General features: G+C 41.5%; 2 protein-coding genes across 6 annotated transcripts; one reads left to right on the forward strand and one right to left on the reverse strand.

The window, feature by feature from the left end:
• Positions 1-6,222: 6,222 nt before the first annotated feature.
• Positions 6,223-64,542, forward strand: Snx14 (sorting nexin 14). 5 transcript variants are annotated; one of them, XM_041646648.1, is made up of 29 exons: positions 6,223-6,492; positions 18,134-18,254; positions 20,244-20,320; positions 20,600-20,678; positions 23,265-23,308; positions 25,597-25,684; positions 27,507-27,591; positions 31,049-31,205; positions 33,113-33,188; positions 33,778-33,822; positions 33,927-34,007; positions 34,100-34,214; positions 38,505-38,660; positions 39,602-39,726; positions 39,908-39,966; positions 41,491-41,517; positions 43,249-43,381; positions 47,403-47,604; positions 49,754-49,837; positions 51,860-51,960; positions 53,748-53,859; positions 55,029-55,069; positions 55,179-55,298; positions 58,758-58,881; positions 59,107-59,271; positions 59,439-59,534; positions 60,992-61,083; positions 61,657-61,713; positions 64,345-64,542. In XM_041646648.1, exons 1-29 carry the CDS (start codon positions 6,272-6,274, stop codon positions 64,381-64,383), a joined length of 2,922 nt encoding a protein of 973 aa, XP_041502582.1. In that variant the 5' UTR covers positions 6,223-6,271; the 3' UTR covers positions 64,384-64,542. The 5 variants fall into 5 exon arrangements, with proteins under 5 accessions (XP_041502582.1, XP_041502584.1, XP_041502585.1 ...); XM_041646650.1 differs by having other exon boundaries at positions 20,247-20,320; XM_041646651.1 differs by lacking the exon at positions 41,491-41,517.
• Positions 64,543-70,036: 5,494 nt separating this feature from the next.
• Positions 70,037-118,275, reverse strand: Nt5e (5'-nucleotidase ecto). The gene is made up of 9 exons (XM_041646671.1): positions 117,869-118,275; positions 92,897-93,119; positions 89,318-89,506; positions 79,274-79,471; positions 78,114-78,268; positions 76,218-76,323; positions 75,372-75,521; positions 73,203-73,403; positions 70,037-71,967 (listed from the first exon to the last, which is right to left on the reverse strand). Exons 1-9 carry the CDS (start codon positions 118,223-118,225, stop codon positions 71,804-71,806), a joined length of 1,743 nt encoding a protein of 580 aa, XP_041502605.1. The 5' UTR covers positions 118,226-118,275; the 3' UTR covers positions 70,037-71,803.
• Between the last annotated feature and the right edge of the window lie 25,904 nt (positions 118,276-144,179).

The raw sequence follows: 144,179 nt of genomic DNA on the forward strand, positions 1-144,179 counted from the left end.
TAAAGGAAATATCTAGTTTCAGACAATAACACTTTATAATGTAAAATGCAGACCACTTAATGGTAACTGCATGTTTTGTAAGTTGACTGCAGCTTTCTAGTACTTTTACCAGTGTATCAACTTCCTTGTCTGCTTTTGGTTAATATTTGAATTAAAATTACATTTAGCCGGGCGATGGTGGCGCACGCCTTTAATCCCAGCACTCGTGAGGCAGAGGCAGGCGGATCTCTGTGAGTTCGAGACCAGCCTGGTCTACAGAGCTAGTTCCAGAACAGGCTCCAAAGCCACAGAGAAACCCTGTCTCGAAAAACCAAAAAAAAAAAAAATTACATTTATAGTTTTTTCTACATATATGTTTTCCTAGCGTGTGCCATCCTCTATCTGTGGAGGTAAGAAGAGGTGACATGCCTTTTGCTCTCGAACTGGAGTTACAGATGGTTTTTAGTTTCCATCTCTGTGCTGGGAATCTAAGCCTTGTTCTCTGGAAGAGCAGCCAGTGCTCTTAACTGCTGCTGAGCCATCTCCAGCCATTTACACTGTTTTTCATGTCTCAAGAGTTGTGCCACACTTTAAACTTCCTTCTTCAGACAAAATTTGCAGACAGATCAAAACTATCAACATAAGTCTGAGAATCTGACATTGCTTTCTTGGGCAATTAAATGGGTTTTTCATGTGTGCTGTATATACTGTCTTAACTATTTTTGAACGAAAAAATACTTTGTAAACCTCAAGGTGTCTGAGAGGAAACCCACAGGTTTTTTTGTTTTGTTTTTGTTTTTAAGATGGCTTTGGAGTCTGTTCTGGAACTCACACTTTAGACCAGAGTGGCCTTGAACTCACAGAGATATACTTGACTCTGTTCTGCTGAGTTCTGGGATTAAAGGCATGTGTCACTACCGCCCGCCAGGAAAGTCATAGTTTTAAAAACGTGGCAGCATTTTACTTAAGTCTTCAGAACCACTTAAATTTTTCTGATATCTGTTAAAATCACTTTCTAATTCATGTATTAATTACATTACTACTTTTTTATGATTTCTTTACATAGGGGAAGTAAAACAAAAACAAAACAGGAACCCGACAACTGGAATTTGTCTAAGACCATGCATGTAATTTTAAATGTTTACGTAGGTTGTGTTTCCAACATCTTGAGGACTTAGTATTTGAAAAGGTCTGTTGTAGAGCATTGTCGTACATGTCTCAGGTACTGAATCCCCACAGAACCGCTCCCTCACTGACTGCTACCATTAATGATTCTGTAGGTCTTGTTAAGGAAGCCTAGGTATTTAGCCTCCAGAAATAACTAAAAGTTGATCATATATATATATATATATATAATGCACAACTGCAAATAAAAGTACATGAACTGTTTTTCAAGCATCTGGAAATCAGTTGCAGTCCTTATTGTCTTTTGAGTATAGGGCATGAGACTGATTCGCTAATATTTGTATTTTCACAGTCTTTATGTTCATTTTAAAGAAGCCCACATCTAAATGGTAACTGTTTTACATTTTCCAGTAGATATTTTAATGAGTTTTTTTTAATCCAAAGTAAAAATTTATTAGATTATTTAGTTAAAGCCTTTATCTGTAGACCTACAATTCAAACACTAATTTTAGAAGAATCTACTATCTTTTTGTTTTTGTGTGTTAAGGACTTGACTCCCAGTCTAGTCTGGAGCTCATGTAACCAGGATGTTTCTCAAACTCATGGCAAGGCTTTTTCTCCTTCCAAGTTTGGGGATTACTGGTGTGAACTGCTACACTTGGTGTGTTGTACACTGAAAGCCTAATTGCGTGATGCTCTGTCAGTGCCACGTCAAAGTGCTTTGCCACCTGCGCTGCCCCCTCCCCCACTCCCCGGTAGGTTTTCCCCTTTGTCCTAGCTGGTGTAATAAAGCGCCATTAGACCACAATGTCCTCAAATTTGTGGCAGTCCTTTGCCACCTTAGTACTGGGATTACAGACTATTATTGCACTTTGGCTCAAAGTGCTTTAAGTTGCATGGAATACTGAGATGGTATGAAATGTAAAAATTTCTAAATGTTTTTGTGTTAAATATTTAAACTACAAAGATAGCTTAAGTAGATATGTAAGCATCTGAAATACAGTCAACATTTCTTTTTCATGGGAAGTAGCTATGTTAAGAAATGAATAATACACATTGTTAATCTTGTCACAAGCTTGTGATAATAGATTATAAGTGCCTTTTCAAACGTAGTCTTTTTTTAATAGGTGAGTTGATATATTTTCCATTGCCAGGCAGTTACATTTTCTGAAGTTGTGAATCACACCCAATTCTGTAACAGATTTTTAGAGGCTAGCCTGCTTGTATATCATAAGTTAGAAATAAATCGACAAATGTGACATATTTAAGCTCTCTGGTGCTAACACTAGATGGCATAGACTTTGGTGGTGCAGCTTATTTTACCCAGGGAGTATCTATACTTGAGCCACTGATTCTATAGGGTTGTAGTTCTTTGTTTTCTTCCTGATGGAGATTTACTTCAAGTTCACAAAAATGTTAAGTAGGAAAGTAACAATTTTGGTGTTGGTGGGATTTGAAATGGACTTTTACTTTGTAGCTGGCTATCCTGGAACTCTTGCTCTGTAGATCAGGGTGTCCTCAAATTCAGGTCCAGCTACCTGCCTATTCCTCCTAAGTGCATGCATCACCACCACCTGGTTGAACTTTTAAACATCTTAGAACTCTAACAATTACTGCACTTCTCATGAGCATATTAATTGACACTTTAGTTTTTTTAGGACTTGAAGTAAAGTAAATCATCACCTTTATATAAATTTTTTGTATTCAGAACTTGATATATAGTGGTAATTGGCTGGGAGAAAGACGATAAGAATAAAGTTGTAAAAAATCAATAAAAATACTTTAATGATTTGAGACTGAGGAGGGAGGGAGCTGAAAGGAGAGACTTCTAGGGATATCTTCCTCACGTGTCCAATGTGCACGTGGTGGGACAAACTTTTTAAAGTGTTTTTCATTTAGCATCAGAATTAAGTAAACATGAGCTAGGCATTGTGGTTTTTTTGCCTGTAATCCCAGTCATAGAGGGCTGAGGCAGGAAGATTGCTGGGTGTTAAAGGGTGGGTGCTGTCTTTAAGAAAGTATATGTAATGTAAATTGGGACTTAATACTACCTCAAATTCCTGTATACTTCAGGATATACTGGGAGAGAGAGTAATCAGGCTTCAATTAAGTGGAAACATTAGGTATTTTATTTAGCTTTGCCTAGTGCTTCATTACCTCTGAAATTTAACTGAAAATAAAAACTGCTGTTTGTGCAAGTATCTTCCCAGAGGCTTTCTTAGATCTTGACCCATTAAAAATTGCCCCCATTACTTGTTCTTAAGGGAAACAGCAACAAACTATTAAAGCCTTTAAATCTTCCCTGTATTATTTATACATTACATCTTTGTGTGACTTGTCTCCCTCACTAGATTGTAAGCCTTTGGAGGTCAGAAACTCAACTAAACTCATTGTATCTTCCACCACATCTAGCACAGTGCCTTACACTTAACTTGCTATTCAATAAATATTCATTAAAATAATGGACATACTATTGGAAGTTTGATGTCTATGGGCCTTTAGATGGATAATTATACTTTCTAAGCACACCTCTAGCACACATAGTTGCATCATTTATCAAAAATATGTACATTCGCTGAGTGTCGTGCCTCATGCATGTAATCCTAGCACTTGAGGCTGAGGCAGGGTGATTGACCAGCAGGGGCTACGGCTACAATGTGAGACCATGTTTCAAAAATCTTAATATTGTAGTGGGCTTTCACAGCTTATTGTAATAGTCCAGGCTGTTATACTATGATTCAGGCTGCAGTTTTGAGTTTTCTAACAATAAAAAGACATTGTTGGGACTAGCGTTATGGGTCTTTGGTTAAGAGCACTGGCTACTCTTCAGAGGTCCTGAGTTTAATTGCCAGCAACCACATGGTAGCTCACAACCATCTGTAGTGAGTTATGGTGCCTTCTTCTGGCTTGCAGGAATTCATGCAGACAGAACTCTATACATAATCTTAAAAAAAAAAACCTGTGCCTTAAAACAGTTTTTCTTTTTGTATTTTACACTTAGAGTACACATTTCATGTGTTGTCATGTATGTGGTCAGATACCACCAAAATAGACTGCTTAGAATTGGGGAGGGGGTAAATAAGCCTTTTTTAGAGATTTCATGTTTTCATCTAGACCAGTGGTATAAATTTTCATGTTCTGAAGTCCAAAACAAACTTACTGTATTAATGTGCAAGCGTATTTAATAAGCACTCTTCACCCAATTTAATCTTTACACATTAAATCCATTATAGAGAGATGAGATGCAGGTGCTGAAGTACAACAATTAAGTAACTTATGCAAGACATTTCTGTAGCTGCACTAGGGAGCTTAACATTTAATAGAGGATTGCAATGATTCCATGGACATGAGTGTAAGGTGAATAGTAGACTGAAGATTGAAGACTTTTAATAAAGGTTAATTTTCTTAGGTGTGTACTTGAAAGAATCTTTTCAGGCAAAAGTATTTAGCTCAGTTATGCACTGATTACCATGTTTGAGACAAAGTTTTTATGGAAAGTTTTCATTCTTCTATTTTAAAGTCAATATAGAAAATTGCCTAGTTCATTCTAATTGCTCCTGCAGAGTAATTTGAAAAACAAATGTTGGGAAGGAATTTGAACAGAACTGAAAATATTTTGTTTAAAGTATATGCTGGCTCATGGTAAAATAAATTCCAGAATAAGCTTCGGAAGCAAACATTTTAAAACACACTACATCTTGCCAGATAAGTTATTAACCAGTTCGAGTTAGATTCACATTAATCACTTTTGAGCTGTTTCTGTTTTGGTATTATCCCTAGTGTGGTTCTAGAAAAACGGATTAATTTGCAGTGTTGAATATTAAACCCTCTACATATTTAACAAGCCCTTGTCTTTTGGTTTGAGACTAGGCTGGCCTCAGATAAGTGATATTCTTGCCTTAAGTACTAAAATTGCAGTGATCTACCACCATGCCTTCCTAAGGAGTTACAGTGTAAAGTTACAAACGTGAAGTTAAATATTACTTCGAGACAAGTTTTAAGCTTTACATAAGTTTCTAATAATTTAAAAAATAATGGTAACAGTGAGGCCTCTTTTCCACTGGAAATGTTAACAAGTATTTCCGGCCCAAAAATTGTATCTGTTAATTTGGAATGTCCGGAAGACATTAGGAATACGTGTAAATTTAAAGACAAGGGTATCAATGAAATTTTAATGATTAGCAGTATTGGGAAGAAAGGATGGCACATTCTGAAAAGGAAAGTCACTAAGGATGACCCACCCTTTCAGAATATTTAGAAAATACTGATGAAGCTGCACACACTCTTTAAAAGCACATAAGGAGTTTGTTTCCTTGCCTTGAATGATTAACATTCTAGGGAAGAGAAGTGACAGTTTGCATGATGGCACGTGCCAGCAGTGTTAGACTAGCATAAAATCTTGGTTTCATCAGAATGTTCCCAAGCAGCATCTTTGTCCCAGCAATGTGACTACACCGTAGTTGAAGCTAGAATACCTACGCTATGAGAATAATGTGTATAAGTTAAATTTAAGTGTTTCTCACGCTGCTTGAAATTTGGCTACAACAAAATACGAACATTAAAACTTAGAATGATAGTCTAAAAGGAAATATCTAGTTTGTCAACCTGCTTTCTCATACGGGGGTTTGTGTCTAAGCCCGCCAGGCGAGGTTACTCGGGCTCCACTTTGTTAGTGACATGGCTAAGAGATTGGTTTTCTGGAGTGGGTGACAGCCAGGTGGGATGTTTCTCCACTTGGTAATCCTCAACTTGATTCCCCCCTATAAAAAGCCAACTCGATGGCGTCCACTCCTTTTTCTTAGGTGGGGCTACGAGAATCTGAAAGGGTGGGGCGGCAGGGTACGATACACGGACTACACTTCCCAGAGCGTTTCGGAGCCGCACTTGGGTATGGTTCATAGGTAACTTTCCTCTACTCTTCCGTAATCCTGCCAGTCTCGACGTTCTATGTTTCCCTGAACTTCCGGATAAGGCCAGTGGGTGACCAGGCCACAATGTCTCGGTTCGAGCATTTCCCGGGTTCTCCCGCAGGGTGGCGGCGGTGGACCAACTGCGGTCTTGCCTTGGGGGTGGGGGTGGAGGCTGCGCATGCGCGGCGAGGGCCTCGGGGGCGGGGCCTGTTGCGGCTGCGGCTGCGGCTTGCTGCTGAGCTGGGTGGTGGGAGGCTATGTGGATCCGCCGCCGGGCGGTGGGGGTATCCTCCGCCTCGGCCTCTGAGGGCAGCACGTCCTCCGCTGCAGGGACCGAGATGGGGTCTTGGATGCGGATGATCGGAGGGAGGCTGAAGCAGCGGCTGCGGCTGGACGTGGGTCGCGAAATCTGCCGCCAGTACCCGCTGTTCTGCTTCCTGCTGCTCTGCCTCAGCGTCGCCTCGCTGCTCCTCAACAGGTACCTGCCTTCGGCCCCGCGGAGGCCGCTGGGGAGCCCGCGGTCTGTGCTGGCAGCGAGCGAGAGCAAACTCCTCACAGTCGCCTCGGGAGGGACGACCGAGGTCGCGGCCGGATATACGGGCGGGGGACGGGCACGGACCGGCTGCCCGTGGGCCGGGCATCCTCCGAGGTTACGTAGCTCTGAACCTTTATTTTCTTACCATTTCTCAAAATTTGGGCCTTTGTCGTCTATTTTTCCACAACCGAAATATGTATATCCACCTCAGTTCGAGACGGTAAAGGCGATTCAGTCACTGGAGGGAGGACGGTTTAAGGTCCTGTCGCAGTCTCAGGCGGAACCCTTCTCTCTCACACAGTCGGGGGCACACACCTTGGTAGCCACAGTAGTTTCTCGCAGTTTCGTCTGCGACGATTGTTTGACCCGAAATCAAAAAGCAGAACAGTACCCCATCATATTTCTACAAAATTCCTGTTTCTCTATTTTTTTAAGAGTTGAAATATTCTGTAAAACTAAAATGATTAAATTGAAATTTTGATGTCAGAAGGTCCCGCCCCTGAATCTTGTAGATTTCCTTAGTTTTGCCGTTTCCAAAAGTAGTATCGGTGCAGTGGATGGTCGAAAAGACGTGTACTAAAAGCATCATGTTGTTTCCTTTGAGACTTTTTATTTCGAAGTAGTTCATCTGTAAGCATAACAATTGAAAACATACACAAGAGATTTAACTTAGTATTTTCACTAAGGCTAACCATTTCCCGAAACTGTGTTAATAGTTTTTTTTTTAAGTAAATAGATTTAACTAGTTAATACTATCTTAAAAAAATGCCTGGGTTGTGATGCTGAGGTATTTGTTGGACTGTGGAAGAAGTGGGATCCTTTAACAGTAAATATTGTTAATTACTACCACTCTGTCCTCTGAAAGGAGTTCCAAACTAACAGGTTCAGTTGAACAAAATGCAAACTACATGATTTAAGTTTTGTCCTCAACTTTATTCAACAGGAATTGAGTTAAGTGTAATTCTTCTTTAAGGTAGAACAGGTAGTACAGCCATGAATTGAAAGCATATTGAACTAACATTCTGAGGTCATCAACTTAGGAAGTTATAGCAGCTAATGCTATATGTTGCTCAGTCATAAGATGTCTTCTGATTTTTGACATGGGATCTGTACCATGAATTTGTTTTATGCAAAGAAGGGAGAAAATACACATATTTTTTTTTAAATCTCTGAGTGGTCGTGTTTATGAGTGAAATTGTTTTTGCATACTCTTTTCCCCTTGGTTGTTGTTGAATCAGCTAAAGTGACTTTAAATATCATAGTGCTGTCTTTGTATTTTATTATTTTATGTGAATGGGTGTTTTGCCTGCAAAATATGTCTGCACTATGTTCATGCGGTGCTAATGGAGGCCAGAACAGGGAGGGGCCTGGATCCCCTGGAGCTGGAGTTAGAGAATGTGGGTATAGGAATAGACCCTTCATCCTTTGCAAGAGCAGCCTGTGTACTTAATCGTTGAGTTCTCTCTCCAGCCCCCTCAAACACATGGTTAGAGAGCCTCTTTCAGGAAGAGTGCTAGGGAGGGCACAGAATAGAGTGGATAATCTGCTGCTTTATGAAATTGCTAGATTTTCTTTTCTTTTTTATAAATTTATTTAAAATATTTATTATGTATACAATATTCTGTCTGCGTGTATGCCTGCAGGTCAGAAGAGGGCACCAGAACTCATTACAGATGGTTGTGAGCCACCATGTGGTTGCTGGGAATTGAATGAGTCTTCTCTGGAAAAGCAGCCAGTGCTCTTATCCACTGAGCCATCTCTCTAGTCCTTGTGTAATTTTCTTTAAGATGTGTACTACTGAGTGTGTGTGTGTCTCTGTGTGTATGTATGTATGAGAGACAGAAAGAGAGAGATACACAGAAACAGAAATAAACACATGCTGTGTATGCTTACATTGTACATGGAATGAATGTCCTATGAGAAAACCTGGTTCCTCTGCCAATGGGAACTAATAGGTTCATATATTTATTTTGGTTTTTCAAGACAGGGTTTCTCTGTGTTAATAAGCCTGCCTGTCTTGGAACACACTCTGTAGACCAGGGTGGCTTCAAGCTCACAGAAATCTGATGACCTCTGCCCCCTGAGTGCTAAGATTAAAGGCGTGCACCACTATTGCCTGGCTTTACTTCTAGCTTTTTGAGACTTCTCTACACTGGTTTCCATACTGGCTGCACCAGTTTGTAATCCCAACAGTGGATGAAGGTTTCCTCTTACCCCACAACTCTTCCAGCATTTGTTGTCAGTCGTTAGTTCTTGGCCATTCTGACTGGGGTAAGATGAAATCTCAAAGTGGTTTTGATTTACATTTTCCTTGTTGCTAAGAATGATGAACATGCTTTTAAAAGATATTTCTTAACAATTTTCATTTATTCTTTTGAGAATTCTCTGTTCAGGTCCCAGGTCCATTTTTAGATGGTTTGTTTTTGTTTTGTGAGTTCTTTATATATTTTGGATATCAATCCCCACTTAGATTTATAGCCAGCAAAGATTCTCTCCTATTCTGGAGGCTTTTTCTTCACCCAGTTGATTGTGTTTTTAGCTGCGTAGAAGCATTTTAGTTTTTAAGTTCTAATTTAAGTGAAGTTGGTCTTCACTTCTTGGGCGAATGGAGACTTATTCAGAAAGTTCTTTTCTGTACCTACGCCATGTATACTCCTGCTTCTGTTTTCTGACCTATACCATGTAGACTCCTGCTTCTGTTTCTTCTAGCACTTTCAGGTTTCAAATTTAAGTCTTTTAACCATGTAAATTAGTTTTTGTGGAAGGTGATAGATACAGCTCTAATTTTATTCTTCTGCAACTGGACATCCAGTGTTCCCAGCAGCATTTGTTGAAAATGCCTTCTTTTCTCCAGTTTATTTTTGGTATCTTTGTCAAATATGAAATGGCTAAAGTTCCTTGTACTCAGGTTTGGGTCTTTGATTTATTCTCTATCTGCATGCTTGTCTTTGTACCACTTCATATTATTTTTATTATTAGACTCTGTAGTACATCTCACGATCTGGTACTGTAATCCCTCCCATATTCTTCTTTTTGCTCAGGATAGTTTTGGTTTTCCAGGGTCTTTTGCAGTTTTGTAAGAATTTTGGAATTTTTTTTTTCTACTTCTGTGAAGAATGACATAGGGATTTTGACTGAACTTGCATTTGATCTGTAAATAAGTTTTGGTAGAACGGCCATTTTCACAGTATTAGTTTTATCAATTTATGACGTGGGATGTCTTTCCATTTTCTAATGTCTTTCTAATGTCCTGTAGTCTTTTTTTTTCTGTCTTTACATGGTTTGGGTATTAGTGGCTTTGTAGAAGGAGTTTGGGAGTGCTCCTTCTGTTTCTGTTTTTGAATAATTTTTTTTTTTTTTTTTTTTTTTTGGTTTTTCGAGACAGGGTTTCTCTGTGGCTTTGGAGCCTGTCCTGGCACTAGCTCTTGTAGACCAGGCTGGTCTCGAACTCACAGAGATCCGCCTGCCTCTGCCTCCCGAGTGCTGGGATTAAAGGCGTGCGCCACCACCGCCCTGCTGTTTTTGAATAATTTAAGAAGGATTGCTTATAGACATTAGAAAGTCTGCTAGAATTCTGCTGTGGATCTGTCTGGTCCTGAACTTTTTTTTTTTTTTTCTGGAAGACTTTTTCTACTATTTTAATTGCCTCATTTGTTATGGGTCCTTTTAGGTTTGTTGACTTCTTGGTTTAATTTTGGTGATTTGGCCGAATTTAGAAATCCATCAATTTCTTTTAGATTTTCCAGCGTAGCAGAATACATATTTTGAAAATATTCCCTTATAACATTCTGAATTTCTTTGGTGTCTGTTTCTGTGTTTTACTGTTTTATTTCTGAGCATGTGTCCTCTCATTTTTTCTTTTGGTCAATTTGTTAACCTTGTTTATTTTCTTAAAGAATCAGCTCTTAGATTCATTGACTATATTGTTTTCTTTGCTTCTATTTCATTGATTTCCGCTCTGTTTTGGAGTACTGTTGTCTGTCCTTCTACTGTATGAGATGTTTATTATTGAAGCTAAAATGTATTTCTTGTAGACAATAGATAGATGTTGTTTCTTGATCCATTCAATCCGCCAGTGTCTTTTTACTGGGAAGCCATTGATATTTGAAGTTATTATGGAAAAGTACCTGCTGCTTGTGCTCATCTGTTAGTTTGGTGGTGTTGTTTGTGTCCTTAGTGATACAAAATGATACAGAGTATTTTAATACTTATGCCTTTGTGTTTTGTATTTTACAGTCTCTTCTGCTATGCTCATTCCTCTCTTTAGCTCACAATATTTTGTTGTCAAGCCCATAATGGTGACCAGACAAGGTCAGGAGACTGGATTATGACCAGGGCTAGATTTGGCAGGTTGGGGATGCATGGATTAGCAGAGCCAGCAGATCCACAGGTGTAGACCCCAGAGAAAGTTCGGGAGATCTGACTGGATGGAGAGGTTGGATGAGGTGCGGTAAGAACCAGGCTAGATCTTGGGGAAAGATGTGAAAGAACTGTTTGGGGGAAGAGGGTGGATGAGGCTCAGAAAGGACCTGTGAGTAGTGGCAGGTAACTTTAAACCCTAGAGGGAACACTGGCTTTGCTCTTAGATGGCTCTGCTATTAAATAGCACTTGCTGCTCTGTTGTGAGGACCAGAGTTTGGATACCAGCACCAAAAATTGGATGGCTCACAATCTCCTGGAATTCTAGTTTCAAGAACTCTGCCATCTTTTTCTGGCCTCTATGGGCACTTGTACTTACATGTGTGCATATCCTAATTCGCATCGTCATGCACATACATGCACATACTTAAATCTTTAAAAAGTTTCTGATTTAAAAAATGCAGTAGCTCAGTGATTGAGTGCTTATGTATACATGGGGATCATCAGTTCAGACCCTAACTATCCTATCTCTTCTAACAAGCCAGGCTTAGTCCCATGCCAGTAACCCCAGCACTGAGGTAAACAGACACAAGGATGTCTAGGGCTTGCTGCCTGCTAACCTGGCCAAAAAGAACCAACAAACAAAAACTCCCAAATGGAGAACTTCAGGTTCATGAGGGGTCCCTGTCTCAAAGTAATAAGGTAGGATGTAATAAAGGAGGACACTTGACACCTTGCCCTGGCATCCTTGTACGTGTCTAAGTGTGTGTGTGCACTACACTCACATGCATACGTCCACAAATAAACATTCCAGCCTAGGAACTACATTAAAAACAAGGCCACCGTGACTGTTTTGATGGGTCTCGTCCCTGCCCCCAGAGACACTGGCATCGTCTCTGCTCCTGTGCCAAAGAAGCTACTGATAATGGCCGGTATTGATGACTGCTACACATCAGCCAGGGACTGCACTGCCAGCCTGGGTAACTTTGCCCAGGCTACCTTTGATGCCATCTCTAAGACCTACAGCTACCCGACCCCTGACCCCTGGGATTCCTGACCCCTGGAAAGAGACTGTGTTCACCAAGTCACCCTATCAGGAATTCACTAAGCATCTTGTAAAAACTCACACCAGAGTCTCTGTTCAGATGACCCAGGCTCCAGCTGTGGCCACCCTGAAAGGGTTCTTATTACAAGAAAAATAAAGTGAATTGCGTCTGAAAAAGAAAAACTGATTTTCCAAACCGGTGGTGGCGTGTGCCTAGTCCCAGCACTTGGGAGGCAGAGGCAGGTGGATCTCTGAGTTTGAGGCCAGCCTGGGCTACATACAGAGTGAGTTCCAGGACAGCCAAGGCTACACAGAAGAACCCTGTCTCAAAAACAACAGCAACAATGAACACCCCTTCAAAAAAAAAAAAAAAACAGTAAAACTGATTTTGATTTTCTAGTAATTGTCAATAAACTCCTTTAGAGGTTGATTTTTTTTTATTATTTTTTCTACAAATCAGTTATATTTTGTTAAATTTGCTGTTTTGTTTTTTCTACTCTATTTTATTTTTATTTATGTGCATTGGAGTTTTGCCTGCATGAGGGTGTTGGGTACCTTGGAATTGGGGTTACAGATAATTGTGATCTGCCATCTGGCTGCTAGGAATTGAACCTGGGTTTTCTTGAAGAACAGCCAGTGCTCTTAACTGCTGAGCCATCTCTCCAGCCCTCAAAAGCACTCTAAAAAAATACTTTTTTCTTAGATTATGTACCAAATTACACTTGATGACTTGAACAGACATGAGACTATTAATGGTGTTTATTTCATTCATTTATTGATTTATTGTGTACACAAACACATACACACACCACATCACACATGTGGAGGATAGCTTTTGGGGGACAGTTCTCTCCTTCACTGTGTCGGTTCCAGGGATCTAACTCAAGTCGTCAGCCTTGGCATTGGACTCCTTTTACCACTGGGCAAGCACATTTCTAGCAATAGGCACCCAGTGCATGTTTCTCAGGTGTAGAATTCAGAGCATAGCAATCAGGTGGTTTCACTGGCTGGGTGGCCTGACCTTTTGACTTACTTGATCACTGTCTATAAATAAGATATTAGCATTTCCCTGTTTCTCCCCTTCTTAGCTGCTGCACCACTACCTTCTAAGCTTTAGGTCTCACGGTTTCTTTTGCAAGTAGAAAGATAATTGGGAAGAATCTGGGATGCACATGAAGCCCACCAGGATGTTTCCCTTCTCTCATGGGCCCAGCCCTGCTGTGCTGTCTGCCTTGCAGAGAAGTAGTTGCCACATATCCTTTATCTACTTGGTGGTGAGAAGGCAAGTCTGGTACTGCAGAGGTTTCTTACTCCCTTGAGCGACATGCCATCCATTTGCTTGTCGAGGGCATTCTACAAGTCAGCTGTACTCGTTTATATAAGACTGGCTCCTGGCTTATAGATGTGTTTTAAATTCTGCTGTCAATCTAGGTGACCTCAGTGCTTGAGGGAGCAACTATCTGATAATTTGGTCTATAGCAAGGTGACTCTTCAGCCTCCCATTTGTGTGACCAGACAGTGGACCTTGCTGTCACTAGAAAGTACTCCGAAGACTCAAATATCTTGTGATGGTAGCGCTCAGGAGACTGAGGCTGGAGGACCTCAGGTTCAAGGCCAGCCTAGGCTCTGAGTTCTTTAGCGAGACTTTTTTCTTTTTCTTTTTTCTTTTGGTTTTTCAAGTCAGAGTTTCTTTGTGTAACCCTGACTGTCCTGGAACTTGTTCTGTAGACCAGACTGACCTCAAACTCAGAGATTTGCCGATTTCTGCCTCCCAAATTCTGGGATTAAAGGTGTGTACCACCACTCCTGGACTAAGTAAGACCCTGTTTTTAAATAAATAAGTGAAATGAAAAACTGTGCTGTTGTCTAGTGTGCATTTCTCATTCAATCAGTCCTGATGTCCTTACTTTTCTACTTTCCTCCTATCCACCGCCCTCTTCTGTTGTCATGTACAGTTTAAAGTTTAGAGTCTTGCTAACGTAGATCTCATAGCCTGCTACTTCAGCTATCCAACTTTAGCATCTTTCCTTCTACCCAGCTGACACAGTCCAAATCTTGAGTCAGTAAGGCTGTGCTGGTTTCCTGACTGCTGTAATAAAATAGATCTGAAGCAAACTCAGGTGAGGAAAGGGCTTATTTCAGCTTACAGGCCACAGTCCAGCACTGAGGGATGTCAGGAGAGGAACTCAAGCATGACCTTGAAGCAGAACCCCTGAAGGAGCACAGCTTGTTGTCTTATGCTTAGCTAGTTCTCTATTTTTAATTAAAAATTAAGAAATAGTGTGTGTATGCCTGTGTGAGTTTATGTATATCACATGCATCACAGCCTAGGAGGCCAGAAGAGGGTGTTGGATTCCCTGGAGCTGATGTTTTAGACAGTTTAGAGCCCGGTAGTGAGCCGCTGGGAATGGAACTCAGGTCTCTACAAAGATGGTATGCGCTTAACTCCTGAGACCACTCTCCAGCCTCCTCTGTATTTTCTAAAGTCTCCCTTTTCTTCCTGGGTTATGTCATTTATTCCTGTGACTTCATGAGCTTTTTTTTTCTAATTTCTAATCCATCTTCAACTAATGTTCTCTGTAAAGAATTACCATATATTGCAGTTTGTGGTCCATTTTTCTGTGGCACATGTTAGGTGAGACTCCTGAGACTTGGCCAGTCTAAAGACTGATTTATTTCTTGACGGCTTTTCTTTTTGCTCATACCTAACCAGCTACTTCAGTCTTTTTTATTTTTTCTTCTGTTTGTTAAAAGAACTCAGCTCCTTTTCTCTGTTTTCTGGTGAGGGTCCTTAGCCCCTCGCCTATATTATTGCAACAGCCTTCCATCAGCCAGTGTGTTCCTACAGTGCCAAGCTCTGTACTGCAGCCAGAGTGGATTCAGTGTAATGCTGTCACTTTCTATCCTTAGAACTTTCATAAGATTTTTATGTTATTTCCTTAACATTTCTTGGGACTTGCTTGTACACTCTTTTAATATTTTCTTTTCTCTTGTATGTGTTTTCAGTTCTTCATCATTTTGTATCTTATTTATTAATTGTATGTATGTGTATGTGTAAGATATGTAGGTGTGTGTGGAAACTCAGCACTTGTGTGAAATTGTTTCTCTCTTTTCAGCTTTGTGTGGTTTCTGAGGATCAGATTAGGTCATCATGCTTACATCGTCACGAGTCAAGCACCTTTGCCTACTGAGCAATCTGCCATCCCACCTAGATAACAGCTAACAGAAACTCAGTTTATACTAGGTTTGGCTGCGAGAATACTGAATAAAGAGCACTGTTAACTGGGCCTCAGAGAAACACGGAATAGTATTGAGAGTACCAGCACCTTCTTGTGTGAGGCGTGGTGGGGCATACCTTTAATTTAAGCACTTGGGAGGTGAGCCCCTGGATCTCTGAGAGTTTGAGGCTAGTTTGGTCTAGACAGTAATTTCTAGGTCAAGTCAGAGCTACAGAGTGAGACCCTAGATGCAAGCTAAACCAAATAATAACACATCTCTTTGTCTACTCTCCTGTGTTCTCCCTGTATTGTGACTTCATTCTCTTCTCACTGCCATTTTTTTTGTTTTGAAGATATATAGCTGTCAAGTTGAGCTTTGCTTGGGAGGGGATAAGACTGATTGCACCATAGTTTCTAGTTCACATGGTTCTATCTCTTTTATATTTCTTTGCAAAAGTGTGTAATAGTAATTTGAATTTAGTATATGGAATATCTTCTCTGTGTGTAATGGCTAAGCTTCTAAATGTGGATTGATTTTCAATTTTTCACTCACTATCATAAAATATTTCCAAAACTTCCATAAATGTAAAGATTTTGGCCAAAATCACTTTGAGATGTTTTCATCTTGGTTGATAATATCTCTGTCACCATTTGAGCCCAGACTGGCTAAGGATGACTTCCACCTCCCAAATGCTGGGATCAGAGGCATGTCTGGTTTATGAGCTATTAGAGAGCAAACATAGGGTTTTCTGATGCCAGGCAAGCACTCAACCAGCTGACCTACATCCTCAGGCCTGTGTATCTAGCGTCTTCAACAATAGTAGTGTCCAAATTTCTTTTTTATTTTTTTTATTTTTCCATTCAATTATTTACATCTCCTTCCCTCCTCCCCATCCTCTCCCACTCCCCCACACCTCCTCCTTCCTCTCCTACCCTGCTTGAGAGAGGGCAGGAAACCCTGTCCTGTGGGAAGTCCAAGGCCCTCCCCACTACACCCAGGCCCAAGGAGCCGTGCATCCGTATAGACTAGGGTCCCAAAAAGCCAGAACATGCCGTAAAAACAAGTCCCATTGCCTCCATCAATGGCTTCTCAGCCCCCATTGTCAGCTACAATCAGAGTCCGGTTCTATTACATGCTCATTCAGACCTGATCCATCTGGATTTGGTGAACTCCCATCAGAACAGGCACACTGCCTCAGTTGGACCAACCCCTCACAGTCCTGACTTCTCTGCTCGTCTTCTCCCTCCTTCTGCCTTTCACTGAACCCTGGGAGCTCAGTCTATCCCTCTGATGAGGGTCTCCGTCTCCATCCATTGCTGGATGAAGACTCTATGGTGACATTCGAGATAATCATCAGCATGATAGTGGGGCAAGGACCGCTCAGGTACCTTCTCGGCTGTCCAAGGACCCAGCGGGGAACATCCCCGTGGGCAGTTGTCCAAATTTTCAACAAGGACCGATTTCATTTGTAATTGCATTTTCTTTGATCTGAATTTGACTTCTAGTGTTATTTATTGTGGCCCATTTCCTTGTTTCACTTTCATGCTTGTGAGTCCATTTCCTTTTGAAAATGGATATTTTTATAAAACGTCACACAAAGTTATTATTGGGAATAAAGAGGTAACAGAGCTCCATGTTTTGCTGTTGTATGTGAATGGTCAGTTACTAACAAAAGTGATGTGATTGGTCACCTATACATCTGTCATTTAAGTTACAGTTTTTAGACTGAAGAGTTAACAGCAGAGCTTATGTTTTATGCAGTTATTTACAATTAATAAACACAGTGGCCATTGATGTTTGAACTGTGTGAAGGGGTTGGTATCTGCAAGATCATGCTGAGCATGCCTGTTTTGAGACATCTCAATTATAACCTGGCATATTATATGGCATAATTCCTAGTCTGGCTTCTTGCTTTTTCAGATTCATCTTAGGACCATTTTTTAAAAAATATTTTAGGCTTATTCATTTTACTTTGCATATATGAGTATTTGGCCTGCATGTCTGGTACCTTTGGAGGACAGAAGAGGGCATCAGATTCCCTGGAACTGGAGTTACAAATGGTTGTAAGCCACTGTGTGGGTGCTGGGAATCAAACCTGGTTCCTCTGATGAAAAAGCAACAAGTGTCCTAAACCTCTACTTTGTGGAAACTGTGCAGACCATAGCCATGCAGTGCTCTCAAGTTTGAATTCCCCTATCTTCCCCAGTCTTTTTTTCCCCTACCTTTTTTTGTTGGTTTTCCCCTACATTAAATTTTTCGGCAGCTATTGAGTTCTGTTTTATAATACCAAACATGTGGGCTGGAGAGATGGCTCAGTGGTTAGGAGAACTGATTGTTCTTCCAAAGGATCTGGGTCCACATGGAGCTCACAACTGTCTGTAACTCCAAGATCTGACACTCTCACACAGACATACATGCGGGCAAAAGAGCAATCACATAAAACAAAATAAATAAATTAAAAAGAAAAAGTCTGTGTGTGCTACCCCTGCCCAAAATACAAAACGTGTTCACATTTTATTATGTTCATTTATTCAACTTTCACTGCCAGACAGATATCTGTGTTACTAGAGACCACAATAGTGATGTTCTTTGGTATATACCCAGAGCCTAACACTGTCTAACACAAAGTAGGCACTTGGAAAAATTAATTTTAATGATTATCATAATTTTGGTGGAATGTGATAATAGGTATTTTGGAAAAATGAATTTCAGACTACTTAAACATAACAGCATAGAAATGAAACTATGAAATGTTGAACTTAATTTTCTCCTATACTTAGATAAAATTATATATTTGGTAATATACATTGCATTATTTAGTTATATCTAACAAATATTATTAAAAGTTAATTGGAAAACTTAAAATTGATTTTCATTAATAAATATATGGTAGGTCAATAAAGGAATACCTTTTAATGCTATATATTTCTTTAGTTCTGATCATTTCCATTTGTTTCTAAGGTATCTTCATGTCTTAATGATCTTCTGGTCATTTGTTGCTGGAGTTGTGACATTCTACTGTTCATTAGGACCCGACTCTCTGTTACCAAATATATTCTTCACAATAAAATACAAACCTAAGGTAAATTGTGTTTTTTAAGTTTTTAAGTTAAATTCTTTTTATTCGTGTGTGTATGTGGTATGTTTGTGTGAGCATCCACCATAAGTGTGTAGTACCCGGGAGGCCAGAAGTGAATGTTAGCTTCCCTGGAGCTGGAGTCAGCAGTTGTGAGCTATCCAGTGCGGGTGCTGATAACTGAATTCAGGTCCTCACGAAGTGCAGCAGGCACACTGAGCCCTTTCTCTGGCCCCGTGGTCTTTAATTTTAAAAGTCAGCTTATGTGACTCTATGCTAAAGAGTCTTTTTACTAAAAGTATTTTAAAGCAATGACTTTTAAAATATACCTATTATTTTATAACAATGAATACATGGAGTCTATAGAAAAAGTTTAAAATGAGCATTGTGTGTGTGTATGTATAAATGTTTAGATACTTATTTTAAGTTGACTATTTTTTTTGGTGCTGACGATTGAACCCAGGCTCATGCATGTAATTCCCCACTGAGCTGCATCTTCAGTCCTAGCTTATTTGTTTATTTATTTGTTTATTTTGGTTTTCTGAGACAGGGTTTCTCTGTGTAGCTTTGGAACTTAATCCTGGAACTAGCTCTGTAGACCAGATTGGCCTCGAAATCACAGAGATCCTCCTGCCTCTGCTGCCCGAGTGCTGGGATTAAAGGCGTGCGTCACTGCCCAGCCAGTCCTAGTTTTAAGGTTTACAGTTCTAATAGCAACTGTGAAAGGAAAATACAGCTTTCTCAGAAAGTTGCAGTTCACAGTGCCAGCTTGTCCCCTGGGTACATGTTAACCACAAGGACAGTTAGCTTAGGACAGAGGTTTTCTAACCTGTTTGTAAACGAGATCCTCCTTGGGCATCATCAACAATCTGATTTTGCTTAAAAAGTTCTAGGCTACTGTTCTGTAAATAGTATTATTAAAAACTTTTTAGGTAATTCTGAAGCACGGACATTTAAGGAATTCTGGGATAAATAATAATCCAGCCCTGTTAATTTTCATTCTGTGTATATGTGTGTGTTTGTGTATGCGCGTGTGAGTTCACAGGTTGAGGATTGGACTCAGAGCCTTGTGCCTAAGCAAAATGTTAAACATTGAACTAAAGCCAACACTCCAACCCTGTAAATCTCTTAAATGCATATATGCACAAGAGAAAACAAAAAATAGTGAATTTCCTTAGCCAAAATAGTTTGAAGTTCAATCGTGACAGTAGTATATTGACTCTGTACTCTGTAAGGCAAAATTCCGACTTTTAAGATTCTGTCCACAAGTCAGGATCAAGTGAGATATCTTTTTTTCTCCTCAGATGAAGAAAAAGCATGGGGCCTTGTACTTCATATTCAAGTGCTGTCCTTCAGAGCTGTGCTCCAAGCCCCTTGTGGGCTGTCTTTGGATCAGATTCTTTAATCATAGATTCAATTGTTTAAATTGATACAGTTCCTCATTTTAGGTTTTTCTATGTAGAGAAAGCACAGAAGTCTGGGCTATATTTGGTCATGGCCCTCGGGATTTATCACGTCTTCCCCCTCATTGAAGCTAAGCTTGGGGAGAAATGGAGAATTTTTTTCCCTAATATTTTTTTCAGTAGAAGACACAGTCAAAGGTGGATTGATTGATTATTTAGTCTTTAGAGAGTTGAAATTATAGACATGTACTGCCATACCTGCTAGGAGAACCTTTGTTTACGGTTCCCACTCTTATCTTCTGGTGATAGGCATTGAACCTGTGCCATTCTTTGTGCTAGAGAATTCTCTACTACTGAACCACTGAGTTACACCCCAGGCCTGGCTTATTGTAAAGTAGTTCAGAAGGTATTTTGTGTCCACTGGCAGTTAATTTAGCAGGTACTTTACAAACAAGAGTTCTAGTTTGGAAGCACCAAACAGAAAGTTCTCCGAGTGCTCTCCTGGAGGGTAACAAAGCTCTTGAAAGCCGGTTCTTCGTAGTAGAGACGTTATGGAAACGAAGGACTCACTCTGTTATCTTTCCTTTTTTAGCAGTTAGGACTTCAAGAGTTATTTCCCCAAGGGCACAGCTGTGCTGTTTGTGGTAAAGTGAAATGTAAGCGACACAGGTAAGTTAACCTCTTTTTAGAGTTGTGCTTGTGGGGCGGTGTGCAGCCATGCTGTCTGTCTGGAGGTCGGAGGACAACTTGTGGAGCTGGTTCTCTCATTCCACCTTTATCTGGGTTCTGGGAATCAAACTCAAGTAATTGAGCTTCTAAGGCAAGTGTTTTTACCTCATGATGAGCCACCTTGCTGGCCCCCAAGTCAAATGTTATTTGTTGATCTTCTATTACATTTTACTACAAGTTATTTTATGACAAGTGACTTTGTTGTTTGATTGACTTTAGGCCTTCCTTGCTACTTGAAAACTACCAGCCCTGGCTAGACCTGAAAGTTTCTTCCAAAGTCGATGCATCTCTCTCAGAGGTAAGTAATTTAACTAATATTCCCAAATATGAGCATGTGTTATTTGAGGTTGGGACTGTGTTCTGAAAATTATAGACAGTTTTGTCCCTGTCATAACATCACAAAGTGTGCTTGTACAAGCCTCGGTGGTAACTTCAGTCATTGCATAGGGCTTCTGGATGCAGTTGAGGGTTGTACAAATTTGAGTTATTTGAAGCCACTCCTGGCCTAACATGGCATATTTATTGTTTTATAGAAAATTCTTTTTTTATTTTAATAATAGGAGTAAAGTCTAAAAAGTACAATACTGTTCTAATTTAATTTCCGTGACTGTGATAAAATATCATGACAGAAACAGCTTAGGGGAAGAAAGGTTTTATTTGGTCAGTGTCATGATCTTGTTCCTTGCTGTGAGAAAGTCAGGGCAGGATATAAACATGTGGATCCTTGCTTGCTTGCTTGCTTCTAGCAAGCTGTTTCCTCTGTGACATTCTTCAGGAAGCCCTGACTAGGGAATGGTGCTGTCTAAAGTGGCCTGGGTCTTCCTATATCAGTTAACCATTAGGACATTTACTACATATATACCAATAGGCCAAGCTGATCTAAATAATTCCTATTTGAGACTTTCCAGTGGTTGTGGGTTATGTGAAACGGACAGTTAAGACTAACTAGCACAGATATAAACATATACTTAAAGCATACTATGCCATAGATTAAAAAGTATGAATGACATTGTAAATTTGTCAACCAGTAATATTTATTATCAAGTGTTATATACTGTGCATAATTGTATGTGCCATAGATTGTTATAAATGGCAGCTCGTAGTTTTGTTTGTACCTGAATTGCTATGAACATACTATGGATATACTTATTGTACACTAGGCTCTTTGTTCCGAATATACATTTTTTTATATGTGTAAACTACACTAGCTTATCAAATGGGTACTATTGATATTTTCAAGGTCAATTAGAAGTTTAGAAATTAACATCTTTGGTTACTAATGCTAGGGAAGGGAAATAGTAAATCTTTTTTTCCTTCTTTTTAAAATTTATTTATTATGTATATAATGTTCTGTTTGTCTGTATGCCTGAATGACAGAAGAGGGCATCAGATCTCATTATAGATGGTTGTAAGCCACCATGTGGTTGGTAGGAATTGAACTAAGGACCTCTGGAAGAGTTCTCAATCTCTGAGCCGTCTCTTCAGTCTAATTATTTTTCCTTCCTTTGAGGCAGGCTTCTCTGTGAAGCCTTGGCTGTCCTGAAACACACTCTGTAGACCAGGCTAGCCTTGAATTCATAGAGACCTGCTTGCCTCTGCCTTCTGGGTATTGGAATTAAAGGTATAAGCTACCACCTCCTGGCTGGCAAATAACTTTTAAAAGATACATTGTGTCTTAGTCATGGTTACTATTGCTGTGATGAAACAATATGATCAAAAGCAAGTTGGGGAGAAAGGAGCTTATTTGGCTCATATTTCATATCACTGTTCATCATCAAAAGAAGTCAGGGCAGGAACCTGGAGGCAGGTGCTTGTGCTGAGGCCATGGAGTGGTGCTACTTCCTGACTTGCTCCCCATAGCTTGTTCAGCCTGCTTTCTTATAGCCCAGGCCCACCCACCCAGGGATGGCACTGACCATAGTGGGCTGGGCCCTCCCTGTCAATTACTAATTAAGAAAATGCTCTACAGGCTTGCCTGCAATCTGATCTTATGGAAGCATTTTCTCAGTTGAGAAATTGAGATGTGGGATTTTCTTCTGTATGCTGTGAATGTTTTATTACCTTTGGTTAATAAAGAAGCTGCTTTGGCCTATGGCAGGGCAGAATAGAGTTAGTTGGGAAAACTAAACTGAATGAAGGCAGAAAGAAGGTGGAGTCAGGGAGACACTATGTAGCTGCTGAAAGAGAAAGACACTGGAACCTTATCGGTAGGCCACATCGTGTTGGTGATATATAGATTAGTAGAAATGGGTTAATTTAAGATATAAGAGCTAACTAGAAAGATGCTTAGGCTGTTGGCTAAACAGTATTATAATTTAGTTTCTGTGTGATTATTCGAGTCTGGGCAGCCAGGAAATGAATGAACAGTCTTTATTTATACCTATCTCTCTCGTACTTTTCTTTCCTTCCTCCCTCCCACCTTCCCTTCCTCTTTCTTTCTTTTTTTTTTCGAGACACTTTTTTTTTTTTTCTCTGTGTAGCTCAGGATGCCCTGGAACTTACTATGTAGACCAGACTGGCCTCAAATTCACAGAGATCCACCTGCCTCTGCCTCCCAAATGCTGGGATTAAAGGCCCTCATAACTGTGTGAAGTTGATATAACATATTGTCATGAGGTTTTGTCAGCTGGGCAGTGGTGATGCACACCTTTACTTCTAGCACTTGGGAGACAGAGGTAGATGGGTACCTGAATTCAAGGCTAGCCTAGTATATAGAACTAGATCCAGGACAGCCAAGGCTATACAAAGAAATCCTGTCTTGAATTCTCCTCCTCAAAGATATTGTCAATATTTGGCATAATAAAATTGGTTGTTGCTAATATCTATCACTTAGTATAGTTTGTTTCCTTATAGTTAATTATTTTTCTTAAATTTTTTTTTACAGGTTCTTGAATTAGTGTTGGAAAACTTTGTTTATCCGTGGTACAGGTATGTGTTTTTCTTCCATAAGAGCTCCATCCTACCCTACCCCCGCCCTTAATATGGCCAATAGCATTAAAGTAAGCATATTAATGATGTTTTTTCAGTGTAAGCCAGGATTTTTCAGTACAATTAAGGCCAAATCTTTTTTGTGTAGAGCTACATTGTGCATTATTAGGTATTTAGCTATGTCCCTGACCTATTCTTGGCCTATTTTCCACTAACTGCTGGTAGTACTCTCTTTCTTTCAATCTGACTACCATAAAGATCCTCAGAAATGACCCAGCAATACCTGGAAGATTTAATTGGCTCCAATTAAGAATCATTGTTGAGCATAGTGAAGCAAGCCTTTAATCACAGCACTCGGGAAGCAGGAGAATTACAAGTTTGAGGCTACCTGCCCTACATAAGCAAATCCTCTCTGCAGCAAACAAGAACAAGATTTTCCTACACAGTTTTTACAGGGGCTGGGGAGATAACTTAGTTGGTAAAAACTGAAATTCTGATAATTTTTATCAAATTCTGACAACGAGACTCCTGATTTTTTTTTTTTTTTTTTTTTTTTTTTTTTTTTTTTTTTTTTTTTTTTTTTGTGACAGGGTTTCTCTATATAGCCCAGGCTGTCCTGGAACTCACTATGTAGACCAGATTGGCCTCGAACTCAGATATCTGCCTACCTCTGCTTTCTGAGTGCTAAGATTAAAGGCTTGCACCACCACCCCCAGCTAATTTTCCTGAAATTTTAATGTGCTTACAGGAAGTACAGCATATTTATTTTTTAATCAAAGACAAGAAAGACTGATCTGAGTAATGAACGCATCCTCAACTTGATGATGGAGCTGTTACATCTCTAAGCAGAATACTCCATATTTAAGACATAATCAAATGCAAAAAAAAGAAAAGAAAGTACAAAGCTGGTGAGGTCACTCAGTGGGTGAGCCCACATAGTGGGTGGAAGGAGAGAAGCAGTCCTGCCAGACTGTCCTCTGGCCTCTGCTATGTGTCCTCCGCACTGAAGTGTGGCAATACACGGACAAGTAGGAAACAATTGCACACATTTTCAGAAAAATAAAGCATATAAACTGTTGTATTAAATTAGTCTTAACACACTATGGACAAACTCAAATAGGATGTTTTTAATTAGAAATTACAAAACATAACTGAATCAATACAAAAGTGAGGTATATCATTAGACATTATACTGTCAGATTGAAATGTTCAAATGAAATAAACACAGTGCTTACATTTATCAATTGAAATAATTTGAATGTCTGACTCTAAATTAAAATCCCATTTTCTTTTTATAGAGCTAGAGTGTTTTCTTTGTCCTGCAAGAGACAACATTTATATACCCTGTATGCACTAAAAATAAAGTTTCTTTTGCGGGGGTGGGAGGGTGGACACATTGCTTTTCAGAGAATCTGTTGAAATGATCTTTCAATTTCTCTTTCTCTCTCTCTCTCTCTCTCTCTCTCTCTCTCTCTCTCTCTCTCTCTGTATTGCACCTAGGTATGCAGGCATGTGTGCACACATGTACATAGAGACCAGAGGTCAACCTTGGCCATTCCTCAGGCATCATCCACCCACGCTAAGTTGCCTGACAGCCAGGTTCTAGTGATCCTCTGGTCTGCCTGCTCAGTACTGGAGTTACAAGCAGGCATTCATGAACTACACCCAGGCTACGGATGTAGCTTAGTGGTACAGTTTTTGCCTAAAAGTGAATTTTCAGTTTATTTTTCTTTGAATACGCACTCCCTTTGAGAATTATACTACTTTATAAATATTTTAAACTCACTTAAATTTTTGTATCTTTTTTTTTTTTTTTTTTTGAGATAGGGTTTCTCTGTGGTTTTGGAGCCTGTCCTGGAACTAGCTCTTGTAGACCAGGCTGGTCTCGAACTCACAGAGATCCACCTGCCTCTGCCTCCCGAGTGCTGGGATTAAAGGCGTGCACCACCATCGCCTGAAATTTTTGTATCTTATTCTCCATCATTGATGGTTTTGTTTTCTTTGAAGCTTATTTGGTGATGCTTAGAAAATGGTTTTAGTTCTTTGAAAAAGGCTCTTGTATGTATATGCTACAAGAAGATAGTAGTAATTATGATTTGGAGCTAAAATCATGAGTAATTTGTTTCCTTTTTATCCATTTTCTCTGTTCTGCAACAAAATATAATGTTTGTAAGTGAAAAGAGAAAATAGCATGATTATTTTTAAAAAAAGGAAAGTTTTCTTGGTTTCAATAAAGTGAAGCTGTATTTCTCACAAATTGTGAATTTTTGCTTTCTCTTTAATTGAAGGGATGTGACAGATGATGAGTCCTTTGTTGATGAACTGAGAATCACCTTACGGTTTTTTGCATCTGTCTTAGTACGAAGAATTCACAAGGTATATTTGTTTATAATGAGAAATTTGGAACATTATTATTTTGGCAGTCTTATTTTTTCTCCTATAATATGTGTATTTATTCTTCATTTTTCATTTCTTAGATTAAAAGTTGATGAATCACTATTGGTCCCTTGATCAGTTTTGCTTCCTTTAATACTTGTTTTTTTTTTTGATTTGTGGAATTTAAAAATGAAAAGACAACTATAGAAAACAGTGTCATGTTTTACTTAAATGAATTTATGTAAATTGTGGTGATTATGATCTATCTTCTAAAGTACTTTTGGGTGATATTTTGTCTATTTAGGTTTTGCATATATGTGCATATGTAGTTTCCTGGCTATAAAGTAAAATAATTTGAATACTATAAAGTATTTCTCTACTACTTTGTCAACTTAATAGGACTAAACATATAAACAACATATACATTGTAAATATAGCATCAACAAAATAAAGTTTAACCATGTTAAATATTTCCATATCCACTTGATTCAATGAGTTCACAAAAAATATAAAATGGCTAGCAAACAATTGGAACTGTGTTGTTGAGCATCACATATAAGCTGCAGTGAGGTGTTTTTTACCTGTCAGACTACAAAGATGAAAAAAGATTAATACCCACTAATTCTGATTTGGGGGAAATAGGCAGAGCATAGGGAAAATTCAACTTAGTGTGCCTTCCAATTGACATGCCACCATGGATGGAGGACATTCACAAGGCCCCATCCGTAGAAAAAGAGGTATAACAGCATGATTAATATCTATTAACTTGGTTTTAATCATGAATATGTTCACCAAAATCTTCAGTCTGCTCATCTAGCCAGCAATCACCTTGCTCCCTGTCTTTATATCAGTGGACATATGATGTCAGTGGAATCATTTGATACATGGCTTTGGTGGCTGATTTCATTTTCCGGGCATAATGTTTTCTAGATTCATTTATATTGTCATATTGTAACCTATATCTGCAGTTAAGTTTTTGATGGCTGAATATAACATAATTTATTTATTATTTTCAGTTGATGGGTTATTTTCAACTTAAAATCATGAAAATTTATCTTAGTAGTTCTATTATCATTTGTCTTGAGTCTGTGTTTAAGAGTATAATTAATTACTTGGTGAGATAGTAGCTCTATGTTTCATATATTGGTCATCCAAAGTGGCTGCAGTATTTGCATTGCCCTGCCTGTGTGTGAACATGCTCCTTTCAGTTCCTTGTCAGAATTGGTTATCCTCACTCTCTTTTGTGATTTGTGCTTTCTTTTGAGGCAGGTTCTCCTTAGATATTCCAATTGGCCTTTGACTTGTAGGTTTTAGCCTCTCCCTGCTAGGATAACTGGCATGCCCATCACACCCTCTTTATCATTGTTTCTGCTTATCTGGCCGGGGTGGGTGAATGATGCTTTGTGACTGGTTTGTGTGTCCCTGGTGCCAAGGATGCTGCGTAGCCTTCCATTTGCTTATCTGCTGTTGCATCTCTTCTTTGAAGAAATGTCCACTCAAATCTTGTGCCTCCTAGTGTTTAAATGTTTACTTTAAATAGTTTAAAATATATGTATTTTGTGATACAAATGATGTTTTGGTACGTCAGTACAGTTTGGAATAAGTAAGACAAGCTAGTTAACATGTCCACAATCTCAGCACAATCTCAGATACAAAACTTTTTTTTCTTTTCTTTTTTTGTGGTGAGAGCAGTTTTGAAATGTATACTTTCCTATTAATTATACCGCATTTTACTCTTCAGCTTTGTTCTACTATTGTAAAGTGTTCTTGCCATTTCAACTTAGAATTATTTTTTAAGTTTTATTTTTGTTAATTTTTCTAGGTGGATATTCCATCTATTATAACCAAGAAACTTTTAAAAGCGGCAATGAAACATATAGAAGTGATTGTTAAAGCAAGACAGAAAGGTAATACAGTTCTATGGTAGTTTGAGTAATTTTGTTCATACGCTAGCTTTCACTTAAAAGTATCTGAGTACTGGGGCTGGAGAGATGGCTCAGAGCCTGGGAGCACTGGCTGATTTTTCAGAGGTCCTGAGTTCAATTCCCAGCAACCACATGGTTTTTACAGCCATCCATAATGAGATTTGGTGCCTTCTTCTGGTGTGCAGGCAGAACACTGTGTACTTAATAAATAAATAATAAATCTTAAAAAATAAATGTGAGTACTGACACCTTTTTAATGATTTTCATAGATACTTTAAGAATGGCATTAAAAAATTCAATACTTTAAGAATGGCATTAAACAATTCAGTTTTTCTTCAAATGATGGTCTGCTCTTATTGTTCTTGTCTCTTTCCTGGTTCTGTGATTTCAGACTCTTCTAGTTCATCCTACATATCACCACCGTGTATTATGTATCATGTGTGTTTCTCCATATTGCAGTTCTTCTGTTAATTCCCTGCTTCTCCTTTTAAAGCAACTCTGCTCTGGCACCAGTAGGCCTTTTGCTGATGTAATTTACACAAGCTTGTGATAAGTTAGTGTTTTCTGATTGAATGAAGGAAATCTTGGCATTTTCTTGCTCTAAAATCACTAGTACCAGTAGGCCTTTTGCTGATGTAATTTACACAAGCTTGTGTTAAGTTAATTTTTTCTGATTGAATGAGGGAAATCTTGGCTTTTTTTAAAAGTAATTTTATTTATTTATTTTTTTATTATGTATTCAATATTCTGTCTGTGTGTATGCCTGTAGGCCAGAAGAGGGCACCAAACCTCATTACAGATGGTTGTGAGCTACCATGTGGTTGCTGGGAATTGAACTCAGGACCTTTGGAAGAACAGTCAATGCTCTTAACCTCTGAGCCATCTCTCTAGCCCTTTTTAAAGTAATTTTTAAAAATTTTTATTGCTTTATAAATAATACCGTTAGAAATTTCCGCTTCCTCCCTTCCTCCCATTTCCTTCCTGCTCCCCCACTGACTCTCCCACTCCCCCTCCAGTCCTAAGAGAGGGCAGGGTACCCTGCCCTGTGGGAAGTCCAAGGCCCTCCCCCCTCCATTCAGGATCTTGGCATTTTCTTGCTCTAAATTCTAGCTAAAACTGTTTCCTTTGTCTGTTCTGTGCTTGTACTTGCTTCTGTGTGAGACTGATATTCTCTCTATTTGGTACTCTTCCTCAGTGCTTTCTGAAATGCATTGTGTAGAGCAGAATGCCGTTCTGCATAGGAGACTGTGTAGAAACAGATACTGTGGTCATATTTTTGGTATTGCTATTTGTATTTCCCTTCTAAAAATTCCCTGTAAGCAAAAGCACTGAGTAATCCTACAGTGCAGAAGCAGCTTTACGTGTGACCTCATTTGAATATGGAGTCATTGTTTTTCATCCCTCGTAATCTCAATTAATAGAACTAGTTCACATTTTGCAAAATTGTGTTGCAATTAGATTTGAGATTAAATTAAGTAAACCTATTAGTTTAGCATTTAGTCTTTTTTCATCAGGTAAGAAGTTTAGCCTTGGGAGCTGAGTGTGGTAGTGAACACTTTTAGTTCTAGCACCCAGAAAGTAGCGGCAGCAATAGTCTGTGTGAGTTTGAGGCTAGTCTGGTCTTCATTGGCAGCCAAGGCTACATGGTGGGATACTGTCTCAAAACAACAACAACAAAATTTAACTTTGGACTAGAGAAGTGGCTGAGTAATTAAGAGCACATGTCTTTTTTGTAGAGTTCTCAGTACCCATGTCAGGTGGCTTACCAACTGTAATCTAGTTCCAGGGACTCCAAGGTCCTCTTCTGGACTCTGCAGGCACCTACACTCATATGTACATAGTCACACACAAACACATATATATGCATATAATTAAAAAATAATAGCCAGGCATGGTAGCACATGTTTTTAATCCCAGCACTTGGGAGTCAGAGGCAGGTGAATCTCTGTGAGTTCATGGCCAACTTGGTCTACAAAGCCAGTTCCAGAACAGTCAGAACTCTTAACACAGAGAAACCCTGTCTCAAACGAAAACAAAAATAATATTTTAAAATTTTACTGGGAGAGATGGCTCAGTGGTTAAGAACATTGGCTGCTCTTCCAGAGAAATCAAGTTTGGTCCCAAGCACTCACATGGTGGCACTTGACCATCTGTAACTTCAGTCCCAGGGTACCCAGTGCCCTCTTCTGGCCTCTTTGGGCGCCAGGCACATAAGTAAAATAATTTTAACTTTAAAACCTTCTTAAAATGAGCAATTTGCATTTATATAAGCTACTAATTTATTTATTTATTTGGTTTATTTTGAGGCAAGGTTTCCTATAGCTCAGGCTGTAACCAAGGCTGTTGGCTTGTGATTCTCTTGCTTTACTTCCCATGCACTGTGGATACACCATGCCTGACTAAAAAAATACATCAAAACCTTTGTCTTGACACTGGCAAGAATATACAAGAGGCAGCATCTTTGTAGCAGATGTAAAGACCACTTTACTTATTGTCAGAGGAAAAGTAGGAAAAATACCAATAGGCTTGACTTTTCCATAGTGTCATGGAATTGAATCACACAGCTCTCTCGGGATGATTTCTTTATTAGCAATAGGTAGTTAAAGTTCCTTTGTTCTTTCAAAGGTGTGATAACTCTTTTTTTGTTGTTGTTATTCAATTACACCTTTTGTATCTTGTGATCTGGCTAACAATGCAAAACTTCCCGAAGAAGCCATTTTCTCCCATATTCTCAGTGACTGTCTCGGTGATATTGATATAAGAGCAACAAAGAATTTTGAATTTGATAATTTTTCTTGTCATAGAAAATGAATAAGATAGTTGATAATTAAATGCTCATGCATACTAGAACACATTGTTTATACTTTTCTCCCACTTAAGTCATTTGCTAGTATTAAATTCTTATTTGCTCAGGGAAATAGACTCAGAAAATGAACTTATTGCAAAGTACGTGTTTTAGTTAGTGCTCTGTTGCTGTGAAGAGACACCAGGATGCAATTCTTATAAAGGAAAGCATTTAATTGGGGCCGGCTTACAGTTCCATTGTTGTCAAGGCAAGAAGTGTGGTGGCAGAAAAGAGAAACACTGGGCCTGACTTTAGCTTCTGGAACGCCAAGGCCCACCCTTACTTCCTCCAACAAGGCCACACCTTCTCTAAACAAGGCCACAGGTCCTAACCCCTATCGAGTAGCCATTCCCTAATAACCAAGCATTCAAAACTATGAGCCTATTGGGGGCATTCTTGTTCCAAACACCACAGTAAGTAATTTCACAGCAAAGGAGAGATCTTCCCTTTATGTCCTATTTCTGAAAAAATTCCCCTTTCTTCCCAGAGAGCATGTGATAGGAGAGGAATGAGGTTAGATGTTCTGTATGGTAACTGAAATGAAGTAATTTAATATATCCTAACTCATTCAATAGTTTTTATTGTTATTTGCAGTAAAAAACTCGGAATATTTGCAACAAGCTGCATTAGAAGAATATGGTCCAGAGCTTCATGTGGCTTTAAGAAGTCGAAGAGATGAATTACAGTATTTAAGGAAACTTACTGAATTACTTTTTCCTTATATTTTGCCTCCTAAAGCAACAGATTGCAGGTATAAATGTACTAGAAAATACCATAGTAGTATTTGTATACGTATAGCAATGTATATAGTAAGTATATACATATAACATGTTATATGTATATTACTATGTTTTATTATAAGACTTATGATATGAATAGTTTTTCACTTGAGAATAATTTGTCAGATTTTAAAATGCCAATTTAGGTGCTGAGTATTTAAAGTATATTGTGTGGCCTTAGAATTTGTTATTAAAAACTGATTTTAGAAATCAAAGATAAGTATGAGTAAAATTAATTTTATTTGAAATCCTCTTTTATTTTCTTGGTGTTCCTTTTGAAAGATGTGCACACAGGCTAGAGAGATGGCTCAGCGGTTAAGAGCATTCCTGCTCTTTCCAAGGTCCTTGAGTTCAATTCCCAGCAACCACATGGTGGCTCACAACCATCTGTAATGAGGTCTGGTGCCCTCTTCTGGCCTGCAGGAATACACACAAACAGAATATTGTATATATAGTAAATAAATAAATTAAAAAAATAAATAAAAGATGTACACACTATGATTCTTACAGTCAGAAGCACTTTGAGCAGATTCTGCAGCTAAGTTTGGGTTTTAACTGTCCAACTGGAAAGAATAACTAGGTGCTCTCTCCTCCGTTCTCTCTTCTGGTAAAAGTATACTTATATTTTCCCATAAGTTACCTCATTTCCCTTACCCTAATTTTTTCTTTTTTTTTTTTTGAAACAGGGGTTCTCTGTATAGCCATGGCTGTCCTGGAACTCGTTCTGTATACCAGACTGGCCTTGAACTCACAGAGATCACCTGCCTTTTTCTCCCAAGTGCTTTCTGATAGTTCTTAGAGGGAAAAATTGTGACTTATTCTTTTGTTCCTTCCTTTCCTTTTATCTACTCTACCCCTTTTGTATCTCTTTCAATTTATTGATACAGAACCACACTATGTAGTGTTCCCTACCTGCTTTGCCTCCCAGTGTTAGGATTGTAGGTATGTGCCACCATGCGCAGCTCTGTGATATTCTTGAAAATAATTATTTATTAAATGATGTGTAGTTACACGTCGGTAGAATATTGTAATATTTTGACTAAGCTGTCTTTAGCTGAATGCGCCCTGTAATCTCAGCACTGTAGGTGCCTGAAGCAGAAGAGGAGTACAAACTTGAAAATCCATCCTGGACATCATGGAGCATCCAAGCTCCTCCATCTTAAAGAAATTTGTAGTCTAATTTGTATTACTAATTAAAATATTCTCAGTCCTAGGGAATGTACTATTGAACATACTGCTCATAAACAATTTTTTGGTGTGTTTGTTGGAGATTAAAACCAGAACCTTGTATATGTTAGTCAGTCTCAACTACATCTCTAGCCTGCAAATATGAATTTATAAATATGCTAAAGATTGTAGAAGGAACAGTGTTCTGATGTCTCCTTAGTCTTTCTTTCTTTTAGACATTAGTAACTTTTAGCAAGCTAAGAACATAAGCGCAAGTTTGTGATTCTGCACCGTAAGTGTTACCTGGCACTTGCTGAAAATGCAGAATCTGATGGATGACCTGTCCTTGTCCTACTGAATTTTAATCTGATGGTTTTGGTTGGTTGGATGGGTGGGTAGGGGAGGAACCTTAGGAATCCTGTAAGAGAAGCTCCCTTCCACTGAACTACATTCTCAGCCCCGTAATTTTATTTGAGACAGGGTTTTATGCTGTAGCCCTGTAACTAGCCTGGAAGTCACTATGTAGACCACGCTACTTTGAACTAAGAGATCTAATTGCCTCTGCCTCTCCAGTGCTGGGATGAAAGGCATGGCCCACCGTGTCCAGCCCCATAATTTCACTTTAATAGGATCTTTAGTTAGTTCAGAGGTGTTTGAAAGATGAGGAACTAATGATAATCACTAAATACAGAATTATTATTTTTATTTCCAGATCCCTGACATTACTTATAAGAGAGATTCTATCTGGTTCTGTGTTTCTTCCTTCTTTGGATTTCCTAGCCGATCCAGTAAGATGAAAAATTTTTATTTTAATTATAAAATATACTTGAGTTACTTTTTTAAAAACTATTTTATGTGTATAGTACAGTGTTATGAAACATGTGCTTATCTGAGCATCCATCATCATCACCTTCCAAAACTTTGGTCTTAATACCAAAACCCTATAAATTCAACACCCACAAACAACAATTCCTTATTTCTACTTGAGTCTTTGGTAATTACATACCATGTTTTAGAATTCCTTTCCTTTTCAGTTCTCAATAATAATCTATTAAATGTCTGTGTCACATTTTACTCATTTATTTATCCATTGATGAATGAATACTTTGACAATTCTGACTTTGGCTCAGTTGAATTTTTGAAGGAACAGGTTTAATTTAAATGGCGAAGAGAATTGCCCTTTGCTCATGCTTTGGGAGTTAAGAACCTCTGATTGTAGTTCTTTGGAGTCCCTCTACAATACATACGTGCAGAACTTTAGTCTGTCACTTGTGCTGGTTATTTTTGTAGTGAGCTTGATAATGTGAAAGTTTTGAGAATTCTTGGCAGAGCATGACAGTGGAATTATTTTGACTTGTGCTCATTGCTTTTCCTTAGGATACTGTCAATCATTTGCTTATCATCTTCATAGATGACAGTCCTGTGAGTATTGAAGTATTACAACACTTGTAAGTGCACTAAATTTTGACTGTGTGTACCAACTCGAGTATGAATTTTACTGAGCTGATAATTCTGTTTCTTCAAAGCCTGAAAAAGCAACTGAACCAGCTTCTGCTTTGGTTCCATTCTTGCAGAAATTTGCAGAACCTAGAAATAAAAAACCATCTGTGAGTATTTTCAGCACTAACGTTTTTAAGATAACAGTTTTAAAATACATTTGTGTATCTTTAACTTACTCTTCTTCTCATATTGTGACAAGGTGCTGAAGTTAGAATTGAAGCAAATTAGAGAACAACAAGATCTTTTATTTCGATTTATGAACTTTCTGAAACAGGAGGGAGCTGTACACGTCCTGCAGTTTTGTCTGACTGTTGGTGAGGCTTCATTTGCATCTCACTCGTATCTTTTTTATACTTGTTAATGCTTTGGTTATTTAGAGCAGATCTGATGTCCCCATGCAAAATTTTGTCTGCTAGATATTCTAAGAGTGACTGAGTTTCTCTCAGGTAGGGCATGATCTTATCTTTGGCTGCAGTCAAATCCTAGTAGCAGAAAAGAATTATTAAAATCTAACATTGCAATACTGTGTGAAATATCTCACCAACAGTCCAAACCAGTACCACTTTGTCTCCATTTTGTTCAGAATATCAAACTGTAATATCACAGGTCATTGGATTTGTGAGAAACTCTATGAGCTGTCATAGATGGATTTTTCTTGGGGCCGCCAACTCACAAAAAATGACACAGAGACTTATTAATTATGAAAGCTCAGCCTATAGTTGAGGCTTGTCCCATTACCTCTCATAATTTAAATTAGCCCATTTATATTAATCTACGTTTGCCTCATGGCTTTTTAACTTTTCTTTGAAGCATCTTTCTTTCTTTTCTGTTTCTTCTCCATGTCCTATGGCATCTCTCCTGCGCCTCAATTTATCTCCTTTTCTTCTCTCTCTGCCTGTAAGTCCCACCTAATCTCTTCCTGCCTGGCTATTGGTCATTCAGCTCTTTATTAAACCAATCAGAAGATGCCTTGGCAAAGACACATCTTCACAGTGTACCAAAAGATTATTCACCAACATTTTCCCCTTTTTGTTTAAATAAAAAGAAAGGTATTAATTCTAACACAATAAATTATATACAATAAAGAACAATTACCAGGTATTGTCTAAATAAAAAGGGAAGGGTTTAACTCTAACATAGTAAAACTAATTGCAATAGGAACAATTATCAGGTAACAATTATATTTACAATGTCCAGTCTATTTGCATTTGGCAAATTCAGAGAAAATACTCCATTATTTATTTTATCTTGGGGAGTCCAAAGTTTTGTACCTAATTCATTTTCTATCCTAACTTGTATTTCCAACCCAAAACTATCTTTTTAGACCTCAAAACATTTTTTTTTGGTACAGTTTAAGCTTTTATGCCTTTCTGTAGCACCATTAATAAAAACTCAGAGATAGATATTAGGGTTCAATCTGAAGGTCAGAAAAGCAAAACAGCCAGCCACTGGCTCTTAACTCTACCTCAGTCTGAAATGGCGATCCCGCCTCCAGAAATCCTCAGAATGAGACTGTGTGTGAGAGCTGTCTCTTCTTGTCTTGTAATTTTCTCTAGTGCTGGGATTAAAGGTGTGCACCACTCAGTTTCTGTGGCAAACTATTGTGGCTACTGGGTTTAGAGGTATGTGTCACCACTGCCTGGTTTGTAAGGCTGACCAGGGTGGCTGTTTTACTCTCTAATCTTCAGGCAAGCTTTATTTATTAAAATGCAAATGAAATATCATTACATCTCTCAACCTTATACACTTTACAATTTTTTGTGAGTTTCCTTCTTATAATTTGTTAATAAGGAAAACTGCAACTGTAACTGTCTAGTTTTCAATCTATCAGAGACCTGAGAAGGATTGAGTAAACAGGAAGTACAGAGCCAAACAACTTCCAAAACTATAGAAATGGCAGAAACAGCTGTCTGATTGTTATCTGTCTTATCCTAAATAGCTTTCAAGGACTAGAACTTTACATTACATTTTTAAATGAGCTGCATAGGTACAATAGCTTAAACATATATACTGTATACAAAAATAACCTTAAATTTGTATCAGTATATAAAAATCTATATCAATGTAAAATATTTGAGACTAGTAGTTGTAGTAATAAGGGCGGCGGGGCTGCGTCCCCAGCACCCCGGCTGCCTGGCTAGCTTATGCCCGAAATAACAACACACAAACTGTATTCATTTAATCACTGCTTGACCCATTTCTATCTAGCCTCTTCTAGGCTAATTCTCACATATTAATTTAGCCCATTTCTAATCATCTGTGTAGCGCCCCTAGGTGCGCTTACTGGAAAGATTCTAGCCTAAGTCCATCCTGGGTCGGAGCTTCATCGCGTGCATCTTCTCTGGAGCGGGGAGCATGGTGTCTCTCTGAGGCGTCTGCTCCCGAGAGGAGAGCTGTGGAATCTGAGCTCACTTCCTCTTCCTCCCAGCGTTCTGTTCTGTTTACTCCTCCCACCTATCTTCTAACCAATGAGGGCCAAGCAGTTTCTTTTTATTTAACCAATGACCTTCCTCCATCAAGTAGTTGTTCAAAAATAGACTCAACAATCCACCCTTTTATCCCATCATTCTATACTATATCCCCCTTTTTCCCTTCAGAAAAAGATCCATGGATCTAATCTTTGTTTAGCTTTCTCCCTGACCATGAGCAGTAACAATTTGTAACCAACCCCCCTACAAGATGACAAGCATCCATAACCCGTGGAACAACTAAAAACCTCCCATCCTACCTCTTGGGAATATGGGTGTTGTGTTCTCTAGATTGCTTCCTGTTGTCTGTGAACAACAGTATCCTTTAGGGAACCTGAGGAACTTGAGATAATGGTTAAGTCCTGGGAAAACTGGCCATTACATTTGTTGACCAGTCTCTGTGAATGGAAAAGTGCAAGGCTTATCTACAGTCCTGGCTGGAATAGTCTGTGAGGCTGAACCATCTCACTCAGCAGCCTTGAAGCTGTTCTGGATGTAGAATTTTGAGGAAACTGAAACAGAGGCATTCTGAGAGGTTGGATCACTGGGACCACCCATTTTCATTGGTTCCCTTCTTCCGAAAATACACAAACTTTCAAAGGTAACATACAAATCTACATTAACACAAGTATGGACTGTGTGTTGTACACAAGTCATCCAAAGATGATTTTTTGTTTTATGTTCCTCATGTCTAGCCGAAATCCTCAGGAGGTCTCCCCTGGTTGATCATGATTAACTTTGAAAGAATCCATAGCTTTTCATTTCCTGTGGAAACAAAAGTGCAACCTCTCCCCAAACGGAACACATTGTCTGACTTCCATTTTGAAGCCAAGATATCCCTAAAGTATCTAGGCTGGTTTAATTTAGCAGTTCTTTCCATGAGCCAGTGTCTCTCAGGAGCTGTTGTTCACTGTTCATTAGCATTCAAAAAATTCAAAGTAAATAAAGCCCCCTACACAATCCAGATGTCCTTTGTAGTTCTCATCTTTAAGTGGCTTTTTTAAAAAAAAATATATTACTTCACTTTCTCTTTAAATACTATTATTTTCAAACTTTTTTTCTATGACTGTCTATACCCATTTTCTTTCTTCACTAAGCATATTTTAAAACGTACTGTACCTTTTTAAAAATTTTCTGTGTCTGGATCTGGCTGCTAAGCACTTGCAGTGTTTTCTGACCATGTGAGACAAATCTTAAACTGCCATGTCAGACACTGCACAGCTCAATGTAGCGCCGGTGCTGGTGGATAGTGCTGGCAGCTGGCTCCAGTCTGTAGGCAGCAGCTGGTAGCCACACTGGTTCCGAGCACTAGCCTGCCTGAGAGCCTGCAGGAGTCAGAAGCTACATCTGGCTCCTGGTCCAGAATTTTTAAAAACCTTTTTTAGGCCCTATGTTTGGATATTTGAGCCCCCATGTTGGACACCATATGTAGATGGAGTTTTCTTTGGACCTCCAGCTTACAAATAACAATTTTGAAAGCTCAGCCTATAGCTTCGGCTTGTCTCATAGCTCTTATAATTTAGATTATTCCATTTATATTAATCTATGTTTTGCCTTGTTGCTTTTTATGTCTCTTCCATCTTGCACCTTCTGTTTCTTCTCTGTGTTTTGTGGTATCTTTCCCATGCCTTGATTTATAATCTCCTTTTCTTTTCTCTCTGCCTGGAAGCTCTGTCTAACCTCTTCCTGAATAGTAGCTATTGGCCCTTCAGCTCTTTATTAAACCAATGAGAAGGCACCTTGGCAAGGACACATCTTCACAGTGTACAAAAAGATTATTCCACAACAAGCTGTGTTTTCATTATTATGTAGTGAGTCACAGGATTTTAAAATAGTGAAAGACCTTTGGTATAAGAAACTAATCCAATCTGTTATTTACGGAAAAATTTACAAATATACTATTTTGTTATTGCAAATTTATATTGATATTAATACATTTATATATTTTCTATTAAGATAAAAATCTTGTTGACTTTGTCTTTCATCTGAGTTTTCTACTCTCAAGTATTTTTTAAAAGCTTAAAATAATCAATTCGATTGTATTTGTTGCTTTTAGTTAGAGTAAGAATATGAAGTTTTCATGATAGTGTTTATAGTAAAGTAATTTTTTCCCATAATCTTTCTTTGATTTGTTAGAGGAATTTAATGATAGAATTTTGCGACCAGAGTTATCAAATGATGAAATGCTGTCTCTACATGAGGAATTGCAGAAGATTTATAAAACATACTGCTTGGATGAAAGTATCGACAAAATCAGATTTGATCCCTTCATTGTAGAAGAGATTCAGAGAAGTAAGTCAAAGAAGACAAAGAGAATGGATATTCTACATCTTTCTAGTTTCCAAGTTTTCTTCATATGTTTTTTTTTCTATTTTAAAAAAGATTTAGACATAACTTATTTACGGGGAGGTTCTCTTATTATGTAGCCCTGGCTATCCTGGAATTCACTTTACAGACCAAGCTGGCCTCAAACTCAGTGATTTGTCTGCCTCTGCTTCTCTGGTGCTGGGATTAAAAGCCTGGGTCACCACACCTGGTACCTTATTACTTTCAAGTATGTGCACACGCACACCCACACATGAGCATAGGTGCCCTTGGAAGGCAGAGGTTTCAGTTCCCTCTTGCGCTAGAGTTACAGGTGTTTGTGAGCTGCCCAACAAGGTTCTGGGAACTGAACTACAGTCCTTTGCAAGAACAATATGCACTCTTGATTGCTTTCTGTATTCTTTACTTATTCTAACAGCTGTGGAAGCTACATGGGCAGCTAAGTTGCCATTTTCTTCAAATTCTTAGAGATCTTTTGTTAATTTTCTTAGTTTAAAGAATTTTTTTTTACATACTTATTTTACTAGCAAGATGAAAGATTTGAGGAAGAGGAGTGTTCACTATTTGCATAACTGAGGCAGGCATGGATGTGCATATCTGTAATCCTAGCACTTGGAGAAGGAGGCAGGAAGACCATAGTTTCAAGGACAGTCTGTACAAGTTCCAGTACAGTCTGGCTGCCAGTAAGATCCTGTAAAAAAAAAATCCATAAAACAAAAGACTCATGTAACTAATGTTTGTCAGAACTACAGGTAGGTTATTCTCAGTTCTCATTCTAGTAAGATTTCTTGTGGTGGTGTTTCTATAAAACATAATTTGTATGTTTGTTTCACATAATGAATTTTAAACGACTATGTTTTATTTCTGTTATTCAGATATAATTTGCACAATCGATTCTTTTTAAACAGTTGCTGAAGGTCCATACATAGATGTTGTGAAACTGCAAACCATGAGATGTCTTTTTGAAGCATATGAACATGTTCTTTCCCTCTTGGAGAATGTGTTTACCCCTATGTTCTGCCACAGTGATGAGGTAAGTTAGGCTTTCAACACAGGACTTTATATACTTCATAGTGGCTCTGATAGCTTTAGGTTAAGTGATTTAAGCAGCAAAATAAGTAAAAAAAAAAACCAAGATGAAGTAAGATAAAGTAGTATATTTCAATATCAAATACTGGTTTAGTTAATCCTAATTTGTATTTATTGTTTTGAAGTATTTCAGGCAACTTTTAAGAGGTGCAGAATCGCCAACACGTAATTCCAAATTCAACAGGTAGGCATATTTAACTGTGGTGTGTACTGGTTTTGACTTGCTGTCGCTGATCATTCTGTGATAGCATTATAGTCTTTATCAACTGTTTGTCTGAATGAAATCCACCTGCTAGAGATGTGTAAGTCCAAGGTTTCAGCTTCAGTGGTGGAAGTTTTCTTTGGCTTTTATGAGCACCCGTTATCTTTAGCACACCTCTTTCTAGTTTTAAAATATAAAAAAGAAAGTCAGGATGAAAGTACAGATACTAATACAGCCATTTAAAGTATGTTCTTCCAGCAGAGGCAGAAGGGCTGCCATGAGTTCTGTGAGACCCTGCCTTAACACACACACACACACACACACACGGACATTCGTACACATACACTATCTATCACTAATAAATCTATAGTCAGCCTTTTAGTGATAATACTATCTCAGCTCCCTGCTGGCACAGAGTAAGTATGTGCTTCTAAAGCTGGTTTTCTAGACAACAGACTATGGCCATGTCAGTGGTTTTCTTAACATGATAGCAATATTGGATTTAAGTTTAATTATTTCCAATAAACATTGTTAATTAATTTTTTAATACTAAAAAAGTAAAATATGTTTTTTATATTTATCTGAGTTTAATGTTGACTGTCACACTTGAGAGGACTCTGCTTCTCTGATAGTCCAGGATTCATTTATTTAAATAGAATCCGTGGAAGAGTTTGCTAACATTCTTTAGCTAAAAATTTAGAGTAGCCGTGATGCTTTGCTGTTAAGTGACTTAGAGAATATCAAATAGTCTCCTTTTTTTTTTTTGGTTTGTTTCTTGTAGTTTAAAAGTGAAATTTTAGTGCATATAGCTAATTCTGACCTACTTTATTGTATGTTCAAAGCATAACTCGTGAGGAATGTTTTGCTTACTTTATAACTTCAAGAATTCTTTAAAAAGTTGTGGATTTTTGTTTATTTGTTTGGGATCGAATCCAGGGCATCATACTAGATAACAATATTACTACTGAGATCCTTAGCCCCCATACATTTTGTTGTTTGTATGAGACAAGAACTCACTGTATAGTCTAGGTTAGCCTCAGACTTGAACAGTGCTAGGATTATAGGCATAGGCATGAGACACCATCCCTGGAAAAACATTCATTTTTACTTCAAACCAAAAATACGTGAAGAAGCACATATGAGTACATCTAATACGGACACAATTCTGTATTGGAAAACCTGAGCTGCTGTTTGTTAGCTTAGTCTTTACATATTTTCTGCTGTATCAAATGGACACCTAAGGAGAAGAAAATGCTGAATTAGTTGCTGACATACTGTTTTCAAGAACGCTAGTAATCTAGATTGCATATACCCAGCCATGTACTAGTCTTTCTTCCCTGTATGGTGTGATTTATAGGATTTCTTCCTCTTTCAAAGGTGAAGGCTATCCACTTGTATGACTTTTAAGCTTTTTAAATTTGATGTTATATTCTAAAGTGAAACCTATTTAATATCTGGGCTTTCTCTCTCTCCTCCTCATATAATCTCACATATCTGATATTGCAGAGGTAGCCTAAGTTTGGATGATTTCCGGTAAGTCTTGAGCATGTGATTTTTTTTTTCAGTATAAATTGTCTGTTTTAATCTAGAAAGTTCACCCCCAAGAAACCTAGGTGCAACTAAAAAGGAAAAATAAGAATCACTGTGCTGCCCCTGCTCTTATATAAATTATTTAGGATAAGTTTTTAAAGTGGATCTCTACTTTGATTCTAGAAATATTTTCAAAATAACATAATTTTGAAATAAAATATCCTAATACTATTAAGATAGTTTTATTATTTATTTACTAGTATTTTATCTTTCAAAGTTGTTGACTCCTTTTGTGGGTAAGGAGGGTTACTCATTCTACGGAACAATTTTTATAATTATTTGTGTTTAAAGAATTGTGGGTTTTATTTTTTATTTTCTGGCCCCAAGTAAATAATGACGTTTCTGTGAGTATAGGCATAGTCACAAATGAGATTTAAAAATATGTCATAGTTCAAAACCTGCTTTGTTTTTAATCTCTAAATCCTGGAGCAGCCTGTCTAGGCTCTAGAAATTTTGTAATTTTAATATTTTAATAAAACCTGGTATGTTTGAAATTTGATCAGTATTGTTTTATATCTCTAATTGTTGAATTATTTCAGTAGATACGTTTTGCCTATAGGAATAATAGCTTCCATTGAGCTAAGTAGTCTAAACAAGTGGTCAGATTTTACACTGGTCTCTGGTGGTAGTCCGCAAGTTTTAGGTTGGATAAAGTTAGAGTTTAGTTTACCGAGACCTAGAACATCTGGCCCCAGTAGATCATTTCCTGATGCTTTTAGACTTTCTCTCCTTTTTTCTTTCTAGCAATTTCTGCTTTTAGAAATTCACTTTTGAAAAAAATTGTAGAACTAGTATTTAATGTTTATGGCAGAGCGGGCTGCTTTCTTGGAGCTATGCCTGCTTTTATTCTTCCATCATTGCTAACCTTTCTCTCTGGCATCTTTCTTTTGTTTGTATTACTTTGAAGTTAACTACATTTGTTTTATACCTGATTCCTTTTGAAATAGGAGATTATAAAACTGAATTTACTTGAGCATTTGTCATAGAAGTGAATTATTTTTCATCAAGTTTTGTTTAAAAAAATATAATGGGAAGATCATAGTTTTATATTTTTATGTTGCATTCTTATTTTAGTGATTCAGTTCTTCTAAATCAGTGGTTCTCAACCTTCCTCGTGTTGTGATCCTTTAATACAGTTCTCATGTGGTGACCCCATCCATAAAAATATTTTGTTGCTACTTCATAACTGTAATTTTGATACTGCTATGAATCATAATGTAAACCTCTGATATGCAATCTCAAAGGGGTCACGACCCAGAGTTGAGAATCACTATTCTGAATGGATGTACAGTTTTTAAAAAATTGTTTGACAGATCCATACATGTGTATGTTGTGACAAAATTCTTGTGACAGTGAGAACTATATACCAGTAGGGGGCTGTCATTTTCTCAAAACTTTTAGTTCAGTTAATGTTTTGAAGTTAGCCTTAGCTACATTTCAAATGTTTGTTGGTAAATTTTGTCTCATTTATTCATACAAAGAGTTAATATGTTCTGACAATTTTGGTTCCTGGATGTTGAAACTTATTCTGAGTCTGAAAACTCCAAACATTCTTAATTTTCCTTTAATTTGCTATTTCAAAGCTAGTTTGCTTTTTTTTTTTTGCTATTGTGTATAGTACAGTAGATGCCAATAATTTACTATGTACCTGATACATTTTTGTTTAATATTTAGAAGCACACAAAAAAGAGGAGAATCATTTGGAATCAGCAGAATAGGTAGCAAAATTAAAGGAGTATTCAAGAGTACTACAATGGAGGGAGCTATGCTGCCCAATTATGGTCTGGCTGAAGGTGAAGATGACTTTGTAAGTGGAAATTCTTCAATTAAAAAAATTCAATTTGATATTTCTACAATTTTGTGTTTCAATATAGCATTAAGTGTGAGGTATGGTAACTTATTTTCCCTATTCTTTATTTTCTTCCTTTAGACTTTCTTTATATATTCATGTTTATTCTTTCATTAGTTTTGTAGTTTCATTGTACTTATCCCATTAAAATTCTTTTCTTAGACCGAGTTATTGATTATTAAAGAAAATAAGCCTAGGAATTTCCAGTAGTCAGTTTACGACCTTTGATATGTGCTTGTGTGTGTATGCTTGTATGTGTGCAGGTGCATGTATGTGTACACCAGAGGATGAAGTAAGGTGCTGTTCATTTGGCAAGGTGCACCTCTTTTATTTTTCTTTTCTGAGAGAGAGAGAGTGTGTGTATGTGTGGTGGTACATGTGAAATTGAGAGGACAACTTGGGAGGAGTCGGTTCTCTTTTTCCACAGTGTAGGGCTTGAGAATTGAGCTCAGGTCACCACGCTTAGCAGCAAGCCCCTTTTTTTACTAAGCCATTTCCTGGGCTTGCTTATTTATTTATTTATTTATTTATTTATTTGTTTATTTATTTATTTATTTATTTATTGAGATAGGGTCTCTCACTGGCTTGGAGTATTCCATTGAGTGTAGGGTTAAGCCCAGCCCATTGGGGGCGGGTTCGCCTCGGGCTAATGTTTACCTATAAATCTGCTGGGCATGTCCCCAGCCCTTCCCTTCTGCTTCCTGTTCTCCGTGGGAACCGTGGTACTGTAAGTCTATTTCCCCATTAAAGCTGTGTATATTTTTTTTAACAATCTGTCTGCATTTATTTACGCCGCTACAATTGAGATGCAAGGATCTGCCAATGTTTGCCTCCCTAGTGTGGGGACTATAAGCCTGCACTATTGTTTGTATACCACTGTTTTTTGTTTTTTTAAACAGGATTTATTACCTGGAAATAGTGGTATATACCTTTAATCCCAGTATTTGCAAGGCAGAGGCAGGCAGATTTCTGAGTTTGAGTCTATATAGTTAAGTCCCAGGACAGCCAGAGCTACATAGTGAGAGCCTGCTTCAAAGCAAAACCAAAAACAAACAAGTCAGGGTCTGTCTAAGTGTGGCCCTGGCTGGTGTGGTGCACTGTGTAAAGCCAGGCTGGTATTGCCTCATCTCCTGGGGTTAAGAGCATACGCCTCCACACCCAACTCACAGCTTTCACTCTGTCCTGGGGATTTAACTCAGGTCTTTTTTGTTGGCAAGACAGGCACTTTATGGAATGAGTCATCTTCCTAGCCCCTTATCATCTCTTCACTGGGCTTCCACTTTAGTCCCGATGTTACCTCTTTCCACCCATATGCTTCAGGAGTGTTTGCGTTGTTATCAGAAACCTTAATTTCCCATTGCTTAGACTGTGGCACTTATACATGTCAGCTCTCAGGCCTCATCCGAGACTTGTTTATGTGTATTTCGCTTGCCATGCTGTTGTACCTTTCTGGCCTTTGCACATGCAGTCCTGCATGATGGGCCTTTCGAAACTTCTGTACTTTATACAGAAAGCTTCACTTTACCTTTACAATTTGCCTGATGTGCATTAGCCTTTACCTGAGCTACCACCAGAAGTTAGCATTTTCTCACATTGTGACCTTACTTACTACTGTCACTGTTACTATTTTGAATATATTAATTAATACATGGCGATTTTACTTATTTATGATATAGGATATAATAAATAAATATGTAAATATAATCCATATATGCAATGAATAATGATCAGATCAAGGTAATTGATAGATCTCACTCCTGATAATTCCCATTTTTAATTTTGGAAGCGTTCACGGCGCTCTCCATTAGTTATGTTGAAGTCATTGTTAGTAAGCATAGTCATTGTATTGCTTCTGGAGCCAGGTGCTAAGGATGATGCCACTTAGAGTTTAGAAGACACTGAACAGGTCGAACTGCTGATCTTATCACAGGCCACATGCAATACTGTGCTAGTTAGGACCTTGAAAATTGTTTTTCTAGGAATTGCTAATCTCCCTGGCGTGTAATTTGAAAAGTTGAAATGATATTTGGCAGTGGTACCTACTTGCTATAATCTAATTTTATTGTGATTTGAAATCAGGACCATCATATCTGTTGTACCTGGGGTATAATTAGTAGAGTTAAACAGGCAATCTGCCTGAAGTACTTAAGAACGATGCTTGGAGTATAGTAAGCGCTTGCACACTGTATAGCACAGTATCAGGGCGTATAGCTCTGTGGCTACAAGAGACATTGTGGTAACTGGCTCAGGGATGAAAATCTGGCATATGGGATTATGACTGCCTGAGTCAGTAGAATCATGTGTTCAAGACTAGCCAGAGCTGAGTGAGACCTTGTCTCAATTCAAAACAATTGGAACTATCTGAAAATATGCTTCTTTCCAAGTTCAGAACTAATTTACAAATAAATTTCTGAAATCTAATATGCCCATTAATAAGTTGACAGTTAAGCACGTATAGGAAAGCTAAACATAGGAAACATTACTCTTTCTTAAGTAGAGAACCTCAGCTAGTCTTTTATCTCTGTCTTCCTTATTCCCCACACTCTTCTTAGAGGGAATCTTTTTGAAAATAAAACAAAATGGAAATTACTTAGTTTACTTTATTGACATTTTGCCTGGATATGGTGGTATCTACCAGTAATATCAGTATTTATGAAAGTGAAGCAGGAGAATGTTCAGTTCAAAGCCAACCTGGGCTGTGTAGCAAGCTACCTGTTTCAAAAAGCAAACAAATAAATAGGGTAAACATTAACATGACTAAGAGATGTGTAGGTGACCATAGACTCAGAAGGATTCAAAAGAACTATGCTTAGAGATGATCTTTTTAAAAGGAATTATTTTGTTTTTAGATATTAAATGAAATTATAGATGTTTATGACTTTAGAAACAAAGAGGTAAGAAATCTAAATATACCAGGTATGGTAGCACTTATCTTTAATCCCAGCACTTAGGAGACAGAGTCAGGTGCATCTATGTGAGTTCAAGGTCATTCTGGTCTACAAGCCAATTCCAGGACAGCAGGGTCTCTCCACAGAGAAAAGCCCAATCTCAAAACAAACAACAATCTAATTCTATAGAAGTAGATCCTTTTTAGATCTGCATTTGAATTGTGCATTCTTTTTGTTGCAGTGAATATATTTAGTTGAAGTAAATATTTTCATGAGAACGTTTTCAGGAATGGAGTTACTTATTCACAACTGTTTATGGTTCATTGTAGAAATATGTTGCCCAATTTCAGACAGATTATGCTGACATACATCAGGCATGTGTCACAGATCCATCTTCTCTGTGTCACCTACATCAGTGGCGTGATGCCTTTTATTTAATTTTATACTCTGAAATGGAAGATAGAGTATATTAATTTTTATTAAGCATCAAGGTTGAACTTTTTATATTTAATCTTTTATGTTTTCCATAATGTAAAATGTCTCTTCTCTATTTTCTCTTTTTTTTCTAAAATATTTATTTATTATGTATACAATATTCTGTCTGTGTGTGTAACTACAGGTCAGAAGAGGGCACCAGACCTCATTACAGATGGTTGTGAGCCACCATGTGGTTGCTGGGAATTGAACTCAGGACCTTTGGAAGAGCAGGCAATGCTCTTAACCTCTGAGCCATCTCTCCAGCCCTCTATTTTCTCTTATACTTTGATCTATATATGGTATCATGAAACATGGAGTTGATACTAGTCACTTGTTAAGTTTAACTTTTGCTGGGTGGTGGTGCATATCTTTGATCCCAGCACTTGGAAGGCAGATGCAGGTGGATCTCTGAGTTCGAGGCCAGCCTGGTCTTCAGAGTGAGTTCCAGAACAGCCAAGACTGTTAACATGGAGAAACCCTGTCTTCAAAAACAAAAACAAATAAAAAACTTAACTTTTTGTCTTGATTTTCTCAGAAAATTCTATATACCTAGTTTTCTAAGTTAAAAAAATGAATGTATTAGAAACATTAAGTTCACCGATCCCTTTTTCCAGATTGAAGAAGGTATTGTGGTAATGGAAGATGACTCTCCAGTAGAAGTTGTGAGCACACCTAACACGCCTCGAAACCTTGCTGCGTGGAAAATTAGTATTCCATATGTAGACTTTTTTGAGGATCCCTCCTCTGAAAGGAAGGAGAAAAAGGAGAGAATACCTGTGTTTTGTATCGATGTTGAAAGAAATGATAGACGAGCAGGTAAGATTTCTGAGTTCCTAAGATGCTCTGTATCTGTCTTTACTGAGTGTAAACTTGTTGCTGTTTGTAACTGTTGAATGAGATTCCAGGTAAGTGTCCAGAGCGCAAAGGGGGTGAAAGGGTAGTGTTTCCTAGGTTACGTGCCATCAGTTGGCTGATTTGTTCAGCCAACACTGAGTAGTTCTTGATTCAAGACTCAGAGCCCAAGGAAGCTTATGTAATATTCTTTTGCTGTTTTGTTTTTTAAGATTTATTTTTATCTTATGTGTGAGAGTTTGGCTGTATGTGTATGTATGTGCCTGGTTTCTGGAGGTCTAGAACTGGAACTACAGGTTGTGGTGATGAACCACCCTGTGAGTGCTGGGAACCAAACCTGGATCCTCTGAAAGAGTGGCCAATGCTCTTAGCCACCAAGCCATTTCTCTAATCCCTCTTTTTACTGGTTTTGTTGCTATCATCATTAGCCATCGTACTTAGCTAGCTATTATTAATGCACTTGCCACTGTATTAAGTATTATACCAACTTATTTACTATATTAATTTTTTTTTAAATATTTATTTATTATGTATACAATATTCTGTCTGTATGTCTGCAGGCCAGAAGAGTGCACCAGACCTCATTCCAGATGGTTGTGAGCCACCATGTGGTTGCTGGGATTGAACTCAGGACCTTTGGAAGAGCAGGCAATGCTCTTAACCACTGAGCCATCTCTCCAGCCCCCTACTATATTAATTTTATATGAGTGGGTGGCACACATATAGAGGTCTCTTTCTACCATGTGGCTCCTAGCTATCAAGCTCAGCTGTACTGAGCTATCTCTCCACCTTGTATTATACAAGTTTAAACAGCATTCCCTTTCCCCATTTTTTCTTTTCATGTTAAACATTTTTTAATAAAATTTTTCATGCAATATATTTTGATCATATTTTTCCCTTTCCCACATCTTTCCTCCCACCCTCCTCCTTCCCCCCTTTTTTTTGTTAATGGCAAAGTAGAATCGGATGAACTATGATCAAACACAACTTTACCCAATGTCTTCATGTTTTGCTGTCTTTTCTCCTTTGGCTGTCTCAGGTGTGGATTGTAATTGAGAACTGAACAGCACTGACAGCAGAATAATCATTCGCCACTCAGCTTTGTTGAGCAGGTGGGGCATTCAGTATAAAGGGAATACGGAGTCTTGCACATTTTGGGACTGACGAACAGGAACTTCAAGGAAAGCTCAGGAAGGGGGAACATCTGTGAGGTGAAAAGGGGGAGGAGAGACTAGTTAACTGAGGAGCAGTGAAGGCCAGTGATTGTCGTTTCTCTTACTGGATTTTCCAAAAATATTTTTAGAAACTAATTCTAGTTCAGGAACACAGAACATAAAATCAGATTATTCCGAGTAATAATTCTGGAACTCACTCTGTAGACCAGGCTGGCCTCGAACTCAGAGATACACCTGCCTCTGCCTCCTGAGTGCTAGGATTCAAGGTGTACACCACTACCACTTGGTGGTCAAATACTTTTGTTATTGACTTTTTGAACAAACATTAAAAATTTTTGTGCTCTATTTCTGAGAGTTTGACTTAATAATTAAAATTTAAAATACAAACATATTCTAAAAATAGCTATAGTCATCAGCATGACAGAGCCTTACCATCCACGCCCAGGAAGCGTGACCTCCAGAGGAGGAAAATGTGTGTCATTTTTATCACTTGCTACACTGATGTTTACTGCGCAGGAAAATACAATTCTCAGTTTTATGGGCTGATGAAATGACTCAACCTGATTTACTGCTCTGGGACCCACATGGTGGAAGAGAGAGCTGTGTTGTCCTCCGACTTTCACATATGTGCCATGGCATGGCGTACATGTGTGTGCAGACAAACATACATAAATAATTGTAAATTTTAAAAATAGTAATTGCATACTTTTAAAAGTTCCTACTAGCTTTGTGATTCTATTATCAAAAACCATCTGTTTGCTTGTAATGTCATAAAAATGAAATTTATCAATTCCTTCTAGATAATTTAGAATTAAAATATGAAATGAAATATGATAATGTGATAAATAAAATAAAAATTGTAATGTAATACTTCCATTTTAGTATTATTGTTTCACTTTTTGTAGTGGGTTATAAAATTGCTTATTTTTAACTTACAGTTGGGCATGAACCTGAACATTGGTCTGTCTATAGAAGATACCTTGAATTCTATGTACTTGAATCAAAATTAACAGAATTTCATGGTATGTTGTTTTCTTAATATAAAGCATAATAATTCGGTGATTGGCCTTCTTTTTTTTCTTTTCTTTATTTTTTTTTGTTTATTTTTTTAGCTGTTGAAAAAAATTTCCACCTCCTTCCCATTTCCCATTTCCCTCTCCCTCCTCCCACACATTGCCCCTGCCCCCACTCCCCTCTCCCCCTCCCCCCCTCCATGCCCCCTCCCTCTCGAGAATGAAGAGCAGTCCAGATTCCTTGCCCTGCGGGAAGTCCAAGGTCCTCCCACTTCTATCCAGGTCCAGGAGGGTGAGCATCCAAACAGGCTAGGCTCCCACAAAGCCAGTTCATGTATTAGGATCGGAACCTCGTGCCATTGTCCTTGGCTTCTCATCAGCCTTCATTGTCCGCCATGTTCAGAAAGTTCGGTTTTATCCCATGCTTATTCAGTCCCATTCCTGCTGGCCTTGGTGAGCTCCCAATAGATCAGTTCCACTGTCACAGTGGGTGGGTGCACCCCTCTTTCTCCTGACTTCCTTGTTCATGTTCTCCCTCCTTCTGCTCCTCATTTGGACCTTAAGAGCTCAGTCCAGTGCTCCAATTTGGGTCTCTATCTCTATCTCGATCCGTCACCAGATGAAGGTTCTAAGGTGATATGCAAGATATTCATCAGTATGGCTATAGGATAGGGTCATTTCAGGTTCCCTCTCCTCAGTTGCCCAAGGTACTAGCTGGGGACATCTCCCTGGACACCTGCGAGCCCCTCTAGAGTCAAGTCTCTTGCCAACCCTAAGATGGCTCCCTTAATTAGGATATATATTTCTCTGCTCCCGTGTCCACCCTTCCTTTATCCCAACCATCCCATTCCCCCAAGCTCCCCCAATCCTCCCCTTCTCACGTTTCTCACCCCAATTCCCCTTAGCCCCATGCCACCTCACCCCCACGTGCCCAGTTTTTGCCCGGCAATCTTGTCTACTTTCCATATCCAGGCGGACGACTATATGTTTTTCTTTGGGTTCACCTTCTTATTTAGCTTCTCTAGGATCACAAATTATATGCTCAATGTCCTTTATTTATGGCTAGAAACCAATTATGAGTGAGTACATCCCATGTTCATCTTTTTGGGTCTGGGATACCTCACTCAGGATGGTGATTTCTATTTCCATCCATTTGTATGCAAAATTCACGAAGTCATTGTTTTTTACCGCTGAGTAGTACTCTAATGTGTATATATTCCATACTTTCTTCATCCATTCTTCCATTGAAGGGCATCTAGGCTGTTTCCAGGTTCTGGCTATTACAAATAATGCTGCTATGAACATAGTTGAACAAATGCTTTTGTCATATGATAGGACATCTCTTGGGTATATTCCCAAGAGTAGTATTACTGGATCTTGGGGTAGGTTGATCCCGAATTTCCTGAGAAATCGCCACACTGATTTCCAAAGTGGTTGCACAAGTTTGCATTCCCACCAGCAATGGATGAGTGTGCCCCTTACTCCACAGCCTCTCCAGCAAAGGTTATCATTGGTGTTTTTGATTTTAGCCATTCTGACAGGTGTAAGATGGTATCTCAAAGTTGTTTTAATTTGCATTTCCCTGATCGCTATGGAGGTTAAGCATGACCTTAAGTGTCTTTTGGCCATTTGAATTTCTTCTGTTGAGAATTCTCATTCAGTGCCCCATTTTTAATTGGGTTAATGATTGGCCTTCTTGAAATGTCTTGTACCAGATTTTTTTTACTTTAATTAAGTGTACCAATTGATGTTGACAGCTGTATGTAGGTCTGTTGAAAAGATGAATGTTGGTTTTTTGCCTTTTTTATATCTATATTTTAAGTTTTTACAATGTATATTGACTTTTTTAAGTAATAAAAGTTTAAAGTAGCTGTTTGTACATAAAAAATTGCTATCCACCTCTCTGTGTGAAGATTGTTTAAAACATAGTCATATCACTACAAGACAGTATTGTGAATCTGAATTTTCATAGTAGTTTCAGATAGTGTTTAAAGTAGCCAAAACAGTAAGAACTTTATGCACCAATTTCAGGCACATTTCCCGATGCTCAGCTTCCATCCAAAAGGATCATTGGTCCCAAAAACTATGAGTTCTTAAAGTCAAAGAGAGAGGAGTTTCAGGAGTATCTGCAGGTACAGCTCCAGCTCGCATGCTCAAATTGAGACATCAGTAACTCCAGTTTGTTTCTCTTCTCTTTATGCTTTTTCCTGTTTTCCTCAATTATTTCTTCTCTTTTTAATTGCATATATTTATTGTACAAAGTAATGTTTTTATTATGCCATTACCATATGCGTGGATGATGTATTTTGATCATACTTCACTCATAATCCTTAATTCTCTTTTCCTCCTTCCCTGCCTCCTGCTGGTTGCTTTCTTCTTCCTACATAGCCCTCTTCCATTTTCATGTCTTTTTTAAAAATGTACAGTCTTTTTTTAAGATTTATTTATTTATTATGTGTACAATGTTCTGCCTTCATGTATGCCTGTATGCCAGAAGAGGGCACAGATCTCATTAAGGATGGTTGTTGGGAATTGAACTGAGGACCTCTGGAAGAGCAGCCAGTGCTCTTATGTGCTGAGCCATCTCTCCAGCTCCTTAATCTACAGTTTTATGAGGGAAAATGTATAGTGTTTATCTTTCTGAGACTTGCTTATTTGCTTGACATGATGAGTCCAGTTCCATTCATTTTCTGGTAAATTACATCACTTTGTTCTTTGTGACTGAATGAATCAACAGTGTGCATACATAATACATTTGCTTATCCATTTTCTGTTGTTGATGCATGCATAGTTTTGCTCTGATTTTGTAACTTGGCTGTTGTGAGTAGTACCATGGTAAACATGGATAAGCAAATGTCTCTTGTTCATGCATGCTTTGCTCTGTAATACCTGTCCACAGAATTAAAACATACTTTTTTCTTTTTTTTTTTTAAACTCACTTATTATGTATCAGTGTTCTGCCTACACACCAGAAGAGGGCACCATATCATTTTAGTGGTTGTGAGCCACTATGTAGTTGCTGGAAATTGAATTCAGGACCTCTGGAAGAGCAGCCAGTGCTCTTAACCTCTGAGCCATGTCTCTAGCCCAACATATATTTTTTCTATGTAGATTTTAAAATGAACTTTTGTCTGGTCATGGTGGCACACACCTTTAATGCTAGCTAGCACTTGGGAGGCAGAGGCAGTTGGATCTTGGTGAGTTTGAGGCTAGCCTGGTCTATATAGTGGGTTCCAGGACAGATAGAGCTACATAATGAGAACCTGTCTTGGGGAAAATATCATATGTATACTGTTTGTATTTTTTTTTGATACTGGGGATCAAACTCAAGGTTTTGCGTATGCCAACTAAGCATTCTAACACTGAGGTATATCCCTGATACTCAGTGGTTTTTTTTTTTCAAATTAACAACCAATAAAATATTAGCTATTTCTTGAGATGGTTTTAATTAGTTTTATGTTAATTAAAATCTTGACTTAGGAAAGAAAAGCTTTTGGTATAAAAATATTAAATGTATTCTAAGAATGTTGGACTGTGTTTGATTTTATGCTTAACTTTCTCAGCTTGGGAATTATCCTTTTCACTTTATTACTTAGTCCTTTTTATTATACAGTTTGTAGGTTTTTTTGTTTTTGTTTTTTTTTTTTTGGTTTTCTGGGACCAGCTCTTAGAATTGACTTCCCATTTTTCTCAGTATATGTACCTTGTATTACATAAACACTGCAATCGTTTACTATATATGCATATATATATATATATATACTACATGTGTGTATATTATTTCAGTGAATAGAATAGGAAATACATTTTGATGACTTAAAGTTTCTTGCTTTTTCTTTATTTACAATCGTTATAGATCAGTTTTGATTACCCTTCCATAGTTCTAATCTGTTTCCCTCCTTTGTTCTGTTCATTGAAGAAACTTCTGCAGCATCCGGAACTGAGTAACAGTCAACTTCTGGCTGACTTTCTCTCCCCAAATGGTGGGGAAACACAGTTTCTTGATAAGATACTTCCAGATGTAAATCTTGGTAAGTCATCTGGAAAAAACATATATAAGAACAATGTTTTCAGACTAGTTTGGAAAAATGGTTTTGATAGTATGGCACATGATGAATTCCAAAGGACTTCTTTTGAAGTTAGAGATACGTTTTCCTTGTTTTTTTTTATTGAGAAAAGGAAAAAAAAACAAGTTTCCGCCTCCTCCCAGCCTCCCATTTCCTTCCCTCTCCTCCCACCCTTCTCCCCCTCCTCCCACCCTTCTCCTCCTCCCCCTACTCCTCTCCCCCTCCCTCTCCAGTCCAAAGAGCAGTCAGGGTTCCCTGCCCTGTGGTAAATCCTAGGTCCTCCCCCCCTCCATCCATATCTAGGAAGGTGAACATCCAAACTGGCTAGGCTCCCACCCTGTATTTGTGTGTATATTTACATAAAGTCATGTAGCACAACAGTGCTTTATTTAATGAGAGATTGCTTGCATGACAGTGGTCCTTTAAATTATGTCTCATAGTGACTTATAGCTGTTGTAAGTTTATGTATGTGCACTCTTTGAAGTTTGTGCAACAAAATCACCAAGCAGATTTCTGAGGATGTATCCCCAAGAGCTTGAGTTAAAGGCAGCTGTGCACTGCTCAGCATGGACTGAGAACCAAACTCAGGTCCTTTGAAGAGCATCAAGTTCTCCTACAGCTAAACCATCTCTCCTGTCCTGTTGAAACATTGTTATAAATTTTTTTCTGGGCAAAGCATGAAGCTAATGGTAGACCATTTGCTTAACATGTGAAGACCTGAGGTTTGGTTCTGGCATCAAACACACAAAAGGCAGTGAGGAGGGAAGGAATAAATGAGTAAGTGAACAAACAAACGGACATTAGGTCATATAGACATCAAAATAGAGAATTAGTTGTCATCTCATTATTGTATACTAACATTTACCAGCAGTAAGCTTCTTAGATCTCTGCTACAAACTCACAACTTAGTTTCACAATAATAAATCCCAGTGTATCTGCAAATTAGTTTGGGGTATCACCTTTATTAGGAATTTCTGTTGAAGAATGAAATGATGAATTAATAAATACTCTCTACAGCTTTGACTTTTTATTTGATTATTTACTGTTTAAAACTACCTAGGGAAATATTCATGTAGACAATTAAACAGTTATGTTATACTTTCACAAAATTGATATTTTATTTTTAATTACAGGGAAAATTATAAAGTCTGTTCCTGGAAAACTAATGAAAGAGGTGAATTATTGATTTATGTATACTTATAAATGATGGTGATGTACTTAGTTACTGATGAATTGTATGGCTTCTGTGATATTAAAAGTGCTTATCTCCTCTGTCACTGCAGAAAGGTCAGCATTTGGAACCTTTCATCATGAGTTTCATTAATTCTTGTGAATCTCCAAAACCTAAACCGAGTAGACCAGAACTGACTATTCTCAGCCCCACTTCGGAAAACAACAAGAAGGTACTCACTACATATTGTTAAAGAGGCAGTAAGTGATGCGCAGTGCAGTGTAGGGGAGGGGTGTGCAGGAGGCTGCACGGGATGGCCACTATTCTGTCTGCAGCCTGAGCCTTTTCCCATTCCTTGTCTTCTTTCAGCACTGATGCAGTTCTCATTCTGTTTCCAGCATTGTCTAACTCTCTCTTGCTCGTCTACCTCCCTCCTTTCCACTATTTCTCTCTCTCTTTATTCATCCTGATCTGTCTCCAGCCATGCCTATTTAGTTTTTTGTCTTTCTGTTATTTAAACCCATTCAGACTTTTAAGAGTTGTGTTACTTTTATAATTAAAAAACAGTTCCTTTCCAAGTCTCCTATTGTTTTTTATAATGGCTCACTGTTTTCTACAGACAATTGAGACAAAACATTTGAGACCTGTCTTCTCCTGTGTTGAACATAGAAATTTCATTAAAGGCCATAGAGAAAAGCATGCTCAAGAGGAGAAATTAAAACATGAGTCTCAAATTTTTCCTCTCCTCAGTCATTATTGTAAGCTGTTCTCAGCCCTAGAGACAGACACAGACAGATAAAAGTGCACACCACCTGGCTGGTAATATCCACTCTCTCCTGGATTGAGAATTAATCTTCATGCTGAAACTAAAAAACAGCTTGAAGTTTTCGGAGGCTCTCCTTTAGGTGTCCTCCACTCTATGCTTATGCTCATACTCATGAGGGTGGAATATTAGCTCTCTGATGAGCAGAGTCACAGAACTTTGTCCATAGGGAAAGGAAAGGAATGAGGAAGTATAGTGGAGTGTGAATTTCATACATGGGGGTACATTTGCAAAATTAAGGCAGGTGTCAAACTGGAAATTTATTTTGCTGATGGCTTGTGAATGGGCTCATTCTTTAGGATAAGAAATTTGGGCATTATGTAACAATAGGGTCATCATGTGTTTATAGAAGAAAGTAAATTAACAAAAGAGCCTATAATATGTAGAACTATTTACTAAAAGTTTTTCATAAAAGGGAAACTTAGAAATGAACTTAGCATTACAGGCCTGATTAATTATCTTAAAGAATGTTATCAATAGATAAATTATATTAGTGCAAATACATAGAGCACTATATAAATACTTAATTCAGTGAAGGAAGTAGAAAAACATTTTTTGATCTTTTTGTTATTTTTTTCTTTTTTTAAACTAGAGACTAAAGTCACAGCATTTGCTTACTAGGAAAGCACTCTACCACTGAGCTAAGTACACACCTCCAAGAAGCTTTCTCTTGAACCTGAATGATTACAGACACTAGACAGGGCTGTAGTATTATGAGCGGCAGGGCTGCATCCCCAGCACCCCGGCAGCCTGGCTAGCTTATGCTCTGAAATAACAACACACAAACTGTATTCATTTAAACACTGCTTGGCCCTTTAGCTCTAGCCCTTACTGGCTAATTCTGATATCCCGATCAACCCATCTCTAATAATCTGTGAGCACCGGTCTTACCGGGAAGATTCTAGCCCACTTCCATCCTGGGTCGGAGCTTCATTGCCTGTGTCTGCCCAGGAGCCGGGAGCATGGCGTCTCTCTGAGGCGTCTGCTCCCGAGAGGAGAGCTGTGGAGTCTGAGCTCACTTCCTCTTCCTCCCAGCGTTCTGTTCTGTTTACTTCTCCCACCTATCTTCTAACCAATGAGGACCAAGCAGTTTCTTTTTATTTAACCAATGACCTTCCTCCATCACAGGGCTATACAGCAAGTATAGTAGTTAGGATTTTAGGCGGTTGGTTTTCTCCCTCTCTTGTTCAGACTTACTGTGTTTTCTAATGAAAAATTAAACTTAAAATGTAGGTAGGTGGTAGTAGGGAGAATCATCTTCAGATACAATTGAATCCTCTGTGGTAGCCATTGTTCTAGTTCCCTTATCTTTGTCGTCCGCCCACCCACCCCCCACTCTGGTAGGGTTCACTGTGTCATCTTGCTGGTCTCTAACACTCAGAGATCTGACTACTTCTCATTCCCAAGTACTCGCATTAAAGGTGTGTGTGCCACCAGGTCTGACTTTAGTTTATGTATGTCTTGTTTTGTTTCTATTAGGTGTTAAATTTCTACTCTGTTTTACACTGCCCTTTGTATGATCTCTGGTACACAGAATTCAATGTTATTTTAATTTGCTTACTAGGAAAGTGAATGAATGAAGCATAAATGAATAAAACAATGACTTTGTTAAAGTGAATTACCTAACATATATTAGATTGTTATTGATCAGAGAGTCATTGCTTGTCATAATTTTTGATTAGTAGGGCTGCTTTTTCTTTTTTGGGATAGGATCTAATGTAGTGCAGGCTGCCTGCCATGAAAGCACTGTATAGCCAGCAGGTGACCTTGAACGGCTCCTTCTGCGTTTACTGCTGAGTGCTGGGGTTCTAGGCATGTACCACAGTGTTGTGTGGTGCTGAGGACACATGCTTGTCAAGTACTTTTCCAACTAAGCCAGTCTCCAGAACAGTTTTTCCCTGTACTGATTAAGTTGTTTTGGGCTTGAATAATAGTGCACAAATGAATTTTGTATAAAGGTGTAATTTTTATATCTGCACATTAGTGAGTAATTTGTGATTTTTAAACCATACTAGTTTAAAATTAGCTATTGGTAATAATATTTACAGTGTTAACAAATTACTTTGTTTCTTTGGGTTTATGTAAACAAAGGAGAGCACCTTAGCTGGCTTAGGCAGGAGAACTGCCAAGAGTTGAGGTCAGCTGGGCAGTGGTGGCACACGCCTTTTATCCCAGCACTTGGGAGGCAGAGAAAGGTGGATCTCTGTGAGTTCGAGGCCAGCCTGGTATACAGAGTGAGTTCCGGGACAGCCAGGGATACACAAAGAAACCCTATATTGAGAAACAAAAAACCAAACAAACAAAAAATTTGAGATCAGACTGAGTTACATACTGGATTCCTGGCCAGTTAGGGTTAAGAATGGCAACCGCAAAGCCCTGAGAGCAGAAGGAAGGGGAGTTGAGTGCTGTGCTGCATTCCTGTAAAGCTTAGTGCTGGGAGGTCGTGGGTGGAGCCGGTCTGGGGATGCATAGCTTTGCCCTGTCTCTGCAGCTCTCTGAAAAATTAACAATAAAAATTAGGAAACAGCGATATTGCTTAGTGTAGAGCACTTGCCTTGCTTGCTTGAAGCTCTAGGTTTAGAACGTACAAGCTCTGCAAAGCAAATAACCAAAAATAAAAGGCGGGGACACAGACACAGAAAAGAAGTTCTTTTATGGATAGTGAATTAACTCGTATCAAAAGTGAATATATTCTTTATGTAATAGTTTTGGAGGAGTATATGTTTTTACTGTAGCTTTGGTCACAAATGTGAAACTTTGAAAACAGATTTTAAGGTTTTTTAATGCCATTTTTGCTGTGTATTCTTTTACTGTTAATATAGGTGCAATAAGCTATATGTCTCTTTATTGTTTCAATTTTTACTTTAGCTTTTCAATGATCTGTTTAAGAATAATGCGAACCGTGCTGAGAATACAGAGCGAAAGCAAAATCAGAATTACTTCATGGAGGTGATGACTGTGGACGGAGTCTATGATTACCTGATGTATGTAGGTAAGGTCTAAATGGTCTGTGTTATTCGCCATTAATCTGTCTCATGATGCAAAAACAGCCCTGCCTCAGCTTTGTGAAAGACACTTCTTTCACAGATTTACTACACTGGCCTTGAACATGTAGAAGTCATTAGTGATTGTAAATAAAACTGACCCTTGCTACTTTTATCATTTATCACCTTGAGCAACTACAGGTCTCAGCTGTTTCTCAATTGGTTTTCCTCAGGACGAGTAGTTTTTCAAATCCCAGATTGGCTTCATCATCTTTTAATGGGAACACGAATCCTCTTTAAAAACACACTGGAAATGTACACCGATTACTATCTTCAGTGCAAGCTGGAGCAGCTCTTTCAGGAGCACCGGCTGGTTTCTCTGATCACACTTCTCAGAGGTTTGTATCTATCAAGTCTTTGTTTTGTGTTTTGTGCTTGTGATTTTAGTTAGGTCTAAGAAAGTAAGGGTGGTTTTTGTTTTTTAAAAACTAGCATTTTTGCTATTAGAAAATACTTGTGTATGAACTGGAGAATAATTGTATAAATTTCTTGTACTCATTTTTAGATGCTATATTTTGTGAAAATACTGAGCCTCGCTCCCTCCAAGATAAGCAAAAAGGAGCAAAACAGACTTTTGAAGAGATGATGAATTACATTCCGGGTATGAATAACTCAATTTTATATAGATCAGTACCCTCTGAAGCTGGAGTGTAACTATTGAAACTAGTAGTTATTATGAGTTTTTACTTTAGAAATAATAGTAAGGACTCATATTAATTAACCCATTCACAAATGCAATTCATTCTTTTGTTTTTTGTTTTTTTAAAATATTTTTTTATTTAGTATACAGTATCCTTTCTGCCAGAAGAGGGCACTAGACCTCATTACAGATGGTTGTGAGCCACTATGTGGTTGCTGGGAATTGAACTCAGGACCTTTGGAAGAGCAGGCAATGCTCTTAACTGCTGAGCCATCTCACCAGCCCCCAATTCATTCTTTTGTTGATACCATTAACATTTTGTTTGTTTGAGACAGAGTCTCAAGTTGTAGCCCAGGCTGGCTTTGAACTTGCAATGGTTCTCTTGTTTCAGTCATTTGAGTGTTTGAATTTACATGCGTAGCCACCATATTTGGTTCATCCCTAACATTTATTACAAGGTTATTTTTGCTCACACAATAATCAGGGGTTTTTTGTTTGTTTGATTTTCTTTTTGTTTTTTTGAAACAGCAGCTATCTTTCTAGTTGACTTGGAACGTGCTATGTAGACCAGGTTGGCTTCAAATTTGCACTGATCCTCCTACCTTTGCTCCAAATGATGAGGCTACAGGTGCCCACCACATTTGGTTATAGACATTTTCTGTACATTTCTATACATGTGTACAAAAATTCACAAACATCATTGGAATTTAAATTCTTTTGCTTGGGAGCTGGCAAGATGGCTCAATAGTTAAGAGTATAGTTTAGTGTATAACTGATCAGTGGCAGTGCACGTCTTTAACCCCAGCATTGGGGGCAGAAGCAGGTGGATCTCTGAGTTTGAGGTCAGCTTGGTCCACTGAGTAGGTTCTGGGGCAGCCAGTGCTGTTACATAGAGAAACCCTGTCTTGATGTGTATGTGTGTTACATTCTGTCCTAGCGGAGAACATCACATTAAGTGGCTTGTTACTGCCTTTAACTCCAGCTCCAGAAACTAATGCCCTCTTCTGGCCTCTGTGGGCACTGCACTCATGCGCATATCTCCTCACAAACACAAACCCTATACATTATTAAAAATAAATATTTAAAAAATTGATATTGCTTTATCATAATGTTTAATAATATATTATTATATATTAATGTATATTATACACATATCCTTTTTTTAATCACTTAGTTGTAGTTGATTTATATGCTGCAGTATGTCCTGTGTATTGCAAACTTTCAAAAGGATTAATGACAACTGCATTCTTTTTACTTGATCATAAAACTTGTTTCTAGGAGCTTCTTGCAAACACTGGTTTGAGAAGTACTGGCTTACAGCTTTTATGGGGTGTCTGAGCAGAGAGGAGGCATTTCTTCTAAGAGGCAGTTAGTGATGAGTTGATATGAATTGTTTCACATGTGGCTTTCTTGTTTAGATCTGTTAGTCAAGTGTATTGGTGAAGAAACCAAGTATGAAAGCATCAGACTTCTGTTTGATGGCTTGCAGCAGCCAGTGCTCAACAAGCAGGTAAGTAGGCTAGCATTGGTGTGATTTGCTGAGCAACACAGTGTCTGGTTTATACAAAATCAAATCCATATAATCTAAAAATCCAGATAGGAAAATCTATATATACAGTTTTTGCTGGTTATCTTTTTTTTACAGCATGCAGTGTTAAAGTTAATATATCTTCCTAGTAGAAAATTTTGAACTTATAGAAGATTTATGACATGAGGTAAACATTTAAATTTTGGTAATTCAAGTCATAGAATAACCAGTTAACATTTTTATCTATATAATGTCTGTATATTTTGTTGAGATTTTAATATAATTTTAATGTTCTGCTTATTTATTTAAAATTTGCACAAAACAATTTACATAAAAATGGGTGAAGTATAATAATGTCAGTCTTTTTATTCACAAAGGTCTCTATCATGCATCTAAGGGTAGAGCATTGTTAGTGGGTGTTATATCTTATGCTTATTTTATGTTGTCATCGCATTCCCTACTTTCTCCCTTAGCGAGTACCACAGGCCTGGATTTTGTGTCTGTCATTTTTACTGTCTAGTATTTTACATTTTATTACCTGTTTTTGTACTGCAGCTGACCTATGTCTTGTTGGATATTGTGATACAGGAACTGTTCCCAGAGCTAAATAAGGTAATTGGAAAGCAGCAATTTATTTGTTCTTTTCTGAGTGGTGTCTGGACATTTAGTTAGAATTTAAGGAAACCATTATGACTGCAATCATTTGAAAGCTGAACAACCTGAGTCAAGTGTCTTTTTGTATTGTCCTTATCTGGATTTGGGGCAGCAGACGCTGAGAAGTCTCTGCCTTGATGTCTTCTTTTCCTAGTTACAAGCAGGCAGGAGCCATTGCTGTGCTTTCAGTTGAAGACATCACTAATCTTAGCATTAAAATGGACCTAGCTGCTCAGATGATCATCTGCAACATCGTCTGCTGTATAAATCAGAGACTCGAATGTTTCTTGAACATGGATCTATGAATCCAAGAATACAAAATGAATTGGAGTTAGCCTGTGGTGTTAACTACTATATATAATCTTGAGGATGTTGAGCTTTTAAAAATATAATCTAAACATTTATTCTTTTAACATTTTATACATGTTTATCATGTATTTACCTGTCTACTCTTTAATCCCGTAACTTCCTCTGGGCCGCCTCTCAAAACATCTTCCTCCCAATTTCATTTCTTTTAAAATACCCTGCTGGGTCCAGTTAGTGCTGCTCACGTGTGTATGGGGATGGGGTATCCAGCAGAGCGTGAGTACCCTCCTAGTGGTCACTCTTCAGAAGGATGGCTCCTCTTAACAGACATCATCTGCCATTAGTTACCCAGGATGGAGCCCTTCACCCCCTCCTGTATTACTGTTTTTTCAAGTGTTGACATACTGATTAATTGATGGTATGTGTTGGGAGTACATTCATGTGTACACATGTATACACACACACAGTGCAAGTTCACAGGACAACTTGCAGGGCTGCTTTTCTCTTTCCACTGTGTGGGTATCAGGGATTGAACTCAGGTTGTTAGGTTTGGAAGCAATGCTCTTACTGCTGAGCCATCTTGTTCTAGTGTATCCCCCCCCCCCCCCACTTTTCCTTTTTGAGATGCCGGGGGTTGAACCTGGGCCTGATGTCTGACTGTCCTAACTTGTATGGGTGCCCAAGTTACTGTGAGTTCATTAGTGTGAGAGCGTTTCACAGCACTGCTCCCCATCTCGGTCTACGGCTCTTCCCCCTCCCCTTCTTCCTAGATGTTTCCTTAGTCTTGGGATGTGGGGTTGATGTAAGGGCCCCATTTAGAACTGAGCACTCACAGTCACTTATTCCCAGCACTTTGACTAGTTAGAAGTCTGCACAAAATGCTCTGTCTATGGCTGAGAGCAGCACTAGTCTATGGATATAATACCGTGTTTAGAAGGTGCTTCTCAGCAAGACATTTTAGCAGTGGTACTAGGCTTCGTCCTACAGCCCATGACTTCTCCAGCCATTGCTTATTGACCAGATTTACAGTATTGGGCATGAATTCCCTGCTGTGGAGCAGGCATTAAATCCAATTAGAAAAGGTTCTTTAGCCCCACGACAGTCACGCTGCTACTGTACTCAGGGCATGTCTTCCCTGGCAAGTTCATATTGTAGCATGCAGGATCCAGCACTTGTTGGCTGATCAACCTTTGATTACTTTTTTTCCCTAGTAGCCTGTAAACGACTCTTTGGAACTTTGAAGCCTAGCCAGCAGGGAGGAAGTTTACCAGTCAATTTCAGATATATGGTAGCCAAAGTGTGTGACATCCGTATAAATAGGGTCTTATAATCTCATTATGTTGGACAACCATTACTTATTCTTTAATATTATTTATTTTCATTTTCATTATTATTAATTATTTATTATTTATTGTGTTTTTATTTCTTTGAGACAGAGTGTCTCTGTGAAACAGTCCTGGCTATCCTGGAACTCACTCTGTAGACCAGGCTGGCCTCTAACTCACAGAGATCCACCTGCCTCTGCCTCCCAAGTGCTGGGATTAAAGGTGTGTGCCACCACCACCTGGCCTCTTATTGTTTTTAAAGGTGTACTTATTTATGTGTATACGTAAGTTTGTGTGTGCATAGGGGGTTGTATGTATGTGTCTGTGTGAGTGCTTGCACATTTGGAAGTCAAAAAATCAAAGCAGTTCTCCTGTCTGTCTTCTTAGGAGCTATATTTACAAGTACAGTGCTTGGCTTGCTACATGGCTAATGGGGTCGTAATTCTAGTTCTTATACTTGTACAGCAGGAGCTGTTAACTGCTGAACCATCCCTCCAGCTCCCTTACTTTTTGACTAATCCCTTTAGTTAGATTAAAACCAATTGTTGTCAAGGTTGTGGCATGGTAGTGAAAATCCACTTCCGTAGAGTAGGGAAAACAGACTTGGGCTGTTCATCTGTTGATTGTACGTTTTCAGATTTTAGAATTATTAAATGTATTTTTAAAACGTGGTAATGTTAGATATTTTATGTTAAATTGCATTGGAATGAATACCAGAAAAATTTATCTCTGAGATTTTTATCAGGTCTATGACCTCATAAATGCTTTGCTATTATCTGCTGCATGTGCCTTAAGTATTTTGTTCTCTCTCTCTGTCTCTCTCTCTCACTTTGTGTGTGTGTATGTGTGTGTGTGTGTACACTTTCTTATAATATTACTGTAGTAGAGCTGTTAGGTAATTAAAAAAATGAACCCTATACTATTGTCTTCTATTAAGTGGACTTTATTTTTACTTTAGGTACAAAAGGAAGCTACCTCCATGACATCCTGGATGTAAACACTTGGTATAGAATATCATACCAGTATAATAGAAATGTACTTTTTCTTTCACTTTGTATATTTTTATAAATATCATGTACTTTAGTGTTTGAAATATATTTTTGTTTTAATAAAGACTAACAAACTTAATAGCAATAAAAAGTGATTAGTTATTATAGCTTTCTCTTTTGTATTTACTGTCTTGATTCTATGAGAACATAAGTCACTTATCTCTAGGGTCTTTTTGAGTCTGTGTATATGGATGAGCGTACACTGTGCATATGTGTTCATGTGTGTTCAGTACAAGTGTGTGGCTGCTCATGCTCGTGTGTGCACCTGTGTGTGGAGGCTTGCGGTTAATACTGGGTATCTTTCTCTATCATTGTCTACCTTGTTTACAGAGGCAGACTTTCTTACTACCTCTGGAGCTTTGCAGATTTGGCTATTGTAGCCAGCCAGCCTGCTCCTGCCCTCCCAAGTCTCTGTCTCCTGAGTGCTAGGATTATAGGCATGCCCACGTGCTTGCTGATTTTATGTGGGCACTGGGGTTTCAGACTGTGGTCCCCAGTCTTGCATCGCAAGCACTTTCCTCACTGAGTTATTTCCCCAACCCCAAGGTGCTGCTTTGGAAAGAGGGCAAACAGGTAAGACCAACAATCTTTGCATTTTTTTTTTTGATTTGAATGTAGCTGCATTTAGTGTGAAGACACAGAAGCAAATGGGCCGAAGTTCAAGTCTCTCCTTGTATATTTAGCAGGACTAGTTCATGTACACATAACACAGCAATTAGCAAGACACAATCACTCATTTATTATAATGCTGCCTGCATCTGAAATCATAAATACATAGTCTGTTAATAATGCTGGACATATTAGACTTCTGTTTTTATTTTATATTATAAAATTGAATATTTTTATCAAGTCAATAAAGATTAAATGCTTGCTTTCAACAATTTGAAGATATACCTGTATCTAAATCAGAACACTTCAAAGACAATCTTAAAATGTGCTTTATAATTTTCAGAGGGTTTTCCAGCTAGGATTGACTTTACTATAGTCTTCTAACCATATACCTCCTTTTGGTAATTCTGTTTGTAGCAACTTATTTAAAATACGTTCTTCATGCAGTTCATACATTAAAGCACACATCAAAACAGATGGGAAAGAGTGGGCACAGTAAAGCATTTAAAATACACCAGGGCACCAGCCTTCTGAAAGGGGCCAAAACTAACTACTTTTGGAGTATCAAGAAATACTAGATACTCCAACAATAACAAGGACATGAAGATTAGAGAGATCCAAATGAGACTTCTACCTTCATAGTTCTCTGTGGTCTAACATTATCACCTACAAGACAATATTCACAGTTACCATGAAAATGCTGCATACAAAATGCCTTGAGGATAAGAGGAGCTGTGTTGTCTTTTTCTTTTTATAATATGAATTACTTACTTAACTTTGTCTGAGTATCACATTTTCTGTAAGTAGGGCTCACTCCTTGTTATGGTCTGAATTATATCTTTCCCAAATTCCTATGTTAAAACCACAAATCCTGCAGTGACTTTATTTGGAGACAGAGCCTTTCAGAAGGCAATTTAGGTTAAAAGAGTCATTTGGGTGGGGCCCTACTGCAACAGGATTGATAATTTCATGAAAAGTAAAGGAGGGCCTGAGAAGAGTACTCTACAAGTAAAGTCACTTGCTGATAAGCCTGGCGACTTGAGGTGTTGGAAGAAGAGAATAGATTCCTCCTGGATGTCCTCTGATCTCAATATAAATGTTACGGCACAATTCAGCTTGCAGAAATGTACGTCAGCTTGGACATGGAGGCAAGTCCCAACAGCTCACCAACAAGGCAGAGGCTGCCAAGCTACTTTATTCAGATATTTTATGTTTTGGGTTTTGAGACAGAGTTTCATTATGTAGTCTAGGCTAGACTAGAACCTGCTACGTAGCCCAAGATTGGCCTTGAATTCTTGATCTTCCTCCCTCAACCTCCTGAATGCTGGGATTAATAGGCATGTGCCATCATATTTTAACAGCTTTAATTTAAAAAGTTGTTTAAATAAACTGTAAAAATTATTTTAAAAAATGGTATAAATAGAAAAATACACACTGGAATTAACCAAATCCCAAAACTGTACAGCTCAGTGAACTTGTATACAGTTAGAATAGACATTGGGAGCAGCGGCTGTGGAACTTCACATTGGATCTTATACTTTCATTATCGAATATATCTTCATGCACTTACCACCAGATATGAAAAAATTTTTATATCCTCATCCATTACTCATTTCCATTACCTGCATACAATCTGTCTTCATTCCCTAACACGTAGCCTTTCCTTTTCTCTTTTCCACATGTTATTCTGTACCCACGTGTATATTTGTGTACATATATTATAGCTAGAGTCCACACTTGGAAAGATTTAATTAATGTTTTTAGATATTTTATTTTGTGTGTATGTACACCTTGTACATGGCTGGTGCCTGGGAAGCTTAGAGGGGACATCAGACCTCTTGGGACTAGAATTCCAGGCGCTTGTTAGCTACCATATGGGTGCTGGGAATTGAACCCCAGTCCGCTGCAAGCAGCCATTGCTTTGAACCACTGAGCCAACTCTCCAGCCCAATATTTAAAGCCTGGCAAAATGAGAGACATTGAAATTTCATCTGTAAGGGAATGAGCTCTAAGCACTGTGTGACCAATTTAGTTAATTGTCCAGTTTTTCTGATCCATTTTAGTAGTGTAAGAATGAAATGTGTTGTTTTCCTTGAGGGATTTGACAGTTTTTACTTAACATAGAATGTGCTTGTTTGACTCCTCCTCCTACACCTACACCCGCTTATGCATGTCTTCAGGGAAGCTTTCTGAAGGTCTCTCCTAATTGGAGCCAGTTTTGGTTTTGGTGGCAATGACAGAAATTGACAGTTTTGTTTAGAGAGAATACAAAGTGTATCTTTATGAAATTCAGCCACAGAGGGGTAGTGGTAAAGCTGACCTATGTATGAGTTTGCCAGCCCTTCATTCATATGGGGTCGCCACATGGTTTTTGTCTTATCTTCAGTCCTGTTGACTGTTTATTGTTCAAATACCTTCATTTGGTGGAAGACAGTTTCAAACAACTGTGAAATCACTGTATGGACGGCAGAAAAAGCTTTTTTTGCATTTCCATACATGTAAAAAAATGTCTGGCTGGAGAGATGGCTAAGAGGTCTTAAGTTCAATTTCCAGCAACCACATGGCGGCTCACAACCATCCATAATGAGATCTGATGCCTCTTATGGCATACAGGCATATATGCAGGCAGAGTACTAGATACATAATAGAAGAATAAATCTTAAAAAAAAACGCCACTACAGGTCTCTTACTGCCTTGGTTTCAGTAGCATTCTTATCAGTAACTTGAATCAAGATGAATGGCATCATTATTGTCAGACATAGGTTGGATGTTTGCTTCTGTGCCTAGGGAGTTGTAATTAGCTGTCCTACCTATTAGTAGGTGGGCCAGGAGAGGCGCAGTATCTACCAAAGTAAGGGTGGGAATGCCTCATAGGACAATAGAAGGTTGAATTTCTGTTTTTAGAATTAATGTAGTTTTCTGTGTCATTACTCAGTGATGGACAGCCTAAGCACAGAGTTGTGCCCTGCTTACCCTCTGCTTCTTGTTTGCACCCCAGCAGTAACATCCTTTGTGCCTGGTACTGCTGGGGTACAAGATTTGTCATGGGGATGGGAGGGTGGGGGTTGGTTCTGCCTCAATTTGGTATGCCAGACCTTGTTGACTCCCCAAGGAAGCCTTACGCCCTCTGATGAGTGGACAGGGAATGGGAATGAGGGGAAATGGGGGACAGGAGAAAGGGAGGAACAGGGGGAGGGGGAACTGGAGTTGGTATGTAAAATGGAAAGTAAACTTTTTTAATAAAAAAAGATAAATTGACTAGTGGTCTTTTGCAAATTTTGTGGGCTCATGGTAATTTTATAGTTAATAATATTTCATGTAATACCATTTGCCTGTTTGATGCGTGCCATAGTGTGTACATGAATGTCAGGAGACAGCCTTCAGGAGTCAGTTTTCTTCTACCATAGATTTTGGAGACTGTACTTGGTTAGTTAGGCTTACTCATGCTCAGCAAAGGTGAAGGCAACCTGAGTGTGTATCCTCGTTAGCTTTGTTAACTTGATAACAGCCTACAGTCATCTGATACATGAACCTCAGCTGAGGAATTATGTAGGTTAGATTGGCCTATGGGCATGTGTGTTGTGGGTTGACTTGACTATTGAGGAGGACCCAGCCCACTGTGGGCAGTGCTATTCCCTGGGCTGTACAAGAAAGCAAACTAAACGTGACTGCGAGAGGGAACAGCAAGCAGTGAGTGTCCCTCTGGTTTCTGCTCCAGTTTCTGCCCTGACTTTCCTCGATGATGGGCATGTAAAGCCAAATAAACCTTCTCTTCCCTGAGTTGCTTTCAGTCAGAGTGCTATCACAGAAACAGAAAAGAAACTATAGAACAACATGGAAGATGAGAACAAACTCCATAAAGTTGTCTCTGACCTCCATCTTCACTGTGGTATTCTCCTGTTCGCCACACACACGCAATAGTTAATAATTTTAAAAAATGAGTTTGGAAGCTGAGTGTGGTGACAGTGCCTGCCTTTAATTTCAGCACTCAGGAGATGGAGGCAGTCGGAGCTCTGTGAGTTTGAGACCAGCCTGGTCTACAAAGTGGATTCCAGAATAGCCAGGAAAGTTACACAGAGAAACCTTGTCTTGGAAACCCAAGGTGGGGGAGAGGGGAATTGAGTTTGGGAATTTTTGCTTTGTGTGTTTGTGTATGTGTTGGGGGGGATGTTTTGAGTCAAGATCTCATTTTGTAACTGGTTGGTCTGGAACTTGCTATGTAGACCAGTCTACCCTCAAACTTTTTTTTTATTATGGATTTTTAAATTTATTTTACATTCCAACCACAGTTTCCCCTCCCTCCCCTCTTATCGTTCTCTCCTCCCCACTCTCTTTCTACCACCCCATCCACTCCTCAGAAAGGGTAAGGCCTCCCATGGGAGTCAACAAAGCATGTGCTCTCAAAAGTACAGAGGAGATCTGCCTGTCTTTGTTTCTCCAGTGTTGGGATTAAAGGTATGGCTCACCACACCCAGCTGTGGTTTGCTTTTCCAACTACAATTCAGACTATATTCCTGACTTTATGTATTACCGTATTACAGAAGCTCTGGAGTGCTGGTCTCACTTTCTAGCACTGGTGCTGATCTTCCTGACCAGGACAGAGACAGACTTGAGCAGAATCAGCTGCTTCTGTTACCTAGGCTGTCACTCCAGGGAGCACTGGTGACTGATGAGGTCACCTTACTACCTTGCTTGTTGTGACCTGCAGTCATGCCTGGAATCTCAGATTTGTATGACCTCATCTCTAGCATTTTTTGCAGAGGTTGGTAGATTTTCACTGAGGAGTGAAGCAAGGCTAGATGAAGAAAAGTTGAGAGGCTTTCCTCTCCTGCTTAAAAATTTTATACATTTTTCTTCTCGAGTTTGAAGTGACAGAGGAGGACTTCCAGATGACAAAGTGTTTTTTACCAAAAGAAGCAATCCTGGTGAAAAATTGTCTTTGCTATATTGTGTTGGGGGTTTGAGAAAAGTAGACAAAAGACAGAGGAGTATATCTGCAGTTTTATTGTTTGGAGTTTATAATAAGTAGTTCAAGTTGTTTCTCAACACTGTGGCACAAAACATCTATATGTATATATATATATATATATACACGCACATATTCAGAAAAATTACAAAATATTACTTAAAAAATTATGCTGTAATAAGATGTTTCCTCATTTACTGGCCAAATATAAACATATACCTCAAATGCACCTTTATTTTTTACGTACTTTTTGACATTTCTGTTTATAACTAGTCTGTACATTCACAGAGGTGAAGGCAATGTTTTACTGCAACAGACTTCATAAAAGGACTGAAATTTTAAAATGTTTTGTGTCAAAAGTACTTATTTGTAAACACTAGGAAACGTTTCCTGTCCAAACATCTAGCTGTTGTTTCGTGGTTAAGCGAAGGCTCCCGTTTCTTGATTACTGATGCATTGCTGGCCATACTCACTTGGTCACAGGACCATCTTAGTCAGGTGTTCTGTGGGCATAGATTATTTCATCAGTCTGGGTATCTCTTCGGCATCCCTTAGGGCTCACTGTTGGTACTCTTGTATCTGGACTTGAGTGTGCCTTATAGTGGTTGCTTGGGGTTTGGGTCTCAGTGACTTCAAATGTTTGTATCACTTCTTAAGATCACGTTGCCTTCCAGAATGCTGGAGTTTTCCACAGTGTACTTGGTATGACTGGAATGAGAGCTATATTGGCATCTTGGGCAAGATGGGTACAGGTTTAAAATTACAGTTTGTTTTAGAAAGTTCTCTCATGACACTTCCAAGTGAGGAAGAAGGAAGGAGAGAGAGGCAGGGCTTCTGCTCCGTTGTCAGTGTTTATGAAACACATCCAAATGTCCATCCTCTCTTCTGTAATGCACCAGTCCTGCTCATGTCCTCCCCTCCCTTTCTCTCCTACCCCTTGACTGCCTGCCTTTTACAGTCCCTGAACTAACCTGTTCCTTGCTTTATACAGTGACTTGTCAAAGGCACATTGATGTTGTGAGACAGAATCCTGTCCAGTGTCCAGTCTTTCAAAATTTGTAGACAATAGGAACCTGAAAGGAAGGATAGTTTGGCGGGCAGAAATAAACCAGAGATTTGTCATCTGGGGCCATTGCCAGGAAGAGAGGAGTCTTGATGTAGGAGAGAGTATTGACTTTGAGGTCAAAAGACCTAGGTACAGGTTTTAGATGCATCATTTGGGGGATGCATAGCCTTGAATGCGCCAACCCTTTTTGCTTACATATCAAAGGAAACAACATTTGTTTATCTACAAAAATCTCCATGTAAATTATAATGTTTTCTGTTTGTGAGAGCCTTGCGGCCTAACTGACTGGCCTGAAACTCCGTGTAGGTCAGGCTGGCCTGGAACTTGGCAGCCATCCTCTTCTCCCTCCCAAGTGCTGTGACTACAGGCATGGGCCACCACAGCTAGCAATGACAAAGTTCTATGTAAACATCAGTTGTTTGATGGATTATAAATAAATAGAAAGTGGAGAATTATTTTTGTGGTTCAAAGATAACAAATGCGTTATGTGGATATGTAAATTACATCTAGTTGTTTTCTTCCCCCACTCCCAAAAAGGACCCAGTTGCTTCACTTTGACTTTCTATCTGCTCACTGAGTTACTGGCCTTGACAAATGATGCTATAGTTATAGTCTCTTCCTAGCAAAGTGCTGAGGATCAGTTAGGAGCCTTGAGGATGGTAAGAGCCAGATTTAAATATCACTGGAAGAAAAATGTAGTTTGATGTCAAGGACAAGGAGCTTTCCGTTACTGGTACAAAACAAGGATCGCTGCGCAAAATGAAAGAAGTACTAAAGGAAAGCTTCCCTGGTAAAGGCTTCCTGCAGAGAACTTGATCCGCCCTTCAACTGCCGGGTAAACTACTTTCATTTTTGAGATATATTCAGAAACCACGCTGATATCTTGGTCACCTGGGGAAAAAAAGCACATCCGTTATTTTTTTTTTTTGATGTTTTCAAATGATCATTTTATTTTAGAAACATAAAAATGGCAGAACACTTTCCAGGCATCCACATTTTGGTAAGTATAATTTCCCAGATATACCAATAAAGCTTTATCAAAGAAAGATGCACACAGAGTAATTATATTCAGAAAGACCCAGATCTAAGAAAAGATTTGATAGCAAATAAAGTAGATTTTAAAAATAAATTGCATTGATTAAGAGACAGATGAAAACAGAACACATGGCTTAGAATGACTGGCATCTCTGAGCACCCAGCCCTGACATAGGCATTCTCATCATGGTCAACCAGCCTCACATACGTTATTTTAACTCTAGAAAAATGACCTGTTAGCAGCAAGAAGAAAAATAAAGTCTCTGAAGCCCTTGAAATTGAAAAGAGAAGACACCTTTTCATTTCAGGATAAAGCACCTCAGAAGACTTTGGTCTTCTGGTAATTCTAAGTGCAAAGAATCTGACTGCTCTTTGGTTTTACAGACGAGAACTTCAGCACCGGGTAATTGGAGGAGTGCAGTTGTCTCAGCTCCAAGGTTTCTAAGAGGTTGTTGGCATCACCTCTACAATCCGCTCTAGAGCCAGAGGCAATGGGGACCTGGGCCAAGAGTTATCTGAGAAATAAAAGTGGCTTTCTCCTGTTGTCTGCCCAACACCATCTCCACATACTTGATGATGGGACACTGGAGGTTTCTTTCCCAGAAGAGGATAGAGAAGTAGGACTTGCTTAGACAAACCCATGACAACTCCCCAAAATCTTACTATAATTTCAATTCTCCATGTGGATGTATTCATTGAAGCTATTTAATACCTGGCAGTGTTAACACACTGTAGTTTACTATAAAGACAAAAAATACTGGGCCGTTGTGATGGCACGTGACTTTAATCGCATCCGTTGGGCAGGAGGATCTGTGAGTACCAGGTCAGCCTGGTCTGCATAGCAAGCTCCAGGCCAGCCATGACTACATGCCATGTATGTCTCTATGTCTCTATGAGCCTTCCCTTGGGTCAGATAGATGTGAACGTGTGTACTGGGGAAGGGAGAACAGAACACTCCTCAGTGTTGTACTGTTGTTAGCAACCTCCAAAGCAGGAGGGAGCAACAACAAAGCTAGAAGGTCCCTTTTCTTGCCCCCTCTGCCCAGTTCTGTTGTGCTAAACAGAGGAGAGGAAGAGGTGCTCATGCTTACCAGAGTCATGTTTTAATAATTCATCTTTTATCATCTGGAATCCATCTCCACCATTGACCAGGTAGCTCGGGAGGATCACTTTATACACTTTATCCATTTTCAGAGGCTCATAACTGGGCACTCGACACATGGTGCAAAGAACATCTAATTGTACCACTCTGTCCCAGGGTTTTCGAGTAAGATCATACACCACGTGGATTCCTAGAAGAGAAATGAGTCCATTTTTTCTTCCTGAATCCAAAGAGACTTTTTGCCTATGAAAGGGATTTTGACCAAGATCTAGACTTAGGATATTAGGCTTGTGCTACTGTAGTTCCTATGTGAGTGAAATTTAATCGGCAATGTCGGCAGTGGTGTAGCTACCCTTAGTTACTTTCATCCTTGAGGCCTCCAGTAGATGGGAGAGCCACCAAAGGAGAACTGACCTCAGAAAGGCAAGGGTGATTTTGCTGGGAGAAACCCCAGTATTTTTCCTCTTTATAATCCTGAATTCACTGGTCCAGACATGACTCACTGGGTTTGGAAAGTGAGGTGTGCATCATTGGGAAATGCAACGGAGCATCTGTAACAGCTTTGAAGACCGAATGTCGTAATTCTGATTTGGAGATTTTTCACAAATACTCATTCTTAGCACTTTGCTAGAGCATCAGAACGGCATAGGTCCTTGGCTCTGCCCTGGGAAAATGCTCTGTGTCAGGGCTACCCCACAGACAGCAGGCCAGGGTCTCCTGCCAGACAACAGCACTCATCAAGCAGTTCCAGGAATAAAATGAAAATGAAGCTGGGTGTGGGCGTACATTCTTGGAACTCCCAGCCTGTGGAGGGCCCGAAACAGGAGTGTCACTACCACACATTTGAAGTCAGGAAGTCAGGCTGAGCTAAGTAGTTTGAGTCTATCTTAAAGAACATATGTCAAAAATAAAGAACTCTGTCAAAAATAAAAAATAAACAAAACAAAAAAGGCAGCCAGCATGAAGCCAGGCACAGTGGGACATAACTGTAATCCCACCATTACCGGAGGATCAGGATTTAAAGACCAACTTTGGCTATATACTTTACAATTTTGGTTGTGAGCCCAGCCTTTAACGGCTGAGCCATCCCTCCAGGCCTGGCTATATACTTTAAAGTCATTCTGTGCTACATAAGATCCTGTCTCAACATGAACAAAGCAAGATGAATAAAAATGAGAAAATAAGGCCAGAAAATTATTTTAGAGTAAAATAAGATTACTACTTTAAAAATTAACTCTGAATTGTGGAATTGGTTACTAAGAAAAGCATTTTATTTATTTATTTATTTATTTATTTATTATGTATACAACATTCTGCCTCCATATATGCCCACACGCCAGAAGAGGGCACCAGATCTCATTACAGATGGTTGTGAGCCACCAATGCTGAGAATTGATCTCAGGACCCTGGAAGAGCAGCCAGTGCTCTTAACCACTGAGCCATCTCTCCAGCCCCAGAAAAGCATTTCAGAATCCTTTAGGAGCTAGGACATAGATAGCAGTGCATTTTCCCAGCATGCATGAGGCCTCAGGTTCAATTCCCAACAGCACAAAATAAAATAAACTAGAAAATGTTTGCCTTGCATGTGTTTAATCTCCAGCACTCCCCACACCCACCGTCAATGAAGAAAGAAGCCTTTAGCAGTATGAGGAACATTCATTTCCATTCTTCCCTGCAGTCAAAGAGAAAGCAGGTCTGGGGTTGATGACATGCCTCTCCCTGCCCAGCCCCAACCCCCCAAGCAGGATTAGAGTAGACTGTGTCTTTGCTCTACCTTAGTTCCTTTGAACCCTAATATGGTCCCGGACAGCTAACAATAATGGAGAGCTTTGTTTTTGCTTAAGAATGTTACCTGCACCCTACGAGTAAGAGTCCAACAGAAAGACCTCATGCCAGCTGATCTGACGAGTGTTCAGGAGGTCAGCTCCCATGGATGCCTTTCCAAAGTCCAGATCATGGTTGGCAAAAACTACTCATTGCCAAGGGCTTGAACCCTTGGCCTTCACCTCACCTCAATGGCTCCAGGAGTCCATAGTCATCGAAAGATGGGTTTGGCTGTGAGAAAACCCTAGTAAGCCCAGTCACAAAGGTAGGGAGCTGAACCAACCAGGAAAGCCCACGTCACTGGACATCATGTTCCGCAGGATGTGCCACTTACCGCCCACTTGCAGGAACTCCCCAGTGGACTGGCCGTATCGATGCACGCTGTGTTCAAAAGCCTTCTTCAGGGTGGAACCTTTTATTTGGACCAGGTCAAATGTCCCTCCAAAGGGCAGCACAGCCGCCAGGTTCTCCCAGGTGATTGTGCCTTAGGCAGTTATAGATGCATCAGGAAAGAAAAAGAGCTTAAGAACCTGTTTCCCCAGAGACCACCTCCCTTGAGTTGAGCAAATAAAGGGAGGGGGTGTCACAGCCACTGTGTTTAACTTTGGGAGGGAGCGCACTGGAAGGTTCTGCTCTGTTGTTCACCATTGGGCAAGGCGGTTGAGTTTGCAAAGGACCAAGTCCATTGTTCTCAGCCTTGGATCTCCTGGCTTGGGCTGGATCTTCTTCAGTAGCTGGTTAAACATTGTTCAGTTCTACACAGGCAGTGTGTTCTAGCCACCTGCCCTATTGTCGGAAATGAGCCTGGGGCCTTCTAGTGATGGGGTTTGACAGTACGTCCGTGAGGACTGCAACAGAGCCTTAAGCATTGTCTAGTGGATTTAATGTATGATAGGACCTTGGGTATCTGTGAATATGGGAAGTGTGTCTTTGAGATGGCTTTTCCAGCATAGAAGGTTAATGAGTTGGTCTTTCTGTTTCCAAATGTAAAAAAATGTTCAATACTTTTAATAAAACAGCAACAGTTATTAGATTTAGACCAGCCTTAGGTTTAGCATTTATGTGAAGATGTTTGAGAAAGCATGAGTGTCCTGTTGTCGAAGCACTGGGCTTGAATGGCAGCTAACATGAACTTTAAGGACCGGCGGAACGAAGGGACAACATGGACCATGATGCATACCATTGTTCTTCTCTTCGATGGGGGACCGGATGCCACCTCCATTTAAAATGCACATGGACACATGGTTCCAGAACATTTCATCCGGGTGTCTGAGGTTGTTGTTAATCTGCAATAGTAGTGGAAATTCAGTTACTTTGGGTCTTCTTTCTTGGTATCAGTTCCAGGAATCCGGTTATCTCTACAGAGAACAAAGTATTCCTCCCTCGCTCCCATTTCCCCAGAAGTTTCCCAACTGTAAGTAAAACAAATTGTATACATTATTAACCAAAAACAATTATTAGTCTCTCTTCTATTAGTCTCCAATTAGTCGGAAGCAAAAGTATATTGTGACCAGTCCTGTGTCACACTCTCAGGACAGGGGGCTCTTTACTTACTCTTCAAACCTATCCCCCAGGCTAGAGGGCCTAGCCGGTGTCGACTGCTCCAGGATGGACTGGTCTGTGGAGCTGCTCTTCCAGGGCAGCAGGACCTTCCAGCCTGCCCATCACCTACCTTAGGCCATACAGTTCCCCCATATTGGCAATCTTGGAGGCACAGGAATGGCCTCCTGAAGCTGGGGAAAATCAGGTTCATTTTTACTTTACTTTTACAAAACACACATTCAGTTAAGCAGGTAAATGCATGCTTTTGTCTATTTGTTTTGAGGCAGGGTCTATTTATGTAGTTCTTGCTATTCTAGGACTTGCTATATAAACCAGGCTAGCCTCAAACTTGGAGAAATCTGCCTGCTTCTGCCTCCCAAATGTTGGGATTAAAAGCATATACCACCATATATGGCCTTAAACCAGTTATTTTTAAAATTATTTTTTTTATATTTTAAGTGTATAAGTGTTTTACCTGCATGCATGTTATGTGTACCACATGTGTGCCTTTGGAGGTCAGAAGAGGACAGCAGATGCCCTGGGACTGAGGTTACAGATGGTTGTGAGCAACTGTGTGGGTGCTTGGAATTGAACCCAGGTCCAAGTAATGTCAAGCTCTGAACCAACTCTCCTGCCTCAAAATGTGTGCTTTCTAATTTTTAAAACAAGCACAAAAGTAAAGTTAGATTTACCCCAGCCTCTTTGACAGAAAGGTTAAGTGCTGGTAGCACCCTGGGGTGTTTCTTTGAAGATGTTTCTCTAGATGTTTCTGTCTGTTTGTTTTCCATACTGATTTCATGGTGCTCAGTAACCAGCCTGAACCTCTCTTCGAGGGCGTTCGTGCTGTCACTCACTCGGCCAGTGTTTGTGGGGTGTGGTTGTATCACAGAAAGTGACACCAGCAGGATACTGACACCGCCACAGACACACCATGGGTGAGACCTTGGGAACAACAGTCCAACATAGAGACCTTTGCTCAGCACAGCCCCACAAAGCCATGTTGGCCAATTGGCTCCAGAAAAAAAATGCTCTTCATGAATGACCTTGCTCTAGCTTGAGACTTATTATAATTATGTATGTCATTCTGTGCTTGGGAAAGACATGCAAGTTATACGAGGCCCATGTTCTTTAGAGCCAAGAAGACAAATCAGGGAAAACTGTCCTGCCAAGTCAGGTCCAAGCAGATGTGCTTGATCTACTATGTAACATCGGGCAGCAGCAGAGGGGTGTGTGGGTGCCTGTCATGATCTGTAAGATCATCTTACAGAAAGAAACACTCCAAATTTAGACGTCTAGGAAAGACATGCTTTTAAAGGTTTTAGTTCTTGTAAAGCAATAATGAGATGGTCTCCTAATCACTCTGAGCCTCCTCGCCAAAGTAATCAGTATGAAACCAGTGATTCTTCAAACTTCCGTCTGGATACTAAGTGTATCAGAATCCTTAATTCTGCTGCCATCACTTTGTTGCCTTGACTCTCCATCTTCCTTTCTTCCCTCCTTAGATGCAGGTGCTCTGCCCCTGCCGACAGCTCACCATAGCATCACAGATCAGGTTGCCCATGTTGCATTCTTTGAACCGGCATGTCTGAGTGGAGCCGTCCAGGTAGACGATTGTTCGCCCTAGTTCCTGGGTAGAATAATTATCTAACTTTACCCTCCAGTGGTTAATGTCAGCTTTGATGACTGGATCTAAAAGGACAGAAAGGAAGGACCATCAGAAAGGTGCAAACGAAAGGAAAGCCCTGTCATTAAAGCAGATCTTCTAGTGGGTAAATTCTAGAGAAATCAAGCATTGTCAGGCTTCCCTGCGGAGAGTATGCATTTGTACATTTGTACATTTTGGTTTGGACTATGAAATTCCTTAGGGAATTTCATTTTCTGACATTAATACCTGGATATTTCTTACCTCAAGGATGCCTTTGAGCATCTCAGCATCCACTCAACATCTGGGTGAGTACTGTCAGCCCACCTAGGATGACACCATGGTGGTGTCATGGGTTGAAATGTTGGGCAAGTACAGAGGATCTGCTGAGGGTATGGTTCCTAGCTTGCTTTCTTGCTAGCTGCTTGTGTTGTAACGGACCACAGACTCTGCTGGGTACAGTGGAACCTCCTTGCCCATCCTTGTGAGCTAATGATAGCGAACATAAAAGGGCTGGTAGAATCATGCTCACAAAGACCATGTATGTGAAAATGGATGGCAAAATGATGCTTTTATTCTGAGTCTCAAAGCCAGACATGCTGCTGTACAATATAACCCCAGCCAGGGCTATATATGGAGAAGCTCTTCTCAAAACAACAACAACAAGAGGTATTTCCTTGTCTCATGAATGAAGAAGAAGCAGAGGCCCACACCACACTATCACTGCCTCTTGTTAGGGAGCTACTCTGTCCTATTTGAACTGCTTTTTTTCGCTCTCCTACTCCTCTCTAGACAGGAGCTGACAGTGACTTTTGCCTCCCCAGATAAAGCTTTTGAAAAGCAGAGAGAGCAGTGGTACACAGAGCAGACTCGGAAAAGCAAGTGAGGATATGGACGTTGGGAATTTGAAATTTCCTTATGAATAAAGAGAGTAAAACACAATGGAGAAGCTAAACTCTTCACAAGTATTACAGGCATTTCCTGAAACAAAGAAGGGGATTGAAGATCTAGCCACATAACTTGCCATTTGGTAGACTCTCCCCAGATCTCACCTTCAGGGATGCTGCTGTTCAGAAGAATGGGGTTTCCATGTGAACTGACGACATTTCCTTTGTTATCAAACTCCACCTTCAGATAGCCTAGGTATTTGCCAAAAGCATAGGCCTGGACCACGGGAACCTTCCGGCCATCACCGGAGGTGACTATGAATGGGTAATTCCCAGCAGGAGTTTCTTTGGAAGGTGGAGTTCCTGAAATAAAAGAGGCAAAGTTGATCAGGTCAGCCTTCGCACATGGCAGGCCACTTGCTGGATGACAGCGACTTTTAACTTGATGACTCGCCATCTGCTGTTCCGCATGGTTGGTCTTTCAGAGCCCTGTGGGACATTTGTCACTAGTTCCAAATGACCTTTTTGGCATACAAATCCTGCTCAGTGGGCATTTACTAAGCTGTTTCTAAGTCTGGGGTATTGTGCCTGGTGACCTGATGTGGGTCATACAAAAATAGAATACTGCTAAGATTATCCCTCTATCGTGCAGACTCCATCTCTGTTCCCCCTGGCTGGATGAATTAATCAAACCATTCGGACAGTTTTCGGAAGAACCTGCGAGCCACCCAGAGGCCTCCTTGCTTGCCTGAGGGTCAGAGTGGCCACAGAGGAGGCACGATGCCCAGCGTCTCTTCACTTGCCATGTTGAATTTATTCTTAAGCGTTTATTTGTGTGGGAGGAGGTCATGTGTAAGGGTCCCAGGAATCAAACTCAGGTCCTCAGGCTTGGCAGCAGGCTCCTTACCCTGCTGAGCCATCTCACTGACCTGCATGTTTAAGTTAACTTCACCCCTCTTTGGTGTTCAGTGTGCTTCGTTTGCTTTGATTTGCTTTTGAGACATCTTCTGAAGAGCACTGTGTAGTTGTGATCTGACTTTGACTTTATAATCCTACTGTTTCAGCCTCCTGCATAAATGCTGGGGTTACAGGTACGCCCCAGCATGCGATTCATGATTCATGTGGAAGTGACATAGTTTGGGCTGCTTAGAATCAGATTATGAAATTAATACCCTTGGCCCACTACACACATGACTGGTCTCACTTACTGGATGTCTCCAGAAGGTCCAGAGAACTTCAGGACGTGATTCATTTCACATATGAATCAGTTCTGAGAGACGTCTGTGATATAATACATTTAGTTCTTCAAGCTTCCCACAGGGCAGGGCAGGTTATTAACTGCACTTTGCATACAAGAAGACTGACTACCGTGCAGATACCCATGGGCACTTGCTGCAGTGTGATGTGGAATTGACTGGGAACTGAAGCTCTGAGAAGCTGTAAGCTGGTTGGCGCAGACCTCTTAGAAAATGACATGCAAAGCCAGGTTTGTACCTTCGTGTCCCAAGCTTTCAGGGTCTTTCTGTTTACCTAAGAAAAGCTAAGGAGGCATCGTATGAAGAATTTACTCTGCCCTGTCAACTTCAAGGACAGAAGCATTGCAAATACCAGCATTACGCAAGCTGGGCTAGCTGTTTCCCGAGTTAACGTTTCGCTTCATGCAGATGACCTAAAGCATGGTAGAGTAACAGGGAAGAGGGACACTTCTAATCTAATCCTTTTCTTCTTCTTCTGTGCTTCTCTGCAAGGATAGACCCTGCCCTTCACTGCAAAGGACTAGGTATATTTAGGGCAGCCTCTTCCTAGCCTTGCCAGGGCTTCCTCTTCTGGGCAATGTTTGGAAAGCTGCAATTTCTCTGAGTGTCCACAGCGTGGCAGAGAATGTCCCATCCAAGTGGAAAAGAGATTAACAAATTACAGAAACCAGGCATCTCGCAGTTTCTTGGAAATGAAAGAGAATGGCAAGCCAGACTTTTTGCCTTGTTCTTCTTCCCCATCCCCTTCCATGGAAATAGCTTAAACAGATTGTTAAAAGTCAGGGACCTGACAGTCCTGTCAAATGCTTCATTACACAGCAGCACCCATCTGGTAGGGAGCACCTACTTTCTAATTCAGAAAAGTCTTTATGTTCCTTTTCTGAGAACAAAAGACGTGAAGGTTATCTCACAAGTCAGGAAAGGCGAGGCGCTTCCTTTGTGGTTGAGGCAATATCGGGTCTGGTAGCTAATCCCTGCCTCCACCAAAGATGAGCCCTTTTTACTCCTCCATGAGTTTAGCAACTCCAGGAAACCACTGGCAGGAAAAACAATCTAGGGCTTCAAGTTTCCCACACTGTTTCATGCTAGTCAGCTAAAGGCCTAAAAAGTTTGTTACTTTCGCAGTGCTGGAGGTCAAATCCAGGGCTTGTGCGCTAGAGGAACACTATCACTCTTCTACACCCCCAGTCCTTCAGCCAAAGGTTCTCGCACCTAAAATATTGTCTCCACATGAAGCCACACTTTGCAGGTATGTGGCTTATCATCTTGGCATGAGAGGAAGCGTGTATAGATTGTGTTCCAGTAACCGAGACTCAACCTGTGTGGCTGTGGTGCAGTGGACGCATATGTGGACATGAACCCTCCATTTCCCAGGGCTGTCTAAGTGTCCAAAGAGACTTCAGCAGGGGGCTTGCTCAGTCAAGGAATGCATGATTCCAATTAGGGTCTGGACAACTGTTAGATACCTTTGGAGAATTTTTTTTTTTTAAAAAATAAGTTTATTTATTTGCTATGTATACATGACATTCTGCCTCCATGTATGCCTGCATCAGATCTCAGTACAGATGGTTGTGAGCCATCATGTGGTTGCTGGGAATTGAACTCAGGACCTCTGGAAGAGCAGGCAATGCTCTTAACCACTGAGCCATATCTCCAGCCCCCCCTTTGGAGAATTTTTAAAACAAAATTATATTTAAAAATAATATCGTAGTTTAAGCTTAAGATTAATGATTAAGTTTATAGAGTCCTGTACAAACAGAAGCAGTGTTGTAGAATATTTGGAAAAAGAAGAACAAAATTTTATTGATTCTCCATCTTTAAAATTCTGAAAATTTAAAGAAAATATATTTATGAGTAGCAGTGAGGGGAGAAAGTGGTGGCAGCCTATGTATTAGGAAGAAACCACCTTGTTTAGTAAATTCAGTGTTTCCAGAGAAACAGGACTATGTCCATGTATATAAAGAAGGTAGGGGACAGAGTCTCAGAACTTAAAACTGGGGTATTTGTCTTAGATGTACATTTCCAAGCCCATTTCTGCCCTATCTTACCTTGATCCATCCCTATGGCAATTTTTTTTGGGGGGGGTAAGTTATGCCACTATCATTATTTTTTTGTTAAGGAAAGCTTGTGCTCAAAGAGATGACGTAAATTGTCAGTATTGACTGAACTGGGGAGCAAACTGAGCCTGTCAGAGTATTGAGCCCTTTTCACAACCCCAAGCCACATTCCAGTGAAAGAAAAATGAAATCCTGTACACAAGACCACCAAGAGCAGAGCTAAGGGGGCGCAAGCTTCCATCCTGTGCAGTTCACAGGAGTTGATCAACTCTCCTCAGATAACAGACCTACCCGCCCAGGGATCCTGACCGCATTTATTTACGGTCATTCTCTGGTTTTCAATAGACTCATCTCGGAAAGCAGCCTCATAAGGAGCGAGACTACTGACCACTGCTGTGTGCTTGCAAAATGATGTGGCTTTGTTCGAAAGGAAGCGGGTGCTGAAGCTGGGTCAGGCAGAGGCTATCTAAAGGACGGGAGTGAGTGACCACTGGAATGAGGAAGGCCCCTGCACTGACCTAAGAAACACCCAGGGAGATCACTGAGGCCACTGGTCAGACTGCTGCCCTTTGAATCTCAGCAGTTCTTATCAAGGGCCTGGACACAGTTACTTGGAGACTGTTTCTCTGTCCTGTGCACATATTAAGGTCGCTTTGCAAAGGCAAGATTATCTAAAGCCCAGCTTTTCTTTCTTTAATGCGTGTGTGTGTGTGTGTGTGTGTGTGTGTGTGTGTGTGTGAGCAGGGGATGGGATGGGGTTATTTCACTGTATATTCCTGGCTATCCTGGAACTCACGATGTAGACCAGGCTGGCTTCAAACTCATAGAGATCTGCCTGCTTCTGTTTTCCAAGTGCTGGAATTAAAAGTGTGCATCACTAATTACACTTGCTCTTCTTTCTGTTTTTTGTTTTTGAAACATGGTCTCATGTAGCCCAGGCTGGTCTAGAACATTTTATGTAGGGGAAGATGACCTCATACTTCTAATCTTCTTGCCTCTACCTCTCAAGTGCTTGAATTACAGGCTTGTTGTTAACACATCTGGCTTAAGACCCAGCTTCTTAAACTGTGGGTCATGAGCCCCTATGAGGTGGTGTGACTGAAGGGAGGGTCATGGAAAATCTGGCAACAGCAAAAGATTTCTGAACATACAATGACCAAAAATTGATTCAAAATCAAACATATGATGGCTCTGCATCCCTGACTTCACTGTAGCCTTGATCCTGCACACATGGTCACAGCGGGCAGTGCCAATGAATGGTAGCTGAGGCTCAGACTCGAGACTACTGTATATTGTCAACTGCATTGTTGCTACTGTACATACAATGTTGTTTTTGCTCTTATAAAAACACGATTTTGCTATTGAAAACAAAGGTTTGTAATACATTCCTGCCACCATTCCTTGGTACATAAGTAACAAGCTAGTCTGGTTTTGGAGTTTATTGTATCAGAGTGTGTTTGATTACAAAAAAGTTGCTGTTTGAATTGCTGGCTTGAGTTTCATAGAAAACATTAAGTTAACCTTGGTTAGGACAGAAAGTCCAACATTTCTGAAGTGGTTCTAAACGTAATTCTGCCATTCTGTACTACGGATTTATACCAAGTGGCATTTTCAGGATTAAAGATAATAAAATCAAAATATTGATCAACTCTGAAAAAACACTGAAGATGCTGAAATATCAAATATTCAGCCCAGATTTAAATCTTCACATAAAATAAGCAGATCCACCTCCTTAGTATTTCAATTTGCTTTGTCTTTAAAAAAATTGGTAAAATTATATGTATGCCAAAGAATTCTTTCAAATAAGAATTGGTGATTTGTTCAGTAGTAAAAATGCTTGAACTACGAGGCCTGAATTCTATCCCGGGAACACACAGTAGAAAGAGAGAACCATCTCCCCAGGGTTGTTCTGCGACCTCCACACAGATGCTGGGGCGTGTCCATGCTCATACCCACAAGTACGCATGCCATATATGTGCACACAATAATGAATTTTTAAAAAGAAAGTCATTTTCTTTCTGATTTATTATGAAGAAGTTTGAAAAATGTATGACTGGTTTTATATATTCATATATCCGGGCCACATGAAAATATCCTGAGTAGGCAACGGAGAGATGAACAGTGGCTGCCAGGATGGGACGTGACACAGTTGGTACAGGATCTGCTGAACATGCACAAAGCCCTGGACTCGATTCCAGGTACTGTGTAACACTGGGTATGGTGGCTCATGCCTGTAACCCCAGCATCCAGGAGGTGGAAGCATGAGGACCACAAGTTCAGGGTCATCCTTGGCCAGGTATGGAAGGGTTGGGGGGCACAGCATACTGACTGAGGCCTCCCTTCTCACTCCAACCCCTGCCCAAGGTCAGGAGCACAGCAGTTCTAGTCCAGCTAATCTGTGATTATTTTGTGAACTCCATTTGTTTTAATTTTGTAGTCTTTTTTTTAAATATTTATTTATTATGTATAATTTATTTATTTATTATGTATACAATATTCTGTCTGTATGCCTGAAGGCCAGAAGAGGGCGCCAGACCTCTTTACAGATGGTTGTGAGCCACCATGTGGTTGCTGGGAATTGAACTCAGGACCTTTGGAAGAGCAGGCAATGCTCTTAACCACTGAGCCATCTCTCCAGCCCCCAATTTTGTAGTCTTAACATAAATTCTCTTCCTTAAATATATGAAAAAGGTAAATTTCATATTCAGTGAATGTGTGCCTAAGTCCAGAGTCAATTGTACTAAAAATAAGTTTTTATTTGTTTTTAAAGCCTGAACAATCAAATCTTTTGAAAGAGCTGTAACTGGCATGGTGGTATATGCCTTTAATGATAGCACGTGGGTGGAAGAGGCAGGTGAATCTCTGTGAGTTTGAGGCCAGCCTGGTTTACACAGTGAGACACTGTCTCAAAAAACAATAAAACAACAACAACAACAAAAACCTCCAAAAAACCCCAAAACAAAGAACCACAATCAAAAACGAAGGAAAGATAGAAAAGAATCCGTTCAAACAACACTGGACACCTGCCTCTCACATGTCAGTTAACCAGGCTATCAGGAGAAAAAAAATGGGATATCAGCCAGATTGGTCAGGAGACCTGAGGCTTCTGAACGTCTGAAGCCTGGTAGAAAAGGATGAGAGAGCCTGGGTGGGACTCGAGGGTCTTGGAGTGGAATTCTGACGCTGTCTGCAAGTGACCAAGTCTCAGCCTATCTGAGAAGTGAAGACGTTGAGCTGGAGTGGAGGTGACAGTCATTCAGGGGACAGGAACAAGAGGCTGTGAGCCTTGCTCATACAGACATTTCTTCACAGGATGAAGGCAGGGGCTGGTGTGGAGAAGGAGACAGGAAATTGGTGCTAACCACTCAGTGATATGGGAGGATGCTGAGAAGCCATTGGTACAGTGATAAGAAGGGGCAGGCTGTATGAGCCACACAGTTTAACATAGTAGCTTGCAGACATTGTTAAATTCTACCAAAAAAAAAGATTTCCTAAAATCTTGAACAGTAAATAGCCACTGCATATTTGCCTTTTTAGGGACAGTATGTCAGAAAAGAAGGGGGTCACACATTCCCAGTGCTGAGCCCTTTGCTGAACTGCAGATAGAACCTGATGTCTGCACTTGTCCAAGACCACACAGACTTGAAGAACCAAATGTCTGGTGCTTCGGGAGGCAGACAGGAAGCAGCTCATTAGGAGTCTTTCCAAGAATCATAAAGACACTGGGCAGTGGTGGCACACACAGCACTCAGTGGAAGAGGCAGGTGGATTTCTGTGTGTTCCAGGACAGCCTGGTCTACAAAGTGAGTTCCAGGATAGCCAAGGCTATACAGAAGACCCTTGCCTCAAAAAACAAATATCAAAAACAAACAAGAAGACAAGACAGCCTTCTGCATGCCTGCTGCAGATTCCAACTTGAACTCATTTTCTTACCTTTTTCATCAACCACTTTGTGACTCCAGGATGTAACGCCGTCCGAGACAGCATTTGCCTCTCAGGCCTCATTCCTGCAGCTCTAACACTTTGCAAGCCTGGCTGGGAAGCTCCCTCCTCTTCATTGGAGGGGGTAACTTATGCACTGTGAGCCATTTAACTCATTTACATACGAGGGAGGGAGTTGAGGAGGGAAGGAAACTAACTTGGCAGTAACAAGCACAAAAGGTTAAATAACATAAAATATCAGGGTGCTATTCAGATACTTTGGGGGATGTTTTCCTTTGGGTTTGTGTATGTGTTGTATGCTGAGATGTTTCTTATATTTCAAATTTTGAGCTGGGAATGGTGGTTCATGCCTGTAATCTCAGCACTTGGGAGGCTAATATAGAAGAACTTCCTTGAGTTTGAGTCTAGCCTGGATTACAACATAAATTCCAGACTGGCCTGGACTACAGTGAGTTCTGATCTCTGGCTGGGTTTTTTCTCTATTTAATAAGTAATATTTAAAAACTATTATTTTAGCTTCATACAAACTTCATAAAATAGTGTGGTGGAAATCACTTAAGCTGTGTGTGTGTGTGTGTGTGTGTGTGTGTGTGTGTGTGTGAAAGAGAGAGAGGGAGGGAGGGAGAGAGCGCCATGGCACATATGAGGTCACAGGACAACTTTTGGGAGCAGTTTCTTTCTTTCCACCATTGCGTGGGCTCTGAGGACAGAACCCAGGTCTCCAGACTTGTGCAGCAAGTACCTTTATCTGCTGAGTCATCTTGTCAGCCTAAATCTTTTCTAAGATTGCAAAAAAAAATTGTTTAAATATGTAAGTAGGTCTCTTCTACTATTATGTGGTTTAATTGATAAGTTAGATCCTCAAAAGAGAACCAAAAATACATTTTCATGAAAACAAGTTTAATCTTTGAAATCTATTACAAAATGTGGAATAAACAACTGAGATTCAGGTCAGTGTCTTAAGAGACTGGAACAATCTATTCAGGAGTTACAGATAAGCCAGCTGCAGCTTGTCCTTAGATCTCTTATCCTATGTTGCAGGACTTCGCTGTCTGGGGCAATAGTTATAAGAACAAAAGGATGACAGGTACTCCCCACCTAGCTTTTTGGGTTAGCAGGACACCCCAGTAAATAGCCATACAGATGCCATAAGATAGCATAGATCAAGATGGTGTAAGGGCACACCAAAGTGGCATGGTATGCCTGTAACAGCAGTGCTTGGTGTTATGCTATTGGAAGGGGCACAGCAGGGGGCGGGGGAGGGTCTTATATCAAGGTTAGCCTAATCAACACATGTTCCACCTCAGCCAGTACTGCATAGTGAGTCTCATGAGTGAGGCTCTCAATAGAAGCAAAACAGAACAATGAAGTGGGAAGAAAGGAAAAGGAAGAGAGGTAGAGAAGGAAGGGGAGCGGGGAGGGAGATGGGGTAAGGACAAGAGAAGACAAGAACCGGGGATGGTGGGACATGCCTGTATCTTATAATTTTAGTACTTGGGAGCTAGAGGTGGGAGCATTAGGAGTTGAAGGTCAGCCTCAGTTACACAGGGCTGACTTGGGATCCCATCTCAAGACAAAAAGAAACAAAATGACAATAAAAGAAGCAGTAGAACAACAAGGAAGCAGGATATCCTGGATGTTTGGGGAAATTTCACTTTACTTTATACGTATCTGTATGAGAGTGCACACACATATTTGAACACATATTTTGTTAGAGCCTCCTGTAAAATGTCATGCTTACTATGGATCACAGCCAAACCTGTACAGACTGAAGTGATGGGAGAGCGAACTTGTTCCTGCCGTGAGTTATTCTGATACTGCTTTGGGGAAAAGCTACGAAAACGCCCAGGTTTTGAAAGAGTCTTATCCATAGGGGTAGCAAAGTATTTAAATTAGGGCAGGTAAATATGAGGACCTACCTGAGTCTGTTGTGACTTAGATGTGGCTTGTCCCCTTCGTGTTCATGTGTGAGCAGCTTAGTCCTCATTGGTGACATTGAGGGACAGTGTCTAATTCACCACCCTCAGAAGAGATCAATGTGGTTCTCTTGAGACCACAGTTAGTTCTAGGAGTGGGAGTGGTTGTAAAAGGAGACCACCACACACCCGAGTTTCTTCTGCACTGCCCATTTCCCTTCCTGATTCTCTGCCATGTTGTAATGCAGCCAAGAGCATGTTCACCCAAGGCCAAACTAGTGAAGTCAACTGCTCTGAGTTTTTAATCTCCAAAGTTGTGCTAGACTCCTCATTAGGAAGCCAGAGGGGGTCGGTGACCTGTCTGTTCAAGGTCACTCAAGTGAGTTAGGAATGACAACTTTCCAACCAATATTAGGTTTCTTTTCTTTCAATAATTTGTACTGTATCTCATTTTCTGATTCCAAATATAACATTCAGCATTTTAAAATACTAGTAATAATAATAATAATAATAATAATAATGATGATAACAATAATACCTTTCAAGCCAGATACAGCAGTGCATGCTTATAATCCTATCACTCTCTCAAGAGGCAGAGACAGGAGAATCACGAGATTGGAGCTAATCTGAGCTAGATAGTGACATTCTGTCTTTGAAAACCAAAGACTGGGCATATAGATGCTTAAAATACAGAAAGCCCTGGGTTCAGTTCTAAGAATTAATACAATTAAAAAATTATCTTTTAAAAAGTCTATCATAAACTGACCGTTCGCTCAATATCAGTACTCTTTTCATTTGATTATGTGTGCTATACACTTATAGCATTGACTTTTAATCATGAAATGAATGAATTCTTGGAATGTCTCCCAATAAGACCATCTGTCATTATTCAATGCAAATTACATTTATATGGCATATTACAGTTTATACAATATATATTACACACTAAATAGTAATAGTAACAATTAAAAAAGGCAAAGAGAGAGAAAATAACTGACCCGAACATCCTAGCTTGCAGAATGCATTTGAAACAATTACCTGTGTAAAGAAAGGTGTTGGAGTGTCCTCCCACCACGACGTCCACGCCTTTCACTTTCTGAGCAATAAGTTTATCCATTTCAAAACCAGAGTGTCCAAGTGCAATGATTTTGCTCACATTTAGAGTTTTTAGCTTATCTACTTCAGGTTGCAATGCGGTGATTTCATCTTCAAAGACTAAATTTGTCCCTAAGGAAGAAAATTAATAAAGTGGATATTAAAATAGTTTCACTATACTGTTTGTACACCAACACACTAAGCATATTATATTTCTTATTAAAGCTCTCTAGTTATAGAGAGTAAATGAATGAACACATCTAGTACAAAAGCCCTGGCAAACAAGGAAAGCTTAAATCAATGTCACTGGTTGCATTACCTAATATTAGGTTAAAGTTAATATTAATATTAGCTAAATATTAAATATTGGGTTAAATATTTATATTAAATTAAATGTTGGGTTAAAGTTATAGATTTATATATAACTTTTATATATATATACATATATATACACAGATATATATATATATATTTTTTTTTTTGAACATTTATTTCTGTGTGCTCCTATATGTCACAGAATGTGCACAGAGGTCAGAGGACAATTTTCAGATTTGATTCTCTTCGCTCACTACATGGCTATTAGGGATCAAACTAAGACCATCAGGTTAGGTAGGGAGCACCTACATCTATTGAATCCTCTTTCTGAGCCATATGATACACTTGCGTAAACTCAGTCTCTCACTAGGAGTATACTTCAGGTATGGCTTGCTTCCTTGTCTTGTATATCTAGACCATCACAATAACCATGTCAAAAAAATGTGCCAGCACAAAAGCATGGTGTCCACAGCTTCTCTTAACTCCATTGCTTTGTCTGGAAATGTGGGGCATTCTGTCTTCACACCTAAGATGTCAACAAGAAATGGCAATTTCAAACAGTGGTTGTTAGTCTTATTTGTTTGGGGATGTATGTGCTGTGGCTGCTTGTGGACATTAGTGGACAACCTGTAGGAGTCAGTTGTCTCTTTCTACCTTGTGGGTTCCCGGGATTGAACATCAGATGTGGTGGCAAGTGCCCTTACCCACAGAGCTATCTCGCTGGCCCTTGAAAACTAACTTTAGCATGGTAGATAACTGCTCACTTGCGGGCAGCTTTAGAGTAGACTGGAGTGCCGTGTTGCAGAGAGGCCTCATCTAAACATTGCTGGCCCTGGGAGTGGGTACGTACTTCATGGAACTCGCTCTGCTACTCAGTGCTAATGTATGCCACCGGCTCTGGCTAGCACAGACTGGATATTCCTATGCTGAGACATGAACAGGACCTCCCAGTCTGTAGCCAAAACTTAGCAAGTCCTTAGGTCTTACAGCTTCAGTGGTCATGAAGGGATCGCAAAGATGCTGTTCTGAAGTCACATCCAGCACTCTGCAGCAAGGCAGTCCTCCAGTGGATTTAGGCACCCTCATGCTAATTTTTAAGAAACCAGCACTAAAATGAAGATGCCCCGAATGCAAAAATCTCATAAAGGATTTTCAAAATGTAAGTTAGCAAAGCCCAGGGTGAAAATCAAGAGTCTTTCCAAACATCAGCAGACTACTAAAGAGACATCCCTTATCCGTTGCTATGTTCAGGACTCTGCTTCCTGATGCCACTCTTAAGTCGCAGCCACGTGCCGACTCCACATGCACAAATATGGAAGCTGAATCAGCACGACAGCACTGTGTCCACAGAGGCTCCAGATGGATAGCTGGGAAGTTAGCAGCTCCCAGACAGAACGACCTGACAGAGATGAAGTAGCTCAAGGCAACACCGAAAACCCCAGGAGAGGCGATGCTCTGCCTCAGTTGCCTACTGTGCAAATGTCAAGGATTATCTGACTCTCCTCTGTAACCCCAAGCCTCCTTGGGGCTTTCCCAGACAGCCCTCCGTGCTGAGGCTCTGTGGAGTTGCCCTTCCTGTGGCCGTGATAAAATACCCTGACAAAAGCAGCTTATATCAGCTCCCGCTTCGAGGACACGCGCTGTCATCTTGGGGAAGTCCTGGTGGCAGAAGCTTGAGGCAGCTGGTCACATGCCATCCACAGTTAGAAAGCAGGGACGGACGAATGGGGCTCAACAGCTAGGTTCTTCCTTTTCTTTTTAGTAGCCCAGAACCAAACCCTAGGGAATGGTGCCATCTTTCTTTATGGTGGATCTTCCCACCGCAATTAAGACAATACCGCACGAGTGTGCCTGGTGAGGCCCGTGAAGCTGACCATTAACACTGGCTGTCACAGCCCTGTAGTAATAAGAGGAGGCGGGGCTGCGTTCCCAGCACCCTGGACGCCTGCCCGGCTAGCTCAGTCGGTAGAGCATGAGACTCTTAATCTCAGGGTCATGGGTTCGAGCCCCACGTTGGGCGCCATTTGTAGTAATATGAGCGGAGGGGCTGCATCCCCAGCACCCCGGCAGCCTGGTTAGCTTATGCTCCGAAATAACAACACACAAACTGTATTCATTTAAACACTGCTTGGCCCTTTAGCCCTAGCCCTTACTGGCTAATTCTGTTGTCCCGATCAACCCATCTCTAATAATCTGTGAGCACCGGTCTTACCGGGAAAAATTCAGCATGTCTAACCTGGTGGCTTGCTTCATGGCGTGTGTCTGCCCGGGAGCAGGGCATGGCGTCTTTCTCTGTGGCGTCTGCTCCTGAGAGGAGAGCTGTGGAGTCTGAGCTCACTTCCTCTTCCTCCCAGCGTTCTGTTCTGTTTACTCCTCCCACCTATCTTCTAACCAATAAAATGGGCCAAGGCAGTTCCTTTATTAGCCAATGACCTTCCTCCATCACAGCCCTGCTATCTGTCTGCCTTCTCTGGGCATTCTTCTGAAATAGCAAGGTGCACCCCTCCTCCTGCCACGTAGGCTCTCTCCTCTGGTCTCATTTTCCTTCACCCCACTACTTCCTGACACATCCTCGCTCAGTTATTCTCTCACTGAATGTGTGCAGGGGATACAGATTTCTTGGTTGCTGTTCCTAACGGCTAGAACAGTGTGAGGAGCACAGGTTCCCAGCGGGAGGAAGCAGGGAGGAATGGTCAGGAAAGAATACTGCCTCCCTCTCTGGCTAGTCCAACAGAATAGTTTCAAGAAACGCCTCAGGTCTGGGCACTACACATATAGAATGCATGGGATATGTTTTAGAATTCCAGGAAAAGAATTATGCATAAACACACACACACACACAGAGGAATTTCATCACCTAGCTAAAATAAATTAAATGTGCTAGGAATCAATGTGCATGCTCCAACCACTAGAACTGGAAAAATGTACTTGGGGCTAGAGATCTATGAGATCTTCTTGTTCCAGGATTCACCGACAATTTTGAATACATGGAATTAAGGAAAGACACTGTTTAGTCAACACAGTCAACAGATAAGTTCACTGAACAGAGACAGTGACACCCTTTGGAGGTAACTTAGAACAACACAGACTCTGCCAGCCTGGTTTGCTAACCACCATTTTCTGTATACCACAGTTCATAAAAGCGTGGCCAAGCTCTGCTTTACCACATCTGTTTCCAAGTATGAGTGCCATGAAAGTAGAAGGTACCTGGATTTGAGAGGAAGGGGGTTTCCTTAGAAGTATAGCCAACAATCCCCACTTTCTCACCACCGACAGTAGCAATTCGATATGGGAAATACAATCCGGCTATCTGGGGTTCTAGTGACCCCTTTGCCTTAATGTTTGCGCTCAGAATTGGAAATGTGGCCCTTTTGAGGAGGGGATCAATCAGTCCTTCCACACCGTTATCAAATTCATGGTTTCCCAGTGCCTAAGTAAAATGGAAAAGAAAAAAGGATTAAGTACCCTGAATTTGCCAATGGAAGTATATTTTTAAACAGATCATGTTTAGCACAGCAGCTCCTGAAATGGGCTGGGCTCTCCGAGACTTGACCCCTTACCTCCAGAAATATGACTTGGGGCCCTGGGCGAGGCCCAGGGACACTGAGATCACAGGTACATATGGGCGTTGTTGCCCAGGGCTTGGCATCTAGGGAGCTGCTGTGAATGTGCATATTCACAGCACCCCCCAAACACTGTCCCACCACCCTCCAGTCACACAGCTTGACAGACCACCATTACCAGGCCCTACCCGGCTTGTTCGTAGTGCTCTCTGCAATTAGCCCACGCCTCAGACCTAATCGTTCAACCTACCAGCATTTTGGTAGGATGCTGACACCCCCAGAATCTCTTTCCACATTGCTTCCCTTGGGTTATTACCCAAGTTTTCAGTTTCTCCTCTTAAGGACTTCTCCAATTCTCCTGGGGAAATTAGGACTGACAGGGAGGAGCCTGCTTCCTCTTCTAGTACATCCCGGGGCACTCTGCCCTCTGAGCATGTTAGAAAGTGTGAAAACATTACAGGAAAGTGGAAAGACAAAGAAATCCCTTACTCTGGAGCCTGGTAGAGCCTCCTTCCAGCTGAGAATCAAGAATTCCAGCACAATTAACATTGGCCATGAAGGTTACTGACTGAGGGACAATATTCCTGTTATATAGAAAAAAAATTGTTTTCAAATGAGAATGTTAAAATATCAATGGACCATGCTTAAGGCTTGCTTGTTCTTCCTTTTTTCTTTTTTTCTTTTTGAAACTATTACAACCAGCATTTTTAATTAAAGAAGAATATTATAAATTGTATAAAAGTATTTAATTTTTCTTTTTTTATTAGCATTTTTTTCTTTAGGTTGCATTCCGACCACAGTTTCCCCTCCCCCCTCCCCCCTCCCCCCGTTTTCTCCCCCCTCCTCTTATCTACCCACTCCCCATCTACCCACTCCTCTTGCTCTGTCTCAGTTCAGAAAGGGCCAGGCCTCCCATGTGCTTGAGCCTATGCTCACTGGGCTGCGCTCTGGCAGTCCTCCCGAAGAAAGGGAAGAGGGATAGTCTGAACCAGGGGTCAAGGTCATGATGGAGGAACCCACAGAGACAAATGACCCAAGCTCCTGGGAGCTCACAGACTCTGGACCAACAGTTAGGGAGCCTGCAAGGGACTGACCTAGGCCCTCTGCATGTGTGTGACAGTTGTGTAGCTCAGTTTCTTTGTAAGGCTCCTAGCAGTGAGATCAGGACCTGTCCCTGACTCGTAGCTGGCTTTTGGGAAGCTGTTCCCATTACCCTGCCCAGCCTTTATACAGGGGAGGAGCTCGTCCTACCTCCAATTGATGGGCCATGCTATGTTCTTACGCTTTCTTAAGCATTTTCTGGCAGTCTCTCAAATAAGGCTAAAATGTTGTTTACAGTAAAAACAGTTTCAGTGTTCCCTATTCTCTTGTGACCTAAGTTTAACCCTGTCATCTGTAATCCTAGCCAACACATAGAAGAACCACCCTGTGATCTCATTTACCCAAAAAGAAAAGTTTCCTAAGCTACCTTTGAGGTGCAATTTCAGAAGTCACCAAAACTAGTACGTGTGGCTATTATAATGACAAGGACATCTCTGTCTTGAATAGCTCACACCCAAGGGTGCATGCCCTTTTCCTAAGCACCTCTGTGAATGCCCATGATTACACCTATTTGGAATTTTCTCCCTCCTATAGTAATCTGCCTCAGCCCTATTTCACACTGGTTTGTCTTGAAGTTCTTTTCCATCTTTGAGTAAAGTTCTGTAAAAGGAACCTCTCAGACAGACACCAGCAACTGCCACCGACAGCCTTGTTTTATGCATCTTGAAGTGCTTGAGTGGCGAGGCCTCACCCCCGAGGACCTCCACCTGTCAGGCTCTGCCCACAGGGCACTCTAATGGCTGTAACTATTGGACTGATGCAGGTGGTTAAGCTTCTCCCTACAGAGTAAAAAGCCCAAGCTCAGTTGGAAAACCCACCAATCTCCACCCTAGAAATTTGTTGTGGAATATTTGTTTAACTAGCCAAAGGTGTGTTACATTTGTTTATGCTGTAGAATGTTACTTTAATATGTGAAAGTGTGTTACAATTGTTTCTGCTGCCTTTGTTAACAACATAAAGAAGTGTTACATTTGTTTGTGCTGCATTTAAGTATGTAAAGATGTGTTGTTGCATTTATTTCACCTTGCCTGTCTAAGGCACCTGATTGGTCTAATTAAAAAGCGGAATGGCCAATAGCTAGGCAGGAGAGGGACAGGCAGCCTGGTGGGCAGAGAGATTAGGAGAAGAAATCTAGGCTCGTGAGAGAACAAGGGAGAAAAAGGGACATGACTGCCTGGCCAGAAGCCAGGCAGCTGCCAGCCAGGCAGGAAAATAGGACATACAGAAAGAAAGTTAAAAAGCCCCAAGGAAAAATGTAGATAAAGACAAACAAATTACAATAAGAACTAAGCTAAGGCTGAGCATTCATAACTAATAATAAGTCTCTGTGTCATGATTTGGGAGCTGGTTAGTGGCCCAAAAGAAAGCCCACTACAGAAATCTCTATTCTAGAAATCTCTGTACCTCCACTCAGAAACCTCATATAAACTCTGTCTTCTGCTCAGTTCTTTGCTGCTTCTCCCCTGAGCAGAGGCAGCCACCCTCCTGGATTTTCCCCTCCCAATAAATCTCTTGCATGAGATTGTTGTGCTGTGTGACTTTGTAGTATTCCTTGGCTTCCAATTGCCAGGCTACCTTTCCCTTCAGAACTGTAACACTTATCCTGGAGAAACCTTCTCTGCTGGAGTAGGTCTGTTTACACTTCCTTTGGGGCAGTCTTTCCCCTCAGAACTGCAACAGTTCCTTTGGGGAAGCTTTCCCCCTTCCCAGAAGCTTATGTTTAGGAAGAACCTCCTGGTGAGGTACCCATGAGACCATCAGCAGGTTCTGGATCCACTCTGGGTACAGGGCTTCAGGTGGAGCAGGGATGGTGTCAAGCATCACTTGTATGATATGCCCACTCCTGGAGTCGCAACAGCTTGCCCAGAAAGCCCTCTACCACTTCCTCACTTGGCCTCCTGGATAAAGCCAGCTCTGGGCAGTCACACACTTGGTTTGACTGCTAAGGCCATTTTACTATTGCAGCACTTAAATTTACGAAGATTTTCAGAACCACCTTGGTCTGCTTCACTCTGTGGGTCATCTGGGAAAAGGCTTGGAAGCATTGGCTGGAGCAGTGGCTCTCAACCTTTAATGCAGCTCCTCATGCTGTGCTGACCCCCCCCACCACCACCACAAAATTACTCTCATTGCTCCTTCATCACTGTAATTTCGCTACTGTTATGAATAGTAATGAATTTCTGGAGATGGATGTTTACCAAATGGTCACGACTCACAGGTTGAGAACCACTGGGCTAATTAATGACCCTTGAAGCTAACAAAGACCACAGTACGTTCTCTCTCTCTCTCTCTCTCTTTTGATTTTTCAAGACACGGTTTCTCCGTAGCTTTTGGTTCTTGTCCTGGAACTAGCTCTTGTAGACCAGGCTGGCCTCGAACTCACAGAGATCTGCCTGCCTCTGCCTCCCGAGTGCTGGGATTAAAGGCGTGCGCCACCACCGCCCGGCTCAGTACATTCTCTTTTGCCACACTTTCTCATCCCAGTAAAGCAGGGAAGCACGACAAATAGTTTAGTAAGATGAGATTCCACTTGGCTTGTGCTATGCCCCACCCCTCCTCTAACACTGCTCTTGGCAGCCTGCCATTCCACAAGCTCTGTGCACGTACCCATCGCTAAACAATGCACCTCGTAACCTGTTAGCAACCCAGGACCCTGCCTTCATTGAGCCGCACATGCACCCCTCTCCAGACAATGGAATTAAGTTCCTTCTTCCCTTAACAACCATCAAACCCAGGCAATTTCTATTAAGTCATAATTTAGGTACGAGGAGGGTATCTAGGTATGAGGGTAGGGATGTGATCTGGCCTGAGCAAGTTTAGGATGCATGCTGGGTAAGGCAAACTGTGTCGTGTAAGTGAACTTTGAAGGATATTTCCTTGTTATTTTGCAATTCATGTGCGCCTTTATTACGATGCTTTTAACAAGAAGACAAAAACCTAGAAAACCTGGGCTAGACATGATCACCAGTCATGTGATACCAGTGTACTCCATGGCTATACTGTGGGGTCATCTGTTGTCTGCCCTGGGCTCGACTGAATGATCCAAAGCTACCTTGCCCTTTTTGTCCTGCTCAGCATGCTGTTTCTTCACCCGGCACACTATCTCACTGAGCTCCTGTCACTCAAAGGGCTGTGCATGCATCCTCAAGGAAGCATTAAGGTCTGCCTGGTATGTTCATAATTTCGGAACGTGAACTTTTCTCCGCCTCTGATGCTTTACGCATTCACCCCTTCCTCTGACTGAGTTAAACGGCTCTAAAAGCTGATAAAGTCCTAAAAGCTCTCTCAGGCTCGGGCAAATGCTTTTCTTTCTGCTAGTCTTAAAACATCATTTTCTTTCTATGGAGAAATAAATACCCTTTGTTATATAATAATCTTAAGTATAGAGTTTTGTTTTTAGTGAATGTTTCTACAGTTTGAAAACTTTAGCTGAGCAGTGGTGGCACAGGTCTTTAATCCCAGCACTCGGGAGACAGAGGCGGGTGGATCTCTGTGAGTTCGGGGCCAGCCTGGTCTAGAAGAGCTAGTCCCAGGACAGGCTCCAAAGCTACAGAGAAACCCTGTCTCGAAAAACCGAAAAAAAAAAAAAAACCCAAAACAACAACCAACTTTGCTGTTGATTGGTTTGGGGTTTATTTGAGTCTTACTGTGTACCTGAGGATGACCTCGAATTCACAGTCTTGCATTAGCCTCCAGAATACTGGATTACGGTCCTGCATGATGCCATGTGGTTCCACAGTTCTCTGTGGGAGGTCAACCATCTTACCAGTGCTGTTCCATCCCTAGAGTACGGCAACAGTTCAAGTTATCATTTTTTGCTTCATCAATGACTTGAGGGCAGTCCCTGAGAGTAGTGACTGTGGCTGTCGTTTTGATTTTGTGTCCTTTGGGGAGAGCAGCTTGATTCGTGGCCGTCAGCACTCTGGATAGAGGACCAAAGAGCCCTGTTCACACTCACCTTCAACTCCGAATTTAAAATCTCTGTTGAATATTCTGATGTCTAGGTCTGCAAGTCAGCGGTCACGTGCCCACTTTCCCTTGGTGTTTCAGCAGAACCCCAGCTTTCCATACCCAAAGAACCATCTCTGGGACTTGCCATGTGGGCTAGTGGCCCCAAGTGTCAGGTCCTAAGTCTCCCTTCCCCCAAATGGCAGTGCTGGTGACATTGTCTACAGAGAAGGACAATCCCAGCCAACCAAGCACTGCACAGCATGCCCTTCTTCTAGCTCCCCTAGCTCTCTCCTCCCACAAGATGGCTGTTGAGGGCCCCACCACTTGAGTGCCTCGTAATACACTAATTTTGAGGAAGAGAAACGATGACAAATCCTTATAGTCTGAAACACCATATCAAAGGAAGGGGAAATTGTCACAGTTGCCACACAAAAGGCAGGAGGGTGGAGATAGCCATGAGTTGGTGAAGTTCGTTCTGGGAAGGCTGTTTCCTCTTGGTAAAACATGCCTATTGTCCTGGTTTTCTTTTGGTTACTGTAATAAACACAATGACCACAAACAACTTGAACAGGAAAGGATTTAGTTTTACATACAGTTGACGGTGCATTACTGAGCAAAGTGAGGGCAGAAACTCAAGACAGAAGTCTGATGCAGAGGTCAAGGAGGAGTGCTGCTTGCTCTGCCTGCTTACTTAGATAACCCAGGTCCACCTGCTCGGGGTAACACTGCCCACAGCAGCCTGGGCTTCTCCCATCACTCACAAGTGCCCCACATAAGTGTTCACAGGCCAGCTGATGGAGACAATTCCTCAATTGAGGTCCCCTCCTTAGTTTGTGCCAAGTTCTTTCTTTCTTTCTTTCTTTCTTTCTTTCTTTTCCTTCCTTCCTTCCTTCCTTCCTTCCTTCCTTCCTTTCTTCATTTATTTTTGTGACAGGATCTTCCTATGCACTTCTAGCTGGTCTAGAAGTCTCTATGTAGACTAGGGTTATCTTGATCACAGAGATCCTGTCTTTGTCTCCTCAGTATAAGGACTAAATGTGTGTGCCACCACACCCAACTCCATCCTTTTTCTTTTCCTTTTTTTAAAAATTCTTTTGAATTGATCCTATTACATGATCTTTAGTCAAAAGAATGGCATTGAGTTGTACCTTTGGCCCTGGCTGGGAACATGACATTGCAAACTGCTCAAAAGGTTAAAAGATCATAGATTTTCTATTGTTTCTTCTCTTAAATTAGCCAAATGGGCCCGCCAATCACCTGAACAGAAAAATGCCCCTCCAACAGTCCCAACTTTAAGAAACGTGATATACCTGGAGACATGTTTAAAAAGATGAGAAGGATAGTTACCCCTTAGTGAGGCATGTAGTTTAGCATCCCCAGAAGACCCTTTCTCCATGCAATTGCTTACAGATCTTCCTTGCTAAGCCTGCGGGCTTTCTGACTCAGAAAGTGTAGCTTTTCCCTTCTCCCTCCTCCCTTCTCCCCTCCTCCCACTCAGCTGTGTTGATGAGGATGTGTGTGTGTTGGGTGTGGGGATGTGGTGTGTGCATGTGACCATGGGGACGTGTATCTGTGCACATGCATGGGGAGACCAGAGCAGGGTGAGGTCAGGTGCTTTCCTCTATGACTCTTCTGCTTACTTCCTTGAGAGATAGACTCTCACTGAGCCAGGAACTCAGTGTTTTGGCTAGGCCGGTTGGCACGGAGCTCAGTGTCTGCATATCTCTGGCTCCAGTACTGAGGAAACAGACCTAAACAACCATACCTGGCCAGTCCTCCTGCGTACAGAGCAAGGATTTGCGTCAAGGGTTTACCCACTAAGCTGTCTTCCCATCTTTCCTCCTCTTTGCATCTCCCTTTTTTGGACATCAGTCAAAATCCTAAAGCCAGTTGCCATGAAACCGGGCATCCTCACAATCTCCGAAGACAGCACACACCTAGCTGCCCCTTCCCTGCCCCTTGCAGCTGCCTAGCCGTCTTCCACTGCTAAGCTTGTCTGCTTTCCTAGCATCTGACTCAGAAGGCACGGTTCTTTCCCTCTTCTCTAGCTTCCACCAACAGCCACTGAGATCTCTAGTTTGCCTTGCCTGCTATGTTGTTTTTTCTCTCAAATTCCAATAAAATTGTCCTCATGTCTTCCTGAGTCTGTTTTAAAAGGGACCCCATGTTCCCTGGTAATAGCCTCCCCGGCCCCAAGTGCTCCATTTCCCTCTAGCCCATCGCTATTGTCTCAGTGCAGCCCTGTCCTCTCTGGACTGGACCGTGACTTCCTAACCAGGCTTTTGGCATTGCCATTCCCTTCCCTAAACCATCCTTTGTGTTGCTGCCAGCGTGAGCTTTACGAGCTGCAGATTAGGTGTTGCCACTCTGCCCCACGGAAGCACGGGCTCCCTTAGGATTGCACCCCAACCTTCTAGGCCCCGCCAAGCTCTTCTTTGTGGACTGGCATCATCTCTTTCGGTCTCATTTCTGGCACTACCCCTGACCCCACCGGCCCTGCACTCTGTGAAAGGAAGTAGGATTAGCTCTGCCACTTATGACCAGGCATATGGAAACACACTTCTAAGTGATAACATCCTCTGAGAGGGCAATAAGAGGGTAAAATGAAAGCGGTAACTAATACATGCCAGCCCCTGTTAGGTACCTGAGATACGACACATGAGGGAATGAGGGAAAAAAGGACTTAAAAAAAAACCCAAAATAAACTGGAAAAAAAAACCAAGAAAAAACATTGCTGTTTGATATGGTATTTACTATTGCTATGCTTATTTTACACATGAACATAACTGAGATGCGGTGAAGTGAGAACTTGGAGGTCACACAATCTGTAAATGCAGAGCCAGGCCTAGAACAGCTTCCACACAACTCCAAGCTCCTAGCCTTTGTGTCCTCGACCGACCATAGGACAACAGCAAACATTCAAAAAGTGAAGGAGAGGGAAAGGCAATATGAACCTTCACTGTCTGTAGTTGTCCAGGCTCTTGCCTATCCTTGTCGCTTTGTGTTTGGTGACAGATGAATGACATTAGAGGCACACTCAGATCCAGCAGGATCTTGCTGCTCCTTATAGCGTCTTTATCATTTTATACACCTAAGGATCCTCCCAGGAGGGATGCTCTGAGATCCCCATCGGTGGAAATGGCCATCTTCAGGAGCCATCTCCCCTGCCCTCTGGGTGGTCAGTCTCTTTGAACCACAGCAGGATACTCTGCTGGGTGAGCAGAGGAACAGGAGAATCACTCACAAGTGCCTCTTTTTCTTCCCTTACAGTTAACTTTTCCTATGAATGTTCATGCAGAAAATTCCATGTATGAATATTTCATATTTTCTTTTCCCCACTTGGGATTTCTCCTGCTGCCTTATTCCTCTTGCAGTAAGGAGAACTTTATAATCTATCAGCTCTTCAGGAATACCACACTTAGCACCAGATTCCCCACACCGCTGGCTCGCAGCAGCAGGCACTCCAGGACTGAGCTAAATGGATGGTTCTTATTTACCCATCATTAGCTTTTATAGTAACGACGTGAAAATGCCCGAGAAAGGGCTGTCCAAGAGAACACTGAGCAATAATGATGGAGAGACAGCCATCCCTCAATATACATGGGGAAATGTTTCCAGGTCCCTTGAAAAACCACAGCACCGCCGGGCGGTGGTGGCGCACGCCTTTAATCCCAGCACTCGGGAGGCAGAGGCAGGCGGATCTCTGTGAGTTCGAGACCAGCCTGGTCTACAAGAGCTAGTTCCAGGACAGGCTCCAAAACCACAGAGAAACCCTGTCTCGAAAAACCAAAATAAATAAATAAATAAATAAATAAATAAGTAAATAAAAAACCCCACAACCCCTCATTGGTAGGAAATGGCATGACATTTGCCTTTGGCTTATACATATGTTCCCATGAGGTTTGAGTCATCCTTAGCCTGTTTAAGTTGCCTTGCACAACACAATTGCTATGTAATGTCATGCAATGCTTAGATCATAGTGCTTGGGGAATACTAATAAGAAGATTATCAGTGCATATTCAATATGGACATTTCCTCCAGTTACCTTGGAACTGCTTTTAGTATCCACCAAAATTATGAATTTGAGACTGCCCTGTGGTGGTTCTTTGCCTTTTTTTGAGGGGGGAGTAACTTTCTGGAAGTTCTCATCTACAAACTGAAGCTCTCTGAAGCCTCATCTACACTGAAAGGCCCATAGACTGCTTGACCTTGGCTGACTAGAACATTGTGATTGTGGGATGGTGGAATGTTGTGGGTCACAAGCCAAGGTCCCCTTGGGCTATTTTTAGTCTCTTTTAATAGCTACTGGCTCTCAACCTTTATATCTGACCTCATATCCTCTTGGTAAAAACTCCTGGAATTTATCATCTTTCTAAACTTGACAGTTCTAATTGTAATAATGGGATTTTATTCTTTTTGAGCCAGGGTTTCATCTCACAGGCTGACCTTGAACTTACTATCTGATTCCCCCGTGTCTACCTTTGAAATACTAGGGTTACTGGTCATGCCCAGTTTATGTGGTTCTGGTGAGATAACTCAGAACTTCATTTGGTTAGATAAATACTCTACCAACTGAGCCATGTCTCTATCTCCATTGCTGTTGACTGTTTAACCATCATCTTAGGCAAGGACCTGCTATGATCTGGAATCACCTTCTTTTTTTGCTTTGTGAAAAGACTTGCAGACAGACAAATTCCAGGACTTATATCTAGTAGCCAAAAGGATGTGAGGTCAAATAGAAAGGTTGATAGTAAGAGGTTAGTGAGTGAGACTAACGATAGCCCGCGATGATCTTGGCTCTTGATCCGCAACATTCCATCACCCCACAGTTACAATGTCCTAGTCAGCGGAGGTCAAAGAGTTCACAGGCTTCTGTACAAATTGAGCTTCATTTATTTATTCATCTTATTCATTAATTTTGACAACTTTGGATATTCACCAAATTCACTTTTCTGTAACGTATGAGAGATGAACTTAGCAAAATAACCTCCTGTATTTCCAACAGGAAAATCACTGATTGCAATCTCAGCATCTGGTCCAGTCCTGACTCCTCCTTCTTCCTCTTTTGAGGAAAACACACAAAAAGAAAAGAACTGATGATCTTAAAGAAAGACATTTCGCATACTATCCCTTTAGCCTGGTGTGCTGGTTTGAGTAGGAATGGGCCCCATGGGCTCATAGATTGGTCATCAGGTAGTGGCACTATTTAACAGGGTTCAGGAGGTGAGGTGTGGCCTTGTTGGAGTAGGTGTGGTCTTGTGGGAGGAAACACATCACTGTGTGTGTGTGTGTGTGTGTGTGTGTGTGTGTGTGTGTGTTGGAGGGGAAGACTTTTAAGGTTTCAAGAGCCCGGCTGAGCCACGAGGCTCTTTTTTTCTTCCTGCTGTCTAAGGGTCTGAATATAGAACTGTTGGCTCCTTCCCCAGCATCAGGTCTGCTTGCATGCAGCCATGCTCCCTGCATGAGAATGGAGTAAATCTCTGAAACGGTAAGCTAGACTAGTTAAACGCTTTCCTTTATAAGAGTTGCCATGGTCACAGTTTTTTTTTTTTTCACAGCAGTAGAACACTGACTAAGACACCTGGAATGTCTGACTTCCCAACACCCCAAAACTCTACTTGCCACTTAAAGTCAGAAATAAATGAAAATGAAGGCTCAGTTCCTCTGTGACTCAGGGCTCCATGACCCCTAAATGGACGCTGAGGACTACTTATGTTTCTCCTGCATTCTGTAGGTATAAAGTATTTACACAGGCTGTGGGTGGCTTGCAAAAGCCCTTTAACCTTGGAGGAAACTTCTGTTGACTGTAGGTAAGACTCAGAGAGTCCTGTGAATTAGCAACAGAGGGATGAAGCTATTTGAAGGCTCCTGGTGCCAAGGTTCTTGTTTTGATTATTAAAAACACATTGTGATTAGGAGAGATGGAAAACTTGTGCCTAAAGTTTGGCTTGGAATTCTCATGCATTCTGTTGCAAGCCAACGCTCCTTTCCCTCTGAGGAAAAGCAATGAGCATATGCAGAGGAAACTGTAGATAGTTGTGAAATTATCTCATCTGTATTCACTTAATTTCTAACATACTATATGTTGAAAGAATCCCAAACAATATTCAGTTATTAACTTTTGGATAGCAATGAAATGGGAGGTAGCTCGGACCCACTCAAGTTGAAGTATAAACAAATACCAGAACACACAAGGTGCCACACCCTTTTCCTTGTCTGTGGCAGATGCCCATTAATGGATTGAGTTGCTCTTTTCTAAAGAATTTAGATTCAATAATAAAGGGAACAACTGTCAACCAACCAACGATGTCATTTTTCACGCCTTCGCTAAGATAGTAATTATGAGCACGGAATCTATTTGTAACTAGTAAAATGTACTTTTAAGCAGCAACAAAGGCTAGAGGCATAATTTTAAACAAGGACAGGCTGCATCTGACTTTTCTCTCTGAACCACACTCAGTGGCAACTCTCAGCTTCTGTTGCTGAGCTCACACTGGCTCTGAGGCAATGCACCAGTGCCTACAGGAGGTGCGCCAGGCAGCTATTCACTCATATGCAAACGCTCTAGTTGGCGCTGAGTGAATGGACCTGTGGAGCAGGTAATGAGAGTGTTCCTCAGGGAGCTTGCTAAGCTCCACGCTGCTCTGCAGTTTGAAGGAGACACAGAGGTCAGTGCCTACCTGATTATCCACCGAAGGACTCTTGGTATTCTGAAATAGTTTAGCAAAATCTCCCATTTTCTGAATCTCCAAGTTGCAGCCGATGGGTTAACACAATCTCTCTCCTCGTAGTTAAACCACGTACATTGATTTGTCCCCACAGCCCATGAAACGTGTCTAACAGAGAGGAGTATTTATTGAACATCTACTACTAGTGAATGAGGACTCAAATAAACAGCTGGCGGGGGGTGGGGAGGAAGGCAAAAGAAAGAATTAATAAGTTAACTCCAAGGCTGGGCGTGGTGGCACACACCTTTGATCACAGAGTTTGAGAGGCAGAAACAGGCAGATCTGTAGGAGTTCGAGACCAGCCTGGTCTACACATCAGGTTCCAGGTCAGCAAGGGCTACATAGTAATACCCTGTCTCAAACAAACAAACAAACAAAAACACAAACCCCAAGGCTATAATTATTGGTTTAGTTGCCCAGGGGGGCCTTGTTTGGGAGATCTCCAACCCTGGGCCTGTACTGTATCCTCTGTGTTTTATAAACACAGTTATATAACACTCAGTCCCAGGCCCCTGCTACCAAGCAGAATTCTGCTTTGAAAGCCTCATGAGTGCCATGGCCACAAAATGAACATCTGAGCAGGAAATGGAGCAGCAGAAGCAGGTGGAGCCACTTAGCCCCCGGAGCTAAAAGAACTTCCGTAGCCACTACACAATTAAAGAAAGCCCTGAGGTGGTCAGATTGCTTAGAGCTCTTGGCCAGCTTTTTAGGTCTCTGGTCACTTTACTTTGACTGCTGGCTGGAGATTTTTTTTTCCACCTCTTTTTGACAGCCTCATGTAGCATAGGTTGGCCTTCCACATGCTAAGTAGTCAAGGATGACCCCAAACTCCTGATCCTCCTGCCTCTACCTCCCAAGTGCTGGATTACAGGTGCGACCATGCTTGGTTTCTGCAGTGCTGGAGATGATCCTCAGGGCTTCCTGCATAGTGGCTAAATGCTCTGTCGCTAGCTACATCTCTAGCTACATCAGAAAACTTGGGCTTTTATGAACTGTTTAAGCGACTCCTTCTCCCTTTTCGTCCTGCCTAGCAAACTAGGCAGGCGATCAAGGAGTGGAGAGGAGGCCTGTTCCTCCTCTCCCCTAGCGGTGCCCCTTGGTTTATTTCAGGGGACACTATGGAGTCAGCTGGAGTACTTTGGAGGTCATGCTCCTCCCTTCTACGCCTTCTCTGCTCCCAATTATCTGCTGACCAAGGATGCCCCTGCTACATCAGCCACAAGCAGAGCATTGAAAGAATGGCTGTAAAAGAGCCCCTGCAGAGGACACACACGGCCCTCAGTGTGGGAACGACCCAGGAACATAGCGACATAGACAATTCTACCACATCCATGTCCTACCCCAGTGCCCCAATGTGATGCTGCTTCCGCGGCTGCTCTGCCCCTCAGGTCATACTTCTCCCATGCTCTGTCTGCAGTGCCAAACTGCCCACTCCCCACATATAGTCCACTTCAGGATCTTCTAGCTAGTCCTGCAGCCATCGGCCCATGGCTTCATCCATGAACTGCAGGCCACCAGAGTGAGCTGTGTCCCAGACAACCCACCCACCTCTTGCCTCTGAGTTAATTTCACCCCATACTTTCAACTTTCTAAGAAAATAAACATTCCCGCCTCTTTGGATACTGTGGTGGTTTGAAAGAAAATGGTCCCCAAAGGGAGTGGCACTTTTAGGAGGTGTGGCCTTGGTGGAGTAGGTGTGGTCTTGTCAGAGGAAGTGTGTCACTGTGGAGGCAGGCTTTGAAGTCTCATATATGCTCAAACCATGCCCAATGAGACAGACCACTTCCTGTTGTTGGTGCATCAAGATGTAAGAACTTTCAGCTCCTTTTCCAGCACCATGTCTGCCTGCATGCTGACTTGCTTCCCACCATGATGCTAATGGACCAAACCTCTGAACTGCAAGTGAACCCCCACAATTAAATGTTTTCCTCTATAAGCGTTGCCGTGGTCATGGCGTTTCTTCACAGCAATAGAAACCCTAACTAAGACAAATACCATGTAGACCCTCCATGCCCTTCTGGTGATGTCCTTAGCTGCATAATCCATTTTGCTTAACTTCCAGGTACCCTCAGCTCTAGGAAACTTAAATCCCCCAAGTGCACTGGAGATGCGGAGGATGCCTCAGTGACATGCTCCCTGCAGACCCCTTCTAGTGTGCCCACAAGACCTCAGGCACATCTTTCATGCCGCTTGCCTTCACTGTGACTGTGTGTTCACACGTCAGCTGTCTTTGTACGCTCAGGGATACCAGGTGAGTCATGCCAGTGTCTACCGAATGAGAATCAAACCACTCGCTCTATCTTCTGCTTTTAAATGGGCTCCATGTTTCTCTGTTAGGATGTGTGAGCCATTAAAACTTCTCAGAAGGCAGGATATGAAATGAACTTGGTAAATAATAGGTACGTGATGCCTCCGTTTTCTAGTGAGAGAAACCAGGTTGCTAGGCAATTGGTGAGATATCTAGCTAACTGCTTTCTTACCTCCAGCTCCTCTCTAGACAACTGTCAGGTTCTTGTGTTTTTCATTTCCTATATTTTAATTTACAAGTTACCTTTGTGTGTTTGTTAACATCTTTGTGGCACTTGTCGGTGAATGGAACACACTTTTTTAAAAAAACATAAATCAGGGCATGGTGGTACATACCGGTAAATCCAGCATCTGGAATTTGAGCCCATGCTGGGTACACAACTCACCTTATCTCAAAACAACAACAGCAAAGTGTTGAGTTGTTCTCTGTGTGTCTGGGGTGTGAGGACATAAACTATTTGGGTTTCACAATGGGAATATGAAAGAAGATGGAACCTTGTAAAAAATCTATTTTTATCGGAAATCTAAGGTAACTATTTGGTCCATCAAAGGTCACCTTTATATGAATTAGATAATGAGTATCTTTTAGCTTTGTTTTGTTCACAGAAGAATACAAAAGTATCAATAAATTTAAAATATGGGGGATTAAAAACAAGACAAAGTTTGACACAAGGAAGTTCATGTTTTTGTGTTGTTCACTAGCCTGTCGTCACACCAGGCCATTTTATCTTAACAGCGCTATGAAACAGGTGCTATTATTTTCCATTTTCATAGATGGGGAAACTGAAGCACTGATTCCTACAACTAGCAAGTGGCAGAGCTGAGACCTGAGAAACGGTAGTGAGGCTTGAGTAGTCATACAGGGCCTTTACTGTGCCTAACTGCTGTCAATCCGCATGAATGGTAGAGGCGAGCATCATTTCACTCCTTGCTAGTTTTTCCAAGGCTCTGGAATGCCAAGTAACAATATCATAATCTTTGTCCTATGGATGCTTGAAAGGCAGACTGGAAGCCAGGATAGAACCAGCATGCACCTCCATCCACCTCTTCATCCATCCACCCAAGCACCACCCATCTATACATCCATACACCTATGCATCATCTAGCCATCTACCTACCTGTCCACTCACTCAAACACCATCCATCTATCTATCCATCCATGCATCCCTACATCACCTATCCATCTGCCTGCCTTTCCACCTACCTAAGTATCTTCCGTCCATCTGTCCATGAACCATCCCTCCATGCATGCATCCACCCATGCACCAAACACATGGGAAACACGTATGTGAAGATACAGGCACATGATGTATCTTAAGAACTGCAGAATATCAGAGGACAAGCTTCATGGAAGGGAGCAAAGGCTCACTAAGAAGTAACCTCAATGGCATATAAACAAATAGGAAATTGAAAACAAGAGGCGGAGAGTTAGTGAAGAAACGTTCCAAGTGAAAGTAGAGAGGCTTAACCATGCCAGAGGAAAACAAGGAAAGAAGAGCTGATTTAAGAGTAGTAGAATATGTTTGATGGCAAAGAAAAGAAGCTCTTTGGCAATCTATTAAACTCAATTGTAACCATGCGAAAGGGCTCTTTATCAGAGATTGGAGGCATATTTATTTAGGGAGTGACACAACAATTCATTAGTAAGCCCTACAGTGTAAGACTTAGAGAAACTCGGTTGTCAATCACTTAGGGACACCCAACCACAACCTTCCAAAGCACGATTGGTGATCCATATCTGATTCCATGGATCATGTCTATATTGGGCTACCCTCCATTCCCACAGCTATGAGCAAGGGAATATTGGCCCTGGTGGGTGAGTGTAGCATCCCACTGAATGGTGGAAAGGATCCTGGGGTCTGGTCAGCTTACCTGTAGTGTCAACATCAGCTGAAAGGATCAATAGGTAAAAAAGTGCAGGACAAACAGCATGCAATATTGTCTGTATCATCTGGAAAATGTGCAGTCTTTACACAGGCAAAATATGCATGGCACAGTCATGCTAAGAATTAATAGGTCTAGGCCGGTTTATCTCTCTGGAGCTAGAGAACACTAGCTAGTGTGCACATTATATATAGAAGCAATTATTTATGTGAAGGGAAAAGAAGCACCTAAAGCAACTGTAGTTAATTAACTAATGGATTTTATTTTATGCATTTGAGTGTTTTGCTGTCATGTCTTAATGCCCCTCACATGTGTGTCTGGAACCAGCTTCGGATTCCCCGGAACTGGAGTCATGGATGGCTGTGAGCCACCACGGGAGAGCCCAGGACTGAACCAAGATCCTCTGCAAGAGCAACAAATGCTCTTGACTGCTGAACTGTCTATCCAGGTCATCCAAGGAATTTTTAAATCTACTTATGGGGCTAAAGAAAACAAGTGTGAAAGGAACATGAATAGCCCTCAGCTGTATTCGTGGGTGAAGTACAGGAGGCTGACAAAGAGATGCATGATGGGTTCTTTTCAGTTCTGAGTTAGTAAATCTAGATGCCAAGACATGGCAAGATGAACAAAGAGGGTGCCTCTGTTCCATCCTCCAGTCATCCAGAGCCAGCGTCACCTGGTCCCACTCTAGCCCAGAACTGCGACAATGAAGTAGAGCCTGTGGCCACAGCCCCCACAGCAGAGGCTCCTGCTCATGCCTGAGGCTTGAAAACCAATTCTCTACTTCAAGAACTCCCCTAATACAACTTCTGCGGTCTAGGGCCTAAGCAATACTTGGCCATAATTTATCTGGTTGTGGTGGTGTTAAGCCTTTAACTCGGGAACTCTGGAGGCGGAGGCAGGTGGATCTCTGTAAGTTCAGAGCCAGCTTGGTGTATAAAGTAAGGAGTTCCAGGCCAGCCAGGACTACACAGAGAGGCCCTGTTTCAAAAACACAGGACGAATAAATAATAAAATGGTAATAATAAAGTATATTAATTTTTAAGTCATTATGTTTGTAATATGCATGTGGGAACTTGTGTTAGAGTCAGAGGATAACTGTGGGGGTCAGTTCTATCCTTTCACCATCTGGGTTCCAGGGATCAAACTCAGGTCATTAGACTTGGGAACTAGCACCTCTACCTCCTGAGCCATCTTACAGGCCCACCTTTCGTTTTTCTTATGACAAAATAAGACAATTATCTGGGTTTGGTTCCTAGCATAGGGTGGGAGTTGCCAGGAGATCACATTGTCATCTAGAACTCTTCCAAGCTTCTAAACTAACACTGCTAATTTGCACACTCCCCCCAAACATTTTGGGAATGCCCTTAAAAAGAGAGTCCTAGTAAGCAACTAAATATAAATGCTCTCTCTTTCTCTCATCATTATGTGTGTGTGTATGATGTGTGTGTATGTGGACACATGTGTGGAGGTCAAAGGACCACTTTGGGGAATCAGTTCTCTTCATCTTCTTGAGGATTGAACTTGGATTCTTAGGCTTGCTTGGCAAGGGCTTTTACCAGTGGAGCCATCTTTCTGGCCCTTTACTCTCTCTTTACTATCTCTAGGCCTGTCCTGCTCTGTGGTTGAAAGGAGCCTGAATGGGCACTACCCACGGAAATGCATTCTAAGCACCAAGCTTCACCCCCGAGCCTGTACATTATCCTTAGCACTTGGCACAGAGCTGGAGCCCAGTGGCACTCCATGAGGATCTGTGGGCTGATTAAATAACTCCAAAGTAACAACCTGAAAGTAGGCTGCTGCCTCTTTGGTTCCCCAGGGCATCATTTCTGCTACTCGGAGAACAACTCTCCACAGAGCACTCTGGGTGCCTTTTCCCTGGAAGATAGTGACCAAAAGGGAGCACTGGGAGGAGGCTCAAGCTATCTCTCCACCAGGAAACGGTTGCCTCATCCCCAAGTATCTGTGAGATCTGGTAGGGAGAAGTGAGAGTCACCAAGCAAACTTGACTTTGAGTGTAAAATTAAGTTCAAAGACATACTGAGTAGGAGGCAGATCAGGAGCAGACAGAGGACTGGGCAGGAGCTGAGGTGCCGAGAACTCAAATGCAAGAGACCTCTCTTTTTAACCCTAGTTTTTAGACGGAGAAACCACTTCTTTACTCACACAGGTGACATAAAACCTGACTGTGGGCTGAAGCTGTGGCTTAGTGGCAAGGTACTTGCCTAGCATGCTCAACATCTCAGGGCTTAAAATAGCAGCCTTCCGTCGACAAGAGTGTCTGTGGCTTGATTGTTGCCACCAAAACTCACACTGACATTTTATCTTCGTTGGGAGGTGTCAAGAAGTAGGACCTTTAGGAGGTGTCGGGTCGTGGCTGGATTACTGGGTTATACTAAGAGTGGCTTTGTTGTAAAAACCATTTTGGCTGTGCAGCTTGCATTTTCCTTCTCTCCAGAAAGCCTAGCATTGTCTCAGGACCCTGTAGTGAGTACCTACCAGCAAGGAGGGTGGAACGGCATGATCTTCCACAGAGGTCAGAAACCTGAGTGATGATGTCTCCTCTTTTCCTTATAGAGCCTTCAATCTTGGATATTTTATAATAAGTAACAGAGAACCCAAGAACGAAGGGAGGAACGTAAATAGATGAACTGATGGCCCTGTGTAGTAGTATCAAAAGCTGCCAACTACCCTGATGCCCCTGACTCGAGCGTTCTTAGGCATTTTTGCCTTACACCTGTCCTACTTGGGAGGTATTGTTTCTGTTTGTTTTGGGTCAGCTTGGACAGAAGCTCAAGTTATCTGGGAAGAGGAACCTCTGTTGAGAAAATGCCTCTATTCCGGTTGCCTGTAGGCAAGTCTGAGCAAGCCAGGACTAGGGAGTCAGTAAGTATCATTACTCCGAGGTCTATGCTTCAGTTTTTGCCTCCAGGTTCCTGTCCTTCTTGCATTCCTGCCTCTTTGATGCCCCTCAGGGGTGGACTGTTACCAGGAAGTATAAAGTGAAATAAACGTTTTCTTCCCTATGTTTCTTTTGTTTGGCCATGGTTGTTTGTCATAGCAACAGAAGCCATCACTGAGACAAGACCCTCTTCTCAACCATCCCCACCCACAGCATATGAGCAAAGACCTCTCTCTGTGGATGAGCATTGCCAAGTGCTGTTCGTCATCAGCTCTTCACCTATGCACCTGTGGGATGAATCCCTTCTTCTTTTTAACCCAACTATAGGGGCTCAAACTCAGGTTATCAGGCTTGCACACCGAGTACTTTTTCGGGCTGAGTCAGCTCACGGGCCCAATAGCTGAAGCTTTTGCTTATTCTGCTTTCTTTCTTTTCTTTTTTCTTTTTGCCACAACCAGTTCTCCAGTTTTCTGAAAACATTGACTAGGTGTCCAGCAATTCAATCCTGACGCTGGCCTGCCTTGACTTGGTGCCATTTCCCATGAGTCACTGGGCTCTGTCGCACAAAACCGTGCTCATTCTGGCACCCAGTCCAGAGGTTTGAGCCACCTGCACTTCTAACAGACCAGTTACAAATCGGGGTTCCCATGACCTCACCCCCACATTTGAAAACTACCTAGAGGAATTTATGGAACTTAAAAGATCATTATTACTGGTTTATTATGAAGGATACACTTCATAATAAATGAAATAGCCAAATGGAAAAAACAAATGTCCAGGGCAAGGCACAGGGCATAGGACAAACAGAGCCCCAATGCCCTTTCAGGCACCCTACCCTCCCGAAACTCCAGGTGCTCAACAACCCCAAAGCTGACCAAATTCTGTGTTTAAGGAAGAGCCTCCTGTCAGAACTTAATCTCCAGCCCCCCCTCCCCCCCTCCCCGCAGGTGGGTGGCGAGGTTAGAAATTCCCACTAACCCCTAATCTAAGCGTTAGACACCTGTCAGGGATCCACCCCAGGCTATCTAGAGTTCCAGGTCAAAACAAACTCGTTAGCTTAAACTATTAGCCTCAGCGATTATCAAAGGGGCTCATTATGAATAACAAAAGACACTTCCTGCCACTTTGGAAACTCTTGTTTAAGCAGCAGGGGACCACAGTCACCTTCCGGAGAAGCTGCAGGCTTCTCTGATCTCTGAGCTCATCTCAAGGGTCTGTAAACCTCTGTCTCGGTCAGACCACACTTTCCCACGGTGGTCCAGGCCTCCACACCTGTGCCCTTCACGGAACAGAAGCATCTCACAGCTGATTAAACCGTTCCTCAGGACTCCTATTTTTAGACGTGAGCCTCTGGGATGTGCTGCGTCAGTCCTCTCATTAAAATGTTGCCTGAGGTGGAAGTGGCAGTCAATTTTCACAGGCTTCGAAGGCAGGGAAGACAGCAGCAATTGCATTCCCAGTAAGAGTCTTGGTGATTGGAGCTTAAATGAACAAACTGTTACATAAGCTTTCAAGAACTTAGAAGCAGGACAAACAGACAAACAAAAGAATTTTTGATTATTAGATATATCTAATAAAGGATTTCTGTTTTAAGAGGCACGGAGTTGAGCAACACCGACAGGCACAGTAGCATCATCACATTTGTGTCTAAAATTGACCATAGATCAATAGTTAGAGTGCTTCCAAACAAAGCAAATCCAAGGGAAAAGAAACGAAAAAAATCCGTAAACATGCCATCTGAGAAGAGAAAACCCAAAAGATTCACAATCTTATCAAAAGATGCTGAAAATTCCTAATTATTAGAAAAACACGAGCTACTGACAATCTGGACTGAGGTAAGAACAGGCAAAGTTGGGGCTTGAGGAGATGGTTTAGTGGTTAAGAGCACCTGCTACTCTTGCAGAGGAAAGGAATTTGGTGCTCAGCACTCACATCAGATGGCTAACAACTTCCAGTGACTTCATCTCTCCAGAGGTTCTGATGCCCTCTCTGGCCTCCACAGGCACCAACACACGTGATTGTACACACACAAACACATGAAAATAAAAACATCTTTTTTTAAAGAAGAAGAAGAGGTAAAGATATAGAGAGTAATTGTCTGCCTTGATGTTGTCTGAGGAGCAAAGTAGTAGGCTTTAAGCCTCAACTGGCAATCCCTTGCCAAAGGAAGAACCAAGCACACACATGGTGACCAGTAACTTTGTACTGGGGTGTGGAGATCCTCACAGTGGAATCTGCTGAATTTGTGTGGCAGGGGATTGGTTAGAGCATCTCCAAATCTACCAGAGTCTGATGTGAGAAGAGGTCACCATGCACCATGACACACAGGGACACTGCACATACAGTGAGGTGAGAAAATCATAAGTGCAAGGTTACTGTGGTGGTTTGAAAGAGAATAGCCCCCATAGGCTCTTATGCTTGAATACTTGGTCCCCAGCTGGTGGAATTGTTTGGGAAGGATTAGAAGGTCTGACCTTATTGGAGGAGACGTATCATTGGGAGAGGGCTTTAGGGCTTCAAAAGACACACACCATTCTCAGTGTGCTCCTCTCTGCCTGCCTCCTTGGAGATGTGAGCTCTCAGTTGTTGCTGATAGCATGCCTTTGCTCTGCCATAATGGACTCTAACCCTCTGAAACTGTAAGTCTAATTAAACGCTTTCTTTAGTGAGTAGCCTTGGTCATGGTATTTTGTCACAGCAATAGAAAAGTAACTAAGACAGGAATCAGCATTGGTGAGGTGGAGGCAGGAGGACTAGAGGTTCAAGGGACATCCTGTACCACACAGTAAGTTAGAGGCCAGTTTAGGCTATGTGAGACCTTAAAAAGAAAACTCTGCTAAAAGGAACAGTCTAGACAACAGTACTTAGAAAAGATGGTGGAGGGGCAGCTGGCGGTAGTCTGTGCTAGGCTGTCAGACCCACCTAGCCTGGCAGATGCCATGTTCTCTTCTTTCCAAACCCCAAGGTATAGGAACTAAGCTTCAGTGAGCATTCACTGCGCAAGGGGCTAGGAGTTTCTCATGGTACCATGTGCTGTTTACAGGCGGAGGGTTAGCACCCCTCTTCTCCAGTTAAGGAACATGAGGCTCAGAAATAACCAGGACAAAAGGAAGAAAAGAAGAATATTCCCAAGCAACTGAGCCTCCTTGCAATCATTTTCTGCCTTCCTTCTTCTAGTTTCTAAATAATTACAAAAAAAAAAAAAAATCAGTACTGTGATTTCCTGACCGCTGAGCTATTTTATGTAATAGCTTGGTGTGTCTTCCTCTTATACCTCAGGGGACACTAGTCCGTCCACTAGGATAGACAGCTACACCACCTAGCTGCTTCTGTCATCCCCTCCCAGTTTCTGCCAGCAGCAGGGCCCAAGGGGGGGTGGGTCTTCAAGCTCCTCCTGGTCCTCTGCAGCCATCAGAGCAGTTCTCTTGGGAGTGTGGCAGGCTCGAGAATACAAACTATCTCCAAGGCTCCTACTCTAATTTCCGAGGCTTTAGGGAATTGTAAATATCCCTTTACAGCTGTTCACGCTGATGGGGTCTCCAAGTATCCCAGAATCAAGACATAGCAGGTGTCCGGGGGATTTTATAACAGAAGAGCAATAACCTCAGGCTTTAGTATTAATATGTGCAAATGCTCTGTAAGATATTTAGTATTAATATGTGCTGCATGCTATGATAGCTCGCGTTCATGCAGGTCAATCCGTGTGTTTTAAACTCACCCACAACTCATCCCACAGATAAATTCTAATGGCAGCTATGGAAAGCTACGGACTTTGTCTTTCCCTTTCCTCCCACTCTTGACACGGGTCAGTGTAGCTTCCTCTTCCCAGTCCAATTATTTTGAGGGAAATTTGTAAGAAGACGAGCTCCAACTTACAGCACATTGTTGTGGCCTCACCTAGCAGCAGAGTGAGTTCGTGAGGTCTTAGAAAGGGACCCATGTTTACTAAGGAGTATTTACACAACGGAGGGGAAAAGAGTGTTAGAAAGAGGAAATGCTGCAAAGTGGCGGTTTATACATGAAATCAAAACAAACTCCTACAGTGTTTATCCTACTCTTCTGGGGGAAGGAGAGACATGAGCTAGTTAACAATCCAATTATGTAAACGTTTGTACTGCCGTACTGCTTACAGAGCTTCAAGCAGACCTAGCGGTGGAAAAAAAAAAGAGGACTGAGAGACCACAGAGCTCTTGAGACCTGCGATTCTTCTTCTGTCAAGCTGCTTCGGAAACAGGGCCTTCCTCCATCAGCTCTGGAGGCTTGGAGGCCTAGAACGCCCTTGCTTTAGAACCTCTAACGCAGCGTTCGCTGGGAGGGAGCACTCCCCTTCTCTGACCTCTGTGCTGTTCCTGTACACAGCGGGTATTCTGCCTTGGGAACCTTCCTTTCCCTTCCACGCCCTCTGATTTCACAGAGTTCTGGGTACCCACCCTGTTATTTCTCTTGCAAAGCTCTTATGTTTTTGTGGTGATTGTTCTCACCCCCTCCCGCCCCCGCCCCCACCTCGCAGAATCGTTTACATTAGGAATTCACACCAGGTTGATCGTGAGTGGTGGATCGATTAGTTTTTACATCTCGGTTATATTTGATTGTTTTTCGCCCCTTCTCAACAAGCAACGCACATTTCCGACAGAGTATTGGGAAGTGAGGACTAAACATGATTTTTTTTTTTTTTTCCTGAGACGGGGGTTTCGTTTCAGCTATCAAGCCTGTCCTGGAACTAGCTCTTGTAGACCAGGCTGGCCTCGAACTCACAGGGATCCGTCTGCTGGGATTAAAGGTGCGCGCCACCACCGCCCCGCATTAAATTTGAACTTTTTAAGATCTCTCTCTTCCTCCTTCCCTTTGAGACAGAATCTCCTGTTCCCTAGTCTGGCTGTCAGCACACCTGGCCCTCCTGCCTCCCCTAGGCTTGGCCCGCAGATCTAGTTTGCGCAATGCTATGGATTGCACAGGGCCAATGGAATTCTAAGGAAGCACTCTAAAAATCCAGCTGCACCCCCAGATCCCTTATCCCTCAAGCTGGGCTCTTCTAGAATCTCTACAGTCAAGAGGGTTTTATTGAACCCTTGAAATCCAGATTCTCCGCATTTGTGTTCTCTCTGATATTTCTTTTTCCTCGAACCCGCGTGGCAGTGTCTGGTAGCAGCAAGAACAAACGTGGAGATCATATTGTGTGCACACAGTACTTTGAGGTAAATAGTTTTCTTTCCATTTTATAGAAGATTCGACCACTGAGGCCAAATAAACAACTTACATAGGGTTACACTGGAAATCTACCTAAGAAGGTGAGTTTGTAGCGCTCAGACTTCAGGGCCAATTGGGTGTGGTGTCTATCTGCCCTCTCCCCCTTGGGGCCCTGGTGACCTGAATAAAACTTTTTTTTTACCCGATGTCCCTTTCAGTAAAGTGGGGATGAGACTTTCTTTGAATGATCAAGCAGATGGAGATGTGGAGGAGACAGATCCGTCATCAGCCCTCAACTTCCAGTGTCCCTACCTACACCCTGCCCTCCCCTTGCTAAATCATTCCGTAGGCAGGATCCCTCTTTTAATGCTCAGTTCACCAAAAACATCAGTTTAAGACTATCATACAAGGGACGCGGTCTGCATCCATGCGCCACACTGGCCTGAGTCAAATTCCACTTGCTCATCTGTGAATCCTTTCTCTGCCAGGGTACTAGGGAGTTCTCCAGCCCCTCCCTCTGGGCCTGGGGCTCCTACCCCGGTAACCTTCTTCTTACCATGGCATCATAGCGCAGGGTGTTCATGAAGTGTGACACTTCAAGACCTTTGTAAACTGTGAACCAGATGGTGCCTTGGTACTGGTCGCCGGCATCCAGTAGCAGCACGTTGGGTTCCTCCTTGCGGATCTGCTGCACCTTGGTGTAGAGCCTCGCCACGCCGCCCACGCACTGGCTGGCGTTGAGGCACTTGGTGGAGTCCTCGCTGGTCTGCTCCAGCCGGCTGTGCACGTCGTTGGTGTGCAGGATCGTGAGCTCCCAGGCTCTGGCTGCCGGCCACAGCAACAGCAGCGCGCTTAGGGCGATGAGCAGCCACCTGGGCGGCGGAGCGGCCGCGGGAGCAGCCGCCGGATGCATGGCTGTCTAGAACGCCTTGAGTTGGTGGACTGGCCCGGGGCCCGACGAGCTCCGGCTACCCCGGCCTCCTCTAGGCTGCGGGGAGGAATAGGGAGAGGCGGGGCCGGACGCGCCTCCTCCAGCCCAAGGCCCTCCTGCTGGCAGGCGCACTCCGGGAGTCACCCGATCCGACCCTGGCACCCCAGGCACCCGGGAGCGACTGGCCTCTCACACACAGCCGGCAGGAACAGAGAGGAGGTTGTTTGCGCGGTGAGCGGGCACCTTCGGGAGCCGGGGTTCCGTAGACCCGGCGGCGTTAGCAGCTGCAGGAGCCGACTCACCGATCTTCACCTCCCGAGGACACCGATTTCTCTAAAAGAGTGTACTGCTTGTGTGGCACTATGGCTAGCTGCCGAAAGAGAAGAGAGACGGGGTGGGAGAGAGAGGAGTCCAGAGCTCACCCGGGAGGAGCGCTCCGCAGTTACCGCGGTGGGACCAGGACAGAGCGAGGTTTGAGGAGGCAACTGCTCCACGTTGCTCAGATCTGGAATCTCAGAAGTCAAGCAAGCTTTTACCCACAGCGAAAACCTTAGCGATAAAACCCCTGCGGAGGCGGTTCATGGCCAGCTCTGAAAGCTAATGCGGATCTTAGGGTCTAAACACTTGACAGTTAAGCGCATTGCTGCCCTGTGCTTTTCCAGTCTTCTTTCCTCTCTGTCCAAACTTTTGAGATTTTGAGTATATGCTGTGGTGTGTGTGTGCGTGTGTGTGTGTGTGTGTGTGTGTGTGTGTGTGATTGCACAGCTTTTTAGCAGTAATAGTGGCAATCCATATTTGTTATTAATAAATCGTCATCATTAAGTGTAAATCACTACACGATTTCCACGTCTAACGGATTAACTCTTGCGTTTGAATGAAGTAAAATCAATAAACTAGCAACTTTGGGAAAGGAAAGAGAATTAGTTTGGTTCTCATGTGTTCTGCACATTATGTAGACGATATCTAATCTCCACACATCTCCAGAATGCACCAGGCCAGTCTTGTTTTACACACACACACACACACACACACACACACACACACACACACACACTGGGGCATGCCCCTAATCCTAGGACTCAGGAGGCTGAGTCAGGAGAGCTGAAAGTCCATGAACAGTCTGGGCTGCATAGCAAGATCCTATCTCACCCACCACTAAGTTGTTTTCCAATTGCAGTAAGATATACATCATATAAATACACATGACATGCATTATCACTTACTATCTTAAGCATACAGTTTAGTGGCCTTAAGGATATTCACCACCATTCATTTCGCAGAGCTTTTTCATCTTCCTGAGATGGCATCCTAAAGTCATTCAACAGTAACTCCCACCCTGCATGGTGGCCAACACCTATAATTACAGTACTTGGGAGTCCCAAGTAGGAAAACAGTCTGGGCCACACATAGTGAGTTCTTGGGCTGTTAGTGAAGCCCTGTCTCAGAAAAACCCAAACAAACACAAACAAAAACAATGACCCTCCATTTCCTTCCTTTCCAACTCCTCCCCCACAACCAGCATTCTAGTACCAGTTTGTATGGATTCGATCATTCTAAGCACCTTCTATTTGTCCTTTTTTTTTTTTCTTCTGACTGGTTTGCTTCAGTTGGCCTAATGTCTTCAAGACTCAGCACGTCAGCATTTTCTTCCTTTCAGAAGACAGGTAGCATTTCACTCTAGGTGTGTGTTTGAACACTCATTAGCATTTCACTCTAGGTGTGTGTTTGAACACTCATTAGCATTTCACTCTAGGTGTGTGTTTGAACACTCATTAGCATTTCACTCTAGGTGTGTGTTTGAACACTCATTAGCATTTCACTCTAGGTGTGTGTTTGAGCACTCATGTTCATAGCAGCTTACTCATAAGAGGTGAAAGCAGAAACAGTCAAGGGTCCATGGCTGGTGAAATGGCCTGGAGGCCAGTCAACTAAAAAGCAACTAAGTTGGGAGATGAGATAGGGGCCTGCTATGCTGCCCATTCTCACATGCAATGGACAGGGATTCTGCACATCTTCACCACTACCCTTGCCATTTTCTTTCATTTGTTTTAAATGATAGTCACCTTGAGGCATGTGCAATATCTCATTGTGGTTTCTATTTGCATTTCCCCATTGGTTAGAAATGTTAAACACGTTTTTAAAAGCTTATTGACCATATGTATCATTTCTTGTTGACATTTCCTTAAAAAAATTTTATTAGCCAGGCGGTGGTAGTGCACACTTTTAATCCTAGCACTTGGGAGGCAGAAGCAGGCAGATCTCTGTGAGTTCAGGGACAGTCTGGTCAACAGAATGAGTTTCAGGACAGCTAGGGAACAGCTAGAGAATGTGTACAGAACAACCCTATCTTGAAAAAAAGATTTAAAATTACATTTATTCATTCATTTTGTGTATATATGTGTGTGCACGTAGCACATGTGGAGAGGTCAGAAGACAATTCTTAAGGTGACTTCACCCTACTCACAATGTGAATCTTGGTGATCAAACTCAGGTCGTGAGGCTTGCAAGCATCTTTACCCACAGAGCTGTTTTGATGGCCTTCTGTTCATGTCTTTTGTGTCTGTTTTAGTTGAGTTGTAGGGATGTTTCTTCTCTTCTTTGACAAAGGTTCATGTATTCAAGATGGCCTCCAGTTCATTATATAGCCTAGTATGATCTTGAACTCTAGTCTTCTTGTGTCTGTCTTCCTAGTGCTGGAGGTAAAAGCATGCTTCACTATGCAGTGCTGGGGATTGAACCCAGGGCTTCCTGTATACCAGGCAATTACCCTACCAACTGAGCTCTGTCCTAAGCACTGTAGGAATTCAGTATATACAGATATGTAATTCGAAGGTATTAATGCCCACTCAGTGCTGTATGATCCTGCAGGAGAGGAGAGCCTCAGCATGTCCCCGAAACATCCTCCTTTCTTTCCCACGACTCCCACCTAATCAAGGAAACAGTGAAACATGACTTAGAGAGACGAGGATGTTTCAATAAGGACTGTCTGGAGGAACACTGACTCCCTTCCATGAGCGCTGGGATTGGGGCAAACTGGTGTTATCTAGGCAAGAATGCGCTTCCTGCATTCTCTAAGTCAGCTAGGCTGAACTAATATACATGCCACGTACACCTTGCATGCTGAACTGATGATGTCACTGCATGAGTGGTCTAATTTATAAAACTCTTGTCTCTGTAGTAAGCAGGGTGGATCAAAGTGCTGTGAAGATAAGGCTGGCTCTCTGTCAGCAGACTGAGTGTGCCCTTGGTTCAGCTGTCCACTCTAGGACCTTTGTAGCCCATAGAGTATGCTGGAAATCTGGGGTAGTTTTCTATCTGGTCCTTTGTCACAGGATGCTGCTTACCTGCTTTGTTCAGCCATAATTCATATAAAGTTTTAATAATCTTTATGTCTCAAATATGGCTTCCAGACATTTTCTTCTCTCTCCACATCCTTGCTTTTCCATTGCTGACACACACCAGTGTTGATGTACAGATGCTTCTCTCTCTCTCTCTTAGTACTGGTATTCTCAGGACCGTGTACATTCTCAGCATATGCTCTACCACTGAGTTGCTTTTCCATTGCTGAAACACACCAGTGTTGATGTACAGATGCTTCTCTCTCTCTCTCTCTCTCTCTCTCTCTCTCTCTCTCTCTCTTAGTGCTGGTATTCTCAGGACCATGTACATTCTCAGATGCTTCTCTCTCTCTCTTAGTACTGGTATTCTCAGGACCATGTACATTCTCAGATGCTTCTCTCTCTCTCTCTCTCTCTCTCTCTCTCTCTCTCTCTCTCTCTCTTAGTACTGGTATTCTCAGGACCGTGTACATTCTCAGCATATGCTCTACCACTGAGTTGCTTTTCCATTCCAAGAGTTTCAGTTTAGAAGAAGTTTGATTTATCTCCCCCCCCCTTTTCCTGAATGTAGTTTTGGTATCAGATCCAAAAAATTATTGCCAAGGGCCTGGAGAGATGGCTCACAGTTAAGAGTGTTTGCTGCTTTTCCACCAGAACTGGGTTCAGTTCCTAGTGCCCACCTTGGGTGACTCACAACCACCTGTAATCCATTTCCAGGGGATATCATGATTTATTCTGGCCTTTTCAACTACCTGTACACATGTGCTGTAAATACATACACAGGCACACATACAAATACTTGAAACTAATTAAACAAATCTTTTAAAAAATCATTATCAAATATAATGTTAGGAGGTCCCTCTATTATGTTTTCTTCTAAATGTCCTATTGTTTTGCATTTTACACTTAGACCCAAACCCATTTTAAGATAGTTTTTATTATAAAATAAGGCAAACATTCATGTTTTATTGTTTTTATATAGATGTCTAGTGTTCCAGTTTCTATCTGCTGGAATGACATCCGTGGCAACTCTACTTTAAGACACTGGATTTGGTGCTCGTACACAAAAGACCCTGCAGATTGGGAACAGTAGAGCTTGGGCCCAACAAAATGCTCAATTCTGTAACCCTCTGGGGTTTAGCCCTTGCAAGGTTTTGTTCCCTCCTTTCAGACTTTCTAGAAGCTGAGCTCTGTCATTTGTTTTGCTTGTTTAATTTTTTTTAAGTATGTGGGTGGAACCAAATTAAAATTTGCACATTTTAACAGAAGAGTTGCCTTTCATCCTCCCTGCAGTGGTGTGTGTGTGTGTGTGTGTGTGTGAGTGTGTGTGTGTGTGTGTGTGTGTGTGTGTGTGCTTGCATATGTGCTTTGAGGTTGATATCATACCCAGTTCTTTTATGGTCACTGAGGATTGAACTCCGGTCCTTGTGTCTAAGCACCAAGAACATTACCAATTGAGCCTTCTCCCCAGCTCTCAACTTACAGAATATGAATGCAAAGCTATTAACTATACTTCTAACTTTTATTTGGAGTTCATAGTCATCTCTCCAACTTCCCTTTTCTGTTCCAGGATCGCAAGATTGCATTCAGTTTGCTCATGTCCACAATCTCCTCTGACCTGAGAATATTTTCTCAGCTTTCTCTAACTTGTATTACGTTGTCATTAAATGCTTCTTTTATTTATTGTTATATGGAGGAAGATAACTTGTAGGAGCCAATTCTTTCTCTTTACTGTAGAGCCCCAGATCATCAGACATTGGTAGCAGGCACCTCTACTCACTGAACCACACAGCCGGCTCTAAATCGACATTTTTGAAAAGTACTGGTACTTGTATACTTTCCCTCAATTCGGGCTTTTCTGAGGTTACCTCATGATTAGACCAAAGCAGGACAGTTTTAGCAAGAGTGCCACAAAGACAAAACACCTTCTCATTGCAGCAAGTCTTAAGGTACAATACACCATTGTGACATCAGCGATCCCTTCATGCATGTGCACATTCCTGTGTGTGTTGGGCAAAGACTGAGGTCAGATGTCTTCCTCAGTCACTCTCTGTGTCATTTTTTGATAGAAGTTTCTTGCCAGACCTGAACCTTGCTGATCTGGTTGGCCGACTGGCCAAGAAGCCCAGGGACCCCCCCCCCCCCCCCCCCGCCTGTCTCTATCCCCCAGTACTGGGATTTCAGTGTACCGCTGCACAGCTTTTAAAATGTGGGTGCTGGAGGTCTGCACCTAGGTCTTCGTGCTTGCCTGGCCAGACTTAAATGATGGAGCCATTTCACCAGCCACCTATATTTTTGAAATTAGGCCACCATAATACTTTCTGAAATTCCTGCCCTGGGGCTACCAGCTTCTGCATTCATGTCATCCCTAAGTCATTTGATGGCACGCAGATCTAAAATGACCTTTGTTTATTTATTGGATCAAGTCCCAGCTTGCTGACCTGGCCTTTAAAGGTGTCACCCTGTCCAGTGAGCTTTGCCTTTCATGGACCTTCCTGAAGTCCTTCTCTCCAACCTACTGTGCCTGCCTCCAGTCAAGCCTCAGGCTGCCTGATATCCTTCAAGTCAACAGGAAATTTCTGTACAGTCCCAGACAGCAGTGACTATCTCTTTTTTAAATTCCCAGACTTCACTTTAAATTCCCACAATTTCACTTTAATGTGGTCTTTTCTTTTGCCAAATATTTAAAATATCCTTGGTCTTCCCTCCAAGTCATGTAGACAGATCTAGGACAACAACCACAGCCCCGACCTGTAGTGTCCCTGAGAGGCTGTGAGGGACCCTCAGGAAACAGATAGTGCTGCAGATAAGTAAAGCTATGTGTGTGCAAGACTGCAGGTCACAGATTTCCCAAGTCAAGTGAGAAAAATATTCTCAGCATATTTCTCCATGACTCAACCTACAACTCATGGCTTGACTTATTGCTCATTGATTGGGATTGGTAGACATAACCAGCTAATGGACAGAATGTTATAAAACAAATCATGAATTTACAGGTGTTTAGTGCCAACAACCATAACATTGGTCATAGCACAAAAAATTTAGCTCTGGTATTTTTTTTTTTTTTTTGAGTCAAAGTCTTCTCTTAGTCCAGGCTGGTTTCATACTCAAGGTGTATCTGAGGATGATCTTGAATTCTTGAACCTTTTTTCCTCTACTTCCCAGCTGCTATTTAGACACATCCTGGATCTTAGAGTGATTTCTTTCTTAGAGTTATATCATCATCATCATCATCATCATCATCATCATCATCCCTGGGGGATTGAACATAGGCCCTCATGCATACTAGGCAAACTTTCTACCACTGTCCTGCATTTGCCTGAGTTCTCTTCTAGTGGTTTAAAACTATTACCTAATTCAGCAAAGTATCATTTGCATTCTAAGCAACAGTACATGTAAGTTAAAATTTAAGGAGGTTTTAATTTAATGAGTACGGCTTTAATTTAATACAGATGACATAATTTGAGTGTATGCTTGTGAGTGCTTGCCTGTGCATGCCTGTCTGGAAGCCAGGGGTCAATGTATATTATCTTCTTCTATTACTCTCCACCTTAGTTTTTGAGGCAGGGTCTCTCACTGAACCTGGAGCTCACTGTTTCACCTACACGAGCTGACCAGTAAATCCTCATGATGTGCCTGTCACCCCAGATAGCTCTTGCATGGGTCCTGGTGATCAGACCTCAGGTTCTTGTGCTCAAGCATTTTACCCACTAGGTAATCTCTCCAGTCCCAAAGATGACAAACTTTAATAACAGATCACAGATTTCCACGAAAAGAAACCAACCTTAAAAAAAAAAAAAGGTGGATTCTGTTCTGTTAGAAACACACACTAGAGTGTAGTAGATTCATGGCTTAATTACAGATTAGGTCATGTGTATTGAAACAAGCAGCAACAGGAAGCCTTCTGAACGCTGTGATGAGAAACTCAGAGCACAAACAAGCTTGTGAACCTGAGCTGGAGGGCCTACAGCCATGGTGGCCAAAGTTCGAAGTGCCTTTTCAAGTAAACTGTGAACTGTCAGACTATGCTGTCTTCTGCACCCACACCCCTTCCAGCTCAGAGGTTTGAAGGTTTTCCCTGTAGTGTTCCTTTTGGTGGGCTGAGGAAGCCTTTCAGAGTACTGTTTTAAATAATAAAGTAAAAGAAATCTAATTATAAAGGAAACTAGAGTAAAGTACCATGATCAAAAACATTTTGAAAATTTACGATATACATTTATGGCACGATTGCACACGTATTCTTTAATAGTGTAAATAGTAACACATTTATCTTATTGGCAAAGCGAACTGATCTCATTTGGAAAAGGTTTGTGGGAATGCTGCAGTTGCTGGCTTTAGACTGTGAATTTAGACTATGGCCCCCTACAGATCACATTGGATAGCCAATTACTTTTTGACGTTTCTTTCCCAGTAAGGCCAGAAGTGTTGACAACCACAATCTACATGGTGTATTGTGAATGTATTGATTCACAGGGTTGGGTGTGGGTGGACTTTTCTCAAGGAATACCACATTTGGGCTGCGTGTGTAGCTCAGTGGTTGAGTACTCACCAAGCAACTGCGATCTAGGGCTTAACAGACACCACCACTTTCTTTAAACCAAACTTCAACTCTAACCATGTTTTGTCTGATTATCAACGAACTGGTCTTTAGTGTGGTGGCATGAAGATGTCCCTCAAGTCACGTGCTATCAATACAACTGCTGATGCAACTGCATTGAGAGGGGAGGCCTTGGGGAACTGTCTGGGTCATGAACTCCACCATCATGAATGAATTAGCAGGATGAAGGATGTTTCGCCTTTCTTTTGCCTTTTAGTTCCTTCTTCCATATGATACACTTTTCCTCCCCTCTGCACAGTAATCTTAGAAGCAGAGACTGCACCCTTATCCCACCCACAATGAACTGGGCCCTCTTCCACCAATCATTACTTTAAAAAAAAATGCCTTACAGCTGGCTCTTAATGCATCTTAGTTGAGGTTCCCTTCTTTCAGATAACTCTAGTTTGTGTGTCAAGTTGACATCAGACTAGCTAGCACACCCGTGCTTACGGACAGGAGGACAATATTTTCAAGGTGTCAGTTTTTCTCAACTTGTTCTACAGATTCAGTATAATTTTAGTCAAAAATCCTCACATTATTTTTTGGCTATTGATAAATTGATTCTAAAGTCACACAGAGAGGCAAAAGACCCCAACAGACAAGTCAATGTTGAATTAGAACAACGACGTCAGAAGACTGATTTCTATGCACTTGCTATCTGAGCACTTGTGAAGTTGAGGCAAGAGGATCATGAGATCATCTGGGGGACACACACGCATCAATAGTAATAACCTCAAGGAAACAAAACAACAAAACAAAAACAAAAACACCTGAACTGTAATAGTTTAGTGGTGGAAGGCAACGTTGGAGCCAAGGGACACCACAAAGTCACACCTTGCAACAGAGCTCATTTGGGAGGTTTATTGTGGGGAGGTGTAGAGGTGGCTTCTGATATGCTGATAGGAAATGGCCCTGACAGGGGGATGTGGGCTGCACTTTCTACCCTCCACTCGCCTTTGCCAGGAGTCTAACATGGCTGTGAAAAGCCCCCTTTACAAAGTTTCAAAGAGGCAGAAGCCACCTGGGGTACAGCGTGGCTGAGGCTATGAAACCTCAAGGAATTGGGAACCTGATATTTGTCCACCATCTGGAGTTGGCCTGGTGTCGGGCTAAGTCTTGGAAGCCAGGCTTCTCCGGGACCAAGAAATGAGCAGGTACAAAGAGGGAACCAAGGAGGCTCAGACTGGCAAGACCTGAGGAAGAAAGGGTACCGGTGAAGTGTGGACAACAGTGTGTAAGATGAACCGTCACCCATAAGGATGAAGCCTTGAAGATGAGGGTGGATGCAGAGGGACTGAGCCAGTGTGAACGAAAAGACACCAAGTGTGGAGTTTTCTGTCCTCTGTAGCACGTCTGTTGCTCTTCTTGTTCAGCCCATGTTTAGGCAGTCATGCTGGGAGACTTTATGGGTTTCTGACATTCCTGGGACATACATCTCACAGCAAATTCCCTGATACTCTATGTATACAGCAACAATTAATGAAAAAAGAGGCCATAAATTTGTCAGAGAGCAAAGAGGGGTGTTTGGGAGGGCTGGGGGTGGAGGACAGAGGGGAGAAGTGTAATTATAATCTCAAAAAAGAAAAGAAATAAATTTTTAGAAGATACAAAAAAGAGTGCCCATTCCCTGCCCCTCTTTTAATCTGAATATTACTAAGAGGGCATACTAGTTCTTCCTGGCACCTACATTGGCAACAAAATAATTTTTAGTAAAGTATATTTTATGTATGCAATTTCTTTTTTTTTTACATTAAAATACTTTTAATTAGTTGAGGTTTTATCTTTGGACATACTTGGGTAACTTTCAAGGAACTGTCCTTAAGACATTGTTGGACTGACTCAGGTCTTGTTCGTGTTCTTTCCCTTATTCTTGAATGTAATATGTTGATCAATGGTCTTTTGTTGGGAGAGATACCTGTTCGCCCCTCCCAGAGAACTGAAACCTAAATTCAGCTATGAAATTGGGAAAGTTTAAACCCTTCACCTGCCTCCCGCAGCGGATCATGAGCTGGTACGCAGGAGATACTCCAGGGATTATCAGTGATAAAGTCCGCCAGTGGAAAGGTTAACAGCCTCAGAGTGCCAAGAGACACTTGGACTCTTGATTGCAGAGGAATAACCAGGTTCCTTTACAGGACTGAAAAAGAAACTCCATGTCTGAGGATGTCTACAGAGACAGAAGCAAGGGAAGGCAGAAGAGGGTCTCTGGCTTGGTGTGGAGACAGACACAGACAGAGCTCTTGGAGCCAGATAGTGGAAAGAGGAGCGGGAAGGAGAGAACAAAGACCGTGTCTGGTCTAAAAGAACATCTGAAATTCATATTTAAATGTACAAACAAGATGGTAGAATTTTCAAAATGAATTTTCCAGAGTGGCAGATGCGATGGGGGCTGGTAGTGGATATTGGCGATGTTTGTAGTCGCCACGGAGTGCTGGAGGTGGTAATGGAAGTAATATCTATGATGATCGTGTGGCAGAAGTGGCCTTGACGGTCTCAGAGTGATCGTGAAGGGATGGAACAGCTGGCTACGGCAGTAAAAACAGACATTTGTGTCCCAGTGCTAGGTGATATGAGGCTGGGGACACTGGCCTTCATGGGGAGGTTGAGAGGCTATCATTATCATCATCACCATGTGTTGGCAGTGGGTTTTGTAGCATGGGGGCCTTGGGAGAGGGTTGAAGGGGAGGGGAGAGGCAGGGAGGGGGAGCAGAGAAAAAAGTAGAGCTCAATAAAAATAAAAAAAAAAAGACTAAATTAGTTGGGTAGAGAGGGCAGGAGAGTTTCTTCCAGAATAAGAGGCCAGGAAGAATGATAGAAACTTAGCTAAATCTAATCTCACATATGTGAAATTCACCTTATCACCACTACTTGCTTCCTTTCGTGCCCCCCACGACTGTTGCTACATCATCCCATATGTATGCAATTTCAAACGACTGGCAGGTAATCCAACTAAAGACCTCCCCCTTTTAAAAGAAGTAAAATAAAGCTGCTTCATTTTTTACTTAGAAAAATGATTCCAAGCACTTATTGGCCTTTGGATCCTGAACCCCAGAGATGTGCTGGGGCTCTTGATTGCTACCAGTGGGTCAGAGATCTCCTTCTGATCAGCTGATGACCTCCAGCTGTAGAAAGACTTTCTCAGGGCACAGCTAGGAGTCTATGTGTGCTTGTCTGTGCTGCAAACAGGAGAGATAAGGATCAGTCTCTTACCAGACTGTGGGTGGGTACTCCACCATGTCAGCAGGGCCTCTCAGAGCCCCATCAGTGCCTGGACCACAAAGGATTTCCAGTCTCTGTCTCTCTGTATATCTCTCCCTCCGTCCCTCCGTCCCTCCCTCCCTCCCTCCCTCCCTCCCTCCCTCCCTCCCTCCCTCCCCCCTTTTTCCTATTTGTCTGTCTCCCTCCCTCCCTCCCCTCCACACCCCCCCTCTCTCCATCTCCCCCATCTCTGTCTGTCTATCTTTGCCCCTCCTCAACCTCCCCTTCTCTCTCCTCTCTCTTCTTCCTTCCTATGTGACCATTTCCAAAACATTGATAGTATTTGTAATTTCTAAAAAATAAGGATTTTTCTTTGATGGCAAGATCTTCTAAAAAAGACAGAGGGCTGCTTTACAGAGATCATCTGTCACTTCAGCCAGACCAATGGCAAACCTTGACATCTCCAACTCTTCAGTGATATACTTCCAATCTATCAAGCAATCGGCAAAGAGATGTTTCTAGCCTGGTCTCCAATAGAAATTAGGGACTTTTAAACCTTCCCTCGTTAGCCTGGGATATCTATCATCTGAGAGATAAAAAGGCCAGAGAACCACAGTGTACTTTACTATCCGTCCTAAGAACACAGATGGGCCATGATACCAAGATTTTTTATTTTTCCAAGACAGGATTGCAGTATAGCTCAGGCAAGTTTCAAGCTTGCTATCCAACTGGGGATTGCCATTCTTGATCCTGCCTCTGCTTCCCGAGTGCTGGGATTACAGGAATGGGCCACAGTGCTCTAACATCAAATGTACAATTATTTTTAATAGATTCAACAATCATCAGAAAAGAAATGTGTAGGGTAGGCTGCCTCAAAACTGTGGTAGAAAAATGAAGCTTCCCCTTCTCTGGACACAGGTCAGGAGACCAGTGCTCTGGACACCATCTGGCTGCTGTTCCCACAGGCACTGTCCTCTGCCTCTAGATTGCTCTTCATACGCAGGAGTTGGACCACTTCCTTGCTCTCCAAACTTTAGAGTTTAAAGGAAGAGTAAGTACCCTGGGGATAGATAGTGTCAGGCTGTAGGTGTCTGCACAATGTCTCTGCTGTTTGTTCACATTCATTATATTAATAGTTATAGTTATCTTCTGTAGACAGATATTGTAACACGTGTGTGTGTGTGTGTGTGTGTGTGTGTGTGTGTGTGTGTATGTTAGCAAACGTGTGTGGGTGCACAAGGAAGAAGAAGGTAACATCCAATCCCTTGGAGTTGGAGGCAGTTGTGAGCCCTCTGACTTGTACTGGGTCCTGAATTAGGGCCTGAATTCAGGTTCTCTGCAAGACCACTACTCACTCTTTTGTTTTGTTTTGTTTTTGATTTTTTTTTTAGATAGGGTTTCCCTGTGTATCTTTGGAGCCTTTTCTGGAACTCGTTCCGTAGACCAGGACAGGCTGGCCTCAAACTCACAGAGGTCCGCCTGCCTTTTTGTTTTTTCCCTTGAGGCAAGGTCTTATTGTGCAATCTAGATTGGTCTTAAAGTCAAGGTCTGAGGGCTGGGATTACAGGTGTGTGTCAACATGTCTGGCAACATATTTTAAACAGTAGAAATAGGAGGTGAGGCAAGCCTTGTGGCACACTTCCCTCTCATTGTTTAATTCTCACAGTAGTCTTCTTGAGAGTATGGAGAGAAAACACTTTACCTAATGTGGCATACCTGTTCTGTGTGGCTTGCCAATTTCTGGCAACTCAAAATGGAAGACATTTTCGTCTTATTTGATTGAGAGCCGGCATAGGTTGGAAGAGGCATGGTTTTGAGATCTTGGGCAAGACCCTTCCTGAGCTTGTGTGAGAAGAACTAGTGTAAAGAATTAACTCTTGAAAACTTGCAAATCAGGTTTGTGAAGCAATTATCTCCATAAAGGGCAGAACGCTGCCTTCCTCCAAGGATAGTGGAGAGCAGCATAGGCTGACATCCTGGTCCTTAGCATATTGACTGGGTAGGCACAGAAGGAGTGGTAGACAGTCACTGAGACCAAGAAATATTTCTGAGGGAAGGGAGCCAAGCATTCTCCTCACTTCCATCAGAAGATCAGGTACTAGTATGTCTGAGGTTCTCCCTGTCTTTTGCAGAATATCATATTCAGCTCTTCAAGGGCAGTCAGCACCCATCAATTCTTTGTATTTAAGACCTGTTACTATGTACTAGTTACATCTCACTTAATAATCTCAACACCCTATGAGCTCAGAGCTGTTATTTCTGCTTTGTAGAAGGGGGCCACTGAAGATGTGAGCTTCCACGTGCTGTTCAAGACCCCACAGTTGGTAAGCAAAGCAATCACTTCACTTAGTTTATTAAGCCTTTGGGATACCCTTCTAGGCTTCTGCTTGATTCTACCGAGTTGGAGAGACCTGGACTTCCTCAGCTGAGAGGCATTCATGCTGGCAAGCTTTAAAATGGGTCAGACATAATCCCATTTTCATGAGAATTACTAATAGAAGATTAACCTGGCTTAACATCTCAGCTCTGCCCCCAGCTCAGTCTCTAGAGAGAGATATGTCCATTTTGCCTAGTAACCCAGGCCTTAAAAGGACACAGGGGTGTCACCTAGCACTCACTAGAAAATCTGCTCTTCAGTAACAACTAAACCGAGATGACATTCACAAGCCACCAAAATCCACCTTTTTAAGCGTGTAGCCCACTTTTTAGTATAGCAACAAAGCCACATAACCACTGCAAAACCAATCCCACAGCATTTTCACAATTCCAAACATTCCCAGAGTCCACCACTCCCCATTTGGATAATTTCTTCTGGGTTATTTCAAACAATGCTGCTAGGAACAAGTCAGGGGAGGTCTTTGTGTAGACATATGTTTTCAGTTCTGTAGGATTACTGGGTCATGCAACAATCTGTGCTTATCACGTTAAGGAATTGCCACATTATTTTCCAAATCTCTTTGCAATGTAATGATTTGCACCCAGTGGTTTTTGATGCTGACCCGACTATTGCTCCTTGTTCTTATTGACCATGGAGAATATTCAGATTCCTCCCCTATTTTAAAATTGAGTTATTTCTTTATTTTTGAGTAGTTTGAGTTCTTTATGTATTCTGTATGTGAATACCCTCTCACACATGTGATTTGCAAATGTTTTCTCTTCTGTGGATTCTGTCTTTGTTTGGTGTCTTTTGAGACAGAGTCTTTTGTGATACCCTCCGGGGCTAGCTTTAAACCCCTGATCATGGTTCCTCAGACTACCCAGTCTGGGGACTGTGGGAGTGTGACATCACACCTGGTTCAAGTTCTTGATGGTATCTTCTGAGCAAAACATTTTAAATATACTAAGGTGAAGTGGCTAAGAAAACATTTCCAGGATTGAAGTCATGAAGGTCTATTTTTATATTTTCTCCTGAGAACTTTATAGGTGTGGCTTCTATGTCTCTCAATAATTTTGAGTTAATTTTTGTGTGTGGTATGAAGCAGGATCCAAACTGCCTGTAGGTAACTGGTTGTATTAGCATCATGCTGTGAAGAATCTTCCTTTCCCCATTGAGTTATCATGAGACTTATTGAAATCAATTGACCTTAATTAAATATTTGGGTTTATTTCTAAATTCCCAATTCCAGTCAGTTGGTCAATGTCTAGTTGTAATGTCAGTATCCATGCTTTGATTGCTGCAGCTTTGTTTGAACAACTGAATTTTTTCTCTTAAGGGATTAGGATTTGCAAGACTGTCCATTTTTTGTGGGTTTTGGTTGTTGTTGGTTTTTGAATTTTAATTTTAAAAGGTATGTCTATGTATGTCTGTGTGAGTTTGTGTGCACCAGGTACATGAAGGTGGAAGTCAGAGGTGTTAGAGCCCCTGAAACTGGAGTTCCAGGTGTTTGTGAGCCACCCTGTGAGAAGCACGGAAACTGAATTAGAGTCCTCTGCGGGAACAGGACGTGCTGTTAACCCTGGAGTCACCTCTGTAGCAGCTGGGTGAGGATGATGATGATGACGATGATGATACAGGGTCTTGCTATATCACCCTGACTGGCTTTGAACTCACTGTCTTCTTGCTTTCACATCTCAAGTGCTGGGACGATTGGTGTGCTCATGACACTGGGCTTGACAGCCAGACTTTACAGATGCCTTTAAAAAGTTATCTACTGAGGTAATGTACTTGTTTTCTCCTTTGCTCATGGAGTGTGATAATCTGTGGATATTAAACCAAAAGTAAATTCCAAGACTGGATTGTTTTTGTCATGATCCCTTTTATTAACAAAGACTTATTAGTTTTATTTTATGGATATGAGTGGTTTACCTGCATATGTGTACCACATGTGTGTTTGGTGCCTAAAGAGGTTAAAAGAGAACATCAGACCCCCGCCCCCCAGAACTGGAGTTATGGATGGTTGTGAGCCATCATGTGGGTGCTGGGAACCAAACCTGTGTTGTTTCCAAGAGCAAGAGCTCTTAACTGCTGAGCTGTTTCTCTAGTCCCCTTCTCATAGGTTTTTAAAAATACTGTTAAGTTTTTTTTATCATTAACATTTTATTTATAATTCTATTATCAATGTTTAAAAGTAAAATTGAGGCATAGCTTCTTATTGTTCCTACATTCATCTTCTGAGAAGTTTTGGAGTCAGAGTTATTAATGGTTTTGTGAAAATAACTGGAAGTTTTTATTTCTTTTTTGGAAAGTTTAAGAAACACTTAAATATGTATTCTTTGAAGATTTCAAACACCTCACTTGTAACACCACCTAGTCCTTGAGTTTGGGGATATATTTAGAGCTACACAATTTTAAGTATAACTTTCAGAGTTACAGATTGTCTTTCCTATGTCTTAATTTAGTAGTTTATATCCTTTGTATAGTAGTGAATTTTGTCTGGATTTTCAAACTTATTTACAAGGAATTAAAATTATTTGGCTGTTATTCAATATTTTTACTTTGCCATTTAAAATGTTATATATTTGTAACTTTATTTTATATTTAAGCAACTTTATATTGATGAACAGATCATATTTACATCATTTTTATTTTTAGAATTTGTCGAACTCTTTATTTGGAACCAGCTGAGGACTGATTTCTGCCCCTCCCCCTAAGATTTCAGGAATGTGTGTTTAAAGCTTTTGTTGTTGCCTGTTCCTGTTTGGCACTAAGTCCACTGAACTCTTCCTGGAGTAGGCCATGTTCTTGCAGAGTCTCAAGCCTTCATCAGTGTAGCTTAGGGTTTTCCTTAAAATTATAGCTTCGGGGGCTGGAACAGTACGTGCAAGAATGCTTACTGTTCTCATAGAGGACCCAAGTTTGGTTCTTATGCCCAAGTCACAGCTGCCTCTAACTCCAGTTCTGGGTCTGGGATCTAAAGTCCTCTTCCGTGCTTCATAGATGCTTGGCACTTGTGTTTAATGATAGCCACACAAAAGACACACATTTGTAAAACAATACTAATACTAATGCTCAGAAAGCATGATCTCAAACCAGCTCCACCCTCCTGTCCATGGAGCTGGTGTGAAATGCGGATTCTCAGGCTTCACCCGAGACTGAGTCACAATCTACATATTCAAGACCCACTGGAGATCCCCAAACCCTATAGAATCTTCTAGTTTAAACACTAACTTTCCATTTAGTGGTGAGTGCCTGTCTTAGGGTTCCTGGTCCTGTGACGGAGCACCACCAACAAAGCAATCTGGGGAGAAGAGGGTTTATTTGGCTTGCACTTCCACATCATAGTCCGTCATTAAAGGAAATCTGGTCAGGACTTCAAACAGCAGGAAACTGGAGCTGATGCAGAGGCTGTGGGAGAATGTTTTAACTGGCTTGCCCTCCATGGCTTGCTCAGCCTGCTTTCTTACAGAACCCAGGACCACAACGGACTGGGTAGTCTTTCATCAGTCACTAATCAAGAAAATGCGCTACAGGATTGCCTACAACCCCATCTTAGGGGGGTGGGCATTTTCTTAACTGAGGCTCCCACTTCTCAGATGACTTTAGCTTGTGTGAAGCTGACATAAAACTATCCATCCCAAGTGGGGAGGACCTTGGACTTCCCACAGGGCAGGGAACCCTGACTGCTCTTTGGACTGGGGAGGGGGAATGGGGAGGAGGGAGGGGAAGGAGGAAGGGAGAGGGGGAAGGAGGAGGGGGGAGAGGGGAAGGGAGAGGAGGTGAAAATTTGTAATTATAATAATAATAATAAACTATCCATCCCAGTGCCCCTTAGAAATACATGTGTCTATTGACACTGTTTATCCTAAATGAGCTGATTCTTTTATTGGAATCTAACAGGGTAAGCTTGGGAAGGCACCAATGTCCATGCCAACTTGCCACTTTCCTGACCCGAGCAGACATCTGGGGCTCTACTGGCCAGACTCTGATGTCATCTTTTTGCCCATAGCTCCCTCCCTCCTATAGCTGGGGGCTCTGTGGACTCTGTGGACGTGCCACTCCCACAGAATGGCAGGATCATGTGGAATAACAATGTTTTTGCCTGTGTCTTTCTGCCGGGTGAGCAGGAAGTGATGCCCTCTGCACAGGAACAGAAAGAAACGGGAAGCATTCTCTTCTCACAGCCTAGTGACCCCAGGGAACCATGGCAAAGGCAGGACAAGAGAGAACAGCTGCCCTGTTGCCCTCCCTCCTCCCCCTTCCTCCTCCCCTTCCCTCTCTCCTTCATCCTATTTATTTATTAATTTGGTGTATTTTGGTGTATGTGTGCGCAACACTAACAGCTCTGGGGATTACAGGCAGCGGGAATTTCAGACCTAGGAAGGGGGAAATGGACCACAGTCACACCCTCTCTCTCTGTGTTTCAGGTTATTGCTCCCCGTCTGTTTAATCACTCTGAGGATTAGAAGCATGTTTAGCAAAGGCGATAAACTTTAGTTTATCTCAGAACAAAATATTGATTTTGACAACCAGCACCCTGGTTGAGAGTGAACTCTCATACCAGTGAAGTTTGGTGGAGAAAGTTCTGGGTTAACATGTGTGAAGAATTGACTGTGCCTTGTCCACACATATTTGACACATTCTGAAAGCAGGCTTTGATTCATTTAACTCCCTAAAGTTTTTATTTGCTAGATGTTCTTTAGGCTGTTTGATTTTAATTTTAATGAAAATGAATGAATCGAATTGTCTGCTTGCTGTATAACTCTAGCTGGTCTGCATGTCACTATGTAGCCCAAACTCTGTGATTACACATATGCAATTTAGGTATGTAATCTTTGAAGTTCTTTGAATCAGGGACTCGCTTTGTTCTGTATTAGTCTCTTGTATACAGACACCCTCAGTCAAACCCTTGGTCGGCATCTGAATCCAACCACATTCTGCCTCTCTCTGACTTCTTTATCTTTCTTCTCTCCAAGTCTTCCACTCCTCTCTCCAATTTCTCCCCCCTCCCCCGGTCTATCTGGGAACCATGGTAGCTTTTAACACTCCATCATCCTATAGGTGCTTTGGAGAATGCGAAGAGCAATTGTTTTCAGTCATTTTACCAAGCATAGAGAGGTGATGACTGCACACATGCATACCCACTACAGACAGAAAGTCCTATAGAAATTCAGGAAGCCATCACTGTAACTGTGGCTGCACACATGCATACCTGGTGACTACACACATGTTTACCTGGTGACTACACACATGCATACCTGGTGACTGCACACATGCATACCTGGTGACTGTACACATGCATACCCGGTGACTACACACATGCATACTTGTTACAGACAGAAAGTCCTATAGGACTTCAGGAAGCCATCACTGTAATTGTGGATGCTCAGAAAAGACTTTCCAGAGCAGATGGCTTGTTGAGACCAGGAAACCTGTAAATAAGACTCTGATGTTTCTTGAGACAAAACAAATAAACCTTGCCAAGCCTGGGACTAGCTCTTCCTGTGCTGATTATTCAAGCTCTTCCCAGTCAAGTAAAACACTGAGTGTATCAAATAGATTTTGATGACATTTAGAATTTTTCTCATTATATATGACATACATACATATGAATGACAAATACTTGGGAAAATTCTTTTTGTGAGTATTACTAATTCTTCAAATTGCAAGTTGTCAGAGACATTGAATTTATAAATATTTTGCTATGTTAGAGTATTAGGAGAAGTAAGTGTGTATTAGCAGGACATCCTTATGTAAGAAAGAGGTGTAGGGAGTAGCCTCACCTTTTCTAGCATCCAAGGGTACATCAAGGAAGCACTATCAAATGGAAGAGAAGCCCCTCCCCCAAATACTGAATCTGCTGACATCTTGATCAGAGCCCGCTGAACAGTGACAACCAATTTCTGTTCAGATTGGATCTGAGGCACCTTGTGATAGCAGCCCAGATGGACCAATGTGACCATCCTGGTGGAAGAGAAGAGAGTCTAGAGACAATTGGGCCACTCCCTTTCCTATCAGAGTATTGAAACGGTCATCCCTTAAGAACTGGAATTTCTTCAGGAATCTCGTGCCTTAGGAGGGAAAGGGTAGGGCTCAGGGGTTGGTCTCCCAGACAGAGAACTCCACATTTTTGACAATTGACCAGAGCTGAGGCAATGATTGGCCAATGATGAGCAGGACCCCACCTTGACCAGGGCTACTTAGTTATAACAGCCTTTTCCTTTCGAAATCCCTTCCTCAGTACCCTGGAGTCAGACTGGCCTCACAATAGACTGCTTTACTTGTTCTTCTTTCTAATGTGGCCACAGAGAATGAATCTCTAGTCATGTTGGCTTGTCACTTTGCCCCACATATTGGGGACAGATGTCCCAGCTAAGTTGTTAAGGCTGGAGGAGCCCAGGATTTAGCCTCTTGGAAACTCCAATGATGCTACAACAGTCACAGAAGTTTTCACTCAGAATTTCCAAGTTCCGTGCGTGTCTGGGATTGTGTTCTGTGGGGACTGGGTTTCTGAAAGTTTCTGGCATTTGAAGCAGTATGTCCATCTTAAGCCTACATACCTGGATCATCCTCTGTTTGGTTAAATTGCCCATGAATTACTCACTGGTAACACAATAAAGCTCTTCGTTAGTTCTAATTGGGAAACAAGATGAAGACTGTCTTTCAAAGTGGACACTCCTTTTCCTGTTGGTCACAGTGTGGGTTCTTGTTCTTGGCAGTGGCTGAGTAAGGGGTCAAGTCGGTGGTGTTGGTCACATAGGCTCTGGTGACCTCAGACAGTGCCACAGCTCAGTGACTTGGGAACTTTTCTGAATATCCTGGAATGGAAGCCCCAGGGAGAGTTCTGCTCAATAATATTATTGTTTGGCTTTGGTGCTCTCCTCCCCACTTTGGCCAGATGCCTCTCTATTTGACAAGTAATGCCTCATATTTTCCTGAGCTCAGCTCCTGGCAGCCCGGGCGGGAAGCTCATCAGTGGAAAACACCAAGGGAGCCTTTTTATTAAAAGTTCTTAAACACAGCTTAGGGGATAAAGTTGATTCTTGTTACTCTGAACTTGGGCTTCATCTGCTTTTCAGAGAAAGAGGGAGAGAAAGGAGAAAAACAGAGAGAGAGACAGAGACAGAGAGGGAGACAGAGAGAGAGAGAGAGAGAGAGACAGAGAGAGAGACAGAGAGACAGGAAGAGAGAGAGAGGTAGAATGGCACATATAATCTAACATTTACATTCTATTTGCATTCACTCATTCATTCCTTTTTATTCTCTCTCTAATATGGTTTCAAAGTATTTTAAAGTCCACGATTCCTGAGATGAAAACACTACCAGAACTGTGGGTCTGGCGGTCTACAGCACAACTGTAATGATGCCACTGTGGAATCCTTCTGGACCTAATGACAGATGGCACCGCAATGCAGATGACAGGGGCCACGAGCTCCATCTGAGAGCTCCTCTCCTGCCAAGGGATTCCCCAGGCTGCCCCAGAACCCACAGCAAATGGCATGCATGGCATAACGAGAGGGTGCCCTTTGTCTGTCTACACCCACTGTCTCTGCTGCTGTCTTAGCTGCTGTCCTCTGTCCTGTACCAGTTATAACAGATTTGGATGATCCCTTCTAAAAATTAATAATATTTAACCCAGAGTATATAGTTATTCAGCCAATGGTTAGGTCTGGAATTAAACCATGATTTGAGAAGGTTGCACAAGAACCCCCTGATCAGTGACAAGAGAGTGTCTGAAGTTCAAACATCACGACCACACACATTTCTCTCAAGGAAGGACTGTGGTCACAATTCAGAGCCAACTATATTGCCAAGGTGCGAGTTTTCTGTCAGTAAACATAATCTTGAAAAAACTTCAAGGCTCCTTTCAACCAAATTATGTGTAAAAATCCAACACTGTAAATTCACACACAGTGTATATCTTGCATGTTTTATGTGGCACAGAGAGATAAATGAGCAAAGAGCGAGGTGCTGCAACAGGGGCTCTGCCTGTGCCAGGGTTACACATGGGGTGGTTGCAGGAGCAGGAAACAGCGGAAACCCATCATTACGAATGCTTGCTTAGAAGAACGGCTCACACATGGCAACCAAACGGATGTGGGAATGAAACAAGCATGGGTGTGGATTATCAGGATGTTGAGGAGAGAAGTGGCTTGGTTTTGGGAATAAGGGAGAATTTCTTTTCTGTGACTGAACTGAAGTGGAAGGAATGCTTGGCATGGGGCAGCCGTTGCTATGGGTTGTAACTTCTACACACTTGGGCTCACTCTCTTGAGTTAGAAGTCTGAGGGAAGTGTCTTCTGCAATCCTAGGTTAGCCCTCTGAAGAGGGTGGCAGGGCTGGAGCCACTGGGAGTCAAAAATACAGAAGTTAGTGGGTGGGCATAGAGATCTGGTTGGACTGATTCAAGGACATCTCAGTAGAAGGTCATCACACGGGTCCTGTGCCTCTACAGGTTCCTGGTGAGTTAGCTAATAAGTGTGCTTAAACTTCCATAAACGTGGGAGAAAATACTATCCTCCTGTGCCTTTTCTTAGCAATTAAGTTGTGTTATTGGTCTTTATAAGTGTCAATTATAGATTTTGGTGGGAGAATTAGAAGAAGTAACTCTGGGTAAGGGAAACATCCACAGGGCCTCAGCTTGGAAATGCACCAGCTGGTTTGAGCAAACTTGCTGGGTTATATACCTTTGTTATATAAAACAAAATGACTGTAGGGAAATTGAAAAACAAAACAAAATAGCAAGTTGGGAGAATAATTTACACCTATATACTGCCTTCCTAAATTTGTCTGCTCTTAGCATTGCCTGATCCTACCTCCAGTACATACAGACACACATGCTACTCTTTCCTAAGTCATTTGAAAGTAGTGTGATAGACGACATTGTTGCCCATTTTCTGAGTTGGAATTCAGTTGCTTGCTTCAAGATCTCAGAGAATGCTGAGTAGGGACAACAGAAGAAGGGCACATGAGCAAGGCATTACCAGAAAGTAAAATGGTGGCTCCCAGTAGCAGGGAAGGGTTTAGAAAGTGGGCTACCAAACAGTGCTTTGAGCAGGGATTTTGATGTCCTGGGAATGGACAAATTTGATCCCACTCATATGTAAAGAATGTATCTAATAGGGATGAATATGATTGGTTAATTTGATTGTATGTGGTGAATTCTGATTGGTTGATGAATCAGGTAAAGGGGAGGGGCTGCCAAAAAGTCCTTAAGGTTGGGAAGGAGCAGGAAGTTTAAAAAAACAAAGGCTGCTGGTTAGTCTATATCTTGATGAGTCAGAAAATTTGGATTTTAATACCTTATCAACTTCACTGTAAAATCTCTGGTGTTTTCAGAGCTGACTGCTGTGCATATATATGTGTGTTTTCATTGGGATTTTTTGTTTTGTTTTGTTTTTCGAGACAGGGTTTCTCTGTAGCTTTGGAGCCTGTCCTGCAAGTAGCTATTGTAGACCAGGCTGGCCTTGAACTCACAGAGATCTGCCTCCCGAGTGTTGGAATTAAAGGCGTGCGCCTTCACCGCCTGGCCTTTTCCTTGGGCTTTCAACACTGATTGTCTACTTGTTCCTAGTTCTTATCAGCCTCATGGCACTGCACCCTATATGATCCCAAATAATGCATTTCTTCTCTACAAAGACATCATCACTGTCCTATTTAGTAAGCACGGTGTCATTTCTTCCTGTAGGAACATTAATGCAGCGATAGTCAATCAAGGACCAATCGTCTAAATGATGTAAGAAATGCCGATAAAGTCAAACTGTTGCTCTTGCTGGTTGTACCCTTCAGCTCCTCTTCCCCTCTGTTCTTGCTCAGAGGGCCCCTGAAGTATGCAGGCAGGTGTTTTACAAAGCTTGCCGTTGATTTCTCCCACTGGGCTCTTGTCAGGTTGTATTTCTGAGCCAACACATCTGTCTCTGGTCTTGTGAGTCATGATATTTGCTTGGATGCTAGATGTTTGGAGTGAATACTTGCACACAATTGAAGACCAACATTACTACATGTCTTGGGAGGACTCCACGCTCATCCAGTCCCTAGTTCCCACGTCCTTACCCTATGGTTACTAGTCCCTTTCTCAGAGTAATTTCTGAAATGCAAAGAAAGAAAACATTGGTGTGAGCTTCACTTTTCCTTTGTATTGGTGCCGTGGGCTCACTGTCAAGTCATCAGAAGTCAAAGAGGAGACTGATAGCAGATTTAGGAGAGGACCGTTTGTTTGTTCTGTTTTGGGCATCTAAACATCTACATTCTTCAGTTGCCCTATACAGAGAGACACGGCTGGCAATAAATTGAGTTAGAACTCTGAATTGTACAGTGTTGGATGGGTGGGGTAGCTGAAAAATGAAGAATGAGTTATCATTGAAACAAGTCATCCCAGAACCCAGTATGTAGAGAACTCCTTTCTTCTCTCTTCTTTCCCTCCCCTCCTATCTTTCTTTCTCTCCCCTCCTTTGACAGTGTCTAGTCTAACCTAGCCTGGAACTGAACTCATGGCTCTTCTGCTCAGCTTCTCAAGTGCATGCACCATCACACTTGGCTAGCTACTAGCTATGTTCATTCCTCCAGTGATCTATAATCATCAAGACTGGGGGATGAGACAGTGAAGGCCCCGATAGAGAAGCGATTTTCACAACCACCCCCCTTGCTGACTGGCACGCCTGGGATTAAGGCTTGCATCATACTTCTGACCCTGTGTTTTGCCTCCTGTCATTGGAAGCAGGTCTGAGATACCCAGACTTTGGGGAAAAAGAGAACATTGCTACTCTGCACAGACACAAGAGACACACAGTTACATATAGTGTGGTCTATTTGTCCATCCTGAGATCTGGCTAATGTGCTCTTTTTATCTTTGAAAGAACAGAACTTATTATTTATTGAAAACTCTTTCCCATCTGACCTGAAGTCACACTTTTGTGACCTTCAAAATGTTCATTAAGATACAGGTGTAAGGCTAGGAACTCAGTGGGAGTCACAGTGACCACGCTGGCCAGCAAAATAATGATCCATAGGAGGCCAAAAGGCGGTTCAGTTCAACACAACTAAGTAGCATGTGTTGGTTCAAACTTCAGGAGCCTTACCCTGAGTAGTTTATTTTAAGCACAGCACAATTTGGTGAAAACTTTCCTAGTGATAACTCAATCCTGTCTGCACAATAAAGCCTAAGACTTCGAAGTTTTTTTTTTTGTCAAATACATGTAGCATCTCCCATAAAGATAGGTTTTATAGATTGACAGGCTCACAACAAAGGCCTGAGAGAGGATCTGGTGCGGTCCTCACCACTCGGACGATGCAAAGATCACCAGGCTCTTAACCACATCTGTTTGCAGCCTTCCAAATGGATAATAGGTTGTGGATTCTTCCCTTTAAAGAGACAACACTGTGTGTTTAACATTCCTATCTGTGAGCACAAGAACTTCCATGCCTCCCACACAGGCTTTCTCGGGCTACAGGGGACTCTTTGTTCTTTACACTGTGCCCTGAATCACATTGGGAAACATGCTTCTGGTTGCAGGCATTTTCCTTTTCTGGCCATGTGGCAGACGTCTCTCTTCTTCCTTCAAAAGCATATAAATATCCTAGCAACCACACTGTCTGACTTTACCTGTCTATTACAGGGGTGTTTTCAGAAGCCCCAATTATATATCAAATCCTTGAGTAACACTGTACTTTGATCTTAAAATAGAATTTAAGGTAAATTTTCTCAGCCCAGTTGCAAACACTGATGTGGTCTTAGGTTTCTTTTGTAATCCTAATGTGTTTTTTTGTTTTCAATCTTCTCTTTTCTTTATTCGGTTATTTGCTCACTTTTGTTTCCTTCCTTCCTCTCTTCCTCCCTTCTTCCCTTCCTCCCTCCCTCCTTCCCTCCCTCCCTCCCTTCCTTCTTTCTTTTTAAAAGTGTCATTATTGGTCTATAAAGATGGCTCAGAGGTTAAGAGCACTCTCTGCTCTTCCAGAGGACCTGGGTTCAATCCGCAACACCCACATGGCAGCTAACAACTGTCTCTAACTCCAAGATCTGACACCCTCACACAGACATCCATGCAGGCAAAACAGCAGTGCCAATGAAATAAAAGTAAATAAATTATTTTTTAAGTGTTGTTATTACCCATGAAAGAAAGAAGAAAAAAGAAAGGAGGGAAGAAAGGAAACATGTTAGGAAGGATAAAAGTTTTCCATTAGCTGCATGCATTTACAATTCAGTTTTTGACCAATCATCTTGATTGTGAGCTACCTAAGCTTTAAAAAACAAAATATAGAGCCATGGTAAAGATGGCTCAGTGGTTAAGAACACTTGTTGCTCTGCAAAGGTCCTGGGTTCAGTTTCCAGCATTCACATGGTGCCTTATAAACATCACAACTCTAGGACAAGGGGATCTGATGCCTTCTTCAAATGTGGTAAACACACACACACACACACACACACAA

This window comes from Microtus oregoni, unplaced genomic scaffold, assembly GCF_018167655.1.
Source record: "Microtus oregoni isolate MIOR12 unplaced genomic scaffold, Mior012 000139F_ref0000186, whole genome shotgun sequence".
Taxonomy (NCBI): Eukaryota; Metazoa; Chordata; class Mammalia; order Rodentia; family Cricetidae; genus Microtus; species Microtus oregoni.

Bases quoted from the DNA above. Each gene is read 5' to 3' on its own strand.
- Nt5e (XM_041646671.1), bottom strand. From the start codon at position 118,225: ATGCATCCGGCGGCTGCTCCCGCGGCCGCTCCGCCGCCCAGGTGGCTG. The intron at 76,324-78,113 runs GTGAGCTGTCGG...CTACTATTGCAG, and splicing joins ACCTGATCTGTGATGCTATG to ATTAACAACAACCTCAGACA. The intron at 71,968-73,202 runs GTAAGCATGAGC...TTTTTTCCCCAG, and splicing joins ATTATTAAAACATGACTCTG to GTGACCAAGATATCAGCGTG.
- Snx14 (XM_041646648.1), top strand. From the start codon at position 6,272: ATGTGGATCCGCCGCCGGGCGGTGGGGGTATCCTCCGCCTCGGCCTCT. The intron at 47,605-49,753 runs GTAAGATTTCTG...TTTAACTTACAG, and splicing joins AAGAAATGATAGACGAGCAG to TTGGGCATGAACCTGAACAT. The intron at 61,084-61,656 runs GTAAGTAGGCTA...TTTGTACTGCAG, and splicing joins AGCCAGTGCTCAACAAGCAG to CTGACCTATGTCTTGTTGGA.